The sequence below is a fragment of the Camellia sinensis genome, chromosome 2 (genome assembly GCF_055761805.1).
Source record: "Camellia sinensis isolate YWXY chromosome 2, ASM5576180v1, whole genome shotgun sequence".
NCBI lineage: Eukaryota > Viridiplantae > Streptophyta > Magnoliopsida > Ericales > Theaceae > Camellia > Camellia sinensis.
Window position 1 is genome coordinate 145482005 of NC_138962.1, and position 126749 is coordinate 145608753.

General features: G+C 32.8%; 2 protein-coding genes and 2 long non-coding RNA genes across 30 annotated transcripts; 2 read left to right on the forward strand and 2 right to left on the reverse strand.

Moving 5' to 3' along the window:
- Positions 1 to 6788: 6788 nt before the first annotated feature.
- LOC145789125 (uncharacterized) lies at positions 6789 to 15790 on the reverse strand. Its single transcript, XR_014361675.1, has 3 exons — positions 15663 to 15790; positions 10274 to 10376; positions 6789 to 6959 (listed from the first exon to the last, which is right to left on the reverse strand). It is a non-coding gene; the product is annotated as an uncharacterized LOC145789125 (long non-coding RNA).
- Positions 15791 to 31933: 16143 nt separating this feature from the next.
- Positions 31934 to 46746, forward strand: LOC114321008 (protein GLUTELIN PRECURSOR ACCUMULATION 3). Of its 20 annotated transcripts, none has more exons than XM_082915751.1 (9): positions 31934 to 32161; positions 32327 to 32361; positions 42796 to 42898; positions 42986 to 43344; positions 43767 to 43867; positions 44266 to 44445; positions 44517 to 44629; positions 45751 to 45793; positions 46513 to 46746. In XM_082915751.1, exons 5-9 carry the CDS (start codon positions 43835 to 43837, stop codon positions 46537 to 46539), a joined length of 396 nt encoding a protein of 131 aa, XP_082771877.1. In that variant the 5' UTR covers positions 31934 to 32161; positions 32327 to 32361; positions 42796 to 42898; positions 42986 to 43344; positions 43767 to 43834; the 3' UTR covers positions 46540 to 46746. The 20 variants fall into 20 exon arrangements, 19 of the variants coding, with proteins under 19 accessions (XP_082771877.1, XP_082771863.1, XP_082771868.1 ...); XM_082915744.1 differs by having other exon boundaries at positions 31958 to 32161; positions 32330 to 32361; positions 42986 to 43417; XM_082915752.1 differs by having other exon boundaries at positions 31958 to 32161; positions 32330 to 32361; positions 42986 to 43388.
- A 4138-nt stretch (positions 46747 to 50884) lies between these two features.
- On the reverse strand, positions 50885 to 71842 carry LOC114321007 (putative disease resistance RPP13-like protein 1). 8 transcript variants are annotated; one of them, XR_014361677.1, is made up of 6 exons: positions 71739 to 71840; positions 69673 to 69747; positions 68365 to 68450; positions 53107 to 57312; positions 52940 to 52995; positions 50885 to 51263 (listed from the first exon to the last, which is right to left on the reverse strand). XR_014361677.1 is itself a non-coding variant. In XM_082915754.1 (5 exons), the coding sequence occupies exon 4, from the start codon at positions 57294 to 57296 to the stop codon at positions 53124 to 53126; it is 4173 nt and encodes a 1390-aa protein (XP_082771880.1). In that variant the 5' UTR covers positions 57297 to 57303; positions 68365 to 68450; positions 69673 to 69747; positions 71739 to 71828; the 3' UTR covers positions 50885 to 51263; positions 53107 to 53123. The 8 variants fall into 8 exon arrangements, 2 of the variants coding, with proteins under 2 accessions (XP_082771880.1, XP_082771879.1); XR_014361680.1 differs by having other exon boundaries at positions 53107 to 57303; positions 71739 to 71828; XR_014361681.1 differs by lacking the exon at positions 69673 to 69747 and having other exon boundaries at positions 53107 to 57303; positions 71739 to 71842.
- Positions 62457 to 63230, forward strand: LOC145820357 (uncharacterized). The gene is made up of 2 exons (XR_014361682.1): positions 62457 to 62647; positions 63042 to 63230. It is a non-coding gene; the product is annotated as an uncharacterized LOC145820357 (long non-coding RNA).
- Positions 71843 to 126749: the final 54907 nt, after the last annotated feature.

Genomic DNA, 126749 nt, shown 5'->3' on the forward strand with positions numbered 1-126749 from the left:
TATGTGAGCAGCACAACAAACGGAATTTATTACCAAAAATACCAACAATTGGGTAAAAGTGAAACGGTTGGGTACTAGGTTGTGTAGATTACAAATGGTCATGTAAGAGGAGATTGGTGTTTGATTGTGTGAGGGCATTTTGGAGTATGAAAAAATAGAAAACATTTGTAAGTCTTATAAATTTTTTAATGTTCAATCAAAATAAATAAATTAAGATTAAAACACTAATCTTAATTTTAAGAGAAAACCAAAAAATGATAATGAATCACCCACCTCATTAATTTTAAGAGAAAATTTCTCTCTTACAGTTTGATTGGATTGAAATTTTTGCTAAAAAAAAAAAAAATAGAAAAAAAGAAAAAAAGAGTTCTCTCATTAGTTTGTTGGATGATTAAATCGATAAAAAATGTGAGGGAAAAAAAAAGGGGGGGCAATTACTTAATAGGAGTAGAGAAAAAAATTACAGCCAGTGATTTTGTGGTGAGGTGCAAGTGAAAAGTTGTAAGGTGCAAGTCTCACTTACATCCCTCCATGTTTGTGTGATTTATTTTTTTTCTATCAACAGATAAGTAATTCCTCTCCCAAAAAAATTAAAATAAAATAGAATAGTGACAAACAAAAAAATTTAAACCCATGTTTTGATTCTCTTTAAAAGTAGTGAGATTTGATAAGAAATAAAAATTACTTTTTATAAATTTTATAAATTAAATTGCTAATTTGAATTCAATAAAAAAAAAGAAAAAGAAAATAGAAAACATACATGTCCACTTTTATTTGTTGTTTGTCCAAATAAAATAGTATTTTCACCTAGAAAGAAACTATAATTTTATAAGAAAAAATATTCAGACTCACAATTTAAGTCGTATAATTTTACTTACAATGACATTAGAGGTTATATTAATTTTTGATTTGTCGGAAACTTAATTATGTAATGCTCAACATCCTTATCATATCATTATCGGTGAAAGATAAGTTGGCGTTTAGTAATATCTACGGTTTTGTTTATGTTTATAAAAAAATTATAAACTAGTTTTTGTTTATTTTTTTAAAAAATAAAAATTGCAAACATATTTGATTTAAACAAAATGTTTAAAAAAATTTAAAAACAAAAACTCAAAAACATATTTGTTATTTTAATGCATAAAATGTTTATTTTGTTTTTTAATTATTTATGATAATGAAAATCATACAAATCATAAAATTATAATAAATATCCAAAATATAAATATATTAATACAGTACCAATCATAGATGAATTTAAAAATTAGACATACATAATTAAGTTCTGTATTCCATGCATATGAAACTTAATTGATCATAATTTTAATTATAAAACAAAAAAAGTATAATAATGATAACAAAGTGAATATATGTTATACATAAATACAAACCACAATTATAATGCTAGTGTTCCTTTTATGTATTTTACCTTCTGGAGGGGCTACTTCCATGGATGAGGATGACGAGAAATACAAAGCACTGGAGCGATTACAAAGATGACTGGGACGGAGAACGAGAGATTGGGAAATTACAGACGGTCCGCTTTCTTTTTTGGATAAATTACACTTTGCCCCTTTATGTTTAGACAATTGCCCACTTTAGCCCTTAAAATTTATTTTTTCTCACTTTGGTCCTTCATGTTTCGAGTTATTCCCAATTTACTCCTTAAGTTAGTTTTTATTAAAAATTAGACAGAAATGGCACATTCACAATTACATGGCATACAAATATTTTTATTATATACTAGTGGTAAACTTGTGCTATGCGCATGACTAGCTTAATAATGTGCAAATTTTTTAATAATGCATTAAGTTCTAAGTTCGGTCATAAAATTATAGTCATAATGCATAGAGATCATCTTCTCAAATTTCATTAGTAAAGACAATAATTCAAAACAAATATTCACAATATGTTATTATCATTCAACAGATCTATTTTTCTTGAAATAATATATTTGATTTTTAACTAATGAAATAATACTAACAATAAATAAGATGTTTCTCAATGACCCTAATGTCTAAAACATATATATGCTAAAAAACATTAATAATAAATTGAATGTCATAAATCTATCTATCTATATTTGTTGTGGGTTTATATATTTTTTCAAGTTATGTATATGGTTATAAACATTTGTGGGTGTGTAATTTTTTTTATCACTTTATGCCAAATATATTTTTTATTTTGAAAATTTTAAAATTGAAAAATTTTGTTTAATGTTTTGAAGCTCTTGTAAAAAATAAAAAATCAAATTTCAAATTAGATTTGTTCAGATAGACTTTAAAAAAATTTTAAATTTACAATTAGATATTGAGAGGTAAAAAAAAGATTTTAACTAAAGAGATAGAGATCAATGTTAATTAAGAAAGATTTTAACTCAAGCTATATAGATCAAATTTATTAATTTAATCTGTTCAAATATCATTTTTTTTTTTTGGTTATGTTTATTTATTTTTTAATTAGAAATTAGGGAAATTAGTGAAGGAGACTTGAGAGAATACCAAGTAGGAAAGAAAATGATTTAGAGTTAAGTATTAAGGATTTGGAGGCATTTCATGTTCCACACTACATTTTTATAATACATAAGAAAATAAGAGGAAAGGGAGGGACTGAACATCTTGTAAATAATTTATTTTTATTTTTTCATATGTACCAAAATCACACATTAATATAAGTAATTTTTCCTTTCCCATTTGGTCTTTATTTTTTATTTTTTATTATTATCTAAGATTAATGTTCCAACCATGTCTCACACGACCTGAAACTAAAATTTTAGCAAGAAAGAAAAAATTGTGTGCTCATATGTATTGGACTAAGAAAAAATTGTGCCCAAAAAAATAATAAAAATTGAAGTACAATTAACAACAGCAAATACTAATCAAATGGAAAAGAGATGGGATAATAAAGAGAGAACACATTGCCAATACTCTCCATCTCATATACACCAAACCATTTGTATGATTCAAGATTCTATTTTATACACACCAAAAAAAAAAAAAGTGACCCCTCTTTACAAGGGAGTCGTCTTCGATAAGTTTCTTGTTGACATATGTGGAAGTACATGTACTTCCAAACTGAAACTTCCTCCTCATGGTTAAACTTTCTATAATTCCTCTATAAAATCCATTTATTTGATCATTTCAGTAATTCTCGATTATCTTCTCATTTATTGTTGTTTGTTTTCCATTGTGGCATAGAAGCAGGTTGGCCTTGGGTTAAGGTCACTAAGACTTGTGCTTTAAGCCTCAAAATTTGGTTCAAAATAGGACTCCTAAATTTGTTAGTAGTGAGACCAATTGGGAAAAACCAAAAACCAAAATTGTGAATGATATGTTTTTTAGTTATTCCTCAAGAGGATGACTACACAAATGCCTCAAACATAATTTGTTTTGAGCTTGCATATGACAATGATATCAATATAACTTAATGCTCTTCAACAGCACATTACAACCCAAAGATACAAAGGTTTTGAAGCTAGATTTTCAGATATCAATTTTAACTCAAAAGACGATTAGACCAAAAATATATATATTGCAAACTTTCAGTGCAACATCTAAAAATGCTTTATCTTGTTCTGTGTGGTGCACATGCACGTAAAAAAAATACAGTTTCAGTTCATGAGCCTCCTGTCACTATGAGGCCTGCCAGCACATTCGTAAACTATTTAAAAGGTTATTTTGCTTATAATACAGTCATAATTTGTAAACTTCTGGATGAATAAAGAAATTTTGTACATTCCAGGTTCAAGGATTTCAAAAGAAATTGGTACGTTCATGCATAGTGCATTAGGATCTTGGTATTGGTGGCGACTTGTATGCACCTATGAGAATAGAGAAAATATTTTTTGGGAAAACTTGTACAAATGTAGAGAGATCTAAATAGCTAATCTGAAGGATTTGCCAATCAAACTCATGGTTTCTACAATGTTGCATGTCGTGATGCTATAAAATGTGAAAGAAGGTCCACAAAGTCTATGCCAATTGAAATTGAAAGGAGACAAAACCCCGAGTTGGATAAACACCACATGTCACAACAGTATACAAACTAGAAATTTACTTTTACAATTTACATGGAAAAGAGAAAACCCAAGTCTCAATGGCATTATCTATCTAGCTCAGACTCTGAATGAACTGCTTGAAAAAGAAACTATAGGTGATATAATAGAGGGTAAAATTAGTACTGAAATAAAGGTGAAGCATTAGAATTTAAAAAAAAAAAAAAAAATTACACTACTTTGACGGCTCTCAATTAACCATGAAACCAAAAAAGCCTTTCCGAACAATGCAAAGCAGAACCATGAATGACATACACAGGCAATTGAGCCAAATGCCTCATAGTGGCTGCCAAGACAACAACTAGTTAAGTTTCTCGATGATGCTGAGCTCCAAAACTTTGAGAGCTATATGTAGACATTAGCTGAGTCCACATGAGATAGATAACTCATTTATTTGGATTTTTTAACCAATCAAGCGTAAGATTTTTAATCTTAACTATTCCAACCAACTCAATTTTTAGGTACTCCTTTTTCTGTAGAAGAAAGTTTGTCTAATAATTAAATGGTTCATTTCAGTTTACTGACGATGAAAAATTACCCTGTTTTCAAATCCTAAAAGTATACATCAGTTTTGGTTTAGAATTTTTTTCTTTGAACAATGTTTTGGTTTAGAATTTTCATTCCATTACAGTAGCTTAACAAGTGTAACCAAACATGGGAATAAGAATGGATGTTCCATTTCCACATCATTCAATGTTAGAAACCAACCAGCAGATTGAGGATGAGTATTTCATTCCACGCCATCTTGCATTCCATTCCCACTCTCATCCATCCTCCAATATTGAATCAGTCCTTTTCATCATCCAAAGCTGAATCGCCATTAACACCACTAAGAACAAAGAGAATTGAGCAGATCCTTGTCGAGGGAAAACTTGAAAATCACAAAAGTCCTTCACCTTTTAAAGGGAAGTGTAGGCCTTTGACTTCTTTCATCTTTAAAGATTAAATCAGCAACTGTATAGCAAGGGATATTTCAATATCCTTTTACCTGAATTGCAATTTTCTCTTTAATTTACTCCAAGACATTTTCCCGAGAAGCTAAATTATTATTGAAGATAAGGTTATTTCTGGTTTTCCAAATGGTCCAAAAAACTGTCATGGATGATTATAGCCTCCCATAAGAGCTTTTCGACATTCTTGAATTTCATTCCAAACCACCAATCAAGTAAGGCACTAACTGATGAAAAACAAACTCATTCCATTCCCCACCAAGACAAACAATCACCCCAAATTTTCCAAGATCTTCCACAGAGTAACTCATTTGCACAAATATTAACAGAGCCTAGAACAGGATTCATCCAGAGAATTCATTTTAATCAAAACATCACAAATGGTAATCCTTTTGTGCCGGACTAGCCAAGCAAAATCAACAACCTGATCAACCTAATGGATCCACTCTCAAAATTAATTGATCCATTGATTGGCATTAACCTGATCAACCTGTGGCAGCATTTGCAACAACCTATGATGGTCTTCCTCCTCCTCCCATACCAAGAAAATCTTTCTCTATGACATACTCATAATGAGGAAATCATTAATGAGACCATCTTTGTTACATCAGACACCCATTTATCAAACAAAAAGAGAAATCTCATTCCATTTCCCAATTTTAGAAGCACATTATTGGGGACATGTTCAGAAAAAAAAAAAAACAAACAAACAAACAAACAAACAAACAAAAACTGCACTATCGTTTAAGAAATAAAATATCCTTCAAGAAATGAAATATCCCATCTCTTGTTGTCCCAATTTATCTTTTCACAAATCACTCTTTTCCAAAGGGGATTTGGCTCAGATGCAAACCTGCACCACCACTTAATCAAGAAAGCTTCATTCTTAATTTTTAGATTAGAACTACCCAGAACCATAAATCTATGTAATGAATCTTTCATCATATGAGATTACGCTCATTGTAATTATAGTCACAGGGTTAGTGTTCAATGTTTATTGGCTCGATTTGTTTTAACAGAAAGACTCACGTTAAACTTATAGTAGGCAGGGCTGAGGAGGCTGTTGAAAGATTATGAAGTATTCTCTAGTTTCCTTTGCCATTTCAGGCACAAAATTACTAATTTATACAATAACTTCGTTCATATGATTTGAGTTTAGAAGGTGAAATCTTTTCACCCTTCTCTTTTAGAAAAAAAATTTCTCTAGGTGGATATCCCCTTGGCAGAACTTGTAAGTCTTAGATACTTCAATCTTTAGTTTGCCTCATCACTTACTCACTCTCTATTGCTGCAAAATGTGAAAATATGCTGACTGCAACTGAAGCCAAATAATACGAATCAAATTTCAACACTCAGATTCTTTGATGAACAAAACATCATTTTTTTGGGTAAGTCAATATATACCAAAGATCAAAAGTAAATACATAGTACAAGGAGCATACACGGACAACACAAACATGGGAATCATCTAAGCAATCAAAAGATGAGGACAATACCATTTAGTCAATGTAGGCCTCGTTTACATCTGACATGAACATATGTACAACAAATACAACATACAGACCAGAAGAAGATAGCAATAGCTGCACAGAAAGGGTAGAAAGCCAAAGCAGCAACAACAGTAGCATCAGCATAAAATCAGTCAATTTACGACTGAGCTTTTATATGTGACACATGCACAAAAGCAAATAGAGTTTGATAAAAGAAGCAGCACGACCAGAACCAGGGAAACAACAACAACAATACAGAATCATCAAGCCGCTTCATATCTAGATTCATCAAACCTTCTTTCGGTCTTCAACAAGGTGCAACATTTCTTTAAATCAGATGCAACATTTACTTCACTGGACGCAGCAGAAAATGATTGAAAGAGTTGATACCATCCTTCGGAAGCTCTTTTGGTTTCCCAAGGATAGCAGTAGTTGGGGCAAAGCAAATAAATGAATGTATCGAACCTATAAATGAAAACAATAACCACAATGACAAATAATTTTTATTTTTATTTTTATTTTTTTGTGATAAATACAATGACAAACAAATATTTGGCAAGCACCTACCGAAACTTAAACCACATGAAACCTAAATAACATTTAGTTGGCATAGATGACATTTACACCTTGAACAATTTTTACTAAAATTTGAAAACACCACAGGGGAAAAAATAATAATAAATAAATAAAATAAAAGAGTGGTTTAGCAACAAACTTATGGTGAATTATGACAGCACTAAAATAAATAGTCTATGACTCTTCGACGAAAAGGAAAAAGCATTTCATCATAAAACTACTATTTGCATAAGCTTCTAGTAATGCAGAAATGACAGCAAGACTAACCATATACCAAAAGAAGTTATTATATGTCACTAAAAGATATAGAGATACACAATGCCTAAACATGGTGATATCAAATATGAACAATGGAGTCGGTGTAAGCAACTAAGCATATAGCCATATCCGTAACCTATGGTAAAATTTGTAGTTTCTTCGATAGTCATGAGAAGACACGATCTCTAACCAAACCAAATCTCTATCAAATGAAATATAGGCAAAACATCAAGTAAAACCATGTTACATGCTTTGGTGTGATCAATTTTTCAAAAAAAGCTTGCAATTTTCATCATTTGTTTAGCCATAAAGATGAGTCTTCAATTACATAGTACATATATAGCGATCCCGGTTTCCCTTTTCTTTACTTGTTATTTACAGACTTAGGTTCCGTGGAGCTGGTTGTTGAGAGTATGTTGTTTGCACCCTTTAATCCTTAGTTTGAGTCTTGGGTTGTGTTAGGAAGATTTGGAGCAGGTTGGTTGAGCTTAGGAACCAAGTCTAGTTGCCCAGATTTTGGCTTGTCCGCTCGAGCGGGGAATACACCCATCCAGTATGTCCTGTGTAATGTTGGCCGCTCGAGCTGGGTATTGGACGCTCGAGCGGGAAGTCGTGAGTGACGCTCGAGCGGGGAGTTGGGAGCTCGAGCGGGGACCTGTCTGCAAAAACTTCTGGGAGTGTGCATTCGCCGCTCGAGCGGGAGTTTGGCAACTCGAGCGGGAGTCTGTGAGTGGCGCTCGAGCGGGGGTTTCCACGCTCGAGCGGGGCGACTGGTATAAAAATCCGAGATCCGACTTTCTGGATCATTTTTCATCTCCTTTTTGATTTTAAAACCCTAGAACCGTCTTCTCCCTCTCCCTACACACCTTCTCTCTTAGGTTTGATCTACTTAGAGTGTATTTCTACCCTAAGTCCTTTGTTAAAACGATAGAGTGGGTCGAGGGCTTCCATTTAATCTGAACAATCTTGGGTTTGGAGCACTTTGGTTTTCGTCATCTTCTCCATTCGAGTTCTTTTCTTCAAGGTAGGGATTTCCTACTCCATCTTATAAGTTTTGTTCTAAGTTTTGGTATTTTGATATGTTGGGAATGCTTTGGTAATTTTGGGAAAAACCCTAGTTGTAGTAATGAATTAATTTGTGTAATTAATTTTAGGAAATTGGGGAATTTGGTTAAATTCATGAAATTGAGGAATTCATTGATTAAATGGTGTAGTTGTATAATTTAAATCACTCACCTATTGAATTGTTGATGTATTTATTTCCAGTCTAGAAATAACTGTTTTGGGCTATCGGTGGAGGATAGTCGTGCTTGTTGTAGACACTACATGTGGATTAGGGATAACTGAAACTAATCATTGATTGAGTCATTAATTTTTGACTGCTGGATTAATACAGATATTATGTGTATTGATTGTGTGTTGTATATGTTATGTGTTTGCATACATTGTTTTGTGTGGGAGGAGATAGGGGATGTACTCCACGGTTTAGGGGAAGATAGGGGATGGACCTCTAAACCGGATTTTGTTTGGGAGGAGATAGGGGATGGACTCCATTAGCATCACTTTTATGTGTGCTTATTTATATTGAAGTGTTTTATTGATACAGCACTAAAATGTGTATCAAACTGGAAGTATGAAGTGTTTTGATTTGAGCCTGAGTCTCATCTGTTTGTTGACACTGGATGAATGTGAATATATTATGTATGGTTCACTATTGTAAGATTGGCCAGGTTCTGAGCCATATTGATAATGTTGGAAAGTAAAACATGTCTTAGGCAATAGTGTCATGAAACTGTATAATGATGTAATTGATTGTCTTGGTTAACCATCTATTGAATGCTATTGCTTTATTCAATGCTTATATTTGATTTAGTATATTTCTACTGGGTTGTGGGTCACCCTTTATGGGAACATCATTTTCAGGTTCAGGTGATAAGCTACCTCCCAGGACTTAGCTTGGAAGGATTTGGATTTTGAAGATTATCTTTAGTTGTTTGTTTTTATTTGATAAATAATCAAGCCTAGGGCTTTATTTGTATTTGAGTTAGAACTCATATTTTGTGTCCAAGTGTTGGCTTGGAAAGATGTAAGCCCATAGGGCATTTAATTTGATGTTACATGTAATGTTTTTATTTAATAATACTCTGAAGAATGAATTAATAAATTGTTTTCTTTAAGTAATGCGTGTTGATGATATACATATAATGGGTTTATTTTGAGGGCGTTACAACATATGTTAAGTTAAACAGAATTAATAACCAGCTTAAATTTATTGAAATTTTGATAAGTAAATGTCAACAATGGCCAAAATCATTGCATCACATTGATATATGCCTGCTATTTGAAAGGAAGGGTGTGTTCAATAGGTCAATTCTTGGTAGACTCTCAAGACTCATTTACTTCACGTGAAGAATTGCTATTAATGAAAACCATATAAAGGAGCTGTGAGGTAGGACTACAAAAAATAAACATTGGTACAAAAGAAAACAAACACTTTGTACAACCAACACGATGAAACAATATTTGTGCAATCCATACTTCGATTCTTTTTTTCATTTGAAAAAAATCGTTTTAGTTGTACATGCATAACCGCAAGTATGCCCAATATAGTGGCATGTGTGTGATGCAAGCAGAAGGTGTTGCACTTCACATATTCCAATGTTGATGTAAGAGTAGAGTTTGAAGCAGAATCCATTTCAAAAGCTACACATACAAAAGAGAACATGCTCATCTCCTTTTAGACTTCAATGAACAAAATGAAAATCATGTCACAAACCATTATTTGATGAGTCTACCAAATAAATGAGGTCAGGAATTTAAAAACTTGACAAACCTCACTCATATTCTACTTCATTAGTTCAAAATCATAGGTGGAGAAACAGTTTTACAAAAATAAAATAAAGAAAGAATATTTGAGATACAGAGTCAGATTTGATAATGCTTACATTGAGCTTTGGGAGAGCGGAAAGAAAGAAATAGAACTTCAAATTAAAGAACCCTTAAACCACACTGTCATCCATAGACATCACCACTTAAGCAGAAAAATTGCTGAAAATTGAAAAGTAATTGGGTTAGTGATTGCCACCAAACGGAGATCAAACAACATATGTAGACGAAGCAAAAAGACATCAATGATTCATGGTGAAAATACATAAATTCAAGGTAAGTAATCAATGCTCCGACCAAAAAATTAAAAAAGAAAAAGAAATTTACGGTTGATTATTGTGACTAGGCATGTGATCCTAATTATGTCTGGGTTGTTAAAGTCAGAAAACAAATTACCATTCTGCAATATGATTTTTTTTTTTTATATCAGAAAACAAAAAGAGTTCATGAATAATAATGTGAATCATTACAATCAATAAATAAACACTAGGAAGGGATAATAAAGAACAGGAAAAAAAAAAAAAAAAAAAGGCAGCATACAAAACCACCTTAAATTCCGAATAGAGACCCAAAATCCCTCTATGAAGAAGAATACAGTGGTTGGTTGGCAAGAGACCAACAGTGAGAACACTTGAAATGGAATTCTCTTGTTTTTCAATAGAAATTAATTTGGCCTCTTCATCTTCAACCTTCATCAAGTTAGAGCACCTCCAACCCTTCACCAATTTTTTCATCTACATTGACTCCAAATTTGAATAAAAAGTTTGATTTAATATGAAATACTTCAATCCTTACATCAAAATCTTTTAAAAAAATCCTCTCTTATCCCAATTTTTTCTTTTTACCAAATTTGACGAAAAATAAAAATAAAAATTCGTCTCAAATGCTTCATCTTTTTTTAATTTTTTTCAATTTCGACCCTTCAAATTCTTTTTTTTTTTTTTGTGATTTTTTACATTTAAAAGGGAAAACTGTTATGATAAAAAATAAAAATAAAATAAAAAAACATAGCCCAACCTCCCCATATATATATATATATATATATAAATTATATAAGTAATACACAGGCTCAGTTGTGATGAGATGAGGAGATTGTGACACTGTTAGCATTGATAAAAAATAATAAAATAATAATTTTGATATATTTAGTTTGGGTGATTTTTGAGGAGTGAGTACCGGTACTTTTGATTGCTCATATTGCAATTTATTCCTCTACCTCCTCTCTGCTTCAAAGATGTATATGTCGTATATGAAGACTGCAGGAATGGGAGTGATGAAGAGATTTCAAACATACCGCTCGAGTGAAACACTTCATTAGCGGTAAATACAATATTCCAAAAGTTTTGTAGGTCTACAATGAAAGTACTGGGAGCCTCACATCTACGCTCAAGTGAAGACTTGACTGCTCGAGTGGTCTCGCCTGTAAACAGGCAGGATACTGGGAGCCTTGAATCATCGCTTGAGCGACCACTTGATCACTCGAGTAGTCTCCCAAAACAGAATGTTACAACCTTTCCTCCTTAAGGAAATTTTGTCCCGAAATTTCGTGATTCCTATCAACAACAAAACCCAACAACTCAATGATGTTCAACACCCATAATCCTTTCAAGAGAATAACATTTCTCATACTGCAATAGATGAGCTCTATCCCTATCCAACATATCAATACTAATACTTTCAAGAGAATAACATTTCTCATACTGCGGGTAGCAGGTTGGGTTGGGTTGGGTTGGGTTGGGGGATTGGTGGGTAAATTGCACACCCATAATCCTAGGCTTCTTCTTCTATCCTTCTTCATTTTTCTTCTTCCTACATCATTACTCTCTTTGTATTGAGAATGAATTCAAGTATTACTAACTTATTAAGATTTAGCATGTCATCCTTTAAAGGATGAATGGATTGGGACTTAGGAAACTGAGGTTTTTGAACAAAGCATTTTAGAAAATGGCTAGGGAGATATGCTGAGGAAGATAAGGGTAGTGTAGAATAAGGAATACTGTGAGGACTAATAAAATTTGTACAAGTCTTTTGGGGTGAAATTATGGAAGAACTAAAGGAATGGCTGAGAAGAATTCTCCAAACATATTTACTTTTCGGTAGCAAATTTGCAAAGATGAGATTTCATGATGACTACTGTATGGTAGTAAGCTCCACAGACTAATAGTTCCAAATCTCTTCAAAATCACATCATATAAGGAAGCCATGGTACCAGGCAATGTTAGTGGAGTAGATGGTACAGTGGTTTGGCCCAATTGTATAGGGCCTTGCAAGAATGAGACGTTGACATGGTGAAAACATCCCCATGCTTTTTCCCACTCTAGTAGATACCAAAGGGGTAGAAGGCTTACTTTGTGGCAAGAAGTCACAAAGCGTAAAAATTTTAAGGTTCGATTCTATGCTAGTAATGTTCCTAGCCAACAATCGAGCAAGGCCTTCCTAAAGTGTCCCTTCTCTTTTTCCCTTGATAGATATCAACATTGGAAAGAATTATGATCTTGATAATTTGGTGAAATGGGAAAATGTTCAAAGGAAATCCAGAAAAAGTTAATAACCTATTGGCTAAAGCCTAAACGCTTCTTTTGTTTTCATTATTTAGGATATACCTTACTAGAGCTGACAACTCAGAGTGGTCGTCAAGTGAGGATAAGAGTTAAACATTGATGGATGGTGGGCTCCTATTAGTGGTATGCCCTAAAAGTCCCTTGTCATTTAATTAATAAAGGGAAAAGTTTTATTTTATCATACTATCTTTTTTGTGCTATTGTTTACATTGTAATACAATTAAAGTTCAGAATTTATGTCTTAAGAGTTAAAATTGAGAGACATGTACTTCTCAGTATTTTATTCTTAAAAGTTCCTAGTTATACGATTACTATTTGGATGTTAGTAATCCAAACCAAATGGACTAGCACGTGTTATGCTTGTTCAATTGGAAAAAGGAGTAGTCTCAAGTCACTTGTGTGGGACAATCAAACAACCATGTGTGTGTTTGTTAGAGAACAAGTGACCACCTAGGAACATATCTAGTTCGCTCATATGTTATAGTTGTGTGTGCAATCCTTAGACTGAGAACATCATGATTATCCTATATGTGCATTGCTAAGTTTTGACAATACAATATGTTTATATTCTAACAACAAAATATGAACCTGTATAGATAGGGCTTAGTGAGACACACATGGAGGCACGTGAATGTGTAAGAATTGATCCATTTCTCAAGTAAAGAAAGAATATATGTGATCTTTTAGGATATAAGTCGAGAAATACCTTGGTCAAGGCAAAGTAATAATTAGAAAGGAGTTTCTAATTTCACCAATACAAGTTGATATGCATTAGATTAGACATATGATTGAGTTAGGTGTTTGACAAACCTCAATGTCTTAATGACCTTTTGAGACATCATACGATGAAAGAATTGAATGTATGGTAACTGTTAGAAGGGCTCATTTTTTATGTTCATAATAATATGTTGCTTGGTGTCACTCAAGATTTTTGGAAGCCCAAGGAAATGTTCCATGGGACATTTAAAATTCATAATAAATATCAAGAATTTATATTATTTCTACTACACAGATAAGTGTGAACCAAAAATTTCATACACAGTAAGGACAACATGTAATATAATGGAATGAAAAGAGTTAATCCAAATTAAGTGTTAATCAGGGATTTAAATTAATAAAGAGTTTCGAAAAGCAATTGCGGTTGCCGTAACGATTGCAGTTGCAGAGTGTAAAGGCCGTAGAGTAACGATTGCGGTAGCCGGAACCGTGAATTTTTTAATTTTTCGTACAATTTGAAAAAACTTACCGATACACATAAATTTTTTTTTTTTCAAAATAGAATTTATTAGGATTTAAAATAGATTTTGATCAATTTTTGTTAGTTTTTAAGTATAATCCAATATATTTCATATTTTTAGATCACTATAAAAGGAGCTTTTTACATTTTATTTCAATAGTTAATGACTTTAAGAATAATTGATTTTAAATGTTTATAAAATTATTTTTGACCAATACCAGAACTAACTAAATAAAAAATATTTACAATTATTAAATGAAATGATTATAAAAAAAAATTGTGCCATAAACAAAAATTATTTTTGAGCAAATGATTTTTTTTAAAAGACATTTTTTTAGACAACACTTTACAGCTAATTAAATAAAATTATTTACAATTAAGTATTAAATGAAATGATTATAAAAATAAAAATTGTGCCATAAGTAAAAAAAAAAAAATTTGAGATTTTTTTTAAAGACATTTTTTAGACAACACATTATAGTAACAAAATAAAAAATATTTAGAATTAAATATTAAATGAAATGATTATAAAAATAAATACAACCAGTGTTTATAAATTTTTTATTTTAAATGCTAATGTAATGAAATAAAAATTAAAAAATAAATTAAAAAGAAAAAAAATTCATACAAGATTTTTTCTTTGGACTTGAATGACTTGAGTATTCGTTCTTTTTTTGTAAGATTTTTTTTTTTTTTTTTGGGAGGGGGGAAGCTATTCAGAATATTGTAACGGTGTGTAACAGACCATTACAGTACTGCAACAGCCGTTATGTAACACCAAAACAACAGTTATACATGTGAATTTCTGTCGCACCGCAAAAGCGGGTATAACAAGTAGCGCTTACCACCGCAACTCACAACACCATTTTTTGAAACCATGAGCTAATTACTGAGATTACTGCAATTAAGAGTTAATTGTGATATAACTTGTTCATTGTAACGTACTTATGAAAAAAAAAAAAAAAAACATCTTTGTTAAAAGATCAGGAAGATCATCAATCCTTGTGGGACAAGATAGACTTGGTCCTCAAATATGAGAGCTATTATAAGAGCTAGCACTTCAGAGATTGACATCTGCCTCTTATTGTCTCTCTAGAATACTTGTGAGCTTGACAATGCCCTTGTTATAAGACTCTTAGAGATCGGATGCTTGAACTACTTTTGAATTGGAGTGAACTCAAAAATCAAGCAAGGAATTGAATTTTGTGTTTGAGGTATTGTTCAAACTATTTCTATGGATGTTTGTATCTATTATATATCACAAATATATCATGGGGATTGAGAATCAAAATAAATTTTAAATTCCTTTATGCCTAGCCCAGGTACGCAATTTCCAACAGCTCCTCCATGCTTGTATTTGGATGGAGTAACATAGGCAATCTTTTGAAGGACTGGAATTGCCTGATCTGGCATTAAAACATGCTGATGTGAGATCCCCATATTTGGTTAGCAGGGATTAGGGAAAATCCTTCTTCCATATTGATTTTTCTGTTTAGAATTTGGGTGGAATGAGTCTACAGCCGATAGGCTTGTTTTGCTTGCTAATATACATCTACATCGTATCCTATGTACATGGTTGCACCCATTTGATGCATTTCCCTGACAGAACATTACTCATTAAAGAAGTCAAGAAAAAGAAAAAGTATCTACCTTGAGTGAGAACAGCCACTCTAACTGTCCGTCCAGTTCCCTTGGGTAAATTCACCTATCATGAAAGAATTAGAACAATAGCAGAAACTAATTGTAGTCCATGAGATTGCTACCATATTTCTCATTACAATTAATCAAATGCAAGGAAAACTCACTGTTGCCATTAGCTGTTGATCATTGTATTTTGGGTCAATGTTGAGATGGAAATGAGCTTCAGCTGTTTCGACAACTTTGTGCTCGCCATTTGCTTGAGCAATGATATTCTTGTTTTTAAGTCATTGTAACGCCCCGAAATTTTGACATGAACTACCCACAAATGATCAACATTCACTCAACATTAACAATAATCTGCCCATCTTTAAGTAATTAAATTAGAGCCCTTACAAAGGTTTTACATGCGGGTATATATTCATCGATACAAAACATATGAATCTATAGCATGTAAAGCATCCATTCTCAAAACAATACAATGCCCTTAAGGGCTTACATCTTCCAAAGCATAAGCCTGGTTACACAAAAATGGTTTCTACAACCCATACACATTAGCCCTTGGCTCAAAAGAATTACACAAAATAAAAGAGCTATGTACTCTTCTCAAAATATCCACTTCCTCAGTGTGGTGGGATCACCACATCTTTACCTATACCAAAATCCCATAGGGATGAGCACAAAGCCCAGTAGAGTATTCTCACAAAGTATATACAGTTATGCTTTATCCTCAACATAAAATAAACGTGAGTGCAATGCCATGCCAAAGTTCATAAATGAGGAAAATATTCATTTCAATGCACGTTCTCAAAATCACCATGTTCTCAATATTAGCTTGTAGTCTCATCAATTTCAAACTTCCAATATTAATTCAATGGGGGCGGTAAATACGACACCGGTAATCCCTAGGCTGGTGTTTGCAAGTAGGCTCAACACGCACTACCAAACTGTCATTTTTACCGGTGCTAACTGGAAGGTTCGACACCTATCTGCGCAGCTTGTGGGTCTTTCACCCTGGACACTCAAGCCAACTTAACAAATTCATCTACACCCCCTATCCGGACTTACCAGCGTATTTACCCCATACACATTTCTATTAGTTCTCATGGTAATGTAATCTTTCTCAAGTAAACATGATGAGAATGCAGCAATGGTAATAATCCACTTTATGCACATTGATGATATAGACTCAAATGGAAATGAGATGCAATAATTAATATCTCATAACATTTCTCTATTTCCAAAATGTCTTAACACCAATAATAAACAAATACCTTTCCACTTTTACAAATACGTTTCTCACCGCACAAAGAATCATGTGTCTTCAACACATCATCACAAGTTCTCAACACCAACCCATCATGACCAAACCTTTTAACATGGCCAACATATCATCTTTCATTTCATTTCCCCGTTACATTATAATTAAGCATTTCACATCATCCATGGCACCCAACAACTTACCATCTTACAACATCACAAGATTATATGAAATTTTCAAACATCATCCTTCAAGATTTCAATTTCACTACCATGGTGCTCCACAATTATCATCTTACCTCATTACAAGTTCAAGTGTTAGCAACAATGTTAAAATACCATCTCATATCCCATGTGTCAAGTATGTTGTTATTATGATAACATTTGGTGGAACTTACTCTCATACATCCTGTTAACACAAGAAAGTAAATAATTTCAAGGACATTTTCATTATTTTGTAAAATCTCCAATTTCTAGGGTTTTTGTCAAAAACTCAACACTTCTTCACTTCATGATGAAAGCATCATCAAAATCATCCCTTTTAAACAATAAATAAGAAGTCACAAGGATCAACTTAGAAACATTTCAACATTTAAACCCTTATTTGAGAAATCTCATCATCGTTGAACCAAAACCAAAACTCTCAAAACAAATTCAATAGAAACACAAAATCAACATTTAACTTGCAAAACATGTATATATAACTCAAGAATATCCCTACCTCAAAGTTTTGATGAAGAGTGCAAGAAGAAACCCTAGTCCCAAGATGGAAACTCTTCACTTTCTCCTACACCAAACAAGCAAGCCCTAGCTCTAAATCTTCAAGCTTGAGGAAGATGATGATGAAAATCAAACCCAAGGAAACAAGAATCAAAGGTTCTAGGTGCTTTGGTTAGGGTTTTTAGAGAGAAAGGGGAGAGAAAATGACTTTTAGAGTGAGAGAGAAGGGTTAGAAAGTGAGGGAACTTCGGCCCCAAAATGAATAAAAAATAGAGTTTTTGGATCTGCCTAGTCCCACACATGCGGCACTTGTCCCCGCACGTGCGACTGCCCTTTCCCGCACATGCGGCACTGATCCGTGCACGTGCGGCTGGTCCCACACCTGCCCTCCGCACCTACTTTTTAAGCAGAATGCAACACACTCCAGCTCCTCCCTCCTCACACGTGCGGCTTGGCCTCCCGCACGTGCGGCCCATTTCCGCACGTGCAGCCTTGGGCCCCCGCACATGCGGCCCCCTGCTTTCTAGCCCGAATTTTCACAACTCGGCTCCCGGACCTTCCGAACTTGCTCTAGCACGCTCCGGAACAAGTGAGATTCAACACTCACAAACAAAACCTGAATAAGGGCTTAAATTTGAAATAACTTTCGGATGTTTCAAACCTAACGGAAGTAAGAGAGGACGAAGCCAAAGAGAAAGAAAAGAAATGAAGGGAACCCGGCCATTACAGTCATACCCTTTCTTGTTTTCCCTCAATTTTTGAATTTCCAAGAATCTCTTAGACCTCCTCTAATAATCCTAACAAAAGGAGGATAAGGAGTAAGTTAAAAACGCAGCAAAAACATGAATGTGATAGTATGGGGGTAGACAACTTAAACAAACAAAAGAGGAGACAAGACCAGCAACCACAGTAACAAATATCACGTTCAGGATTCATGCAAAGCAAATTTCTGATTTAAAAAGGCAATATATGTCAAGAATTTTTAAACGTGAGGTCTCCTAGCTCTTGTTCTATAACAATTTACAATTTATAATAATTTAAAACACAAGGGCTTTTAATCATTTTGAATAATTTGAGAATTTAGATAAAATTGCAGAATTATTGTTAATATTCAAGACCCGATTATATAAAAGGCATTCTTCTCAAATGAGCATGAACTATGACATAAAAAGTGTTCTCAAAACTTGAGAATGAACTAATACTCTACTGCAACCATAACCTGTATAGCCAAACTTAAATAAATAAATAAAGGGCAAAACCACTAGGTATAGCCAAAGTTTGTAGATAATCAAAAGATGAAGAAATGAAAAAACAAAAATATGACATACAGTCTTTTTCAGACGCTACAACGGAGGATTCTAAGGGATTGAAGTGCTCATCATTAAGATAAAATTCAAGCAAAAACAAGTAAATAAATGACTATAATACACCCACAATACATGGTTTCAATCTCTCATATTGGTTTCCTATAACTAAAACTGAAAAATAAACCGAAATCAAACAAAATTCAGTATGTAATTCACTACACACATCCACAATCCAAGAAAAACAAAATAAATACCAATTAAAGTAGATCTTAATTAGCACAATCTATTCCCAACTCAAGTATAAGATTCTTGAAACAAAAAATTTTACAATCACAGTTAAAATAAATGTGAAAATCAAAGAAACCCAATAAATAAAATCATTAATGTGTCCACAATTTAAGAGAAAGGGAAACAAGGAATGAGATTACACATATTTTGTCACTCTTGAGAGGCAATGCAGCTTTGCCTTTTGTAATAACCCTCACCACTGTTTACTGATAATATCACTGATTACTGCTAAACTGAGACTGATCATGATAATTGACTGAATTGACTAAAATCTTGAACTAATTGATTGTCTGTATCTGTTTAAGTGCATTTCTATCTGTTCGACTGTCAAATTATCTGTTCAGGTTTTATGTTTTAAACTGCAAATTGAAGACCTTATCGGCGGCCGAACCAGAAATTGATTAGCGTTATGTGCTAATTAGAATTTATGGGATTTTATGGTATATTTACTTGAAATGTGATTCTGTATGATTAAATTAGATTAAATAGCATTGAAGCACAAAAGTCCAAGTATTTACCATAATGCCATGTTAGTGGACCACTTAGGCAACACATATTGAAGCCTTATTACATTCAAACAAAACATTTGTTCAGCCATTCTTGAGCCCTCAACCGACTAAGAGAGAGAGAGTGAGAGAATTGAGTTGTTCTTGAGAGTTTTAGCTTGGAATTTGAAGAATCATAGAAGAGATTGCATACTTGAGCTTCTAGTCTTATAATTGGAGACTTAAGGTAGAGTTTATACCTTCTTGTTCATGAATTCAAGTCATTTTGTTGCATGGCATGGAAGTCTAGAGATTAAAGACATGAATTAGCTTCATATGTTGAATTAAGAACTTAATCCATGCATGCATGTTGCCATTCTTGAGTTTTGAAGTTAATGTTCATGAAATTCCACATGCATGTTCATATTTTTGCAATGGACCATGAATTCATCTTGTTTTTGAGGAAATTGGCTCATTAGAGCATGTAATTGAAGCTTTTATCTTGGTTAAATACTTGCATGTCACATTAAAGCTATGTTCTTGAAATTTGGTTCAAATTTGTATTTAATTGAACTACCTTTGGGCTTTGATTTCTCAAATCGATCTTTGAAACATGTAATATTATGGGTTTTGAAGTGTTTTCCAAAAAATTAGCTCAAGAGGATCGAATTTGATGATTTAAAGTTGAGTTTTGAGCTTGAAGTTCAAATCTGGAAATTCTAGATTTTGGACTCACGCTCGAGCGGGGTGACTGGCGCTCGAGCTTGAAATTCGTGCTCCCAGCACTTTGGTCTTGTTTACAGTCTACTCGAGCGGGGTATTGGACGCTCGAGCGAGGACTTGTGTCACACGCTCGAGCGGGTATCGAGCGTGATTTTCACACATCCAGTACTTTTGGCATGTTTTACAGTCCGCTCGAGCGGGGTAACTCGCGCTCGAGCGGAGTATTTTGTTTGCCTGTCCACTCGAACGGGTAAACCCACGCTCGAGCGGGACCCCTGTTTTCTGAAAATTTGTTAAGTGTTTTAAAAGTGCATCTTTGTATCCTCATTTCATCCTAGGCATTCTTAGGCCTAGTTTAAGGCATCTTAATGAGGATATTGATGTAGAACCACACTGAGGCAAACTAGGGATTAAGTTATTATTTTTCCCAACTGTGTAGCTTAGTGTGTGTTCATTCTGCAACTGTGTAGGGTTGGCATCCGGAGACGCGTACTAGCTTATCTGTAGCCCAGAACTATGTGAGTAACAATGTTGTAAAGATATGTTCAATAATGATTATCTTCTGAACAATCGAACTATACCGTTTTCTGAAATGATACTGTTATTGAATGAATGATGTCTTATTTGTGAACTGTATTCGTGGCATCCATAGCAACCTACTGTTACTGTACTGTACTGCTACTGTCACAGAGATCTCTGTCGGTTCCCATGTTGGAACGACTACTATTTACTGTTATGATGGCCATCAACTGACTGTTCGGTCTATTAAGACCTACTGTACTGTTTTGCTATTAGATGTACCACATATGACTATTATAGTTTCTGAATGACTGTTATGGCATGATATGTGAGCCACAAACCGAATGACTGATATACTGTTTAAATAACTGTTTTCCATACTGAAAGGACATTCATTCTTAACCTCTTTACGCATATGTTATTGACTGGGCTTTAGCTCACTGCTCATATATAAATGTAGGTGTTCAGGCACCGGACCATTGCTAGGAGCGTCAAGCTAAGCTCTGTTTTGTCAAAGCCAACCTTTGTGCCTCACTTCGAGGTTCCTGATCTGTTCAAGCTGAGGCTGCTTGGGGAGTTTTAGATTTCCCCTTTTTTGTTTATAATCTGTATAGACTGAATGTTACTGTACTGTGCTGTTCTAATAGGGATTAGGTCCCTGTTCTGGATGATTGTAACTGTTGTGCATACTGTTTTGGTACTGAATGTAAATATGTATGAAAAGTCTCTTTGCATACAGACTGTCACAGCTCATTGGACACTGTTTATTTACTGTCTTGGCTTCCGCCATGCCCTTGTACTCTGTATTACTGTTATTACTGTTAAGCAGGCCTTCGGTAATCACGGATTACTGGCCGGTTACGGTGCTAAACCCATAGGGGCGTGTTTGGGTCGTGACACCTTTCTTGGGCTTAGTTAGGGTAACAACAACACCACTTTCCACAACACCCTCTTGGAGTTGTTCAGTTCCTTATGCTAGCTCTGCTTCAGCAGCCAAAGCGACCACAACAACTGGGGAATTGGGTGAAGAAACATCAATCCAATTGTTGGATTTTCTGTGTGTGAAATGTAAGGCAAGTGGGTAGAGAGAGAAAGTGTTGGAGAAGTTGAAGAAGCATGGTTTGGTTTGAAGGAGAGAGGGGCTGAGGTGTTGGGGAAGAAAAGAGGAAGAGCCGTGGGATAGCATGAGAGTGGAGGGAGTTGCAGAGAAAATTTACTAATAAGTTCTACTTTCATGACTCATCAATCATTTATTTAGTTCTTATAAGTCCTATTTTACATTAAAATTTCTTAAATAATGTCAACTCAGATTTGAAAACGTAATAGGATAATAGTGCACATATTAGAATGATATCTTATTATCACATTTTGAAAATGACATATTTGTCAAAAAGTTTAATAAGATAATAATACATAAATATCTCATTGTCACATTTTGAAAAAAATGACATGTGTGAAAAAAGTTTAATAAGATAATATAAGACACATTAGAATAATATTCTATTGTTATATTTTAAAAATAATATATGTGACAAAAGTTTAATAAGACAATAGTACACAAATATCCCATTGTTACATTTTAAGAAGAATGACATATTTAACAAAAGTTTAATAAGACAAATAATGTATACATTAGAATAATGTTGCATCGTCACATTTTAAAAAGGATACATTTGATAAGAATTTAATAAGACAATAGTACACAAATAAAGCCTATTCACATTTGGAATATTCAAAAAAATATAATTAAAGGATCTCACGGTGTACCTTTCCAAATTCAATGGATTTAATAGTTTACAAGAAAATTCATAGGACTTTTTGGTACATACTTTTTTGGGATGGGACTTCTGAATAAATTTCTCTTTTTTTTAAATAGAATTAATTGAAAAAATAAAATTTTTAAGTTTTTTTGTTTTTAGTAATTTTTTTTTTCATATTTTAGAAATTTTTAGATGCACCTAACAAGTAAATTTTTGTGAAGAAATTTTTAAAAAAACATTAAAGGTAAAATAACAAAAAAAAATGGTATATTTTTGCTTTTTTTTTCTTTAGGAATTATTTTATTTTATTTTTTTTATAAATATTTAATTTTTAGCTGCATTTAAATTAGATAAACTACAAAGTAAAAAAATTTAAAGAAGTTTATTAAATACAAAAAAGAAAAAAAAAACATAAATAGTTTTTAAAAACAAAACCAAACATACTGATAATGTCATTTGAGGCATTTAATTCGAGATGTTATGTGTAAGTCAAATGTTATTTTTTTTTTTAATCTATTTAAGCGACAGATTCTTAACAAAATACTTGCATTGATATAAATTTATAATTCAAAATGGCAATGTATCATTTTTGTAAAGTGAAGTTAGGTGCTACAAATTTTAGTTACATGGGTAGAATGATATGGAACAATAGTTGAGGGAGTGTAATTTATCCAAAAAATATGAATTGAAAATGACCCTTTTTGTGATAATTCAGGGTATTCGAACCATCTTGTGCACACCTTGATTAATTCCTAGGGGATCAATCCCACCGTCTACTAACGGGGGCTCAATTAAAGTCAAAACAGAACTCCATATGGATTGACCGAATATAGAAATTAAAAATGACCTTAATACATAGTTAATATATGAATGCAAAATGATGTTAATTGGAAATTTTTTGATTTGCAAATGGAAGCTTTCTCCAAATTCCAAGTAAAATGACTTTAATACCCTTTTGGCCCTTCGCTTTATTTTTTTTCTTTTTATTTATATATTATACACATAATTTCTAATTAAAACAACATTAATTTCCCCCGAGAAGAATAAATAAATTCAATTAAGTAACAAATTAACCATATATTATTTATTTGAATTCTAGGTTTAAGAAATTGGCTTGCCAACCCTCTCAACAGGCATAGTGAAGGATAAGTGCGACAAAGTCGGTTTGTACATTTAAGTTCTCACAACTCATTAGATGCTATTTTCTATTATTGAATTGGCTTCCGCCAGCCTCTTTTATTGTGTTATTGTCATTATTGTTAAGTAGGCCTTTGCTAATCACGGATTATTGGCCGGTTACAACGCTAAACCTATAGGGGTGGGTTTGGGTCGTGACAATAAGCTTATTTGACATTATACACCTAGGATGGTGTCTATACAGTAAAGTTCGGGTATGAGGTAGCATTAATATTGAAGCGTAATCGCATGTTGGGAAGTTAGGGGAAAGGTGAATGAGTGTTGCTATTAGCACTCCATTTATTATTTCTCTCATTTTTTTAGACCTCTACTTATAAATTTCAAAATCCTTAAAATTTCTCTTCCCCAATAATGCAAAAATTATCTTTTTAGAAATTTCACATTCATTAAAATGTGCACCCCTCAACGCACCCTTAAAAATCATTGATCTTCCAAAACCTAAAAAGTTCAAAATTGGACTTCACTATAGAGATCTCTTCTCCCTCTTACGATAGTATTTCTATCACTCCCTCTCTCACGACGAATCTCATAGAAAGAAAGATAAGTTTCGCAAGTGAAGAGAAGCTTCTGTATTGATCTGAAACCCATCTTCACAAGTTTCATGGTTGTAATGTCCCGATTTTCACAGATCAATTAGGCAGAAATTAAATAACACAAGAGTGAGGTTTTAGAAAAATACCTTCATTCTCACTCAATTAATTATAAAAAAAATCTTTTTCATTAACCATTTTCTTTTCTTTTCACAAGTCCAAAAAAAATACCATGAATGAAACCATAAACCCACCCTCCGTGTATTACATTGAATATAACATATTCTTTTACAAACAAAATTCTCCGAAGGCTTACAATAAATGAGAGGGCTTTGCCCCTTACAAAGCATAGAATTCAGCCAAAGAAACAATTAAAAAAGCACTATGCCTCATCACCACTTTATAACCATGTCAAGATAAAACCTGTTATTTGATCCTCAAGTCCTAAAACATTCCCTGTACACATGTACAGGTAGGGGGTAAGCAAACTACTAGCTCACCAAACAACTTCACAACTTTTCTAAAATTAACTAACCAACATAATGTTTACATCAAAAATCTTGAAAATATGCCCAAGAATACACTTTTAAGATTGGGAGTTCAAAAGTCCACATTTCATATTTTCACTTCCACAAAAATGAACAAAATTTAATCATCAATATGTCACCATTAATAAAATATCATGAATACAACACTTTTAGAGTTTTTAATCTCAAAACAACTTTATAATTTCATCTTAACAATTTACACAATATTCATCAACATCAATTTATTTTTCTCAAAAATAAATTCAAAAATCAAAGATGAAATAATATTTCAACATTATTTTTCTCAAGATAAATTATCTAATCATAATATGATGTAGATACAAACCATACAACTATTAAAATTTAATTTTGAATTTTTAACAAAAATTATCAACACAAGATGATTTTCCCAAATCAAGTTCAAAATACTAGTATTCTTAACATTTCAACATAATTTTCTTCCAAACATTATTCCAACAAAATTTGAGAATAATATATGTGTAATACCTCCTATAATGATATATTTTCTCAAAATATCCCTAACATGAATTTAAAGCAATAGAGCATCCACTCCAGTCGCTTCAAATTTTTAGTCAAATTATAGCTTAAAAACCTATTTTGCTATTTTAGCTAGTCAACCACTGCATCAAACTCTCTATTCTAACTCAATCCTATTAAAATATTATTTTGTTATTTTATTTTTTATTCTTTCTTTTTTTATTAAATTAATGAGCAGCAGCCAAAAAAAAAATTTGCCGTTGACCGACCGGACGTCTGGCCGGACTTCCCGGCGAATGTCCAGTAACACACAATCCCGCTTGTTGTAATGATGAATAGTTGTTCGCTTCATCAGAGGAGGTACTATAGCACTGGAAAAATGAATAGCAACACTAATGGATCACTTATTTACAGCATTGGCTCTCTACAATAGCGTCAAAGCCGTTGTAGAGAGGCTGATGTTGATGCTCTAATATGAAGAAAATCCCTACCTCAAATAATGAAGAGGAGCAAATCTGAAAGGCAAACTTCGTCTGATCATGAATCCGAGACTACCATTGCGATGAGTACGACGAGCTCTCCAACTTTCATTTACAACACTTTTGCAAACTCACTCTAAAAACTCTCACTCTAAACTCAATGCTTAAGCAACTATGGAGGACTAAAGAGAAAGAGATGGACTGAGAGGGTCTAACCCTCTGTCAAACCAAACAAAGAAAATGAAAGGAAAGGGAAAGAAAGATGGGATAAGGCAAAAAGGAGGAGGGGGTAGCGTCCCTCCCTCCCCCTCCCGGGTTGCCTTTCCAAGGCTTAATTTTCAAAATAATACAATATAATTTTTGTAATAATATCTTAAAATTTTGTAATATAAATTATAAAATGATATAATTTTTCTTATTAGAAAATATAACATTTTTGCACACTACAAAATATATACACGTTTTCAGTTATTACAAAAATATATAATTTTTCATCGTATGATACACACCATAAATTCAACTTTCAAATAAATATTATAATCATATATAATAAATAATAACAACTCCCAAAGTGGTCACTACCAATCACATATTTAAAAGGACCAAATAGTTAAACATGAATCATAAACAAACTCAAATCAAATTAAATGTAAGTCATGGGTCTTGAATTAAATTCTCACCTATAAGCCAAACATGGTCCAATTATATACCAAAATAGACCCAACAAATTTATCTCAAGTCATGGTCTAAACATTCAAAATTTAATAACAAAATTCTGCTATAAATTAAACAGAATAGCAATCAGTCCACGAATTTTCATAAAATAAATACTCATCATTAAATTCTGAAATTTTTATCTAACATGCTAGACTCATATGGGAACAACGTATAAAAATATCATAATTTTCTGAGATCGAGAACTATTTTAAAAAATACAAAATCGAACTATTTTCGTACAGAATTTACATAGTAGTCAAATCCGAAAATTTACTCAATTAAATTATGCACGGACTATTTAAAAAAAAAAGAAGGAAATTCTGGGTCATTAAAACCTACCCTCAAAGAAATTTCGTCCTCGAAATTAAACTCAAGTAAAGTAATGCATGTTACAGTCACCCTACAAGTTCACTTGGGTACTCACCAACACATCAACAAAATCTTGACCACTTCATGTGCCTTTGATAGGCCACATCGGTAACAAACCAAACCATTACATTTGCACAACAATTGGTTATAAAAACCCTTACTAATACAAACTACTGAGTGATTCTTCTATCCACATCGATAACCCAAAGCAACAAAAGAGGATCTAATCTCTTAAGTTCAACAAAATATTTTGGCAAAACGACCCCTTAGAACACAAAGACACCAAATCTTATTGGTGATAACCCCACCTTCAACCAACTATTTTCCATCACCTAATGTACAATGCATCCTAAGGCCAAAACAACTATTACTACTCCGAGACCTGATCGAAACGAAATAACACCTATTCAAATGCACTAACCACCAACTCAAACAAGACAAACAATACTTTACCAACGCTAAAGTGATGTCACACCCCATGACCCAAACGAAATAAAATCAACCTAGACAACGACCTATGTCACGACCCAAACCCGCCCCTGTAGGTTTAGCATCGTAACCGGCCAGTAATCCTTAGATTACCAAAGGCCTCTTGACAGATTAGCATATAATAAGGGGCTGCGGAAGCAAATATACAAAATATAAATGGTCTAGTGAGCTGTGACGACATACATGGGACAAAATAACTTAGGACTTGTATAAACATAAGAGTGACGACCAAAAGATGCAGTATTTACATATTCCTCCCATAAGGGTAATATAGGAAAACCAACCCAACTTACAAAACAAACAGAGTTTAATATGATTACAAAAACAGCCACAAAACAAGACTTCGTCCAGAACCTCCTCGGGAGGCACAAAGGTTGGCTGACAAAAACTGAACGAAGGCCGTCAACTCTGGCCCTGATCACGTGCCAGCTCACCTACATACATAATATAAACAGTGAGCGGAAGCCCAGTGAATAATAACGGAGTAAAGGGTTTTAATGAATGAGTCTGTACAGATTCAGAAATCATAATTCAATTTCGTATCAAATTCATAATCTTGTCCACATCACATACAGAAATCATAAGTCATGCTAAAGTATACGTGGTACATCCATTAGTGCTAACAGAACAAATACAGAGCAGATGCAAAACATGTGGGGGTTATAAATAACCAGTTCCATAAAGGAACCTCCGGATCTGGGTAACAGAAAATAAACATGCTGAGCCCCATGATGGAGCCTCCGGTGCGGGCAACAGAGTGCAGACATATTAAGTTCCATAATGGAACCTCCGATACCGGGTAACAGCTAACACATATCACGTGATGCTAAGGATGCCACGAATACATATCAGAAATTGGACAATCATTCATTGTACAGAACATAGCACTTCAGAAAACAGATCTTATTTTATCACACAGAAAATAAATACAGTTGAACATAACTTTACTAAGTTATTACTCACAGCTGGCTTCAAGGCAGATAGACGGAGCAGACTAGTCAAATGGTATACGGCACATGACCTACATGGCACATAACAGATACACACCTGAAACACACGTTCGAATTGTACATAACTTATTTCGTTTGTTCCTAGTGTGTTTCTAGCCTTTAATCCTCATTATGGAGTCTCAAACATGGCCTAGGAATGCCTAGGATGGAATGAGAATGCAAAAATGTGTTAGAAAACATTTTTCAAAACTTGCTGAAAATAAGGTCCACGCTCGAGCGTGGCTTTCTTCGCTCGAGCGGACATACAGACAAGGAAGCTCTGCTCGAGCGTGACTTTCCCCGCTCGAGCGGACTGCAAACTTTTGAAAAAGTGCTGGATGCATGATTTTCACGCTTGACGAACGCTCGACCTCCGCGCGAGCATAAGACTCAAAACCTTGCTCGAGCGTGAATTCCCTCGCTCGAGCGAACTACAAAACACACAAACTTCTGGGTATATGCATTTCACGCTCGAGCGTAACACTCAACGCTCGAGCGGCAGTGCATGTACTCAGAGTGAACGCTCGAGCGTGAAGTTCCTCGCTCGAGCGTGGATCAAATTTCTGGAATTTCCAGATGTGATCACCAAGCTCAAAATCAACCCAAATGCATCAAACTAAATTTTCTGGGCCCAAAACTTTGGAAAACACTTAGAAACTCATAAAACAACATATTTAAAGCATCATAACAAGAAATCATGGCCCAAAAGTATGCCAATGGTGCACAAACTCAACTTAAACTCTATGAATGTTCCAAAGCATAACATGCATGAACTCTCTTGCTCTCAACCATTTCATAACATGATCAAACTAGAAAATTTGTTAGAAAACATGATGAATTCTCAAAACATAGATAAAATGAGCACATGCATGAAAGAAGTCTTTGAAATTATGCTCAATTTGTGAAGAAATGCACATGCATACATGGATTGATCTACCTTTCTACTCCTTAAGCTTGATTCTTACATTTTATAGTTCACTTTACTTGAATCCATGTATGAATTAACTCAACTTCAAACTAAAGGCTTGGTTTCATACCTTAGGTGATCAATTGGGCTTTAGGTGCTAGAATCTTGAACTAGATGAACAAACCTTCAAGTTTTCTTCTTTTCTCCTAGCAATTCCCTCCTTGTGAATTAAATTCTTGAACCTAGGACCCAAATCCCTCAATTCTCTCTCATTCTCACGTTGAGCACCAAGTTGAGGAAGAAATGAAATGGAAAGGTAACTTAGTGGGGTCAAAATGGCCTTATAGGTAGTAATTAATCAAAACTAATCAAATGGCATTATTTTAATCTAATTTAATCGTTCCAAACTGAATTTTAATTAAACCTACCATAAAATCCTATAAATCCTAATTAGCATATAAATCAAGTCAATTTCTGAGTCGGATGCCGATAAGGCTTTCAATTCGCAAATCGAAACTAAAACATAAACATATCTTTCTATTTCAAACAGATATAGACACAAAATGATGCAATGCACATATAATTGACTCAGAATTCCTTCTTAATTTTAGTCAGCCATAATTAATTACGGATTAATGCTAATCATGGGTCGGGGTTGTTACAACTTAGGATTTCCATTAACAAGGACTACAAATCAACATTAACGGGTTCCACTCCGATGTGGAGTTTACAAAATGGTTTTAACAATAAACCTTAAGTCTAAGCAAGACTCAGCATTACTAGGTAAACACCAAAACTATATATGGCCTTCAAGCTAAAAGTTAATTCAACTCAACTTCTAAAACGTTTACTCTGAGTTGCAACACAAACTCTACACTAGTATTACAGTGACTCACAAGGTCCATCTTGCATGCAACCATGATTCGACTAACACAACTCACAGGATATTTAAAACAAATGTGCCATTCCCCTAGCCAACCAACAAGAGATCATTGTAATGACCCAGAATTTCCTTTCTTTTTTTTTTTAAATAGTCAGTGCATAATTTAATTGAGCAAATTTTCGGATTTGACTACTGTGTAAATTCTGTGAGAAAACAGTTCGGTTTTGTATTTTTTAAAAATAGTTCCCGATCTCATAAAATTATGATATTTTTATATGTTATTCCCATATGACCCTAGCATGTTGGATAAAAATTTCAAAATTTAATGATGAGTATTTATTTTATGAAAATTCGCAGACTGATTGGTGTTTAGTTTAATTTATAACAAAATTTTGTTATTAAATTTTGAATGTTTAGACCATGACTTAAGATAAATTTATTGGGTCTATTTTGGTATATTTTTTAAGCCTATATTGGTAGATTATCTATTGAAAAACTGAATTAATCCAATAATGATAACTATATGATTGGGAAAATTACATTAACCTCGTCTAAGGTTTTGAAAAAATATAGTAAGGCCTTTGGTTTAGCATAATTCACTACAACAAAACTAACTATTTATAGCATCATGTTTACGGCATGTATTAAATACATGTCGTAGTTAGTACATTCTACGACATTTTTTTTTTCAAGTCGTTCATATTTTGTCAATAACAGCATACATGCCATGAAAGTCGTTAATTTATATATTTATAATATACAAAGGTATGCCGTAAAAAAATGTATGTTTTTACGACTAACAAAAATATGTTATAAAATATTTGTATTTAAGACGACGTACATTTCATGTTGTAGAATATTATAACTTTACATAACATGCTAATGAATGTCGTGAAAACTTGTATTAAAAAAAATGCAATATGATTTTTTTTATGGCATGCAAAAGTATGCCGTAAAAAATGTATATTTTCACGGCAAATAAAAATATGTTATAAAATATTTGCATTTAAGACAACATATATTTCATGTCGTAAAATATTAAATTTCATATGTTTTTGAATTTAGTGATTTTTTTAGAAAATTAAAAAATATTTTTCCTTCTAAGTATATGTGAATTATTTGAATTTAAAAAGTAAAAAATATATATATTTAAAAACTTACCCCACACTCCCTTTCATTCTAGATCCATACTTGTTTTTTATCCCAAGCCGTCTCATTCTCTAGAGAAATTATATTTTAATTACAAATAATAATAAAAAATTCTCCACATTCTTAAATATTTATAAATTTCTAGTAGATATGACAAATTTTTTTTTCCCAATAAACTAGATATTCCATTCTAGTTATAATCTAGATTTTTTTTAATACAAAAATAATTTATAAACTTATACTTAAATCTTTTTTTCTAAAATTTTCTATTCCAAACTTATACTTAAATCTTTTTTTCTAAAATTTTCTATTCCAATTTTTTATTTATTTATTAATATTGTTAAAATTACACATTCTTTACATTCTAGATTGTTTTTATTAATTGTCATTTGTTTTCTAAAATTTTCTATTCCAATTTTTTATTTATTTATTAATATTGTTAAAATTACACATTCTTTACATTCTAGATTGTTTTTATTAATTGTCATTTGTTTTTTTAATAAAAAAGCTCACACTTTTTTGTATATACGTCTCTCTCTCTCTCTCTCTCTCTCTCTCTGTCTCCTTTCTCTCCATCGACATCTCACACAAACACACGAGCAACCACCAGCGACCACCACCAACCGCTGCCCCTCCGATGATGTTAGTCACGAGCACCAATCAATTGATTCCGAGCTTGGCATTTGATTCTAATTCCGAGCCTTGGATTAATTCGGTGAGAGCCTTGGATTGCATCCCTTATTCGAATAATTCAGTTTCTCCTCTCTCATCTCTCTTTGATTTTGATTTGATTTCTAGGGTTTTGATTTTGATTTGATTTCTATTCAATTAACCTAAAATTTTCTCCCTTGCAATTTCATTTCAACTTTATGATCTCAAGCAGCAAGGATTCATAGAGAGACAGGAGCTTATGAGGTATTTTGAATTGTGTTGTGTTTATAGCTCGTCAATGAAAATTTCTATTGATTTGGTTATGTAACATGTTATGGATTGCCAATCGTAGTTTTTTTTTTAATTGTTTGTTTACTGCTAAAATATTCTTTAGTGGTTCTAGGGCTTCTCCTGTGCATTTCTAGGTGTTTGGCTGATGACCAAGGGTTGCATGTATTTGAATTATAAATTTTATTCATGAAAGATGCAACAATATATAGTGAAGTTTTTAGGAAGCAATAAACTCCTACATGTTGGGGTTTATAGCGTTCTGCTTGTCCTAGTAATAGTATTGAGTAAAGATTCAGGGAATCTCTAAAACCAGTTTGACATTCTGTGTGATATGGGAGGGCCCAATGAACACGGGCAGCAGGTGGCCACACTATGACCTCCCGTAAGAGTTTGAGACTCAAATTTGCTTCTTAAGGAATTTTTGACTTTTTGGTTACCTAGTCTGTGGTTTTTAAATTTAACTATATTGGTTTTTTGTTTTTCTCAATATTCAATATGTATTTTATCTTCTATTTATTTTTCCACTTTTACATTCTGTTGGGTTGAAAATGAAGTGCTGCAATCAGTTTTATAAATGGGATGATAGAAATAAAGATTTAGCGTCTGTAGTGATCAGTTCTATTCTTCTTTTGTTTCCTCTTATTGTGGGGATATTTTATAGGCTTGGTGCCATTCATCATGTCAGGTTAGAAAAGGTGTCAAACAATGCATATCAAGCTCCTCAACACCCTCCTTCATGTACGATATTGTCTTGCATGTGGAGATGAAAACATTCAAACATGCACAGAAACATAATTGAAATGGGGAAACAAATGTAAACGGAGATATATACACCCAAGACATCTCCTACCCTGAGCTCATATACCATATTATAGCATCACTAATTCCAAAATATTAAGTTGGTAGGAAAGGAAACCAACAATGGCCCCGTTTGGTAGAGCTGTCGAAAAGTAATTATAGATTATAACTTAACAGATTATGACTTATAGCTGAGAACATAAGCTATTAACCTGTTTGGTGCAGCTGTGGAATTATGGATTTAAGCAGCAGAGTAATGTTTGGTTAATAAGCTGTAAAATAGTTTTTTACTGTATAATTGTTCTTTCTACCCTTATATGATATAAAAATGATTATTTTGTCATTTTTTTCATTTTTAATTTTTTTAAAAAAATATTTCATTAATAAAAGTTAATATAAGTAGTATTAATTAGTATCAATTAATATAAAAATTGATACATTTGCTAAAAATGTAATGGAAGTATTATTGTCACAATTATTTTCTATTATAAATTAATTAGTATCAATTAATTGCTTAATTAGTATCAATTAATACTAAAATTATTAATTAGTATCAATTAATGGCTTAATTAGTCTCAATTAATAGTAAATTATTAATTAGTATAAATTAATATTAATATTAGTATCAATTAATATTAATAATCAACAATTGTTATTTATTAGTATCAATTAATAATTAATTCATTACAAAAGTATACAATATTAATTTATTAATAATTAATACCAATTAATATTGATTTTTTTAATTAATATTGATTTTTTTCTTTTTCTTCAGAAATATAATTTTTTTTATTTTTTAATTAATATAAAATATATACAATATGAATTTATTAATAATTAATACCAATTAATATTTATTTTTCAATTAATATTGATTTTTTTCTTTTTCTTCAGAAATATACAATTTTTTATTTTTTAATTAATCTTAATATTAATTAATATTAATATTTGGGTATTGACGAGGGCATTTAAGTAATTTTAGCCCTCCCACACCAGCTGTGCGCTTAAGTAAAAAATTTAAGCACTCCCTGACCAGCTTTTGAGATAAGCTTAGAAATAGCTTGATTTAAGGTATATGTTGGTTAACTTAAGTTGCACCAAACACAATATTTTAGTTTAAATTAAGCTAAAAGCTGAAATAAGCAGCTTATAAGCTCTACCAAATAGGCCTAATAACAGGGCATATATTGACTGCTAGTGTCCTATGGATCTCTTGATGGTTGCAAAATAAATAGAGGTCATTTTTTTGTTGTTGTAGTTTTAGCACGTGGAATCTTCTTGTAGATAATTTTATTTTCTTCATGAGTAAAATGAACAATATTCAGACTGCTAGTTAATTTAATGTCTTTTGCTCTCTGTTTCAGTTAAGTTTATGAATAAAATTATCTGCAAATTATTGCCTCATTCACTGGCCCAGGTTATACTATAGGGAACTTTGAAAGTAGCTAGAGGCAGGTCTGTAATGATAACGTACGGGGAGAATCTAAGCTAGAATTGTTAAAGATCAAGAACATCATATGACATCAACATATAAACACATTTTGATAAATAAAAAAAATGACAAAATGATTTAATATAGCAATATATTAGTGATCAACAATCTAATAGAAAATGTTATTATCAATAACAAATGATGAAATTTTAATGTTAAGTGTCAGCAATAAATAGGAACAACGATCATTTAAACTATATTATTCTCGTGAAGGGAAGCTGAGATGAATGGCTTTGTAAATGCACTTGGGGTATTCCTGCAATCTGTATCATCAAAGAGAAAGAATGGAACAGCAAGAGTTGAGTATCCATGCTTCAGTTGTGCGTTCATGAAATGGAGAGAGATGGGATAGTTTTTACTAGAGCGTAGAGTACAAAATCAAACTCCTTGTTACTTGTATTGCTTGACCGAGTATTAATCATTCTTGATTGTGACCGATAGACTATTCATTTTATCACTAACAGGTTGGGATGATCAACAGTACTATAGGACAGTAATGTGCGTGAATTTCATGTTTGCAGGAAATAATAGATATGAAGGTGTGGTTTTGTGCTTTTTTATGAGAATCTTTACAGGAAACATTTTTAATGTATACTATTAGTATTAGGTAGCTTAATTAATTACAAAATTTATATTATTGTCTTCCCGTTTTTATTTTATATTATTTAACTAGCACAGAGTTGCTGGTCTACTTCTTGGACTGTTGAATAGCCTTAGGCCTGAGAAACTACCCATTTTACTGTCCTTTCATTGTTTTCATGTTTGCCTCGCTTGTATCTAGTTGTTGGTAATACTCTGTGAAAAACCCGGTTGAGGGAAAGGGCCAACTGAAAAAAATTCTCTCTAGAAATGTGCTCCGCAGTTATCGGAGGGAAATGTTTCCAGTAAGGAAAGAAGTTGGGCCACGTCGGCAGATTTTGTTTCTTGGTGGCCGGTCGTTCGAATTTGAGGAGTCCGATGGAGTGGATGGGCAGTGTGGGTTATCGATTGTTGAGAGGGGGGAGGGGTTACGACGGGCGGTGGTGCTGAATGCTTCGGAAGTTCGTTGGTTGGTGGTTAGGATTAGGGGTGCAACTCGGGCGGGCTCAACCCGAGCAACCCGAGCCCAGCCCGAGTTTTTTTAGGGCTTGGGCATCTATATCTTGTAATCTGGACGGGCTTGGGCAGATTTTTGATGCCCGAATTGCAATTTGGGCCGGGCTTGGGCAGAACCAATGGCCAACCCGAGCAACCCGAACCCGAATTGAATTTAATATAATATATAATATATAATTTAATAAATTATATAATATATATAAATTAAGTAAAAGAGTTAGTCTTAATTTTTATTTTTTATTTTTTTTTTTGTTAGTCTTCTATTAAGTAAAAGAGTTTGTCTTAATTTTTATTTTTTATTTTTTTTTGGTTAATCTTCTACCATTAGATTAGTATCTTTTATGTCTACCCTTAGATCTACCTACAGGTTTCTGGACTCGGGCAATTCGGGCAATCTGGGCAATTCGGGCAATTCGGGCAATCTGGGCAATTCGGGCAAAGCTTGGGCCGGGCTTGGGCAGCAATGCTCGGGTTCATGGTTGGGCTTGGGCGGGCTTGGGCATTGCCTCGGCAATTCGGGTCGGGCTTGGGCAGACCCCCAACCCGACCGAACCCGCCCGAGTTGCACCCCTAGTTAGGATGAGGTTGGCCTCTAAGGAATCCAGCAGCCTACAGTTTTGGGGCCGTCTCAGTGGGGGTAGTCGGACTACAGCAGTCTGGGTACGAGGGGAGGACGGTGGGGGGACTTTTCAAATTGTTGTCACCACAGGACAGAGACGTGATCAAGTTTACATACCTGTGTCTGCGTTCGGTGATGGCTGGGAAGGGGTGGCGTTGGTTCTCGATGGCTTTGGGTTGTGCGTTGTAAAGGCCTCCCGACCCATTGGCTTCAAGAAGGTTTCATCAACTTCTGCTGCCGAATGTGAGTCTGTAGGGGTTGTACGCTTTGAGGTGGAGGTGGATTGGTTTCACATCTTGGATAGATCGCTAGTGGGTAAACTGGGGGGTTTGGGGGGCAAAGGCTTGAGTTTCGCGACCATCTTTGATTGGGTTGCCCGATGGTGGAAGCATTCGGGGAAGGTGGACGTTAGACCTTTGGGGGATAAAGCTTTTTTGTTTGTTTTGTCAAGTAGAGGTGAGGCGGAGGCGCTATTGAGACGGCGGTGGATAGTGGAAGAATGTGATTTACTACTGGAGTGGTGGTCACCACTAGCTCTTTGTACTCCGGCAAAAACTACGCGGCTGGAGAAGAGTGTGTGGATTCGGTTGATGGGTCTGCCTCTTCACCTCCGAGGGAGGAGGTATTTCGTTTCATCAGTGATCGTTGTGGGGGCTTCATCGAGGCAGATGAGTCGTCGGTGGATCTCGGTTCCCTTCGGCTTCGTGTGCGATGTTCAGAGTCCACGCCTTCGCGAGTGTCCTTCTGCTGGGGGATGTGGTAGTTTTCATTGCTAGTTTGGGTAGGAGACGATCCAGTGGTGGAACGGTGGACGCCGGTGACCGTGAAAGATGGGGATTCTGCGCCGAATATGGTAACGACGGATTTTGGGCAACTAGGGCAGAATTTTCAGCCGAGAATGGGGGTGAATGAATATTTGCAAAGATTTAGGAGAAAGGAACGACCCATGGGTTATCAGGGTGTTTTTCCCCAGCGGGTGGGGGCAGCGATGGGTCATTATCGACAAGCCCAGGCCCAACGCAGGTGGGCTGGGGTTAAAACTAAGGGGACTCCCTTGGGGGCCCAGGTGGTTAAGGGGGTGAGGCCGGGGGCTTTTCTATCCAGCCCAAAGGGAGATGGCTCCTCAAGCCTCAAAAGGGTTGGGGATTTTGACCTTTATGAGCAGCCCAATAGTTTTGTTAATCCGGATGTGGGTCAGACTGAGGGTGGGTTGGGTTGTGAGGCCTTCTGCGATCCATATCTGAGTGAGTCGGGTCGGGTGGCTTCATTTGGGCTAGGGGATCCTCGGCGAGGATCTGTGTCGCCGTCCGGATTGCAGTTGGTGGTTCGCCGTGCCATATATGTTGAGGCACAAGGATCGCGACTGCTAGAGGCGTCGGAGAGTGGCACTTCACAGTCGACGGCTTCGACGTTGGATGCGCGACAGTCACAGTTGGAGCTAGCGATGCTTCGCGATGTGTCATCTGCGGAGGACCATGGGTCGCGTCTACTAGTGGCGTCGGAAAGAGATACTTCTCCATCGGCGGCTTTAGAGTCGGTGGAGCGACAGTCCCAGCTGGAGCTAGAGATACCTCGTGGTGTGCTATCGGTGGGGGAACAAGGGTCGTGATTGCTAGTGGCGTCGGACTCAGAGTTGGTTGAGTGACAATCCCAGTTGGTGTTGGCGACGTCTCGCGATGCATCTTCGGCTGACCGAGGAGGGAGGGGGCCTGAATGTGTGGGCCAGTCACAGGTCTTGGAATTGCAGCCCTTAGCAGTGCAAGACAGTGATTTGGTCACTTGTTTCAAACAAAAACAGAGGTTTGAGGATATTGGGGGTTTATCGGGGGAGGAAATTCCTTCGGCAGAAGCTGTGTCCCAGTGGGTGTTGGATCGGATTAGTGAAGTTAGTCATTGTTTGGGCTTGTCCTTCGAAGGTCATGAAGATGAGGCTATGAGACTTTTTGCGGCAGTGGAGGCTTCATGGAGGCAAGGGACTCCCAGTCCAAGGGTGTCTCGCTCATTGGTGACCCCTTCTAAAGGAAATCGGGAGCTCAGGAATTTGGAATGTTCTGTGAATTATGATCATGGTGTGAAGAATGTAGGACGGGGTGAAAGGAGAGATAGAAGGGGCCCATTATTGTTGAAATGAAGTTAAAAATTATATCATGGAATGTGCGGGGGTTGAATGATAGGGATAAACGGGTGGCGGTGAAGGCGATTTTGCGGAGCACCAACCCGGATATTGTATGCTTACAAGAGACGAAGATGGAAGAGGTGGGAGTGGAGCTGATTCGCGAGGTGTAGGGGGGAGGTTTGTGGAGTGAACTTTTTTGCCCTCGTTGGGCACGGCAGGTGGGGTTCTTCTCTGTTGGGATAAGAGGGTAGTGGTAAGGGAGGAGGAGAAGGAGGAGATAGGAGGTTTTTCTGTCTCTTGTTTGTTCCGTTGTGTGGACGATAATTTTCGATGGGGTTTTACTGGGGTATATGGGCCTGTGAGGATTCCGAGCGGGGTTTGTTTTTGGAGGAGATGGAGCATATAGCCTTTCGCTGGGATGTCTCCTGGTGTGTAGGGGGTGATTTTAATGTTGTCCGTTGGCCTTCGAAGAAGTCGGGGTTTGCCAGGAGTTCGGGGGCAATGCGGGCCTTTTGTTCTTTTATTGATGATTTACAGTTGGTTGATTTACCTATCCAGGGGGGCAGCTTCACATGGTCAAATGGTCGGAGTTTGTCTTGTATTGATCGGTTCTTGGTTACTGTGGGTTGGGAGGAGCACTTTTCTGAGGTGGTTCAACTTCGTTTACCTCGACCTGTGTCTGATCATTGGCCAATTTTATTGGATAGTGGGGGGATCCGGCGTGGTCCTATGCTAATATGTGGTTGCAACACGAGGGTTTTCTAGACCTGGTTCGTGGTTAGTGGAATAGCTTCGAGGTTCGTGGTTCTCCTAGTTGTGTGTTGGCTAAAAAATTGAAGATGTTGAAAGCGGCCTTAAAAAATTGGAATGAGGAGATGTTTGGTCGTCTAGAGGGCCAAAAAGCCGCCGTGGTGTCTTTACTTCAATCCTTCGATGAGCTGGAGGTGCAAGATGAGCCGTCTACTAAGGCTGGTATTCGTAAGGAGGCGGCTAGACAGGATTTTGTTCGTATATCCCGTATGGAGGTTTGTTTTCGTCAAAAGTCTAGATGTTTGTGGTTAAAGGATGGGGATCGTAATACGAAATTCTTTCACCGTATGGCTAATGCTCATCGAAGGGTTAATCAGATTAGTAGGTTATGGGTGGATGGTCGGGAGCTGCACATCGATAGAGAGATTAAGGACAGGGTAGTGGGTTTCTATCAGCATTTATTCCGGCCTCAAGAGGGGGTTTGGCAGCCGGGTCTGGAAGGTGTTCAATTTGCTACAATTCTAGGCGAGGATCGGGAGAGTTTGGAGTGAGCTTTTACAGAGGAGGAGGTGTTTGGAGCTTTGCGGGCTATGAGTGGGGATAAAGCCCCAGGTCCGGATGGTTTCACTGTGGCTTTCTTCCAGCATTGTTGGACCGTGGTTAAGGGTGATATCATGGCCACTTTGGCGGATTTCCTGGTGTCTGGGCATTTTGAGAAAAGTTTCAATGTAACCTTTTTGGCTTTGATTCCGAAGAAAGGCGTGGCTGATGATATTCGGGATTTTAGGCCTATCAGTTTGTTGGGGAGTGTGTATAAGTTATTGGCTAAAGTGTTGGCAAATCGTTTACGAGGCGTTTTATCGACTGTGGTGTCAGAGTCTCAGAATGCGTTTGTTGGAGGGAGGCAAATTTTAGATGCAGTTCTGGTTGCCAATGAGTGTGGATTCTCAGATTCGCCAGGGGCGCCCTAGTTTGATTTGCAAATTGGATATTGAGAAGGCGTATGATAATGTTAACTGGGAGTTCCTCTTGTATGTACTGGATTGTATGGGCTTCGGGGCGACTTGGTGTCAGTGGATCAAGTTCTGTATCTCGACTGTGCGGATGTCGGTGTTGATTAATGGGACTCCGGCGGGTTTCTTTCAGACTCATCGAGGCCTTCGGCAGGGGGATCCTTTGTCCCCCTTGTTATTTATTTTAGTGATGGAGGCGTTGAGTCGATTGTTGGATAAAGCTGTGCACGAAGGCTTCTTGGAAGGTTTTGTTGTGGGGTCACTGGCGGGGGCTCCTTTGGGGGTTTTGCATTTGTTATATGTGGATGACGCCTTGATCTTCTGTGGTGCGGAAGTTGCGCAGGTTGGTTATTTGCGATGTGTTTTGCTTTGTTTTGAGGTGGTTTCGGGCCTTCGTGTTAACTTGCTGAAGTCGGAGCTCATTCCAGTGGAGGCGGTTGCTAGGTTACCTATTATGGTTGCAGTTTTGGGGTGTATGGTCTCGGTTTTGCCAGTGTCCTATTTGGGTTTGCCTTTAGGGGCTTCGTTTAAGGCAAAGAGGGTGTGGGATGGAGTAGTGGAGCGGGTCCAGAGTCGTTTGGCAGGTTGGAAGTGCCAATATCTTTCGAAAGGCGGCCGTTTGACATTGCTTCAGAGTGTGTTGAGTAGTATTCCCACTTATTTCATGTCGGTCCATGTTATTCCAGTGTCAGTGGCGCATCGGTTAGAAAAGCTTCAGCGGGATTTCTTGTGGGGGACTGGTGGTGATGATTTTAAGTATCATTTGGTTGATTGGGGTCAGGTTTGTCAACCCAAGCGAGTTGGAGGGCTGGGGGTTCGACGGTTGGTGACTTTTAACCGAGCTTTGTTAGGGAAGTGGCTTTGGCGTTTTGCTTTGGAGCCTTGCAGATTGTGGCGGCAGGTGGTGGCGTCTAAATATGGGCTGGGCAGAGGGGGTTGGGTTTCTAGGTCTGTGACCTGTACTTATGGGTGTGGGTTATGGAAAGGAATTTGGTTGGGAAGGGTAGAGTTTTGGAAATGGATAAGGTTTAAGGTGGGGGTGGGGAGTAGGAAAGACTTGTGATGTGGGGAGTTGGTGTTGGAGACCTGTTTCCCGTTGATTTTTAATATTGCATTAGATCAAGATGCATTGGTGGCTTCTTATTTGGATGATGGGGGTGTGGTAGTTTGGGATATTCAGTTACGACGACAGGTTCATGATTGGGAAGTCGCTCAGTTGGTGGAGTTGTGGGGTTTTTTATATGGTCTGGGCCCAGTCGGGGTGGGCCCTGATGTGTTGGCCTGGACTAGGTTGGGGGCAAAGGGGCGGTTCACAGTAGCCTCATTCTATCAGGGGTTGATAGGAGATGGTGGTTGGGTTTTCCCTTGGAAAAGTGTCTGGGTTCCGGGGGTTCCGACTAAGGTTGCCTTTTTTTATGTGGACGGTAGCTTTAGGTCGGAATCTTACTTTGGATAATTTGATGCGGCGGGGGCACATCCTTGTGAATCGGTATTGTATGTGTTGTGCGGATGCGGAGTCAGTGAATCATTTGTTTCTTCATTGCTCGGTGGCTTCGCGTTTGTGGGGCTTCGTTTGTTCACTCTTTGGCCTTGCTTGGGTTCAGCCACAAGGGGTGTTTGCTCTTCTTTGGGCTTGGTGGGGCGTACGTCTTGGACGGCGGCGGCGCCGAGCTTGGTTATTGGCGCCGTTCTGCTTGATGTGGTTGCTTTGGTGGGAAAGGAATCGTCGTACCTTCTTAGCAGTTTCTCATAATGTTTCTTGGTTACAAAGTCGTCTTTTTATAGTTTTGTATATTTGGTTGGAAGGGAGGGTCGATCCGGATTTATTTGTGTTTTTAGATTTTATAGATGAGATGATTGGTTAGTTCTGGTTCTCTTGGTTCCCTTTCTGGGTGGTTTTTCATGTATCGCTTGCATCGTCTTGATGCTTTCTTAATAAAATTTGCTTATTTATCAAAAAAAAAAAAAAAAATTCTGTGAAAAACCCACTAGCCTTTTTGTACTTGGACAGTTCTTTCATAGTGTAGATCATGTGATTTAAAACATAATTCATTTCTGCTCTAAAAAAGTAAAACTAAATTTGCTGATCTCAGAATTTAATTCTTTTTCTTCATTTCATTTTATTTTATTTATTAATTATAAGAAACCTTGTATCTACTTTTTGAATTGGTACATTTTATTAATTGGTACATAATGGTGCTTATATTTCCTGCTTTCCTGTTACTGGCCGCATCTGCCAAAAATGGAATTGGTACTGTTTTGGCCCTGGGATCTCTTTAGGCATATGACCTTACTCACTAGATATATAATTCTGATTCATTACAAATTCAAGGATTTTTTTTAGTCATCTTGCTTGCATGTGGTGCAAATTATGCCATCAATCATACTTGAATAATCGTGGTTGCTACTTATATGATTTTTATACATGTGACAAGCTGGTCGAACTCCAAGAATGAAATTATGTTTTCTTTATTTGTGCACATAATTATGATTCAGCATAACACATTTATCTTTCATGTGACAGTTGCAACCATAGTTGGAATTGTAGTGGCTTTAAATATTACACTCAGGTTTAAATCATACTGGTTTAAATCTTGAAGTTGTCAACTGGCAAGATGAGTGGAGAGGTACTTTATTTCTCATTTAATATAAAATTGAATTTATAATCAATTGTTGTCCACATTATTTCTTATTTTTCCTTGTGTATTGCACAGAGTTCAAAAAAAGTTGAGAAAAGAATTAGGAAAGAGCGTGAAGCTATAATTGCTGCGACAATGGATGAAAGAAGAAATGCATCATTCAGAATTTTAGATGAGTGTTCTACTTCTCCACATGTTGAATCACATGATATGAAAGGAGTTGTAGACTGCACTCAAGTACCAAAGAAGAAAACTAGGGGGGGCATCAAAGTTAAAGGTGCATGAAAAAGGAAAACAGAAGTGATGAAATTGACTTCAATGAAAGGAATCAGCCTGTGGGACCTAAGTCAGTTAAACTATGGACTTTAGAAGGGATCTTGGCACGAGAGATGGTGCCAATAACCACAGAGAGATGGCCTGATATTCCAGAAGAGGTTAAAGACAAGCTAAAAACTGGCATATGTACCCAAGACATTATGTACTTATGCATATGTATTTATTTTATGGGTAAATTATATTGACACCCCCTGAGGTTTATGTTTATTACAGTTCTCCCCTCACCTTTTGAAAATTACATCCCCCCTCCCTGAGGTTTAAAGTTTCATTACAGATTGCCCCCTGAGCTTTAAAGTTTCATAACAGTTCTCCCCCCTTACCGTAATGATCATCATACATAAAATTAAATTAACAGGGGGGGTTAGTGTAATTTTTCAAATGTGAAGGGGTGAACTGTAATAAACATAAACCTCAAGGGGTGTTAGTGTAATTTACCCTTATTTTATTGCACTTTATTTTGAGGTTTCCTGTGGAGTTTACTTCAAATCTAAAAACTGGTTATTTTTTTCTTGATATGTAGAGGATCCTATTGCAAAACGGTCACCGGCATCACCACAAAGAAATGTTCTTGAAAATAAGGATGTTGCAATGGCAAATGATGCCCTCCAAACTGTAGTCAAGGTAATGTTGTAAAAATGTTTACGGGACCCTGCATTTGTTCTTGTTTTGTTCTTTTAGTACTGCACCAATGAGTTGGTCAAGTATTCGATTGGCTGGTGGAAATCCTATTTAAAGGCTCATTCCATAAGGGTAAGGGTATTCTTGTATCCATTTCGTACCTCTTGAAGAGGAATGACCATTCCAATATTTTGTGGGATCGGGTATGCGGTCGGTTTGGCCAACCAAATGAGGAAACTGGGATAGGAGTTCCATTACAGTGCATTCCCATGTATGAAATGTAGGAACTTAATTTGTGATGATTTTGCTTACATGATTTTGACACGACTTCATTATATCTTTCCAGACTACTTTATCATTTTATAAGAAAATATGTAAATTGTTCTCTGTATCTTCTACAGGAAAGCGGAATGAAAGAATCTGCAGTCTCAGAGTTACAGAAAAGGTTAGAAATTTCCGTCTCGCTTTCTAGCCCCGAGACTCAAATCATAGACGAATTGGAAGACACAGAATTTCTTGAACTAGCATCACGGTTGGTTGGAGAAAATGTTGCTGGCAATGAGCAGATTTCACATAGTCAGGTCAGTTTTGTATATTGTATAATGTACCTGCCTCTTCTACAACTAATTGCGCCCTATATGGTGATATAAAGGCAGCTGAGGCAGTTCGTGACCATTGGAGAAAATCCACTCCACAATCAATACAACTGAAGGAGCTCAGCCCCCTACTTCGTGACTACCAACGCTTGATTGCACGCCATCATATGTAAGGATGAACTTTTATGCATCATTACTTTTTTTTTTTTTTTGGATCGGCAAGAATGAATTCATGGAGGTTTGGTGATCAGTTCCATACCATACTAGTCAAATCAATTTACCTTCTGGGGATCAGCTCAGTCCCAAATAATGTGTTTTCGGACAAGTTCAAAGCCTGTAAAATTGTCCTTGAAGTGAGGCATAAATTAAATGGAGTTTGGTTTTGACTAGCTTGTGAACACAATTATAGGGAAAAGGAAAAAAATTCACAATAACAACTGCATACTACAGATAAATAAAAACCGTCAGAATGGTATATCTTTCCACCTCCAAAGGCAGAGGTGCAAAGCATACTGTACTTACCAGAAAGAAGTATGAAGCTCCCCACGAATGGGGTTATAGCAATCAATTGGGTTGATAATGTCAATCAGTTTCTTAATTAAAGCTTACTTGACCATTGTTTATGCTCTTCAAGCTATTGGTTGCTTGAAGAGTGAGTGTCTAAAAGTTTGCCTTGCTTTTATCGGAGTTTGTGTTTATTTTGTCAAATCTTTGCACTTTGCTTTCTCTCTCTCTCTCTCTCTCTATATATATATATATATATATACACACACACATGTATAAATCTGTCTGTATTATGGACCACCTCTGGGCAATTGCTTTTAATATGAAGTTTATCTGTTAATTAGTATTAGCCTATAAAGGTTGATTAAATGTAAATGCCTACTTGCAGCTTCTTGTACATGTATAGGCGTAAGTACAGTCCTCTGATACTATTTAGCATTGAATAAACATCAATTGCTGAGTAGAATCTGGTTCGTTAGTTATATCTGCTTCTGGAACAGTTTTGCTGCTTTGGAAGTCCCATTACCTTTGTCTGTGAGGGAAAAAAGATGAAATATGGTTTAAAGTTTCACCCGTTTTCTTTGTCATACTAATCATTTTAATTTTTGGAATTAACAGCCATGTTAACTTGTATGAACTTCCATAAAATCGACTACACCTTGAAAATTGAATCAATTTATGGAAGTTATTGAAAATCTGACCATTTTTGTTTCCTTAGTTGTTATTTTGGAAGGGCTTTTGCTGCACATTCTCATTTGCTTCTTATTTGGATGACACCTGCTGCAGGGAGCACTCGAACATTGTTCTTGTCCACTACTGCCAAGTAAAGGTTACAAATTTATTCTATTATTCTTTGTTTCTTCATTGAAGAAATTCACAATTGATAATTTGTATACCATATCAGATGATTCTTGAGCCAATATATATTATACATAATGCTGGCTATTTTAGAATAACATCGCTTTCTAGCTTTCCCACCTCTTTTGTTTTCTTGTATGTATATAACTTCCACGTATTGGAATCTTGCTACAAAATATAATCTAATGTGTTTTGTTGCCCAACTTTTCACATCCGTGCTAGTTTCTTTTTGGACTAATGGTTATTACAATGTTATGTTACTCGTAAGATTCCCGACTTAGTGGCACTTCTATGATTTGGAAAGCTCCTCCATGGGTTTTAGTACGTTACATTGTCATGTTTCTTGTTGGTGCTTAATTGATATTGTTTTGGCCATGGCTATTCCAGAGTACTTAACGTTACACTTCTATGTTTCTTGTTTTTAAAAGGTTGATTCTTGGGATGCAGTTTTGGTTGTAAAACAAAAGCCAAAATTCATTTTTTGTGTATTTAAGAATTTGATGCATGTATCTGCTTTTCTTTTCTTCTGTACTCTTTTTGTTTCCTATTCAAATTTTCTAGAACAATGCATGTTTTCTTTGAAGGATGCAACTTTTTATTTTACTTGGTCTTGTGATCTATAAGTTTTTGAACAATGTAAAATACCAATGATATATTCTTTGATTTGTTTCTATTCTTTTATTTATGCAGGTTGTATTTTTTTTCCCAAGAAATTAGTAGGTGGAGTTGTATATTTAAAGTCATATTTTGGAAATTAGTGAATCATATAATTTGAATACTTTTCTTGGTTTGTATGTTTGTGAGGTTGTTAGTAGCTTGATATGATAGAAGTTGAGGAAAGAAGCTAGTATGCAGGTTATTTGGTGTATGGATGTAAGTTTTTTTTTCTTAATTCATAGTTGTTGCTTCTGCTTGGTTTGTTCACAAGTGTCGTACTTTATAAGCGACTGTCTTTGTTTGGAGGTGCATACTGCTTTGTTTGGAGGTGCATACGGCTAGGCAAGGTTATGTTCTTGTCTCTGTGTGTATATATATATATTAAAAATAACTTTCTATGACATTCAAAATTATGCCGTGAAAAGTGTAATGATTTATGGCATGCAAGAAAATGTCCTAAAAGATTATATACGGCAAACAAAGTATGTCATAAATATATTAAAAATAATTTTTTACGGCATGTAAAATTATGTCGTGAAAAGTGTAATGATTTATGGCATGCAAAAAAATGTCATAAAATATTATATACGGCATGCAAAGTGTCATAAATATATTAAAAATAACCTTTTACGGCATGCAAAATTATGCTATAGAAAGTATGATGATTTATGGCATAACAAAAATGTCGTAAAAAATTATATACGACATACAAAGTATGTCACTAATGTTTAATTTATTACTTTTTACAACTTTGCTTGCATGCCGTAAATGATGTTCAACTTTCCACGGCTTGTCATATAACGGCATTTGTGTTCATGCCATGAAAGAATTTTTATGGCATGTATCGAAAGTTATAAAAATTCAATTTTGTTGTAGTGATTACATCAACGTTTATTTTAGCAAAGCTAAAGCGATCGCGATTAGTGTAAATAGTGTAAAGACACAAAGATATAATGTCATCCATACATTTTAGTATAGAAGTGATGAAAAAGTATGACAATATCATTTTTTTATTATATGATTAACAATTTTTGATAAAAATGCAATTATGTTATGTGAATTTGAACCTTAAGAGAGTCTAATGTATGAAATGTTCATTCCTCATTTCGTTTACAATATATTTTTTAACATCTTTTTAAGTAAACTAAATATGATAATGAACATTTTGATAGAATAACTATTCTGGTCCACTTTAATTCTAATGAACTAAAACTACCTCATGTTACTAGACCTTTTAGATCATGAACACAAATTAGTCCTCAAATCTTCTTGTTTAAATCTTGCTTCCGTGCTTATGTTTGTGCAGGCTGTTGTGTGGTATAGTTTGGGGGTGAAAAATGCTTCAAAAGTTAGTAGACTCCACCTGTCTATCAATCTGTCTTTTCTACATATTGACAGAAAAGGAATGCAACCTAGAATGGCAGGAAAATATGCAAAAAGGTATTAAAGTAAAAGTTTTTAGAGTGGTTTTAAACCAACTTGCTGAGTGTTTGAAGGTATAGAAATGGATGATAGCAGGAGAGGTGACCCCTTGGATTTCTCAACACAAAGAATCTCATTAAAAGATATAGAAATTAACAAATTCCTTTCCATTAATTGAAGAATAGAAGTTTACCAATTTATGGATGATTTGTGATAATTTGCCAATTTATGGGTGAAAACTGCTTAAAGGTGAAAGTTTTTCTATCACTGCTCATTAGTTGAAATGTTCAAAACATCAATGTATCCATCATTTGACAAATTTAAGTCCAATTAAATAACCATTTTACAAAACTGAAACATGATGAAATTTATTGAAACTCAAATTTCAAAATTCTGGCTGTCTAATGACACTAGGGTAATGTCCTTTTTTTTTTAATCTTTTTTTTAAGAGAGCATCATTACAAAAACAAAAACAAAAAAAAAATCCCAACTAGGTGACTCATCCTACTAAGCCAATCATATGCTTAAGCCAAAGGCCAACAACCCCTAAAACACCTACTAAGACGGATGCAGAACAATGACCAAGATTGTAGCATAGCAGCAACTAGACAACTTTTCATAATGTTAGGATCCACTCCAAAAAAAAAAATAAAAAAAAGACAGCAAGACACCAACTAGGAGAACAAAGCTGAAAAACAAAATCAACAATGACTTAACTGCCTACACCAGCCAAACTGAGGCGGAACAATGACCAAGAATGTAGTCCTGCCATATGAACTCATCCATCTTCCAAGTTGAATCAGTCCCTTTCATCATCCAAAGCTGAATCACCATTTACACCACTAAGAACAAAGAGGAAGAGAGCAGAGCCATGTTAGAAGAAAACTTGAAAATCCACAGTTGCCTAACCTGGCAAAGCACAAAAGTCCCTCACCTTTTAAAGGGAAGTGTAGGTCTTTGACTTCTTTCATTTTAAAGATTAAATCAGCAACTGTATAGCAAGGGATAGTTCAATGTGCTTTTAACAGAGTTGCAACTTTCTCTTTGATTAACTCTATGACATTTTCCCAAGAAGCTTCACCATTATTAAAGACAAGGTTATTTCTGGTTTTCCAAATGGTCCAAAAAATTGTCATGGATGGGTTTAGCCTCCCATTAAGAGCTTTTTGACGTTCTTGAATTTGAATCCAAACCACAAATCAAGGCATTAACTGATGAGAAACAAACCCATTTCATTCCCCACCAAGACAAACAATCACCCCAAATTTCCAAGATCTCCTCAACAGTAACAAGAGATGATCAAATTGACTCTAACTCATTCAAACAAATATAAGAGAGCCCAGAACAGGATTCATCTAGAGCAATGTTTTTCCACATAAGCTCTATTGTAGGAATAATACAACCTCCAAATGAGGCAAATTGGTTATGTAAAGATTTTACTGAGAAGTTACTTCCAAATTAATTGATCCATTGATTGGCATTAAGCTGATAATTCTGTGGCAGAATTTGCAATAACCTATGATGGCCTTCCTCCTCCTCCTCCTCCCCCCATACAAACAAAGTCTTCCTATGTGGGATACACATAATGATGAAATAATTAATGAGACCATCTTTGTTACATCATACACCCATTTATCAAACAAAAAGAGAAATCTCATTCCATTTCCCCAATTTTAGTAGCACATTAATGGGGGAAAAAAAAAATTGCATTATTCTTTAAGCAATGAAATATCCCATCTCTTGTAAAAATCACTCTTTTCCGAAGGGGATTTGGCTCAAATGCAAACCTCCACCACCGCTTAATCAAGAGAGCTTCATTCTTAATTTTTAGATTAGAACTACCCAGAACCATAAACCTATGTAATCACTACAAAAAAATTATAGTTTTGGAGGCCAAAATTTAGGGACAAAATATTTTTTAGAGACCAAATACTTTTGTTACAAAAAGTGTCGTTATAATATTTTTAGTAACGAAAATTAGATATTAGTGATGAATTATTATCCTTTTGGAACCAAATTTTTTTGTCTCAAAAACAAAATCATTTTGAGACTAAATTACTGTCCATAAAATTCTATTTATTAGTGACATTTTTAAAATTTTGTCACTAAAAGCGTTGTTTTTGACTTTTTAGGACAATTTTTTAGCAACTATCCTTTAGACGATAGAACTTGGTCCCTAAATGTCTTTTGCAACAGAATTTTCACTTTTAGAGACCAAAACATTTAGTCTCTAAAACTCTTATATGTTGTAGTGAATGAATCTTTCATCATATGAGATTATGCTCACTGTAATTATAGTCACAGGGTTAATATTCAATGTTTATTGGCTTGATTTGTTTTGGCAGAAAGACTCACATTAAACTTATAGTAGGAAGGGCAAAGGAGGTTTTTGCAAGATTGTAAAGTATTCTCTAGTTTCCTTTTCCATTTCAGGCACAAAAGTAATAATTTATGCAATAACTTTGTTCATATGATTGAGTTTAGAAAGTGAAATCTTTTCACCCATCTCTTTTTGAAAAAAAAATTCTTCAGGTGGACATCACCTCAGTAGAACTTGTAAGTCTTAGATACTTCAATCTTTAGTTTGCTTCTTCACTCTCTCTCTCTCTCTCTCTCTCTCTCTCTGAAAAACTCAATTGAATAACCTAAAAAGGACATCTAGCAAGCATTGCTGCAAAATGTAAAAGATGCTGAGTGTAACTGAAGCCAAACAATACGAATCAACTTTCAACACTCAGATTATTTGATGAACAAAACTTCATTTTTTTGGGAAGTCAATATAAACCAAAGATCAAAAGTAAATACATAGTACAAGGAGCATACATGGGCAATACAAACGAGGATGGGAATTGTCTAAAGCAAGCAAAAGATGAGAACAATACCATTTAGCCAATCTAGGCCTTGTTTACATCTGACATGAACATATGTACAACAGATACAACATACAAACCATGAGAAGAAAGCAATAACTGCACAAAAAGTCTAGAAAGCCAAAGAAGCAACGACAGTAGCATCAGCATAAACCAGTCAATTTACCACTGAGTTTTTATATATGACACGTACAAAAGCAACAGCAGAAAATACAGTATGATAAAAGAAGCAACCCAATTTACCAAAAAAAAAAAAAAAAAAAGCAACATGACCAAAAGCAAGGAAACAACAACAACAACACAGAATCATCAAGCCACTGCATTTTTTAGGTCTTCAACAAGATGCAACATTTCTTTAAATTAGATGCAACATTTACTTCACCGGATGCAGCAGAAAATGATTGAAAGAGTTGATACCATCCTTTGGTAGCTCTTTTGGTTTCCCAAGAATAGCGGTAGCTAGGGCAAAGCAGATAAATGAATATATTGAACCTGGAAATGAAAACAATAACAACAATGACAAATAAACATTTGACAAGCATCTACTGAAACTTACACCTTGAACAACTTTTACTAAAACCTGAAAACACCACAGGGAAAATAATAATAATAATAATAATAATTGCTGAAAATTGAAAAGTAATTGGGTTAGTGACTGCCACAAAACGGAGATCAAACAACATATGTAGACAAACCAAAAAGACACCAATTATTCACGGTGAAAATATATAAATTCTAGGTAAGTAATCGTGTTCCGACCCAAAAATTAAAAAAGAAAAAGAAAGATATGGTTGATTATTGTGATTGGGCATGTGATCCTGATTGTGTCTGGGGTGTTAAAGTGAGAAAACAAATTACCATTATGCAATATGATTTTTATTTTTTATCAAAAAATAAAAAGATATTATGAATAATAATGTGAATCATTACAATCAATAAATAAACAAGGGGAAAGGATAATAAAGAACAAAAAGAAAAAATAGGCAGCATGCAAAACCACCTTAAATTCCGAACTAAAAATAATAGACCAAAAACCCCTTTATGAAGAAGAATGCAATGGTTGGTAGGCAAGAGACCAACACTGAGAACACTTGAAATGGAATTTCCTTGTTTTTCAATAATATATATATATATATATATTTAAGAAATTAATTTGGCCTCTTCATCTTCAACCTTCATCAAGTTAGAGCATTTCCAATCCTTCACGAATTTTTTCATCTACTTTGATTCCAAATTTGAATAAAACTGGCTCTTTTGACTTGATATGAAATACTCCAATCCTTACATCAAAATCTTTTAAAAAATTCCTCTCTTATCCCAATTTTTTCTTTTTTATCAAGTTTGATGGGGAAAAAAACAAAAAAATCATCTTAAATACTTTTTCTTTTTTTAATTTTTTCCAATTTCAACCCTTCCAATTCAATGTTTTCTTTGTGATTTTTTACATTTAGAAGGGAAAACTCTAATGATAAAAAAATAAAAATAAAAAAAATATATGAAAAATATTTTTCAGTTAATCATTTTGTTAATAAATAAATCATTAAGGCAATTAATAATTTTTAATGATATGAGAAATATTTTTTAATAAACAATTTTGATAATTCATTATTGCATTGGAAAATAAATTTTTTTCCCTAAGGTCTCGTTTGGGAACAGACTAATTTAGTAACTTTTTAGCTATTTGGCTAAAAAGGTAGGTAAAAAAAACTTGTATGTTTGGGATGACTTTTTGGCTAATTATGAAAAGATGTGCAAAAAGTAGAGACAAAAGAGAATTTTTGACTTTTTGATATGAGTTGTTGGCTTTTTGGCTAATTTAGTAACTTTTTGGCTAATTGGCTAAAAAAGTAAGTCCCCAAACGGGGCCTAAGTATTGTATTAAATTAAAATTTATAATAAATGATAATTATAATTTTTAGTATTATAGGATTGATTCATATATTAAACAAACTTTCTGGGTGTATTTATATTTGTTAAAAAATAAAAGATTTATGTTGTATAATTGACCAATAATATTTGTATAATTACACTCAAATTGTTTTACCAACCAAATTAAAGGGTAAAATAATAATTTAAAAATAAACTAAGGACAAAATAGGGAAAAAAAATGGCAAGCCAGCGTTGATAAAAATAATAAAATAATAATAGTTTGGGTGATTTTTGAGTACCTGATAGTTTTGATGGCTCATATCGCACAGTTTATTCCTCTACTTCAAAGATGTATCTGGTAGCATTCATAAAAATAACAATAGACGAGGAGATGCGAGACTGTTAGCATTGATAAAAATAATAAAATAATAATTTTGATATATTTAGTTGGGTGATTTTTGAGTACCTGCTAGTTTTGATTGCTCATGTTGGCCTTTTCCCTTCCCCTTCAAAGATGTATCTGCCTTCCATGAAGACTGCAGGAATGGGAGCTATGAGGGGCCAATATTGGCCTTTCCCCTTTTCACACCGCCGTTTCATTATTGGACATCCGGAGAAACCAAGTTGCAAAAGCGAGGGAGGCAGCCCTCCTTGCTCGGGAAAAGATGCGAGCCTAGGGCAATTACTGAAATAAAGATGGGTGAGGTTTTGAATGGTCTCCATGGAAGAAGATATCTTCTCCAGATTTGGGAAATTCCAAATGACGAGAGACATCAGACAGGTGGGCAGCAACATCCCATCTACTGGAAAGCTGGACACCGAATAATATTCTTCTTCTTCTTCTTCTTCTGATACGTTACTTGGGCCTCCAAGCCAGAGAGTTTTAAGAGAGGAGAATCTGTGCAAACCCCACTCTGATAGGGGCTTACCAATCTTCATATTCCCGATTCGAAGATAAGTGAGGTTGGTGAGGAAATTCCCTTTCTCTAGAATGTAGGAGGAGACGATTCCTCCTCCTGCAGGCCAATTATCTATCCACAGAAGATTAAGGGAAGCGAGGAGGCTGTTGTTGCATAAACTGACCGATTCTAGTTTTTTGCAATTGCTGATAAACAAATATGACAGTTTTGTTGGGGGGTGGTGGACCCATTCTTCCCGAAAGGACTCCAGATTATCACACCCGTTTATCCACAACCACTCCAGATTAGAGTCGTGTGCTGTCCACCCAGGTAAGGACCGCAGAGCCTTACATCCATGCCAAATATGAAGTTTCTTTAGGCTAGGCGGAAAGCCTGTCTCTGAAAAAGATACCAGACTTGGACACCCCCTGATATGCATCTCTCGAAGAGAAGTGAGGGTACGTAGCCCCCGCGACGATTTCTCCAGCTTTCCACAATCATATATCTCTAGATACTCAAGTTGATGTTGCCCTTCGTTTTCTACATCCACGTCTTCTTCAAACAATGAAACAAGTTGCGGACAATAATTAATGCCCAAATGTTGCAAGGCAAGGAGACTGCGTTGTAGTCCCGCCTCATTCTGCCACAGTGTTGTGAGTTCTTCACAACAAAAAATATTCAATTCTTTGAGTCCTTTAAGCCCCTGGGTAAGCCATTTTGGCAATAATGCAAGTTTCTGAATCTGCTCAATGCTCAAGGAAGTTACTGAACTCAGATGCTTAGACATTGCATTTGCCAACATCACTTCATCATCTATGCTTGGATTGCACAGGGACTCAGGGATTGAAACATTTCTAATATCTAAGCAAGTAAGGGAACTGGGTTCAAGCACATTACATGTCTCAAGGAGCACTGGAAGGCTTGGAAGCTGAACATCACTCATGGACAGGGAGGTGAGTGACGGGAGAACAAGGCTAGAAGCTTCAACCAGCAGCCGCGGGCAATTTATAATCTCGAGAGTTTTCAGGCAAGGAAGATTACTCGGCAACATTTCCGCAAGTTTGGGACATTCTTTGATGGAGAGCTTACTAACACGAGTGAAGGTTTGAACTTCCTTGTCAATTCCAAAAACGTACCAATCCTCCCATTCTGACATATTCTCAAAACATAGTGTCTCGAGTAATGGAAAAGGTTTGGCGCAATGCTGCCCATAGAACTCACAACCCACACGCTTTACGGCACTCATTCCTTCAATGTGAAGGTCTTTCAAAGAGGGTAGTTGTCCAAGTGGCGGTAAGGAAGTGCAATTTTTACAATTTTGTAACTTCATGCACACCATATTGGAGAACAAAGGATCCCCTATCCAAGTTGGAAAACTCATACCATGGTAGCCTCTAATGTGTAGCTCTTTAAGCTTCTTGTGAGGTTTTAATATGTCAAGGACTTCTATAACCATTTCATTTCGTAAACCATCCAAACTCTCACTACTCCACACTATTGTTAGCACATCTATACCTTGCTTGTCATTTAAACACACCCCTCTTGCATACGAAGAATCAACCACATTTTCTATACCTGATATGCAAAGTGTCCCTCCAAGATGAATCAAGTTCCCCAACTCTCTTATCCGAGACCCATTGTTGTCGTTCATAACAATAAAATTGGATAGTGTTTGGAGACTTGTCAACTTACCAATTCCTCGTGGCATTTCTTCTAAGGAATTTGAATCAATCATATCGAGATGACGTAGGTTGATAAGGTTTCCCATGTCTGCTGGCAATTTCCTCAGTTCTGGACAACCTCTTAGCATCAAAGTTTGTAGATTGTATAGGGTACCCAATGATTCAGGTACTGTTCTGATTCTCGTGTAGGAAAAGTTAAGATATCGCAAATGTTTCAAATCCCCAATTGATTTTGGAATAAGTTCGCCAATGTGATATCTATTCAAACTCAACACCCTTAAGCGTTTCATCTTTGGCAACAAATAAAGGGGAACATTGCTCGTCAAATAATAAGATTCATCTTTATCTAAAGAGAAGGGTAAGAAGGTCCTTAGACTCCTTACATTCTCGGCTTTATAAAAAGTTTCAAACTTTTTGATTGCATCAAATTCACTTTGCATGTAAGATGAATGTCGAGCACTCTTCAATTTTGTACATTGCTCCTGATCCTTCAATTTCTCCTCCAATCTAAAACAAGTATATCCTGCAACTGACCGAGCCAAATCATTGATGAGGTCATGCATCACAAATTTCGAGCTTTCACCACCACTTGATGGTTGGAAAAAAGACCTCGACTGCAGTTCACGAAAGTATTCAACTCCTAAATCTTCCATTCGCTTCTGTCCATTTTGTTGCTGAAGAAGGCCTTCTGCCATCCACAAGAAGACTAACTCATCCTCCTCAAATTCATAGTCCTTTGGTAGTATAGAGCAATATGCAAAGCACCGCTTCAAATGTGAAGGGAGATGATGGTAGCTTAATCTCAAAGCTGGGAGGATTTCACTGCCTTGTTCATTTAAATCCCATATTTTACTATTCAATACATTTTCCCACTCATCGTCTCTATTTTTGCATCGTAAAAGGCCACCGAGTGTCCTAGCAGCCAAAGGCAAACCTTTACATTTTCCTACAATTTTCCTACCAATACACACCAAATTTGGATTTGCATCCATGCTTTTATTCCCAAAGGCATGTTGTGCAAACACTGACCAACAATCATCATCTGATAGATGCTGTAGCAAATGGAAATGGTTTTGAACAGTTTCCATAATCAATGCAACATCTCTGTCACGAGTTGTTACAATTATCTTACTTCCTGAGACTCCATCGTTAAAGGGGGCCTTCAAAATGTTCCAATCATTGTATTTCTTGTCCCATACATCATCTAAAACGATTAAAATCTTCTTTCCAATCAAATTCTGCTTTAACTGAACTTGAACTTGATTCAATTCTTTAAATTCACAAGCCTTGGAAGTAATAGATTCAAGAATTACTTTTGATATTCTCATAGTATCAAACTCATCAGAAACACAGACCCATGCTTTCAAATCAAAATGCTTGTTCACTACTTCATCGTTGTATACCATCTGTGCAAGGGTGGTCTTGCCAAGCCCACCCATACCTACTATGGGAAGTACGCCGACTTTACTATCATTTGACTCGTCCCTTAGGAGAAAATCAATTATGTCCTTTTTCTCCTTATCCCTGCCATATATGCAACGTTCATGTATCAATGATGATGTGGCGGGTGGTCTGTGCCAAGCTTTAGCAAATTCTCCTACAATATTCTTTTGTAAACCAAGTCGACTTCCTCTTTCAAAAATACTTTGCAATTGGGTAGTGATTTCATCTATCTTTGAATTAGAACTCATAAAATCAGAAAGAAGAGTCGTTGGATTGAATCTTGTACAACATGTAGGTATTATGGCCAGTAGCTTGCTCTTGCTGGTGCTAGCTGCTTGAGACTCTACTATTAACTTATGCCGCAAAGCGTCAGTGGCAAATTCATCCAGTATGTCATCCAGATCATAAGCCAGGTCTGTGAGATCCTCAAGCCACATTTTCACACCGCTATTTTTTATTTGTTTCTCCTCTGCATCATCTAAGAATGCCTGAATTTCTTTTAGCTCTCCACTCCATTTCTTGAAGAGAGTATGAACTTGCTCCCGATGAGCAAACTTCAGTAGGACCGTAGAGGCCAACTTCTCAAACAACACCTGAATGAAAGCAGCGAGAAAGATTTCGCCTATAGGCATTGTTTCCCTGGTGAAACTAAGGAAGCAAGAAACAATATTATATCAGATTTAGAGAAAAACACAAACAAACCAAGAAAAACATGAGAGTGAAAGTTTGATTGGTTTTAGAATGAATTCACAGTTGAGGGTAACAAAATGGGGAGTCAGCAAGAAACAATATTATATCAGATTTAGAGAAAAACACAAACAAACCAAGAAAAGCACGAGAGTGAAAGTTTGATTGGTTTTAGAACGAATTCACAATTGAGGGTAACAAAATGGAGAGTCAGTATTGCAGCTACTATTATGTGTTTACATACATGCATATATTCTATCTTATCAAAACCAATGGCTCAAGTTTTTTCACCAACTATTCCTCATGCCCAAAAGAAAAATTATTGGCAAAAAAATGTCTTGTATGATGCACAAACAAAAGTATTATATAAAATACCATATAAGAAACCATTATGGGTGAGACCATACTAAGGCACTTTTATTAAGTACTTGATAAATAAATAAAAACCCATGAAGCGTATTTTGTGGTTTCACATTTGTCAAGAGGAGCACATAAGTAATATCACATTGCACTCCGAGACTACCTAATATCTATACATATATATTAATAAAGATGATGTGATAATGATATTCTTAAAAATACAAATCATTTTAATAAAATTTTATTTTTTAAAATGATAGGAAACAATGTCTCTTTGAAAAATACATAATGAAGTCAAAATTACTCTTTATTTTTCACTAGTTAAAGTATAATAAAGGAATGCTCTTTATTTTGCCTAAATACTTTTTTATCTATATGCTCTAACACTACTATTTATTTTACTTATTTATTCAAACTGTTTAAAGAGTCTCTCAAGACTCTCTAAATGTAGCCAGCTAGTAAACAATTTGTTAAAATGACTAGTATAGTAACTAACCCATCGCAGGAAGTAAAGTAAGATAAGACTAAATAATAGCAAATTTTAAAGAATCCATTGAAGATACTCGAACACAATGCAAAAGTGTAAATACAATGTTCCTTCCCAAACAAAAGTAATGTGCAGTTAATGAGGTCACTATATTGTAGTCCAACAAAAATAATTATTGCGTAATGTTAGAGACTCTAAAAGTTCTATCAAAATTTCTATCAAATGTCATGAGTGTGGAACCCACGTTACGTGGGTCCCATGTGGGTCCCACACTCATGTGAGACACATGATAGAAATTTTGGTAAAACTTTTGGGATCTCTAACATTTTTTATAATTATTAGAAGATAATGCATGGCCAATTAATTACAAGATATTCACTAGCTATAAGCAATTAAGTCTGTATTTGATAGATTAATAGTTCAACAAAATAGATAAATTGTCTTTTAAAATATCATTGAGTTCAAGTTACCCGAAAGGATCACTGGAGGTTCATCCGGTCGTTAATTTCAAGACTGCGAGATTTGTCGAGATACGCACAAGTTTGACTCAAACACGAGTTATTAAAAATAAAAAAAAAAAACCAATGGAGAAACTAAAATGACAATACTCCACCTGCTATCTAACATTACTTTATTCTTATTTATTTAGTTTAATGTCATTGGGTGAAAATTTGAAATAACAATTTGTAATTATCAAAAAATAAAGGCAGTGTCGAGGCTTGCTAATCATCCTAATTTTATCAAGAGGTGATAAATGAATTTTTAGGTGATGTGCCATGTATAATAAGTTAAGAATGTTGCTTATAAAAGCAGAAAGTCCAATAAGACCGCTATGCCAGACAAATTTCAAAAATAATGAAACTCTTTCTTTATCAAAAACTTGTTTGGTAAAATTCCGGAGATTATTATATGATTTCTTGAAGGGTAAATTACACTTCTAATTTTTATTTATTTATATTACTATTTGCACTCCTCAAAAATTTATGTTGCCACTCAAGAAATCTTGCGGGTGTGAACACAAAAGTTTGTTGAGTAAATGCGGGTGTGCCAAAACTTGTAAACTTAATTCAACGTGTAGGAATTGTTGAACATTTCTGACTTCTAACATAGAAAAATGACTCTGTGTGGCTAAGAGGAACCCCTATTGGTTCGGATCTTGCTCCAATGAAGAGGACTTTTAACAATTTTATAGGTGCCAAAGATAATTAGAGCAAGATTGTGACTTGCATTGATTAGAAATCAAGTACAATTGGTAATCTAAGATAACTAAGCTGAAAAGCTAAAGGAACTAAGCTACGAAGTTATGAAGCTAAGCTAAGGTAATGAAGCTATGAAACTAAGATAAATGACCTATCAAGCTAGGATAAATGTTTTGAAAAGCATGTGTGGAAAGACTCTTGATCGACTGTTTGGTTGGGGACCCTTTGAATGTTACACTTATAGCCCTTTATATAGTATTGGGAAAGCCTCTATTTCTGCTAAACTACCAGAAACGTAGCATATATCTCCTTAACCTCTGCCCTAAAATGCAGAGCCACACCTCTCTCTTCAGATTTATTTTTCACTATAATAGGGAATGAACGAATTTATACATGATATGTTTGAATACATATGTTTGTGTGCAATGTACATATTGATTTAGGTCCTATACATTACATGTTTGGAATTGAGATCTCTTCATTTTAATGCATTAACTTGTAACATATTGTTAAAATTCAACATCATCCAACTATAACTGTTACTTAATTTGAATTTAACTATTCTTAAATTTAAGGGGAAAAAAAATATGTTGACATTACTCTTTCACAATCATTAATAATGAATAGACATCTCCATTTTGTTGATGTAAGAGAGAGAATTTGAATTTTATTATACTATTTGTACGTTGAGGTGAATATATCTTCTTGTGAATATTGTGTTTATATGTAATATAATGGTTTTTGATAGTGATACATTTAAATGAGATCTAGTTTGAGAGTTTGGAAGTGGTGGATTTGTTTCATGATGAAGATATTGAATCAAGTTAAGTCCAATCAAGGATAGACCTAGGATAATATTCTAATACAAGAGAGGTAAATATATATATATATATATATATTAACAAAAAATTTAAAAAGAAGTATGAATTATAATATTAATTTCTATCGACATGAAAGGTGGAAAATAATATGAAAAACATATATAAATAAAAATATTTTCTTATATTCATGTTGAGTTACAAAACATATAGCAATTGAGAGACAATCTATTGACACTAGTTGTGTGAAACAATTTTTTTTTGTTATATTTTGTCTGAATTGTTAAATTTTATATTTTGAACCCCATGGATATAGATGTGGGGTCGTGCAATCACTTAATTATTTTGGAGATTAGGATAATTAATTGCACATTTGGACTCCTAAAACTATAGAAATTTACACAAAAATGAAGATATTTTTTGGAGAATTCAAATTTGTGACTTGGGAGACACTTTTAAGAATATTAAAATCATGTGTTGGCATTACATGTTTTGGCCATGCAAATCACGTCAGTCACTCTGAACATTGTGCTAATCATTTGTACAATTATATAATTTGATATTAAATGATCTGAATTTTTGTGGATGGTTGAGATTGTTCTGTCTTATTTAAAGTTGAATGCGGATCATTGATTGAAGGTTCAACTTAAGGATTAAACTAGGATGACTGAGGGACCTATTTATAAATGGTGTGGGATTGTTTTGAAGTGCAAAACACATTTTTGCAGTTGCTGCCATGGGTATTCCCTATCCTTTCCCTTCGATTTTTGCTTACAAAAGTCCATCCTTGTGAGCTTTAAATCCTTGTCTTGACTTTACAACATAAATTCTAAGACTTTGAGTGTATTCTAGTCTGTTTATTAAGCTTAATAGTGAGTTTTAAAGGGAGAAATTTTACGGACGCTCTCTTTTAAGGGTGTTTATCATAAGCACTTTATTATAAATTAATGTAGTTTTACTTTAAAATATTGTAATGTCAACTATAAAATACGTAATCTCACCACAAATTAACGCAACAAAATGTATAAAATTTTATACTTTATGTAACAAAAGTTTGTGACTTAATTACGATATTTTTTTATTACGCCAGCCTTTTATACTTTCACTCAATTTCCAATGTGGTACTTCTGTTTGGCATTAAATTCATTAACATAAATTTGGCTAAATTACCCGTTGCATCCTTGCAATTTACATGAATTCTCACTTTGATCCCTTATTTTTTTTAATTGTAACAATCAACCTTTTACATTTTTGGTCATGTTATAAAAATTTAATTTTCCCCCCTTTTTAAAAATCATCACCACCAACCACCCCTTCCTTGCTACTCTCCATCCTTTGTTCTATCTCTTCAAATAAGACCACATTGAAACTTGACCGAAAGTATAAAAAAGGTACTTGTTACAATTCAAAAAACAATGGTATTAAGTAGTGTACCAATATATACTATGATATTACCACTTCAAAACTATAGATCACACTTATTATACAAATTATAAAGATCCAAAGCCTCTAAAATTATACTACATCATCCGTTAGTTCGCTAATTGGTATATCAATTGATGCGCATAGCTTTATTCTTTAAAAAAATAAGGAACCAAAGTGAGATTCAATGTAATTTTTAATTTGGTTAAATTACGAAAAAAAAAACCCTCAGATTTTGGATTTTGTGACACAATAAATCTGAATTTTCAATTTTTTCAATTTAAACACTAATTTTTTTTTATTATTATTTTTTTTTCAATCTAAACCATACATATTTTCATTAAGTAAAACAAATGGAAAAAAATGATATTTTTTGTTGGAAAATAATAGTTTTTTGGTAACTTTAATTCGAGATTAAAGTAGGACCTAACCTGTGACACCCGTGACTTCATGCATACGCATATCATGACATTCATGTCTGTTAGCTTCATGTTTAGCACTTATTTGCTTGAACTAGGACTTGGTTAGGAGAAGGAGAAGTTAGTTTAGAAATCTAAACTTAGAAGTACTGCTTGTTCCATGCTTGAAGTTAGGGAATGGTCCAGATTGGAATTTAAGAACCATAGGATATCCATATGCTTTAATTGAGGAGCTTAAAAACTATAGTCTAACGAACTTGTTCATTTCACGTTATTTGATGTTTTGCTAATTAGGATTAATTAGGATAAGTATGATTTGGATAAGATTAGATTATTAAGTTTTAACCTTGGTCAACTAGGCTAAAATAAGAAAGTTAGCCAATCAAGGAAATCTATCACTTTTGCCCTATTTACACCATATAAAGCCCTTTGTTATCAGCCCAATAAATGAGAAGATTGCTGGAGAATTTAGGAATAATCAAGAGAAAAAGAAGGAAAGGAGAAGAAAAGAGGAAGAAAAGAGAGAAAAGGAACGAAAATTCAAAGAGCTAGGAATTCAAGCTTAAAAATTTCCAAGAAAATCACTACAAGGTGAGAAACTTAACCCTCTTCCATATCCTCCTATCAAAACATAGCCAAAAATTGATTAGGAATAAGTTTTGGAAGATTTAAATAAAAAGAAAGTAGGAAAGTTTGAAAACTAGGAAAGAGTTCGAGGAAATCAAAGAAAAACTATGTTTTGAACTAATTTTATGTAAGATTTGAATAAGACAATCATTATGCTATGAACTTACATCTTTTATTTGTGATTCAGTAGCTTTAGAACTTAGTTTTGAAGGATTGAAGTTGTTGAATAAAAGAGAGAATTGAAAAGATTAAAATACTTGAATTAAATTATCTATTGCTTGTTGAATCCTTAAATTCATGTATAATACCAAGTTTTTATTACTTTTCCATTACATATATGATTATTGGGATGTTATAGATCAAGATTTGAGATTTGAAAGCTTGAAAATTGGATTTGGAAGTCCTAGAATAGCCTGGAGCAGAATAGGTTGTGAACTGCAGAAGTCTACTCTACAACTCACCACTCGAACGGACCACCCCAAAACCTGGCCGAGTTAGTTAACCGCTCAAGCTGTTGAAGGGTGGCTCGAGCGCATTTTTGCAAACCTGAACTTCTGGGGAGGTTCATTCACCGTTGGAGCGGTGAAGAGACTGCTTGAGCGGATTGGTCTCTCTTCGCACAATTTTTGCATTTTGTTCCATTTGATTTCCTTCTTTTCTTTGGTCATTTTCAGGTATGTTTTGACATCTAGAACCAAGATAACATAATTAGAAACCCACTTGAGACATGTTTGCATAGAAAAGAGGATTAAAGACTTATGGTATGATATGTTAATATAGGAAGTTAAGGATTGTTCAGATGTTTCAATGTTTTGTTCTTGTTCTGTATAGGTCAAGCGTGAGGAGGTTAAACCCTTATTCACGAAGCTCACTGTGAGTAGTAATTTAGTAACGCTATGTTTGACAAATTATGTTTTCAATGCCAACTTGATTATGTTTACAAGTTATTATGTTATACTATGAATGAACATTTTATACTTTTGTATCGTCTACCTAGATGGAATTCTTGGACCCGGACCCACAATTGGGAGTATATCCAATCATGTATTATGGCCGAGCACCCTTGTTTTCCTTGAATGTTCATCAATATGTATTTTGTCTACAAGTCAAGCTGTGCTCTGTCTTGTACAAGTATATATATAGATTGTTTCGAAAGAATGTTTGAAAAGCTCACAATGTTCATTCATTTACTGCCTTATTTTATTACTATTCATTGGGCAATAGCTCTTCCCTCTCCCTTATATGTATGAAGGCGAAGACGTAGACCAAGGACACAAAGGGGAGTCGCACTAGCACCTTTTTCTTTATTTTGTCTTTTGGAGAAGTTGTAGTTTTAGAACTAGAGTTTTACCTTTGTGGTTTGGTCTTTGTAAGAGTGACTTTTGTAGTTGTAACTTTTCCTGTGTGGACATGTAAATATCAAGTTAACTAAATAAAATGTATGCTACTTATGCACTTGTTTTGAATGGATATCAATTAATATAATGAACAGGTTCTTCTGTTTAAACCCCAAGATTATAGTCCAGTTTTGTCTTGTCTTGTCAGGCCTTTGGTCATCAAATCGGTTACTACCACTATCCTGGTTGGGGTGGGATGGGATTGTGACATAACCGCCGGTTGAGATGGGTCCGAGTGAGTTTGTATTCTCTTAAGTGAGAAGATTACAATACAGAAATAATGAGCCGAAACCATTAACCGTAAATGAGAATTGTCTCATAAAGTGGGCATCAATAAAAGTTGGACTTAAATTTGGACTTAGTCTTGGTTTGGACTGGGCCTAGGCTTGGGCATGTGTTGGGTTTGGTCTTGGACTTGAACTTAGTTTTGAGTTTGGGTTGAGTTGTGCTGTATTGGACTTAGCTTGTACATGTGTTTGAGATTGGACTTGGATCTGATTGTGACCCATCATCTGTATTCGTTTTGCGACCCATCTGGTTGAATTATTCAAATATCATTATATACAAATTTATTTGTATATATTAAGCGCATGGAAGGTTTAGACTATTGTAACTCTCATATTTTGATGATAGAGTTAATGACCATATTAGTGGCCGTAAGTTTTTAACCTTTGTAACTCTAACTCTAAAGTTGACGGCTTTAGTTAAAGGCATTTTGATGGCCCTCGTGATGATAGCCTTCGTGGCTAAGGACTCTCTTAGCTGTATAAATAGAAGTCTTTCCCCTCCAACTTAATAAGATGTTTTTAGAGAAGTTTTCTTTTTCTTTTTTCTTTTTTTTTTATTATGGAGAATGGTGATTTTTTAGATGAAGTCAGAGATGTTTCTTACATCAAAGAAAAACTCAAAGAAATTTTCCTATCTCTTTTTTGTTAGTCCATTCTTTGGTTCTTGTTAATGAGAGAGTGTTGTCATTGTCAAATTCGCTAAAGCTATTTAGAAGATGTTTCTGCATTAACTAATTTCGACCATCGTATCCTAAGAAACAAATGCCGGTATTCCTCTACCACCCATTGGCTAAGTAGTGAATCTGTTTTAAGAAAAATGTATATACCACAGGTTTCGATGTACATCCCTTATCTTTTGTTATTTAAACTTTTATTTAATATATTTCTTGTATATTATTTTTGTATGTCCATGTGAATCCATCTTGTAATATGTTCTAATGTAGTAATCTATTTTTCCAGTCTTGTGTTTTCTTTAAGAATTAAAAATAAGATCAGTTTATCTTTACTATTTGATTTTATAAAATTTAGTTTTCTCACGGTTCTGAAAAGCAGTTGCGGTCGCTATAATGGTAGCGGTAGCGCGGTTGCGGTTGTGGGGTGTATAGGCAGTAGTGTAACGGTTGCTGTAACCGGAACTGTAAATTTTTTTATTTTTCGCACAATTTGGAAAAAAACTTATCGATATGCATATTTTTTTTCCATGATCATATTTATTGGGTTTAAAATAAATATTGATCAATTTTTGTAAATTTTTAAGTATTATCCAATATATTTCATATTTTTAAATTACTATAAACTGAGTTTTTTACATTTTATTTTAATAATTAATGACTTTATATTATACAAAAAATCAATCACTAACCATTATATATAAGATAAACAATGACAAAAGTAAGAAAATAAATAAGAGCCTAAATATATATATATATATATGTTAACCAAGCCAAATAGATAATGACCACACTTACTAGTACTATTATTATTATTATTATTATTATTATTATTCTTTTCAAACAATATATAGATAGGCACACAAACAAAATGGTTGAGTGATAGCAGCTGAATAGAATAGCATAGGTCTTACAACTTCAACGAATCAATAACATGTTTTTCATCTTTCCTCTTCTCTCTCTCTCTCTATCTCTTGCTCCGCCATTTTCTCTCTTTATCTTCCCTCTTCTCTCTATCCCTCTTCGCCTATTTTCAGCTCTTTTTTTTTTGTGTGTTTTTTTCAAAAGAAACAGTTTGGAACCGTTACGTAACGGTGCGCAATAGGCCGTTACGACTGTTATGGCACTGTTACGACCGCTACGGCTGACACACCTATAAATCTCAATCACACTGCAAAAGCGGCCGTAACGAGTGGCGGTAACCCCCAAAACCGTTACGTAATGGCGTTACGTAATGGTTGCGGCCGCTTTTTAAAACCTTGAGTTTTTAATTATCAGGAAAAGTATCAATATTTTAATCATTAATCTCAATGTATATACATAAAATGAGGGAAAAATAACATTTTAGTCATTAACCACAGTGTTGGTATATATGAAGTCTAAAATAATATTTTCCATTATGACTACAATACTATTTTTTTTTATCAATTTTAATTAATAAAAATAGGCGAATAATTTAGATTGACAACAAATCAAAAGTTTAAGGTCAAAATTGAGAAAATTAAAAATTTATTATTTATTTTATTCCAAGACCTAAATTCTAATTTTTTTTTATTTATTTATAAATAATTGTACCTTTTAATTTTGTCCGTGTAGATTGGTTTCCTATTAATTAAGAACGCATAGAAACGTGCAACAAATTTTTGCCATTTTTCTATTTCTTTGTTGCTTAGGAGAAAACACAACCAAAGCAAAAGGTATACAAAAATAGTGTAAAGCAGTAGGGAGAACAGAAATTTTTATAGATAGCGTCACTCCATAAGCTTAATTTTTATAAATTTTATAAGAAAATATCACTCTTTTTGATTTTGAGTTCTTAAAAACTGCTTAAGTTTTTTTTGTTTTTTATTTTTAGTTGTCCTTAATTTTTTTATATTTTAGTTAATTTTTTTTAGATGCACTTAAAAAATAAAGTAAAATATTTGTGAATTTATTTAAAAAATTTCAATAAGTACCAAAAAAATTGAAAAGGTATTGAATTTTTATAATTTTTTGTATTTAGTGAATTTTTACAAATATTTTACATTTAAATGTATTTAGATTAAGTGAATTTAAAAAAAATTTGCTTTAGAATTTTAAAAAGTTTAATAAAAATAAAAAATATGAAAAATTAAAATTATTAACCAAACAGAGTGAATTTACAGTGGATCTTTAATAAGCGAGAATTGCTATTTAATGGGATCCCTTAGTTTTTTAATGACATTAAACTATACTAACTAAAATATTGATAATATAAATACATCGTTTATGAAGAATTTTGATAGCTTGATGGGCCATGGAACCTATCATCTCCCATGTGGAGTCGCCCGGTATAAGGTTTTATTTGTTGAATGACACAGGTGCAAATTTTTACACTTCTTTTATTTTCAAACACTGTGTTTGGAATATAATCAAGTGAAAAACATTTGTTTGGTTTAAAATTTTTAAAAATAGTTTTCGAAAATTTTAATTCGTATTTTTTTTTAGTATTTTTTTTAACATTTAAATTTTTTTTTATAAATTTTGTAGATATATATTTAAAAAGTATAAAAATTTATTGAATATAAAAAAAAATACGAAAATATATTGAATTTTTATATTTTTTTGTATTCAATGAATTTAAAAAAATTATATAATTTTTATACTTTTTAAGTGTATTTTAAATGGATCTAAAAATTAAAAAATGATTAAAATATTTAAAAAGAAATTAAAAAATATATTTTATTCATATTTTTATTTTGTCTTTTTAAATTCTTATTCAAATGGTCAGTACCAACTTACCGTTTTCTATCTCCAACACAAAAATATATGATTGTTTTGAGGAAAATTGCTTTCTCACATCTGTGCTACTACAAACTGGTGTCGACAGAGTGGACACACATATCTAACCAACCAAAAATCATAAACACAACATTCAACAACAACAATAAATTATGAAGTACGGAAAATTGAGCACCCATAAAAAATGCAACGACACTGTATAAAATTATACACCAAGTGTATAATATATACACCTCACTATATATTGAGATATATTATGATAATAATAAATAAAATAAAATAGGAGAGAGAAGCTAATCCGAGCATTTATATGTATGCATGTTAATTTTCTAAAATGAATCAAACATTATACAAGCATATATTTAAGTTGTGTTTGGATTATAAATTTAAGTAGGAGTTTTAAGAAAAAAAATTAAAAAATGAGATAAATGTGAATGAAATATAAGTTAAAATTTTTCTTTATTTCTCTTTTTATTTTCAAATCTCTATCTAAATTCATAATTTAAATACATAATTCAAATATAGAGTTTGAGAAAATTACAAGAGATAAAGGAAATGAGAAGTACCTGGAAGCAAATTAACTTGAAACAGAGAGAGAGAGAGAGAGAGAGAGAGAGAGAGAGGTACTTGCAAGGAAGGGAAGGGAGGAAGCCTGCTTGACAAATAGTAGAAGAGAATAACCAAGTGAGCTTCCAACCAAAGAGAAAAGAATGAAAATAAGGTGAGACTCAAATTAAGGGACTGTTTGGCAATTAAGGATTTTAGTTCAAAGATCAAAAAAAATATTTAAAAAATTAAAAATATGAATTCATATAAAAAAACGTTAAATAATCTTTTTTATTTACTTTACATTTTATATATTCTTATTAATTTTAATTTTTTTTATTTATAAATAATTAAATCTTACAATGTAAATAATTTAAATCCACACAATATCAACAGGCACAACAACTTTAAAGTTTAAAGCACAATTGTATTCTTTTGTCCTTAGGTGGGTGGGTGGGTGAGTGGGTCCTTTTTTCAGTATTTTTCTCAACCCCACATGGCAGGCACAACAACTTTAAAGCACAGCTGTGTTGTGGGCGGGACTTTTTTTTAGCATTTTTCTCACCACTATCTTTCTCCTTTCCCTGTTCTCGTTGAACCACTGACCATTACATCTATACTAAGGGCAAGTTTGGGAAGATCCAAAAAAGTCAAAAAATTACTCAAAAAGTTAAAAAGTTAATACTATTCACCAAAAGTCAACAATTACGGCTGCACAACTCTCAATTCAAATTTTTCCCTACAAATCAATTTTTACAATTTTTATTACACATTTTTCAATAAAAAGTCAAAAAGTTAACCCAAACATCCATATTTTCAACCTCAATTTTTTAGTCCAAAAAGACAAAAAGTGCACTTTTTTAGTCTTCCCAAACTTGGCCTAATTATATATATTAAGAAAAAAAAAAGATTTTTCATGAGAATGAATATGAGAATTAAGTTTTCAAACTAATTTTTTTTTAATAATTTAAAATGTAAACAGAAAATTTATTGATAAGTTAATTAAACTAAAAAAATAAAAATAAAAAGTTCTAATTATTTATGATTTCAAATTTTAAAATTCAAACCAACATGGGAAATCATTCTTATCCTTACATATTAATTTCCTAAAATGAATCAAACATTATACAAACATATATTTAAGTTATGTTTGGATTATAAATTTAAGTAAAAATTTTAAAAAAAATTAAAAATGAGATAAATGTGAATAAAATATAAATTAATTTTTTCTTTATTTCTCTTTTTATTTTTAAATCTTTATCTAAATTCATAATTCAAATAGAGTTTGAGAAAATTAAAAGAGATAAATTATGGAAAACGAGAAGTACCTGGAAGCAAATTAACTCTAAACAGAGAGAGAGAGAGAGAGAGAGAGAGAGAGAGAGAGAGAGAAGGGAGGAAGCCTGCAGAAGAGATAACCAAGTGAGCTTCCAACCACAGAGAAAAGAGTGAAAATAAGGTGAGACTCAAATTAAGGGGTTTTTCTGGCAATTGAGGATTTTAGTTAAAGATTAAAAAATTATTTAAAAAATTAAAAAAATAAATTCATATAAAAAATTAAAAATTATTTTTTATTCACTTTACATTTTATATATTCTTATTAATTTTAGTTTTTTTTATTATTTATTTATTTTTTTGTAAATAATCAAATCTGACGATATAAATATTTAAATCGATGCAACATCAACACAGGCCCAATAACTTTGGCCCCGTTTGGTAAAGTTGTCGGAAAATGATTATAACTTATAATTTAATAGTTTATACCTTATAACTGTGAACATAAGTTGAATTTTAACTTACAAATTAAGCTTCTTCTTCCTCACTCAAAGAATAAGTTGATTTTTGATTTATAAAAAATTATAAACTATATTATTAAACTGAACCAAACACATTAAAATAATTTTAATTAAATTAAAAATTAAAATAAACTCTATTAAATAGGGCCTTTAAAGCACAATTGTATTCTCTTGTCCGTATATGAATAACTTAAAGCACAGCTGTATTCTCTTGTCCATGAGTGGGTGGGCCCTTTTTTAGCATTGTTCTCAACCCCGAGTCCACATATGACAGGCACATCAACTTTAAACAGTTTTTTTTTTTTATTTTGAGAATTGACCAATTTTTAAAATTATTTAAGAAACATTACAAGAAAATATATCTTTAATTATTAAAAAATTAATTGCCATAGCCTCATTTTCAGTCGTCGAAAACCAATGACAACTAAAAATTTTAGTCGCCTAGTTAGTCAGGATTACCTTGTCGGCGATAATATTAGCAACTAAAATTTTTTTAATCGCTAATTTACAACTTTAGCTACTAAAAATTTATTTATCGCCAAAGATAACCTTTTGGCAACCAAAATTTTCAAACAGTGTTTGGAATATAATCAACCTTTCAATGTGAAAAACATCTGTTTGGTTTAAAATTTTTAAAAATAGTTTTTGAAAAATTTAATTCGTATTTTTTATTGTTTTTAGTAATTTTTTAATATTTAAATTTTTTTATAAATTTTTTAGATCCACTTAATCTAAATAAATTTAAAAAGTACAAAGATTTGTAAAAAATTTATTGAATATAAAAAAAATACGAAAATATATTGAATTTTTATATTTTTTTGTATTAAATGAATTTTTTAAAAAATTATATAACTTTTATACTTTATAAGTGTATTTTAAATGGATCTAAAAATTAAAAAAAATGATTAAAATAGTTAAAAATAAATATAAAATAATAAAATAATTTATATTTTATTCATATTTTTTTAACATTTTTATTTTGCCTCTCTAAATTCTTATTCAAATTATCAGTACCAACTTGCCGTTTTCTATCTCTAAAACAAAAATATATGATTGTTTTCAAGAAAATTACTTTTTCGTATCTGTGCTATTACAAATTGGTGTCTACAGAGTAGACACACATATCTAACCAACTAAAAATTAAAAACACAACATTCAACAACAACAAAGACAAATTATGAAGTACGCAAAAATTGAGCATCCATAAAAAATGCAGCGACACTCTATAAAACTATAAACCTGCATGTATAATATATACACCTCACTATATAGTACGATATATTATGTCAATAATAAATAAAATAAAATAGAAGAGATAAGCTAATTCAAAGCAGGAAAACTTATGCATTTATATGCATGTATATTAATTTCCTAAAATGAATCAAACATTATACAAATATATATTTAAATTGTGTTTGGATAATAAATTTAGGTAAGGATTTAGAAGAAAAAAAAATTAAAATGAGACAAATGTGAATAAAATATAAGTTAAATTTTCTTTATTTCTCTTTTTATTTTCAAATCTCTCTTTAAATTCATAATTCTAATACAGAGGTTGAGGAATTTACAAGAGATAAATTAAGGAAAACGAGAATAACCTGGAAGCAAATTAACTTGAAACACACAAAGAGAGAGAGAGAGAGAGAGAGGGCGAGGACTTGAAAGGAAGGGAAGGGAGGAAGCCTGCTTGACAGTAGAAGAGAATAATGAAGTGAGCTTCCAACCACAGAGAAAATAGTGAAGACTTGTAACGAAGGAAGGGAGGAAGTTTACTTGACAAATAAGAGAATAATTCATATAAAAAAGTGTAAAATTCTTTTTTATTCACTTTACATTTTGTATATTTTTTTTTTGTAAAAATTAAAAAAATTCTTTTCAAATATATTAATTTTTTTCACTTTATATTTTAATAAAAAGTAATTTTTCAAATGGCTTCAAAAATTGAAGAATTTGTTTGATTTAATTTTAAAATTATAATTTAAATGTGAAATTATAATTTAAATATAAAGTTATGAGTTGAGTTTTGAAAGAGTTTCACTTTTGCATTTTCTTTTCATTTGGTCTTCTAGAGATAATGAGCCCGTTTGGTAACAAAATAAGAAAATTGTGACTTCTTAAAGGTTGAAATATTGCCTTTTTTTAATTTTTTTATTTATTGAGAAAATAATATTAAAAAAATAAAGAAGTAATGTTATATGTTTTAGAGGTAGCTTATTGTTTTTGTCTTTTTTTTTAATTTATTTTGTACGGATTACAAAAGACATGTGAAAAAATAGATAAGTGACCTAACTTAAATAAGGCCTAATTTGGAAAGATCAAATAAGTATATTTTTTGATTTTTTTTGTATTATGTGTAGAAAAAGTAGAGAGTAGATGTTGATTGATGTGACCCAAAAAAGATAAAAAGATGAAATAAGTGCACTTTTTTCTTTGTAGCCAAACTTGGCCTTCAATAAACTAAAAATAGATAAGTGATCAAGTTTGGCATGATTGAAAAAAAGATAAAAAGTCAAAAAGTCACTATTCTATTTAAGTCACATCATCTTATTTAAGTCACATCACCTCTCTAACACATCACTTCAAACCCAACCCAAACTCAACCAATATTTCATAAAAAGTCAAAAAGTACACTTATTTAGTCTTCCCAACTAGGCCTTAAATAAGTCAATAAACTATTTTAAGGCTTGGTTTGGGAAGTGGGTTGGCTTTTTAGCTTTTTGGCTTTTTTGACTATTTTAGCCTAGGCTTAAAAGCTTGGTTTGGGAAGAGTTTTTTGGCTTTTTTACTTTTTTGAGTTTTTTTGTGAGAGAAGAATGTAATGATTATGGGTTCGATATGATATTTTGTTTGTTATGGTTAAAATAGCCTATTTTGTTTTTTGTGGCTAAAATAGCCAAAAAAGCCTGCAAACCCACTTGCCAAACACAGGCTAAGTCATGTTGCCCAAAAGGGAGCTAATAAGCTGCTTATTCAGGCGTGGTTTGGGAAATGAGTTTTTTTTTTTTTTTTTTTTGACATTTTTGATTTTTTTATGAGAGAAAGAACGTAATGATTATAAGTTGAATGTGATATTTTGTCTTATTGGGCTAAAATGCTTTTTTTTTTTTTTTTTTTTTGGTGTGTGGCTATTTTAGCCAAAAAAAGCCCCCAAACCCTCTTCCCAAATAATTAAAGATTTTTTCGATAATAATTAAAATAATACTAATTGCAATAAATCATAACCAATATCTCAATAAATTATAATTAAAATCTAAAAAAAAATATAAAAAAAAATAGTGAAACATCCCTCTCTAACTTTGTGTATTATGAGAGGTTCAAGATTTTTTTTTTACTACCTAAGGTCCTTTAACATTTTCACAGAAAAAATTCGACTCAGAGAAATTTTATTCGATTTAGAGAAATTTCACTTGACTTAGAGAAATTTTGGTCCCAACTCAAATTTTTTTTGAAATTTCTCTATGATCAGAAAAATTTCTCGGAGCCGAAGCGAAATTTCTCTAAGTCGAGCAAAATTTCTTTATAGAAATATTAAGAAATCTTAACTACTATGAAAATATTATATATTATTTATTTTATAAAATCTTAATATCAAGGATCATTAAAAAAATTGTCCAAAAAAAAAAAAAACATAATTAGATATATGATACACACTTTTCATGAGGGGTTTATTATAGAATTTACCATGATAAATAACGAGAAACTTTCTTTATATTTTTCTTGAATAATATTATATATATCAATTATTATATTAATTGATGTATTAATAAATAATGTGATATTTTAGATATTTTAAATTTTTATAATTTATATAATAAATGAAATTATAATTTTAAAATAATAATATAATAATTACATTAATATATTAATTAATATACCAATTATTATGGGTAACAATACCGATATTTTTTACCAAACCCTCTCCAATTTAGAATAATGTCACGGTCAGGGGTCCAACGAGAACAGGGAAAGGAGAAAGAAAGTAACGAGAGTAAATGCTTAAAAAAAAGTCTCACCCACCCACCCAGCTACTAAGGACAAGGAAATACAGCTGTGTTTTAAAGTTGTTGCGCCTGTCATGGGGTTGATATAAAATTACACTGAAATCTTTTAAGATTTGGTTAGATTACATCTTAATTTTTTAATATTTTAAAAATTATATTTTATCTCTGTGATTTATAATTTCATTTATAAACTTTTTATTTATATAAAAATCAATAACTCCTAATAAAAAATATAAGAAATTATATTTTTTAAAAAAAGGTAAAGCAAAGAAAAAATAAATAAAGAAAATAAAGCAAAGTAAGAAAAAATATATATATATGAATTTAATATTTTCATTCCGTTTAAATAATTATAATGATAGAGAATTAGTGAAATTTTTCCAAACGTCAAGCATAATATGTATTAAATTCAAACCTCAAAGGTATACCTGTAATTTATCCTAAATTATTTATATGATACGATTTATCTTTTTTTTTTTGCCCAATAAGATTCAAATCATTTATGAAACGAAACAAAATTAATTGAATATTTGTAATTATATAATAATATCATATTAATTTTAAAAAATAACAAGTATAAATTTAATAATAATTTTTTTAATTTAAATTATATAATTATTAATATTTATTTAATTTAATTTTTATTATGAATACTCTATTTATTTGACAATGAGGGCACATCAAAATGAATTTGATCTCGACCCGATGATGGGTGTACAGTATATAGCAGCCTGAGGCATGAGCAATTATTTATTGTTCCAAAGACATTGACCCCGTAACGTCATAAACTAATTCAAGACATTTATTTATTTGAAACCTATATAAATTAATGATTTAAATTGATTTATGATAATATCACATGAGAAGTGAAATAATTTTAGATAAATAACTACTCAGTGTGTGGTTGAAAAAAAAAATCAAATTCATTGTAAAATTTACAAATTTTAATTATTAAAATTATAAATTTTTCCATAATTATGTAATTATTTTTTAAAACTAAATTTGAATTATAATTTTTTCAATAATTTTTCTAAGGCATAGGATCATTCCCATTTGGAGAAACTGCAAATTAGTTGAAAGATAAAAATACAATTGCAAAATCATAAAAAAAAAAGTTATCATTTTAATTATTAAAATTGATAATCTTTACTGTTAATTTGCAATTATTTTTTAGACCCTCGACTGAATTGCAATTTCCCCTCCCCGTTTCGTGGAAATCAAGAGGCAGATAGTCAATAATGGCGTGCTGTGATGAGACAGATGAGTCAAGAATGGCATGTTCTTGGAAGGCATATGATATGATCTTATCAGTATTTCATTAGCATTTCTCACTTTTAAGGCTTTATTTGGAATGTAAGTTCATTTTTTGGTTTTTAATTTTTTTGATTATTTTAATTTGAAATTAAAAAATTTTGTTTGGGATAAGTGTTTTTAGTTTTTTTAACTTTTATGAGAAAAAAAATAAAATTCATACTATATATATATATATATATCAATCTATCTATCTATCTGTATAATCAAATGTAGTTGTTAAGTAAAAGACTCCAAAACTTAAATACTAAATTCTTATAATTTTGAAAAAAAATAAATATTACGTGGCACTTCCCTTTATATCCCTTTCCACTCTTCAAGCCTTCTCACTCTCTCTTCCTATATAAAATATAAAATAATAAAATATTGATCCATGTCCATCACCCACAATATGTTTATCTCAAAATAATAAAATATTCATCCATATCTATCAGCCACAATAATATTTATCCCACTCTCAGTCTCAATTTAAAAATGAAAAAAAATAAAAAATAAAAAGAAACCAAATGCAGTTGTTAAGTCAACAGGTTCCAAAACTTGAATCTTAAATTCTCATAATTTTGAAGAAAAACAAATATTACGTGGCACTTCCCTTCATAACCATTCTCACTCTTCAAGCCTTCTCATTCTCTTTTCCTATATAAAATATAAAATAATAAAATATTGATCCATATCCATCACCTATCTCAAAATAATAGAATATTCATCCAAATCTATCAGCTACAATAATATCCATCCCGCTCTCAATCTCAATTTAAAAATGGAAAAAAAAAAAAAAAAAAAAAAAAATCCATGACTCCTACAACTTCAACATACACATTCTCTATTTAGGGGTTGTTTGGGGTGTCCCAAATAAGTGCACTTTTTGTCTTTTTGGACTAAAAAATTGAGGAAAAAAATATGGATGTTTGAGTTAACTTTTTGACTTTTTATGAAAAAATGTGTATTAAAAAATTGTATAAATTAGTGTGTAGGAAAAAATTTGAATTGGGAGTTGTGCAGCCGTAATTTTTTTATTTTTGATGAATAGTGATAACTTTTTGACTTTTTAACTTTTTTTCAACTTGCCAAACTTGGCCTTAGTTTATTCTAGTCAAATTCAATTATTCCCTCATCTACCCATCTTTTATTTTCTCAGAATAACTCATCTTCTCCATTGTTACATTTTGTAAGTTTGATGATCTGGAAAAATCATTACAAGATCGGTGTAATATTATTTTTTATTTTATATGTATTTTTTTAGTGTTTGTTACTTTGTGAGTATATATTTCTTTTCTCAATATTTTTCAATTCATCTACACATCTTTTCATCTTTTTTATTTTTATGCTCCTAATATTATTTATTACTTTATATCATTTTTTCAGTGTTTATTACTTTTGTGTGTATATATTTCTTTTTGCTAATATTTTTCAGTTTATCTACATATCTTTTCATCTTCTCCATTATTACGTTCAATCATTCTCTCATCTACCTATCTTTCCTCAAAGTAACCCATCCTCTCCATTGTTATATTTTGCAAGTTTGATGATCTGTGAAAATCATTACAAGGTCAGTGTAATATTATTTCTTACTTTATATGCATTTTTTCAGTATTTGTTACTTTGTGTACATATATTTTTTTTCTAATATTTTTTAGTTCATCTATAAATCTTTTCATTTTCTCCATTTTTATACTCTTAATATTATTTCTTACTTTATATGTATTTTTTCAGTATCTATTACTTTTGTGTGTATATATATTTTTTTCTAATATTTTTTAATTCATACACATCTTTTCTTTTTCTTCATCATTACACTTTGCATGATTTTGGCTTGCGTACTTTTTAATTTATAATTTGCGTTTATTCTTCAATTTAGTCAGATTCAAAACTCATCAAATCTTCAATTTAATATAATTTATTTTATTTTATCTCATGTCTATCACACCATCACACCCATTAATGGCTTCGCATAAACTCTCGAAATCAAGAAAATCAGCTCCACATAAAATTAATCTCCCCTTTGCTCCTTCAAACTCTCTCAAATGAGAGTTCTTCTGATCATCTGCAACCAATATACACCCAACTAAGCGCACACACACTCAACAACTTCAAAACCTTAAACACAATTTCTCAAATTTAAAATTTTGGCAAAAATAAAAAAATATATTTGGCTTAAAGTGATTGGTATACCTAACAATATTTAATTTTAAAATTTTAAAATCTTTAAATTCTATCTAAACATATCTAATTAAAATTTTGAATTTTTTTTTACAATATTAAAAAAAAAAAAAGTGGCTCAAATCTATTAGTGTAGTATCTAAATTTTGAATTAACACACATGGCATAATCTTACTAGATTTAATATTTAAATTTTAAAATTAACTAAAATATCTAACTATATGATTTGAGGAATTCCAATACTTTATTCTGAATCTTCTATTTTTTTAATTTTTACAAAATTTAAGTTGCTAAGTGTTGATTTTCTATTGGCTATCCATGATTTTATCCAAAATTCTTTTTGTAGGCTATTATGATAACAATTGACTACCATCAATTTTAAAATTTTCTATCAATGTATTTTTTATTTTGAAAAAATCATCATCAAGCATGCAATTTAAAAATTAAATATCTTTTATTCTATTAAAAATTTATTAAAAAAGTAAATTTATTTGCCACTATTCAATAAAATATATATGCCTTTATTTTGATAAAACAAACAATATTAAATTATCTTCTACTCATATATAATCACTCATAAATATCTTATCTTTTTAAAATTTTGATTATCAGCAACCGAATTCTCACATTTCTCTCTTCTTTTTTTGTAGGATGTTTATTTTACTTTTATCTTTACTTAGATTTGATATCTATCTTTTTACCTATGTATATATCTATACTATTTGTATAAACAAATATAGTATGTTCTCTAAAACTTTCAAATTCTCAATTCTTATCAGAGTTAAGATTCTATTTCTTACATGTCGCTCTCTCAAAATTATGTTTTTAATTTTTTGTCATCCTTATTTTTCGCCAATAAAAAACATTTCTTTCTCTTAATATTGTTTTTATTTTAAATTTTTACTTTTAATTTTTTTTATTATCTAAGACTCCTTATCTCTTTTTATTAATTTTTTATTCTCCAGTATCTTCATTTATCTTTCTTTCTTATTTCTTCTTTTTAAAATTTTTTTTATCCCCAATCCTATCATTATCTCCAACTTTATTTTTATTTTATTTTTCATATGATTCCTTTTTTAATTTATTTTAATCTTTAATCTAATAATTATCTTCAAATTTATTTCTATCTGATAATGATTTCCAATTTCATTTCTATCTTATTTTTCAAATGCTTCACACTTCAGCTAGATATTCTAACATACCATCAAGTTTTTTTAGTGTTTGTATATTGGGTATATAGTTTTGTTCAAACTCTACGTTTAAGATTCGAGTTGCATTCAACCGTTAACAATGTCACAATTGGTTAGGCTGTATTCATTTTTATATTTTTACATTATTTGTAATAGTACCCACTTTTACATTCTTTGTTTTTAAAGCTATAATAATATCCAATAGAAATATAGTTCATGCTGCTAAATAACCTACTTGGACTAAGATAATTTTATAATCAATGTTTCAAATGACAAATTTATGGAAACAATGAATGTATGAACTTAGGTATTAGATAGTTATCATATTCAAAATTTTTGTTAGTTATAACTCCTTATTTTATGTTAAATTTATAAGAATTTTTTATTTTATAATAAAAAATAAGTATAATAAATTATACATTCTCGTGTATATAGCACGGGTTGTCACTAGTAACCAAATAACCAAATGTAGTATCGTCTCAAAAGCTTTCAAAATTCAATATTCTCAAATCCTAATAATTTTAAAAACAGACGGCAATTCTCTTTTTAGTGTATAGCTCTTTTTCTATCTTCTCACGGGCTATCAACAAAATAAAAGGTTATTAAAAAAAAACTCTCACTTCTCTTCCATACATTTATCCTCTCACATGTTCAAACTCTCATGTTTATCCCAACTCCCACCGGATTTGGGGTCACTGCTGTGGTAATGGCACAACAGTGACTGTTGTGCTACATTTTGGGATGTATTATGGGCTTATTTTTATGATCTGAACCGTTCATTTTGTAGGGTTTGTTGAGTACTTTAAACCTACCAAAAATCATATTAATCGGATACTAATAACTATATGATTGATAACCAAAAAAACAAACAAGAAGTTTTTCTTTTGAAAAATAGTATAAAAATATGCAATTCGATCATATAGTTGTTGATATCCGATTAATATGATTTTTGGTAGGCTTGAAGTACTCAATAAATTCTACAAAATGAACGGTTCAGATCATAAAAATAAACCCATAATACATCACAAAATATAACACAACAATCACCGTTGTGCCATTACCACAGCAGTGACCCCAAATCCACTCCGACCAGCTAGACTTATTTTCCACACGTCTATCCTCTGGCATGTTCAAACTCCCACGTTCATCCTATCACATGTTTAAAGCTTATTTGTACAAAAAAAAAAATATATATAAAATAATAATAAAACAATTCATCCATATCCGTCACTCATAACTCCGATAACTTTTCCACACATGTTTCTGTATTCAATTTATTCCATCGGAAAATAAGTGAGAGTACTAATTAGTGCTATCACTAATGATGTGGCAGTGGGCCCCACCAGGAATGATTTGATGTTTTGGCCTTGATGTTGTATTTTTTTTTTTTTATTGAGTGCCATGTCATTAGTGATCTTTTTAGAGCTCCAAAATTAGTGGTCTCTATCATTGTTGTTATTCCATCTCAAATTTAATCATTCCCTCTCATTTTATCTACCCATATTTTCTCAGAAAAATTTATCTTCTTCATTGTTACATTTGTTTATCCTATCACATGTTTAAAGCTTATTTGCACAAATAAAATATAAAATAATAATAAAATAATTCATTCATATCTGTCACTCATAACTCCTACAACTTTCCTACACAAAATTTAATGATTCTCTCTCATCTTATCTACCCATATTTTCAACTTTTCCACACAAAATTTAATGATTCTCTCTCATCTTATCTACCCATATTTTCTCAGAAAAAATTATCTTCTTCATTGTTACATTTGTTTATCCTATCACATGTTTAAAGCTTATTTGCACAAATAAAATATAAAATAATAATAAAATAATTCATCCATACTCATAACTCCTACAACTTTCCCACACATGTTTCTATATTCAGTTTATTCCATATTATACTCAAATTCAATCATTCTCTCTCATTTCATCTACCCATATTTTCTCAAAAAAATTTATCTTCTTCATTATTACATTTGCAAGTTTCATGATCTGCGAAAATCATTACAAGGTTAGTGTAATATTATTAATATTATTCTCTTTCATCTCATTTACCCATCTTTTCTTAGAAAAACTTTATATTCTCCATTGTTACATTTTGCAAATTTGATGATATGTGAAAATCATTATATTCTCCATTGTTTGTATGTAAAAAATGATAACAAAAAAATATTAAAACTTTTTCCCCCTTTTTTTAAATTTTATTTTAGAGGTACATTTTGAGATATTTGGACATAGTGAGCGACATCTACTGAGTTTTAATTTATCGAATATAAATAGATTTGATTTATGACATTTTTATTATTAGTTTTTTTAAGCACATATATGTTTTAGACATTAGGTTCATTGAGAAACATTTTATTTATTGTTGTTATAGATATTTTCATTAGGTATCAAATTGATTATTCCAAGAAAAATTTATCAGTTGGATGATTATAATATTTTAGAAATATTTGCTTTGAAATATTATTTTTACTTATGAAATTTGGAAAGATGATCTCTATACATTATGATTATAATTTTATGAGTTAACTTAGAAATTAATGCATTAATAAAATTTATGAATTATTAAATCAATCTTGTGCATAGCACGGATTTATTACTAGTAATTATGATTTGAATGTGATATTTTATCTTATTAATTTTTTAGCTTATTTTGTCTTTTTTTACTATTTTAGCTAAAAACCTCAAACTTTTTCATGCCTATTTTTACCAAACATTCCCTGACCCTAATGGCTCCAGATGCCAAAACGATGTCGTTTTGGTACCCATTTTTTCCCCTCTGTTCTTCATTTCCCTATTTTTTCCTTTATCTTCTCTCTCTCTCTCTCTTCTCTATTCAAACCCAAAACTAAAGCAGCTCCTCTTATCTCTCTCGAAGCAGCTCAGGCTCGTAAAATCGCTCATCCCTCTCATCCTATTAACAATTGCAAAGATAGAGACAGAGACCTTAGATCCACTGGAAAGAAAGAAAAAAAAAAAAAAAAAAAAGAATAGCAAAATAGCAAAACTATTTTGTGGAACAAATAAACAGTTGGGCTGGTTTGATTTGTTTGTTTAATGATAAAATGGTGTGATTGAAGAAGAAAGGTGGAATCGCAATTGTGCAGTTGTGATGGTTTGATTCTCTCTCTGTCCTTTTTCTTCTTCTTTTCTCTCTCTCTCTTCTATCAAAACTCATTAACAATTTTTTTTTTTTTATCAGCAAAGAAAAATTTCATTAATAATTATAAAGATAGTTAAAAACAACGCTTGAATAATAATAACATAGCCAGCTAGCCAAAAATCCATTTGGCCAGACAAAGAAACTGCTAACTGGCTAAAGAAACTGCTAGCCAACCAAGTTTTTTTAATATTTATTTGATTAGAGGGTTGGCAATTCATAGTTGTGGACACCAAGCACTTGAGCTTTTTGAGAAAATAATATTTGAGGGTTGGTTCCAAATGTTGTCACACTGATATATATATATATATATATATATACACGCAGTTCAGAGGCATGGTTATGGACACCAATACCAATAGTGACCCACAGCCACAAATCAAAATCAAAACTCAAATCAAACAAAATCAAATCCAAATATGTTGAATGAGAGTGTTTGGATGCTTTTTTGTTTCGAAGAATAGAGATAAAGAGGAGACGAGATGAAACAAACAGAGAGGCGAGAGAAAAAATTTCACTTTTCAGGCCACTTGAGCCTTAAGAACTCGAGCTACAGCGCATTTTTTTTTTCCTAAATTAAAATTTAACAAAATTAATTGAGAAGATTATTAATATAATAATATTAAATTATAGATACAAGATAAAGATGAATACTAGTAAGTGTCCCGTATCCATTATTTAATGTTGGAAAGTATATATAAAGTGTCTTTAAAATATATAAAATTATTAAAAAGTGTATTGATTTGAGTAAAAGTATAATAAATTTAGTAAAAAATGTTGTGTATATTTCAATTTTTTTTTGTTTTTTTTGTTGTCTTTTACTAATACCTTAAGAGTACTTATTAGCCAGATCCTAAATGTGTGTTTGGTAACGTTTACGTTTTCAGTTTATATTTACAAAAATTTTATAAATTGATTTTTGCTTATTTTTTGTTTATTTTTAAAAAAACATAAACTACAAATGCGTTTGGTAATTGACAAAATGTTTAAAAAAAATTTAAAATATGAAAAAGAGTGAGAAATAACGAGTGGTGGCAAGTGGCGGTGGAAGACGGTGGTGAAAAGTGGTGACGGCGGGTGGTGGGTAGCCGATGGTGGTGGGTGGTGGTTGGTGGGTGGGTGATGGTGGCGGGTGGTAGCGAGTGGGTGGTGGTGGTGGTGGTGGCGAGTGGTGGGTGGTGGTGGCGGGTCGGTGGCTGGTGGTGGTGGTGGTGGTGAGTGGATGGGTGACGGTGGCGGTTGGTGAGTGGTAGCGAGTGGGTGGTGGTGGCGGGTGGTGATGGTTGGTGGGTGGGTGATGGTGGCGAGTGGTAACGAGTGGGTGGTGGTGGTGATGGTGGCGGGTGGTGGCAGGTGGGTGGCGGATGGCGGGTGGTGGCTGGTGGTAAGGGTGGATGGGTGGGTGACGGTGGCGGGTGGCAGGTGGGTGGTGGATGGTGGTGGTGGTGGTGGTGGGTGGGTGGGTGGGTGGGTGAAGGTGGCGGGTGATAGGTGGTAACGAATGGGTGGTGGTGGTGGCGGCGGCAGGTGGGTGGTGGTGGTGGTGGTGGTGGGTAGTGGGTGGTGGTGGCGGGTGAGTGACAGGTGGCTGGTGGGGGTGGGTGGCTGGTGGTGGCAGGTGGTGGATGATGGTGGTGGCAGGTGGGTGGTGAATGGTGATGGCAAGTAAGTGGTAGTGGCGGGCGGTGGATGGTAGTGGCGAGTGGTGGGTGGTAGTAGGTGGATGGCAGGTGGGTGGTGGGTGGTGGTGGTGGGGGGTTGGGTGGTGGGTGGTGGTGGCGGAAGACGGTGGTGGAAAATAGTGGCGGGTGGTGGCTAGTGTTGAGTGGTAAAAAAAAAAAAGAAACTGAAAACTCAAAATGAAAACACATTTTTTGTATTTTCATTTTTTAGCTAAATTTATAAACTGAGACCACTGATTTATAAATCAAAAATTTTACCAAACAAGTTTTTATTTGAGTTTTTAAAATTTTTGTAAATATAAACAGAAAACTAAAAACGTAAGTGTTACCAAACGGCACCTAAGTACCTTAAAAAAAGCAAGACCTAAGATAAATTATATTTATTTAATTTTTATTCTAGTAATATTAATTGGTTGAAATTAAATTTATAAAATAACAAAAAAAGAAATTAGAAAAATTGCATATCAATATAAATTTTCAAAATTAATTTTAAATCAATGATAAATTTTATCAACTTTAATAATTAAAATTATAATTTTTTTTTATGAATTTGTAAATATTTTGTGGACTCACCACTTATTTGTAATTTTCCCAAAACAATTCTTGGAGCATCTTTCCTGTTCTTCCTGGATTCACAAAAAGAGGAGAGAGTGTCAAGTTACAACTTGCAAATCATAACCTCAGTTTAACAACGTAATATGAAATTGGGTTTGGTTTCTTTTAAGTTGTTATCTTAATTTGAGAGAACGTTTGAGTTTGATAGACTCATTTTGAGATCAATTTTGATTATTAGAACCGTTCATTTTTTAGGACTCGTTTAGTAAAATATTCATGCAAAAATTTAAAATGATTAGATATTAATAATTGTATGTTTGAATCATATATTTATTTTAAAAAAATGAACGACAAATATAATTTTAAGAATAACTATCTATTTTTTATAATACAAATTTGATTTAAACATATATCCAATTATCTTTATTTTTCACATAAATATTTTATCCAACAAATTCTAAAAAGTAAACGATTTGAATTATCGAAATTGATCAAAAAATAGGTCTATCGAGTTCAAACGATCTCACAAATTAAAATAACCAACTTGAGAGAAATGGAACCCTATTAAATCAACTATGTGCATGGACATAATCATTGTAGAGTCAGGTAATATTAACCTGTGTTTATAAATGAAAAAGTTGCATAACTAAGCCATGGGAGTAAACTTGTATTATAAAGGTCAAAAGTATTATGAACCTAAAAGAGTAAATATTATATGCAACGATAGTGTCACGTTGTGATATTACTATTTAATAAATATTTTGATTCATAATATGGACAATAACATTGGATTAATAGAAAATAAAATTTTCTTTTCTTTTATAATTTTTTATTAACCGAAACAGTACTGTGACATTGCATATTTTTCCAAAGAAGGTAAGGATTCAATTGTAAATCCTGCTCTTAACGGAATTCTAAAACAAGAGGAGCGTTAGAATTTCATGGTGAAGATTCCTCGTTAGGTTGTCACAATTTTTTCAAGATTGTGAAGATCGTCAACATTGTTGCCCCCCTCAGAAAAGTGATAGAAGTGACCATTTGAGAGCGGCAAATGCATTTTAAAGGTATTTTATAAAGTGGAATAAATGACACGGTGTCATTAATAAAAGGAGAAATTATCCAAAAAATTATTACTTATTAATAAGAAAATTTATAATTTTAATTATTAATATTTATAAATTTTACCACTTATTTGTAATTATTTTTTTAGTTTTACCCTGGCAAGAAATTTTCCCTTAATAAAAAGGGCAAGTTACAATCCCATCGGGTAAACATTGTAGTTAATTTTATATTTTGGATATAATTACACTAGTCTTTGTTAAAATTTTAATTCATATAATACTTAGATTATTTTTTTGTCAAAAATTCATATGTTATATAAATAAAAAAAATTAATATTACTATCTCTTTTCTCTAAAATTTATATCAATTTTTTATTTTTTTCATTTTTTATATTTCAACATCTATCCACCATTTGTATTAGTTTCAGTCGCTTTAGGTTTACTAAAATTAGAGTTAGCCTAATTAGGTCAAAGTGTGGAGTTGATTGTATTTTTTCAAACATCGGAGAAGGTAAATGTAATTTACTCTAATAAAAAAAGTTTAGAGACGAATTCTTTCTTGTTAGGCATTTAAATTAGAGAGGTCTTATTGAATTTTAGTGGGTTCAATAGTTTGATAATTTTTTTAGATAATTGGATTTTTTTAAAAAAATTTACAAATATTTTACTTTTTTACACGTGGATTAGGTGCATCTAAATATTTTTAAAATAAAAATTGACTAAAATATAAAAGAAGTTAATAAAACACAAAAATACAAAATAAAAAATAAAAAATACAAAAAATTATTCTTCAAAACCAAATAGATACAATATGATTAGACAACACTAGTCACATAATCGATTACATTGGTCTTAATAAATTAAGTTTTTGTATAAATAATCCGTTTAATAAACTTTAAAAGGTAAATAATTTGAATAATTGAGGTAGGTAGGCAAGCAAGCTCACGAAGTTAAACAGAAGCACAGAACCTCTACTCCAACCGGAGATGATCCATTCAAAAAGTTGATGAAATTAATACAACATAAATTGTGGTCCCTGAAAGCACGAAATAATCGAAAAGTAAAGTGATCTTTTTCTTTTTTTTGGCCCCCTTTTCCCTTTTTGACAATATACCAAACAGTCGTGTTACATCTTTAAAAAAATTTCTTATAAAATTATTTTTTGTAGACTCTAATTAGTAAAAACTTATTTTTTTATTTTGTAGCGCTAAACTCTTACCGGTCAGAGTGTATGAAAATGTACTTTTATAAAAGATTTTTGTGGGAATAGATCATTTTCCCATACCCAAGAAAAACGCCTCTCTGTTAACCTTCTAATTAGTGCCATTGGAAAAATTATCACAAATAACTTTTTTAACTATCTATAACCAAGCACCCCCATCAATCCTCTCACTTACAATCTCTCACCGTATCAATTATTGATTAGTTTTAAAATCAATCATGTGAAACTCAATCCTTGTTATGAATTTCTAGATCATGTTATAAGAGTCTCTAACAAGAAATATACCCTTACTTGTAATTTTTATATATTTATTTATTTATTTATTTATTATTATCATTTTGATGACGGTAGTAGCATAAACTAATAGATGTACTCCATTGAACTTGTCTACCTGTTGGCAATTTTAGTTCGAAAAATGCTAGAGATCCTAAATATTTTATCAAATATTCTACCAAATGTTTTACATATGTGTGAGATCCATACTATGTGGATCCCATGTGGATCTCACACGAATGTAAGACATTTGATAGAATATTTAGAGTTTATAATATTATTCTTTTAGTTCTACTCCAAGCAATCGCTACAACTAGCTAGTGATGAAAAGATCTCCAAATAATTTTAATTAATAAAATATTTAATAATAATATAATTATTATATTTTATTTATCATTTACGCTTCGTTTATTTGGGTGAAAAATATATTTTGCTAATGTTGTGTACAATGAAAAACAAAATTCCATGACAAACTTTTTCAATAGTTATTATATATGAAAATTATGCATAAAATAATTCGTGAAAAATCTCTTCTAACAATTGTCTAAGGCATTAAGTCCAGTAAATATGTTTTGTTAATGAGACGTCCACCCTTTGTAAAATAGTTTGATGAGAAGTCTTGGAGAATATTTTGTTTTCAATTTAATTCATTGACTTTTTGTTGACTATCTGTTCAAATTTATATCTATCTGTTGAAATTTCTCCCTATCTATTCAAAAAAATTTCTATCTATCTAAATTTTTTCTCTGAATGTTTAAATTTCTTGTCTAACTGTTCAAAATTTTTCTGCGTAAAGTTCAAATTATTTTTATTTGTTGAATCTATCTTTTGAAATTCTTATTTGTCAATTTTTTTATCTGTTTAATTTTTGTCCAAATAAAAGCTATATGTAGAAATTTATCTCTTCAATCAAACCCTATTTATTTAAAAGTCTTATCTACTAAAGTCATTTTTCTAATTTGTTGCATTTTCTAGACCAATCTATTTTGAACAGATCTCAAATTTTATCTATATAATTTTTAGCTGCAACAACAAATTACAAAAAAAAATTATATGTTCAACACAAAAGCAAAATCAAAAAAATAAAAAATAAAAAATCTCCTAATCAAACAAAGAGAATCCCATATCTCCTAATTTTTTTTCAAATAGATCTACCTTTTATCTTTTCATTTTCATCATCTCTTTAGATCTTTCATAGTTACAGATCTAGTTTCACAAATTCAAATACCATTGAAGCACCAATTTTTAACTGAGAAAACTCATTTTCATGCTGAACCTCATCGCTAACCCTAACTTTTTCTTCAAAAACATCTGATAAACCATCCTAAGGGGTATCAACTGGTAAACACTCACATAATTCTTAATTATCTAGAGGAATACCAAAACGCACACTGAATGTAGCTCCTAATCAAATAAAGAAAATCTGGTATCATCATCACTCTCTTCCTTTGGTTCTTTCTGCAAAAACAGAGTAAAATCAACCATTAAATCACTCACCATTCACAATTTATCTGTTATAATCATCATCATCAACAATAACAACAACAACAACTCAGAGCCATTTTGAACAAATTGGAGCAACAACAATAAATTTTAAAAAAAAAAAATTTACATTTCAAACCCTAAAAAATCCATTTAAAAATTTATTACATTTTTTTTGGGGGGGGGGGGGGAATACAAAGCTATGTGTTAAAATCCAACAATAGATCAGAGATAGATACATGAACCAATAATTATTAATAAATAAATCTATGATCACTTGGATGGTTGATCTTCATCTTGATACTCTTAATAGAAGTTTCGAATGAGTTCCTCAACACCAAATCAAGATGTCGTAAATCTCAAATCTATGATCACTAATGCAAATAACTCTAAAAAACTCATAGATTTATACATATATATATATATATATATATATACATAAATACTATTTGTGATTACTAATATATTTATATATATGAATAGAACCTCGGTAGGAGTCCATTGTAATACCTCCAAAATTATTTAAAACAAAACAATGTCTAGCATGACATATATATATATATATATATATATATGTATATAATAGCAAACCACAATAACATGATTAGTTCCAAAGGTTCTCTTTCTCATTGAACTATAAATTGGGAGTTACAAAATACAAATTGAACTTTCACAGTTCAAGAAGCTAGAGAAAATCTTAACAAATGCCCTACGGGCTTACAATCTTTGAGACAAAGCCTTTATTGAACAAAAAAGATTATTAGTCCCAAAACAAAACAAAACAAAACAAAACTCCGACTATCCTATCACATATTCAAGTATTCTTGGTTCTAACAAAAGTTGATCCACTTCTACTTCATTGGGGTGGTTGCTGCTCACTAAGTCTTGAAAATTTGTTAGACCGGAATGAACAATTGCCTAGCAGAGAATATATTTAACCTAGCATATATACATTTGATTTAAATTATGCATAACCCATGTTCCTTATTCGTGAACACTATTTCCACAATCTCATATTTCATTTCATATCATTTCAATTACTTTCCACATTTTTCCGTCCTTATACTAATGGCTTGTGGGTACCTCAAACCTTCTACATTTATCGTCCTCATACGATCGGGCACGTGGACACCTTAAACATTCTCACATTTATTGTCCTCGCACGATTAGGCAAGTGGGCACCTCAATATCCCCACACGGTAATACCATAACACACATCAAACAATTACTCAAAAACTCAAATTTTAACTCAACACAAGATGTCTTAACACATCCCCAATTCCTCCTAGGTTCTCATCTATTTACCAACTAAAACCCATTAACAATAATTAGCATTTCACAAGCGATTGAGGCTTTTCTTTCTATTTTTTTGTTTTCCAAAATTCATGGTGTATACATTGTTTTTCATCAAGAAATAACCAATCATTCCAGAGTTTTTGAGGCAAGAACCCTCTATCACCATTAATGTCCATATACTAATCACCTATCCCAAATCACACACATATTATGAAATTAACACATAATCAAACCAAAACATAGATATACAAGGTTAAAGATATTCATACCTCAAGTTCGTGTGTGGACAAATGAAAACCCAATGAAGGAACTTCTAAGACAACACCATCCAATCGGTTTAAAGTGTAGTTTTCAACAAGATTAACACTTTTAATGAAGGAACAATGATGAATTCTTGTTATAAATAGAAAAAATCTAGTGTTTTGATACTAGGGTTTTTGAAATAGAGGAGTGAGAAGAAGAAAAGATGGAAAAAGTGAGAGAAATTACTCAAAAAGTGGGTTATAAAATATCTGATCACGAACAGACCGCTTGAACGACCATTCCATTACTCAAGCGATGAAAAGATTTCAAGCATACCGCTCGAACGAAACACTTCACTGCTCTAGCGATAAATACAATGTCCCATAAGTTTTGTAAGTCTATAGTGAAAGTACTAGGAGTCTCATATTTACGCTCGAGCAGTTTCACCTGTAAACATGCAAGATATTGGGAGCCTCGAATCACCACTCGAGCAACCACTTGAGCGGCCTCCTAGAACAGAATGTTACAATTTTCCCCCCTTAAGGAAATTTCGTCCAGAAATTTCATGATTTCTATTAATAACAAAACCCAACAACCCAATGATGTTCGACACCATACTAAAAATAACCATAACCATCACGACTTCATCAACTAGGAACAAAATCAAACCACAATTCGAATGAGGACCTATAAACCTAAAAGATGAAGAATATATATTACTATCTCATTACATTTTTCCATATGCCAAGATACATAGTCTTAAAGAAAACAACAAAATAATATATTACACATCAATAAACAAATTTGGGTATTTCTCATGGACCTCAGCTTCTCGTTCCTAAGTAACCTTTTCTACCCCATGATAATGCTACAACACTTTAACTAAGAGGATGGTTTTGCCCCTCAAGACTTGCTCTCGGGAGTATAAGATTTTCACAGGTCTTTCCTTATATGAGGCGTTCTTGTCTACCTCTAAACTTGTCCAATCTAAGACATGAAAAGGATTGGGTTCATACTTATGAAACACAAAAACATGAAATGCATCGTATACTCGAAAAAGTTGTTGTGGTAGTGCAAGCGATAGGCTATTTCTCCCACCCATTCTAAAATATCAAAAGGACCAATGAATCTAGGTGACAATCTCCCGCTTTGTCCAAATCTCATCAAACTCTTCATCAGTGATATTTTCAGAAAGACAGAGGTCTTCTCCTTCGGTCGGTATAACTCTTCTATCGGCTTTGAGCCATGATCAATATTTTCCGTATGAGAGCCACTTTCTCGGTGGTCTCACAAACTAACTTAGGTCCAAGCATAGGTGAGTCCCCCACCTCAATCCGACACACTAATGATCTACACAAATACCCATATAGAGCTTCGAAAGGCACCATCACGACACTAGCTTAATAACTATTATTGTATGTGTGGCATGTCTTTGGGGTTACCAAGCGTGTCCAACAATTCAGACTTCCAATCTCTGATCTGACATCACTAATGCAATGTGAAATAGAAAATAAGAGTCCAGATCTAGAAACTTTTGTAGAAAATCCATTTTATTACAAAATATTTGCTAAAAATAAACTACATCAATGGATTTCAAAGTCGCCACCTAATCTTTTGGAGAAATTAGGAAACCCATGACTCGTGCTACAGGCCACTGTTCATCATAACCAAATTGTCTAGGCTCAGAAACTTAGGTATAATGGAGGAAGGTCATTAATTGAGCACCCCTGCTCACCCGATCAAAAGATTGGCCTCTACTAAGTCATAATGTGGTTTTTATAATCAACATATATGCATGTGTCCGGTTATTATTTGTACTAACATTACTATCTGAAGCAATCAAATATTGACTGTTTCACTGATTTTGGTTATGTTTTGATTTTATGCATTTTTTGAAAAGCCTTTTTGTACAAACTCAAAAGCATAAGAATCAATTACATTCCAATACAAGTAACACAACCTCCATACACTGGCATTCATGCAGATATTTTAATTAAACATTTAGCCTCAAGGTATATCAATGAATATGATAGAGGACATATACACACAATATGCTAAAGCAATTAAATGCTCACCTACTACTCTGGGATGAGCCGAAAAAATAGTTTAGTATATGTGCATGATCCTATGTACAAGTAACTAATGCAACAAATACATGACATGCATCTATAGGTCTAGATACTAAGATAAGGCATGTGATGGCGCACATAACACATATTCAATTTAGAAATGATAAATTCCACAAGTGCAAATGAGCCAGACCCAAATGCATAAAAAATAGATGCAATACATGGGCGTGTAAATAAGACGGGATGTTATATAGAAAGCTTGTAAATAAAAGGGTTAGAAAGACGTGGGATTGGAAGATTATTACAACAATTTGAATAAGAAATTAGGGGAGAGAAAGAGAGAGAGAGATTATTACAACATTCTAAATAATAATAATAATAATAAATAAGGGAAATTAGAGAAATTATTACAACATTGAATCAATCTAGCCAAACTACTATTGAACCTAACAAATCATACTAAATAAAGTTAATAAACCATCTATAAGCTCCAGAACCACTCAGGAAAGCACTTCCCAGAAACTATTTGCTCTGTTCTTGGGAGAATTATATGGCTAGACACAAAATAGGTCGGTCGAATTCTTCTTTTGGTCAAGACTTAGGTCAGTGTAGAAATTCCAAAACAAGAGGCCAAAAGACATCTTCTTAGGGGTGCCCATCCCTTCTATCTCCTCTACTCACAGAAATCACTTAGGGAAGAGGTAGATGGGCCCCAACCATTAACAATAGCATAACAAAAATATACAACATATATTTTGTAATAAATTAAATAGATCAAGACAAGAACAAGTTCAAGCCTAAGAAATGGATGGGAACCTGCGTAATCTCTTTGTGAATAATGACAAATCAATACCCAAATCCATGTTGATAATTGGAGAGAATAGATTAATGCAAATCATTTCTTAATGGAAGCTTTGCTTTTAAAATAAAGGATTCATCAAAGTCATTGAAAACTCATCTTTTGTCCATGGAACAAGGATGCTTCCATCTATTTCTATATTCACAAATGATTGAGAATGGAGGTTTCAATACCCTTTGATCCAAAATCTCTTGTTTTAGTTCCAAAATATTCAAAGAAAGGGGGATAACACAACCTTTTCAACATCAAATCCTAAGAATCATCCAAGAAATCCTATGAAACAACCCCTAGTACTCATTGACTTTGAGTTAAAAGTTGAGACACATGGATCAAGATACCTAGAGGAAAGGATATGTGAAGAGAAAGTGTATAACAACAAGAAAAACTATTCTACATATTAAACTTGTGAATGCATAGCTAATTCCTACTCCCAAACACATCCACAAAGATCCAAGATAAGCAATAAGAAGAGATTATAACTAAGGAAAGCAAGAAAAGAAGGAAAAGACTATCAACTCAATGGATGGATGGCTAAATTCTACTTCCTCCACATCTACAACAATTACATAATGAAACTAAGACCAGAAATGAAGAGAGATAGGGAGAAAGGTGATGAAAAGTATGAAAATATCACCTCTTAAAGAGGGTGAATCCCTTTTGTTCTACAAACTCTTTTTTGGTTCCCTCAAGTTCTTTTAGATGTGTTCTAAGATGTCCAAGTACCTCAGCTAAGAGCCTAAGATCAAGCTTCAATGGAGTTTGGTTGTTATAAGTTGAGGGTGGTATGTAGCAAAGAGAGAGAGAGAGAGAGAGAGAGAGAAGGGTCAATATGTTTGTATATCCCATAGAAAAAATTTTCCTACTCTTAGACAGAGGCTGCCAAGCTATATTTATAGAGCCCAAGGCATAAATATCTAAGATATTTATGTAAAGTGTATTGAACAAGTTGAAATCCTCGAAAATGCTCTATACCGGACAATTCAATCTGCTATTCCCTTTGGTGTCCGGCTAAATGCATTCCTGTCCGGCCACCACATGTTGTCCGGCCAGCTTGAAAGTACATCATTGAATCAACAAGGTAAGGTAGCCTTGAATTGAGAGGAGAAATATGTATTTTAAAGAATTTCACCATTTCTATTCACTTGCACTGCATCCGTTGCTTTGTTTGTTTTGAAAGAATATAATATCTTGATTTTGAAAAGATGAGCCTCAGGACATATTGGTAATGTTTAGAACTACATAACTAAATTTGTTTTGAAATAGAGTCTCATTTGGTTGAAAGGCATTTTGGCCAAAACAAGTGTTGGGATGGTTTAAGGCTTGCATCTTAGACTTCTTTCCGAGGGACTCATAGGACTAACACATCTCGTTTTCATAATTGAGTATCCAAGAAAGAGCGCCCAAGTCTTATGACTCGTCAAAAATGGGGTATCTAAAGTAGGCAAATTCCGCTAAAGGCAGATGTCTCTCCTAAGAACCCTTGAAGTCTAATACACAAGCTCTCAATATGTCTTCTAGGATTTGGATAATGTGCTTTAACTGCTCGTCACTGAGCAGTAAAACGAGGGTCTCTATTTGAGAGGATGCTCACTGGAACCCTGTGAAGTCGGACGATCTCTCTAATATAAAGCTCAACTAAATACCCATAGCAAGAAGATGGGCAGACTTAGTTAGTCGGTCCACAATGACCCAAACTGCATCATTACCCCTCTGTGTTCTAATAAGACCTGAAACAAAATCCATAGTGATGTGTTCTCACTTCTACTCAGCTATAGGTAAGGGTTACAACAACTCGGCTAGCTTTTGGTGTTTTGCTTTGACGTGTTGGCAAGTTAAACACTTGGACACAAACAAGGCTACATCTCGCTTTATACACTTCCACCAAAATTGATGACTAAGATCACGATACATTTTTGTGCCTCCTGGATACACCGCAAGGCGTGAATGATGGAATTCTTGAAGAACTTCATCCCTATAGGATTCTGGTATAAAAAGATGATCTAAATACCAAACACTCGAATTAGAATGCACTCTTAAACCTTTCTTCTCCTTCCCTAGAGAGATTTTCCCTCGGATTACCTTTACTTCCAGATTACCCCGTTGAGCTTCTATAACCTGTGTGACAAGTGTTGGTTATGCTAAGATTGTAAACTAGGTGGGATGCTCAGGAGACTCACCAAGGTCCAAGTCAAATTCACCCAGGTCATCCAACATTTCCTACTCTCCAATGGCACGACTAGTAATGGTATTCATGGATTTCCTACTTAAGGCATCAGTCACTACATTAGCCTTTCTCGGATGGTAGTGCAATTTAAAATCATAATCTTCTAAAAATTCCATCCATTTACTCGGTGTAGGTTCAAATCTTTTTGAGAGAATAGGTACTTAAGGCTTTTATGACCCGAGAACACACCAAACTTCTTCCCGTACAGGTAGTGCCTCCAAAGTTTTAGTGCAAAGATGACTGTTGCTAACTCTAAGTCGTGAGTTGGGTAATTTTTCTCATAAGTCTTCAACTGACACGAACCGTATGCCATAACTTTACCCTCTTGCATTAAGACACACCTTGAACCTTCTCTAGAAGTATCACAATAGATGGTGTAACCCGACTCTCTCTCCGAAATAATCAAAAATTGGAGCAATAATCAACCTAGACTTCAACTCCAGGAAAGATTTCTCACATGACTCACTCCAAACGAACTTCACCACTTTTCTAGTTAACCTAGTCAGTGGAGATGCTATGGTAGAAAAGTCCTTTACAAACTGCCTATAATAGCCGGCAAGACCCAAAAAACTACGAATCTCAAAGGCGTTCTTAGGTTGCTCCCAATTTTGCACAGCCTCTATTTTTTAAGAATCCACAGTGACCTTATCTCTGGAAACAACATGACCTAATAATTTCACCTCGAAAAGTCAAAATTCACACTTTTCAAACTTAGTATACAATTGATGTTCCCTAAGCAACTAAGGTTAAAATAATGGTGATTTTTTTTTTTTTTTGACTTTTTTGCTTATTGAAAAAAGACATATAGAAAAGTAGAGAAGCGATTTGATAGAAAGAAGCCAATAAGTCAATAAATAACTAAACAACTTATTTAAGGTGTCTCCAAAAGAGGCCCTAGGATTTTGATTTTTTATAATTTTATTTGGATAAATAACAATTAAAATAGAACGTCTCTTTTTATTTTCTACATTTTGTATTTTGATAGATAATTTTAAATATTATAAAAAATTATATTTAACTATTTTTATTTTATTTTTTTGAATTTCAAAAGAGTGGCTAAGTTATAAATTTGTAGTATTGATACCACAAATGTCATTATTAAATCATTTAAAATCATAACTAAAAATAATATAGCAAGTTATAACCAAACACTATTTTAACACATAACTAAAGATATTTTCAATTATAATCAAAATAATAATTACAATAAATCATAACTAACATCTCAATAAATTAGAACTAAAATCTACAAATATATATATATATATATATAATTAGATATATGATACACACTTTTTATGATGGGTCTATTATAGAATGTGTTTGGCTTCTCTTAAATTGACATCTCAACTTAAGATAGCGTTTGGGTTTAGTAAGCCTATTCTGAAATCGATTTCGATGATTCGAATTGTTCACTTTGTAGGATTCATTGAGTAAAATATTCAAGCAAAAATCAAGATGATCGGATATCGGTAATTATATTTATATTACCAAAAATAGATGGCTATTCTTAAAATTATATTTATCGTCTATGTTTTTAAAATAAATATGATTCAAACATATGATTACTGATGTCCAATAATCTTAATTTTTTATATGAATATTCTACTAAAAAATTACTAAAAAGTGAACGATTCAAATTATCAAAATTGATTCTAAAATGAGTTTGCCAAGTCCAAACGCTCTATCAAATTGAACTAAAAATTTGAGAGAAGTCATACCCTTATAGAATTTACCTTGGTAAATAACGAGAAGCTTTCTCTATATTTTTTTACCAAATCTTTCAATTTAGATTAGAATTTAGCATAATACCTGTACCATGCACAGACAAATTTATATATATTTGTAGATTTATGTCATTGTGTTCAAACTCTAATGAAAGAAACCCCTTGCAATGAGATGCTCTTTTCTTTTCCTTTTTCTTTTTCTTTTTTTCCTAAATCAATATCATATAAAAAAAATTATAAGTTATTATTATTTAGATTGTGTTTGATTCTAAGATTTAAGTAAGAATTTGTCGAGAGAAACAAAACCGTGAGGAAAATGTAAAGAAAGGGAAATGGAGCTTCATTCATATTTTCTCACGATTTCCTTTTTCTCCATAAATTTCTTCACAAATCTTATATTCAAACACAATTTTAAATATAAACAATCTTAATGAACATCAAACAGTAGTAAATGAATTATATTTACATATTGAGAATTTTAAGTCTCATAATTTTTTTACAATGACATGGTAAGAAAATTTGGTCATACAAAATTTAATACATAATTTACTATGTCATTGTAGGTATTATTATAAAACTTATTTTGTGTGTCTCAATCTTTTCCCTTGTGTATTATATCAATAATTAACAAATATATTTGAAACTTAAACCAATAAATGTTCAACACTAACATCACTTATATTAATAATTTTTGTTACATTTCAAAGTTATAAGTTTTTTTTAGACTAATTAATGTTCAATGCAAACATTAACATGGAAGAACAATCTAGCTATTGTGAATTTATTTGTATGGGTAAATTGGGTAAACAATATTGAAAAGAAATACATGTTTTCATATGAGAAAGTTTGTATTTAAAAATAAGGATAAATTACATTAATGGTCCCTTCAATTTGCCTCTTGTATCAAATTGGTCCCCATAGTTTTATTTGTATCGATTTTGACTTGGAATTTTTCATGTTATGTCAATTTAGTCTAATTGGTAACGCTCCTTTTAGAAATAGGACTGAAATCAAAGACCAAAATAGTTTGTTCACTATTCCTAAAGTGATTGAGAGATTAGTTTTCGATTTAAAATGGTTTATTTCCTTTTGAATTGATCATTTTACCCTTGATTTTCGTCAAAACAAATGTTATTAATTGGATTGAATTGAGGCACTATGAAAAATTGGAGGGAAAATTGATATTATTAGAACTACATAGACCAAATTGACACAAGAAGTAAATTACAAGAACTACAAATATAATTTGCTCTAAAAATAATAAATAAAAAATAGAAAAACAAACTCAAAAACAAAGTAACAAGACAACTAAACTAATGGGAGATTGGTACATCGACCTTGAGAATAATCCAAGGCGCTCTTAACTTATGAGATATTAGCTCAGTTGATTATTTTTGTATACTCATATTCAAAAGTGTAGGTGTGATTATTTCCTGTCAAAGTGCCTGTTTAGTAGAGCTTATTTTCAGCTTAAATCCACTTATAACTTAAAATAAGTGATTTTGGATTGTTTGATATAGCTTTTCAGATATGGATTATAGCTTATTTTAAGTGATTTTCAGCTTAAATCTCTAAGGGGTTGTTTGGAATGATTTAAATAAGTGCACTTTTTGACTTTTTATGAAATATGGGTTGGGTTTGATGTGATGCGGTAGAGAGGTGATGCGACTTAAATAAAATGATATGACTTAAATAGGATAGTGACTGTTTGACTTTTTAACTTTTTTGAGTTATGCCAAACTTAGCCTAAGTTGGCTGAGAGGTGCTTTTTGAAATAGCTTAAGCGAACAGCTGAGTTTTGAGGGATGTAATGACTTAAATGCCTACCATATACTTGAAATATTACCAAAAAAAACCAGTATATAAATCCACAACAAACACTGTTCACTTCCTCAGAGAGAGAGAGAGAGAGAGTGAAATGCGATTTTTGATGCATGAGAGGCGATTTCCGATGACGTGAACCAGAGCTCTCTCTCTCTCTCTCTCTATTTGAAACCACATCACAATCTGAAAATGGTGACGATGATGATAACGATCGACGGCGTGATGATTTGATGAGCTTTCTCTCTCTCTCTCTCTCTCTCTCTCTCTCTCTCTCACGATCTGAAATGGTGACGATGATGATGATGATCGACGGCATCACGATCTGAAGAGCTCTCTCTCTCTATCTCTCTCTCTCTCTTCACGATTGCGACAGAGAACGAGCTTGAGCTATCTCTCTCTTTGTCTCTTTCTTCGCGATTGCGGCTAGGGTTTTGCAGGGGGCTTCTGACAGTGAGATGAGAAGGAGGAGAAGAAGAAGGGAGCTGCTGGCTAGGGTTTCTTGCGGACGGTGGCTAGGGTTTTGCATAATTATAATAAAAAAAGAAATGAAAAAAACACAATTTATTTCAATTAACTTCCATTTAATTTTTTTAAAAAAATATTTCAATTAATATTGATATAAATCGCACAATTGCACAATTTAAATAAAGAAATAAATTGCTCAATTTATTTCAAATAATATTGATATAAATTTATTTCAAGTAAATAACTTTTATTAAAAGAATTTTATATTGATATAAAATTCTTTGGTATTGTAATAAATAATAAATAAATAAAAAACAATTGTTGCTAATTGATATTAATGAAAAAAATGAAATAAAAAAAAATGAAATAACTTTTATTAAATGAAATATAAAAAAAATGAAATAGCAATTGTTGTAATGAAATGTATCAATTTTTATATTAATAGATACTAATTATACTAATTGATACTATTAATGAAAAAATGAAATATATTTATACTAATTGATACTATTAATGAAAATAATAATTTTTGTAATACTAATTATATTAAGTTTTATTAATGAAATAATTTTTTAAAATTAAAACGGAAAAAAATGACAAAATAATCATTTTTATATCATATAAGGACAAAAAGAATAATTATACAGCAAAAAGTTATTTTACAACTTATCAACCAAACATTACTCTGTTACTTAAATCTATAATCTCACAGCTACACCAAACAAGTTAACAGCTTATGTTCATAGCTATAAATTATAATCTATAATTACTTTTCCACAGCTTTACCAACCGGGGCCAAAGAGGAAAATTAATTGTTTCTTCTCCACTATGAAAATTGTATGTAATTGTTTATTTCTTTTCATTTTGGACTATTTCTTGTATCGGTTGTTAGGATTTGTGTGCTTGGTAGTTCTTAACTTTTCAAATATGTATTATTAGATTATAATTGTCTAATTTAATATATTTATTTCATATTTATAATTAATGTCCTATGTAATGGCCAAATCGCAATGAACAATGTAAGATGTCCCCTCCTGTCAAAGACTTGTAATTGTATTATCAATTTACATAGTATATCAAAAAAATAATAACAACAATATGAATAATAATAAGGAAAATGCGTGGTAACTCGAAAGTACAGTGGCTCGAACGGCTCAACAGCCCAAAACGACGTCGTTTTGGGCTCTTTTTTTTTTTTTTTTTTTTTTTCTTCTTCTTCTTCTTCGTCGTGCTGGTCTGAAACGAGAGGGAGAGGAGAGGGAGAGAGAGAGAGAGAGAAAGAGAGAGAGAGAGAGGAGGCAGGTCGTCCGTCGCAGCCCTCCGCCGTCGCCTCTGCCCGATCGTCGCAGCCCCGCATCGGCCGATCGTCGTCGCAGCCTCCGCGCCTCCGCCCCTTCTCCGCCTTCGCCCCCCGCCTTCGCCTCCACCCCGATATGTTGGCCCCCTCCAGTCCCTCCTCCTCCTCCTCCGCCCTCCTCCAGCCTCTCCCTCTCCCTCCTCCTCCTTCTCTCTCACTTTTTCGAGCCAATTTCGAGCCGAAACTCTCGAGCTACCAATCACTACCATAATAATAAAAAGTTCTGCATATATAGAAAAATACAAAACATCTAAAAGAAGAAGAAGAAGAAGAAAATTTGCAATCAACTTCCAAAACAAAGATAGCTAAACACTTATATCTTTATTATCAATTTAGTAAAAAAATAAAATACACAATTAAAAAAAGCCATACAAAAACAAAATTCGAAAAATAAAAAAGAAATAAGCTTGGATTATTGGGTAAGAGAATCACACTAACATTTGTACCATTACATTTAGAGAGAGTTGGCCTCAAAAAAATCAAACAGAGAAAAAATTAATCACACGAAAACAAATATTTATTGGGAAAAAAAACACAAAATAGAAAAATTTGAACTATTAGTAAAGAGAGGAGACAGAGACTAACCTTTACACTATTACATAGAAAAAATATTGAATATCGAGTACATCTTAGGATTTTTAAAGTTTTAAATTTTTATTGTTTTGATCCGTATTATTTTTGAAAAGGGTGAGAGAGAGTTACTATATTGTTCTGAATTTTAAAATTTAACATTATTAGTTATATTGATTTGATCAATATTATTTTTGAAAAAGATTAGAGTAATTTACTGGAGTTTGAATTTTGAATTTTAAAATTATAAATAATTTAAAAAATTATTTTTAATTTTTTTAATTTAATTAACTAAAATTTTTAATTATTTATAGTTTAATTGCCTAACCAATAGATTTTCTTTTTACATTTTAAATTATAAAAATCAAAAAGTTTAGTTTAAAAACTTTATTCTCACATCCATTATAATTTTCTTTTTCTTAATATAGTATAGATGTCATGGTCAGTGGTCCAACGAGAACAGAGAAAGGAGAAAGAAAGTGGTAAGAAAAATGCTTAAGAAAGTCCCACCCACTTAAGGACAAGAGAATACAGCTGTGCCTTGAAGTTGCCGTGTTTTAAAACAATAGCCTCACAATTTTTGATCCCACAACTCCCAATTAATTTCTAGCCACACATTATTTTTTTTCCCCCACCCAAAAATGTGTTGGGGTTGCTGGGGTCTGGAGCATGACCGGTTTTAAACAATAATGTTAGGTAGTTTAAAATTTTGTGATTCAAATGATTCAAATCACTTAAAATGACGTCGTTTTAACAGATTTAACTCATTTAAACTACAAAATTTTAAACTACCAAACATTTTCCAGTTTTAAAATTGTTGTGCCAGTCATGTGGTTCAAAAACGAAAAATAAAGGTAAAGACCCTTTTTTTTTCTTGATCCCATCACTTTTAATATATTAGAATTATTAACTTTTTACTTTTTATTTTTTATTTTTTTCTTCTATCACTCTGACACGTGCATGTAGGGGGGGTTTTTGGAATCAGAATCTCCTGCTTGAGTTTTTTACTTGATTTCTTACTTGTTAAGTTATTAGGTCTACTTTTAAGTCTAATTTTGATAATTCGAATCATTCATATTTTAAAATTTGTTGATTATATTGTACTTGTAAAAAATCGAGTTGATCGAATATCAGAAAGTATGTGTTCGGATCATCGAACTAAAAACTATTTTTTAAAAAAATTAATAAAAATTTTCCGAACACATGTTTTCTTATATCCAATCAACTTGATTTTTTACCAATATGATATACTAAACAAATCTTAAAATGTGAATGGTTTGGATCACCGAAATTGAGCCTAAAAATGGGCCCAATAACCTAGCAAGTAGAAAGTCAAGTAGGAAACTCAAGGAGAAGATCCTGATTCGTAGGGTTGTGGGGGTCAAAGAAAAAAGAAGTTTCTATCATTTCTCGTTGAGAAATATGCTAAAAAAAAGTCCCACTCAACCACCTACCTTTATTTTTTTATTTTTAAACGAAAAAAATATATCTTGAGATGCCTTTACAGTATTCGTGAACTCAGGCCCCGTGATACATGATTTAATTCAATCTATAAGAAAAAATCTATCACTGAAGTACTAGTGAAGATCATCGATCATACTTAACAAGACCAAATTTCGAATGAAATACAACATGAGATTCCTATAAATAACCATTGAAAATTACTTAACATTTCACTCTCGAAAATCGAACTTAACTTCTTTAGGGCATCCATAATGGGATTGCTAAAAAAGTATATTAAGGTGTGTGTTATATGACAAAAAGTAATAGAAGTGGGGCCCAAAAATATTTGTTAAGATGTGTTAAGAGTTTGTTAATTTTAGAGAGTTAGTTGTGGTGCAATGGATGTGCTAAGGAGTGTGTTAAATATATATATATATATATATATGTGTGTGTACATAATAAATAAAATAAATAAAAAATTTAGTTTAATAAAAAATTTCAAGTCCAAAAAAAAATCCCAACAAGTAAAAAAAAAAAATTGTCGTTGACGGGTCAACCGGCCTGACATCAGGCCGGTCAACCCGTAAGAATACAAATACACTCCCCTCCTCTAGCTAAAACCATTGCTGCAAATAACAAACAAGTTAACACACATCACTAACACACACGTTAACCCATTTCTTGCAACACCAAATAACTAGCGGTAACCCGTGCGATGCACGGAAAAAATAAACTATATATATTTTAGGTGATAAATAAATTATTTTAATCTTAAATTGCGTCTATGCATAAAAAATTATTAATTATAAAAATTGTTGAGAATAATAGTATCACAATTACTTAATAACATAAATAACTTGTATCAAACTAAACAAAACATTAAAAGAGAGAAATTCTATAAACTCAGAAAAGTTATCATAAATTTACTTGGACTTTTAAATCAGTGGTGTATATTATTATTGTGGGATCAAATTATGAATAAATAGCAACTTTTAATTATACTTTATAAGTAGTTTTTAAAATTTTTTAATATAAGTTTGTTGCCTTACTCATAAAAAGAACTTCTCAAACAAATCATTAATTGATTATGTTAGCAACTCTCTATCTTTGATTTCCTCTATCAATGACACACGCATATTATATCAAAATATAAATCATTCTGTATAGTTTAAATAATACTTGCAAACTTCCTACATCATTTTAAAAAAATTAATCAAGATAAGAATTTCGTAAGATTAAAAAAATTATAGAAAAAAATAATTTTAATCCATTTTATTTATAAAAAAATGATGAAAAATTATTTGAATTGTACTTGAAGAAATATAACAAATAATAACTTTAATCATTATATATCAAAAAAAATTATATAGGTTACTCAACGAAAAAATGATCAAATACAAATAAAATAATGGACATTGAATTAAATCATATGGGCTCTAAATTGATGGCATATCCAGCAAATCAACTAATAATAACATAGATATATTGACAAATATGTAGTCTTTCCCTATCATCTTTGTATTATATTCATTAATTTCATATATCATATAAAAGTTTTACTCGTTTCGATCCTTCAATAAAATAAGGACCAAGAAAACAAATTTGATAAAAAAATTGATTCTAAACTTTATTATTGCAAAAAACAAAAATTTCAAAGAGAGAATTTAGAGATGGAATTGAAGCAATACTATAACGAATGACAATCTTATAAAAAATAAAATAAAATAACACAACTATGATTTAATGTAAACTATTTTTAATAACTGATAGAAAGAATATCAAATTATTACCTTGTATAAATATAGTGACGAAAATCAGTTTTGTGAGATTTTTGTGCTGCTTTATCCCATGCAGCCTTCATTATTTCATTAGTAATACTCTTCTTATTCAGAGTCAACCTATTTCATTATTAATACTTTTATCATTCAGAGCCAATAAATATTTTTGAAGATTTATCACTTGGTAGATAATAACAAATAATAAAAATTATCAAGGGAATGTTAAGAATTTAATATGAGATAAGAAGTTATAGATAAGGGCATTTCATAAGATAAAAAATTTAAAATAAAAAAAATAATATGTGATAGAAGGAAAAAAATATATGGATAAATCAAAATAAAGATTTAGATATATATATATATATATATATATATATATTTGATAGATATATAGATTAACAAATAATATTTTTATTTAAATTTTATTATTTTAATTTTTTATAAATCAATTATTTAATCTTTGTCTCTATTTATAGGCCACGAAATTAATCTTTATAAATTTTTTATCAATTTTTATATGTTTATTTATCTATAAGTCATGAAATTAATTTTTTTAACTAATTTTTAAATTTTTTATCTTTATCTATAGGTCATGAAATAAATTTTCATAAATTATTTATGAATTTTTATATGTTTATCTAAAATGAAATTAATTAAAGTACAAAACAAAATGAAAAAAAAAGGAGTAATTTTGTTTTTTTTAAATCAATTATTTAATCTTTATTTTTATTTGTAGGCCATGAAATTAATTTTTATAAGTTATTTATCAACTTTTATATTTTTATTTATGGGAAAAAAATTAAATTATCTATAAGTTATGAAATTAATTTTTTTAAATTAATTGTTTAATTTTTATCTTTATCTGTAGACTATAAAATTAATTTTTAGTTTTTATATGTTTATCTATATGAAAGATTATCATTCAAAGTCAACCAATTTCATTATTAATAATCTTCTCATTCAGAGCCAATATTTTTTTTTTTAATCTTTATCACTTGGTAGATAATAACGAATAATAAAAATTATCAAGAAATGGTTAAGAATTTAATAGGAGATAAGAAGTTATAGATAAGGGTATTTCATAAGATAAAAAATTTAAAATAAAAAAAATATGAGTAAATCAAAATAAAGATTTTGATATATATATTTTTGATAGATATATAGATTAACAAATCATATCTTTATCTAAATTTTATTATTTTAATTTTTTGTAAATCAATTATTTAATCTATATGGAGGATTCTCATTCAAAGTCAACCATTTTCATTATTAATAATCTTCTCATTCAAAGCTAATAATTTTTTTTTTTAATCTTTATCCCTTGGTAAATAATAACAAATAATAAAAATTATCAAGAAATGGTTAAGAATTTAATAGGAGACAAGAAGTTATAGATAAGGGCATTTCATAAGATAAAAAATTTTAAATAAAAAAAGATAATATGTGATAGAAGGAGAAAAAAATATGAGTAAATCAAAATAAAAATTTAGATATATATGTTTTTGATAGATATATAGATTAACAAATCATATCTTTATCTAAATTTTATTATTTTAATTTTTTGTAAATCAATTATTTAATCTCTATCTTTATTTGTAGGCCACGAAATTAATCTTTATAATTTATTTATCAATTTTTATATGTTTATTTATCTATAAGTCATGAAATTAATTTTTTTAAATATTTTTTTTTAATTTTTATCTTTATCTATAGATCATGAAATAAATTTTCATAAATTATTTATGAATTTCTATATGTTTATCTAAAATGAAATTAATTAAAGTACAAAATGAAAGGGGAAAAAAAGGAATAATTTCATTTTTTTAAAATCAATTATTTAATCTTTATCTTTATTTATAGGCCATGAAATTAATTTTTATAAGTTATTTATCAACTTTTATATGTTTGTTTATGGGAATAAATTTTAAATTATTTATAAGTTATGAAATTAATTGCTTAATATTTAATCTTTATCTTTATTTGTAGGCCATAAAATTAATTTTATAAGTTATTTATCAACTTTTATGTGTTTATTTATAGAAAGAATTTTTAAATTATCTATAAGTTATGAAATCAATTGTTTAATTTTTATATTTATTTGTAGACTGTAAAATTAATTTTCAGTTTTTATATGTTTATCTATGTGGAGGAAATTTGAAATTCAAAATTTTATCCATAAGTAATTAAATTAATTTTAATTTTAATTAATCAAACAAATAGAAAATGAAAAAAAATAGAAACTATGAAAGGCAATTAAAAAAGATTGTCACGTAGAAAAGAAAAAATTTTAAAATTATGAAAATTTAAAAATAAATATTTAAAGACTTTTAATAAAATAATTACATTTAATTATATACATAATATAGATACCCTCAACTAGTTAAAAGTTGACACCCCATACTAACACAGAAACTTGTGTGTCCATTGTGGATGCCCTTGTTAAGAAAGGGCAATACATCGATCACTACGCCGCCACCACCGGTGGTCACCCACTCACCTACCTAGGGATGAGAGTTGTGCTTTAAAGTTGTTGTGCCTGTCATAAGGGGTTGATATTAGATAGATTTAAATTAGGGAGTTTATTTTTTTTTTTTTTATGTTGATAAATTTTCTTTTTAAAAATTTTATTTCATTCAAATTATATTAGTTTTGACTATTTTATTAAGTTCTATTTGAAATAAGAAAATCAAAACATCTTCAATCTCTATAATCCCTTATTAATATTGATATTTAATGTTAATTGTCATTATATTTTAGTAGTTCTCATGCATCAAAATATTAACTATCATTATATTCATATTAATTTCAAATAAATTTTTGTCATTGTGTTGTTAATTACATGATATGAATATTCACATCATGTAATTGAAATGAATATTCATATCATTATATTCACATTAATTTGAAAATGAATTATTGTCATTGTGTTGTTAATTATATGATATGAATATTTATACTAAAACATACGAATGTAAACGTTCACATCACTATGTTAGATGAGAGAGAATGCTCACATGTTATGAATGTTCACATTACTATATGCTGTGAATAAGAATATGTTATCAATTAAAAATATAATGAACGTTATTTTAATGTATTGTCAATTAAAAATAAGAAGGTTCATATGTTGTGAACATTCACATTACTACATTAGATGAGATAAATTTTTTTGAAAAAGTGTTGTGAACGTTCACATTAGATGAGAGAGAATGTTCACATTATTTTTAATGTGTTGTCAATTAAAAATATATTCACATTATATAATAATATAAAATAATAACATCAATATTATTTAACTTGTGTATGAAATTTCCTATGTCTTGGTTCTTCCGCTTCTCTCTCATTTCTCAACATTAAATATCAATATTAAATATAAGGGCATAAGAATCTAAGAAAATAATGTAAATAAAAAAAAGACTTTATTAAATAAAAATATAAATACATGAGACTAAGTGGGTTAAAAAATTATTTCATGAATTTCTTGAATTAGAACACTTCTAAATGTAATTTATCAATAAAAAAAATCCTTTAAAGTTTTTAGGTTTGTTTTAACAATTAAGTTGAAAGTAAATTTTTATTTTTATTTTTTAAGTCATGTTATCTTTTTATTTTTTTTATATATTTTTTTAAAAATTTAAAAAAAATAAAAAGTTAACTTTTAACATACTCCTCAAAACAAGTCATATATTATAATATATATATATATATATATATAAATTCAATTCAACATTTATAACTATATATTAATATTATATTTATTTAAAAATAAATAAATTGTAAGGCTTTGTTTGGTATCATTTAAAATAAATTAAAAATTAAAAAATTACAATTTAAAAAGTTTTCAAGAGGAACCTGAGAAGCCTTGCTTGCGAAATGACGAAATTGCCCCTAATTTGGGCCATTGCTACTAATTTCTACCTACATATAAGAACAGAAATGATACATCCCTCTAATTTAAAAACTTTAAAAGAGCACTAATGATAAGTGGCAGAGGGAGTGACGGGTCAGGGGGTCATGTGCCCCTCCTGAATTTTGGGATTTTTTTTTACAAACATAAAGAAAATATTTTAAATAAAAAATTACAAAAATATTATTACAGTGAAATGTCAACGACATTTTAAAAATTACGAGAACAATAATAATTGCTTTAATTGAAAATGAAGAGACTACTATAAACCATATTATCTACAAATTTTTTGAATGTAACGATGATATCATTATTATTGACATGCAAGTATAAGTAATCTTATTATAATGATATGAAATTTATTGGATTGTTAGTTACATTTGACATGTGAGGTTCACTCTTTATGTGTTTATGTACTATTAGTTGGTGATATCACATATCAATGATAGTGTGGTATTACCATTATATTGAATTTTTAATCAAATTTTATATAAATTTTTTTTATCATTATTGTGTGTGTCAATTTTTGATCACAATGCCAACTCAGTATTCAGCTGGAGAGCACTGGCAGAATAGATGACACCTGTCTGACCTGCAACAGAAAGAGAAGATTCCGGCGGTGGTTCGTCCACCCGGGGGCACTCCGACGATCAAGTCAGTATATCTCACAAAGATAATCAATAGTGCTAAATTCACTGTTCTGAGTATAAATTGCGTAACTTAGATCCGTTGGGGTACCTTTCTTTTATAGTTAACTCCATCCTAGTCCCTATAGAAGCCTGCCTAACTTCAATGGACTTTAGCTCAGTACTTATCCAAGACTCTTCTATAGATAAAGATAAACTCCTTAAGAATGTTATCCTTATCCATACTAAAATCCTTCATCATTTTAGGACTCTTGTGTCTTATCTGCTTATCTTGAATTCTAATATCTTCGGAGATAACCTCGGCCTTGCCGAGATAACTTCGGCGTCACGACTAGGACACATGGCATCTTGGCCACGTGTTGGTACTCAGAAAATATACCTCCACAATTATATAATTTATTTTAAGATTTATATTTATATTTTTTTGTATTGTCTATAATACACTAATTACAAATAACATTATTTTTTTTGATATTTCTCGAAATCAGTTGTAAAAACTTACGTGAATTATTTTTATAAAAATTTTGAATATTGTAATTAATAAATGCCCTTTTTAATTTAATTTTTTGGTTCGACCACTGCTAATAATGTGAAAAATTAAAAAAAAAAAAAACCAACACCAAAATCTCACGTCACACCAATTAAAATTAGGACTTTTCTTAAGTGTGCAACTTACACCTTACACTTACGTCTTTCTGTTTGCTGTCCTGTTTTATGTTTACACCTTCCACTTACACCTTTTATGTTGATTGCATATGATATGTAACCTTAAGAGATTGCACAACATACCAACACCCTTAAAACTATTTAACTCCTACTTTAGAGCTCACAATATTTTCTCATATAATAATATGTCCATTTACATTATCACTCTCTTCACAAGTAAGACACAAGTAAGACAGAGAGAGAAAAGCAAGAGAGAAAGAATATAGTGGGCAAAAATGTCGGGCAACATGTGAAGCTCTGTCAAGTGTGGTGACTTAACGATAGGGGCAAAAATATCATTTAAAATACCTACATTATTTAATATCACGTTTTCTATAAAAAAAAAATATATATATATTAAATTAATTTATTCCTAAACAACCTCTTAATAATAGATTATTTATTTTTAAAATTCAATTTATAAAAAATTTTATGAATACACTATTTTTTTTTTGAACAATAAGCCTTCCTTTGCGATGTAGGTTGATTTTTTAATTTTTTAATTTTTTTTGATTATTTTAACTTAGGACTAAAAAATAATTTTTTTAACTTTTGTAAAAGAAAAAATAAAATAATTATGAATTAAATAAAAAATTTTATTCTATTTAAATAAAATAACTTATTTTATCTTATATGATTATTTTAGTCCAAATCATCATGCCAAACGACCCCGATTACACTCTATTTGACAACGACAGAACATCAAAACAAATTTGATACCCCATGAAGGGTATAGTATTGCAGCCAGAGGCATGAGCAATTATTCATTGCTGCAAAGAACAATGTCACTGTAAATCAAAGTATTTTATTACAGCGGGAAAAATTATCAGAATCATACTTTGTAGTGAAGAATTTCATGAGTAAATCACGTGCTTTCAAAATTTAAACAACGAACCCAACAATGGAGTGATACTACAAAATGAGTATCACCTACACAAGTCACAGTGTAAAATGGCTTGATCATTGTTTTATGGGAGAGAGTTAGAGAGTGTATGAGAAAAATGGTTATGGGTAAAAACCACATAACGTATATCTGATATACGTATCTCATAGATTAACCATATAATCTGATATATAACCACATATATATCAATCTATCCATATCTATTGATATGATAGATATAGATATCCTGAATGGTTATCCAAATAAGTTTTGAATTCAAATTCAAACTTATATGGATAAGGTTCAAAAGGTTCAGGTTCAAAGGGTCATGCCACATGGGCGTCCAATTTCTAACATCTCCCACTCGCACATGAGTTGGCATGACACTGCCACATCTCTTATCTCAATCTCCCAAAAAAAAGAACAATCTCATACTAACCAATGCACCGTGCGACTGCTGAGAACACCTGCATGTGGGAGCTCTATACTAGAAACTCAAAATGAGTCAGCATAAAGACATCAACCCAAAAAGAACAGAAATAGTGTCTCATATACCCCAGACTCATCTAATTACACCAGTCCAAAAAACATCTATAATCCCTCAAAAAGAGCATGTTTGGCCCTCTCAATTCTTACAGTATATTCACACTCAATTCGTCTCTCATACAGAGTGATGTGAGTTGCCGGCAGTGAATATACAACAGTGGTGTAATACTAAATGATCTTCCCTTTGCCCTCATGCCATTTAGTTTAGGATTGACCGCTTTTCCAGTGATGTCCCTTAAGGCTGAATCATGCATGGCCGCAGGCAACATACCAAAGTAGCAGAACATCAACCCCTTACCTTATGACATAGTCAAAAGTCACAAAAGGGTACATATATGAAAGTCATATCAATAATGACACGTAAGACTCACACGGTGAGGAAACAGGGATTCATTCTCTCACCTTATTACTCGGTTGCCAAGCACATATAGTATGAATACATGCTACGATGGAGTAACTCTTCCATAAAGAGTGACATCATACTCGATATACCGTACAGATATTAGTCTAGTCGCTTTCTAGCGCCTAACCCGAATTCTCTATTTGCTCGCCTTCCAGGCGCCAAATGAGATCTCACATCTAGCTAATCATAACAGGCACAACATGAAAAGTGGGTACTAGCATCCATGTTTGGTCCTTAAAACGACCTCATCTTGGTTGTAACCAAGGCGACATACATAGTAGATTATTTAAGCCTCTCTTGGCTCCAAATAAAAATAAACCACTAGTCTCATCCTTGCTCGCTCCCAAGCGCCAAGGGCGATTGCTCGTATGAATGAGCCAATCTTGCCTGCTGACATTATCATCTGCTAATCATTATGACACAAACCATAATAGTGTCAACATCCCATCATCTCAAAATAAGTGATCGATTTAAAAAAAAATTGACCACAGCTTATGCAATTATAGATTCCAAACATAAGCTTTATCAGCACCTCTTACGATAAGTATATACAACGGAATCCGCCATGTGCGCCTCACATGAAGTGATTTAAGATCACTACCTCTTGCGCAATAGCCTCTCTAAAGATATTTTGGTGACCAATTTTGCGTTCATTCTTAATGCGCCTAACTAGCGCAGATGTGCCCAATTAGCGCATTGAATCTTATAAGGAGCAAATTAATATGCTACTAGTAAAGCATTTTATCCACAGTCTAATGAGCAAGGTCAATGTCTAAACAACTCAGTTGACCATTTACCAAAGACAACACTTATCATGCCGAATACGCCCACATAGCGTACTTTAGGCTCTCACAACAAGGAAAAAATCAAGGAATATAGGTCATCTGTTTCTCCCAAAGACAATCTGAGGATTCACTCAATAGCTAAGGCTCTGGCTTTTACCAATAGGTAAGTCAATGGGTTTGCAATTTTGCATCTAGAATCGTTCTAGGATATTCCTTATGTAAGTCATCGAAGACAAAACATGAATTCTCCCAAAGCAATCCCTAAGGATCGTACATCCGAGCATATAAATTACATCACCCGTGTCCATCATATCTAAAAATAGAGGACTGCCCACCCTAGGTGGCGACAACCTTATAAATTCCTGGCTCATAATGACTAAGTAAGGAAAAACTTTTTTTGGACCATTGATCATGCCTTAGTGGTCTTCATCGATCATCGTTGGCCTATCATGGCTTGACGAAATCTAAGAACCACTATTTAGATAATTGTTTTAGGCTGTAAAAGATTTATTGGAACTAGCAACCTTTTTGCGCTCCTAACTTTTCACCATAAAAGCAGAAGGTAAAATCCCTATGGATCTACTTATCCAATTCTCCAACGAGAAGTTGGGTCACAATGTCCACAAATCAATGTTCCGAACTTATGTCAATCATAGCCTAAGTCGAAATAACCTCACTCCCCAGGAGGAAGTCTTCTCATGGTCTACACTTTCCTCAATGGTGCGACTTTTCGGTATCTAGCGAGCCTTATGCCTCAACAATGACTATCTAAATTACGCATAACTTTATAACAGTTTTGCGTCATAATGGAAAGTCAACCAAATTATAAAAATGATTAATTCTCAAAGACTTTGTCTTAAACTGCGCAACATTGATCTACTTTCTAAACATAGGGGACTAGAGCCTTAGGCATTATCCTAGGCTCTTTATCATCTTGCGGAGCAATCATGAATGTTTCCCTCTCAATCACCCAGTGATGACGTGGAAAATTTCACATTCGCTACCACGCAACTAAGAATGTAGAGTATTCTTCTCTAATGGAGTAATTCATTAGTAGGCACATCGCTCCCATTGTCCCTAGGATATTGGAAATTTATTTCCATTCTCAACTAGGCTACATAGAGCGCTATGCTTAGAATTCTCTATCTTATAGAGTTCCAAAAACTCTATTCACGTCACCTTTACTAAAAAAACTTTATGTGACTTAGTTACACTACCACAAAGCTGCTTACCTATATGCACATGACCCGGATGGTTTACATGACTGCATACAATAATGCGCTATAGAACCCTAGGTCTTAAGTTCGCAATCTTATGAGAAGTAAAATAAAGATAAGCTGCTTAACGGTTACAAATCGCCCATAGATGGCGCTCCGCTAACCCATTACTCAAATGGAGTGTAAAATTTGATATGGAGGGCACTTAGTTAGGGATATAGGCAACAAACTAGTGCAATTCCCAATTGAGAAACATTTTGCGCCATTATCCACCTAACATTAACAATATATAATTCCTTATCTCTACTATACCATTGTGTTGTTGAGTACTAGGAATAATCAATTTTCTAAGCATCTATCTCTCTTCACAAAGTTTTCTAAAATAACTCAAATAGATACTCGCCACCTTGGTCAAAACTAAAGGCACGAAAGCTATTATCTCATTGATCTCAACCTCATATGTGCTATGTCAAAAATCATCTCAAAACTTTTGACTTATGGGAGATCAAATAGTCTTGACTCAGATGCGTATCGTAATCTATAAATGTGTCGAGATTGAGGCTTAGCTATCATACCCTTACACATATCTAGTCACAAATATCATAGTGGACTAAATGAGCCAATACAAATGACCTTCTATGGCTTTCCTACTTACTTGTGCGCAACCATTGCGAACAAAGTTACACATTCACATAAGAGCAGGATGTCATAAGCGAGTGGGCCAGAGAAGGCCTACTCAAATCATCATGTCATCATCTCATTTAATGTGATTAAGTATAATTAAGCCACTGGTTTATGTCTAATGTCATAAACTAATTCCAATCATCTTAATGTGTGAGTTCTCGAAGACAAGTTTAAAAGGTTTAGGCCCAAGTAGGTAATGACTCACGACTAATTCATATTCACTAGATCATAAAAGGATGTCATGGAGATATCAAGTGCGCCGAAGTCGCAAATTTAACTAGTAAGTGCTAATCCCCTGCACCTTCAAGTCAATTTTATTCTCCATACACTTTACTGCATCTAGTTGAAAGATGACGATACTCTTCTTGCCATCTCTATTTCTCGCTTCATAGTTACTTGCAATTAATTCTACTATCCACTAGAATGAGAGAATAAGCTATCAATCTATGACAGCTCCTGAAGTAACTTAAGCGCGAATTAGGCTGAAGAGTCTAATTCAACACAATGCTCTCACAAGCGATGCGTCAAATTCTTAGAGTCATAACAACCTTGTCGGCCTTGACCTTTTCATTATTATGCTACAACGTTTGCGCTTAGTGGTAAACGTTATTCAAAAACATTAGCCTAGCTAAGGAATCATACAAAGAAGCCCCTCCTCATGTCTCACACTCAAGTGTGGAAACAGTAAGTGTCCAGACTTAGACAAGTTGGCAATGCTAATAGATTTTGCAGCCACTAAGCACTAATCTTTTCACTTCACGTGATATTTTAACGCACACTATTATAGTGCATAAAATTTTGCTACATCCACTCCCAATAATTGGGTAGAGAGCAAAACACTGCTCATACTGGCTACTCGTCTTATACTTAATGACTAATTTATTTAAGCTCGCATTTCTTGGATGACGTGACTCTTGAATGTTACTTCATCCAATGATGTAACATTATTTACAAGTCAAATTACAAAGTCAATCTGCGCAGCTCAATAGTCAAGATCATATACAGATCTATTGAGGGCTTACTAATTTCATAACTCTAAAACTCGCCAACCAAAGCTACGTAGCGTGCCACTAACCATAGTGCACACATTAGTTTTTATTATGCCAAATAAGGCAACAAAACCACGGCGACTTTGAGTCGTGTTTCCTTACTTTGGCTCAATTAAGACTTGACCTAAAGTCTCCAAGACTTTTGCTCATCTAAAAAATGAGATTACATTGTTCACATTTGAACATCTTTACTAAGTCTAAGTCAACCAATTAACTTCCATAAGCTAAGTCAATTTAGAGAGAAATTCGCATTGAGATTAATTTGATTAGCATAATATAATTTTGCCACAAAAATCTAATTAAATAGTGACAATATTACACAAGTCGCAAGATCGAAAATGCGCTATGCTCGTAATCATCTCTTGCGCCACAGGTGACAATTATCCAAAATTTAATTTAATTTAATTTATGCGTAAAATATTATTTTTCGGGAGTTAATCTACAAAGATTTCTCTCAACCGAATAACCTCCCACTAACTATGGCATGTTTAAAAGCATGATAAAATATTCTAATTCCATACAATAGCATCATAATGTAGATTCACAATCAACTCATGCTATGTTACATTTAATAACGGAATTAAAATAAAAAATAATTAATCATGCTATTGTAATTACAACATATTAGAAACTCTAAAAAAAATAAATATGCTGTATTAAATATTCAAATTATGCCATAACAGAATGTACATCATCCTGAATTTTTCTGAAATTTTTCTGGAATTTTAAATAACTAATAAACACACATAAAATTAGAAATAAATATTCCAGAATCTGGTAAAATGCTACAATTATACCAGTAAACCATAACAGTAGTCTACAATAAAAAAATTCAACCCCAGAAACTTAATCATGCAATACCAGATGCATTTTAAACCAGAAAAAATGAATTATAATTTCAGGAAAATATTTTTTATTTTCATAAAATTTTCAAAATTTTACAGAAGATAAAAAATTTAATTCTGAGTCTAATGGTATCAACCACGCTTAAAACAAAGTTATAACGAATTAATTATGACCATTTAACGTAATTCTGAATTTAAAAACAAAACAAACAGACCCTTACATCAGCAGCCAAGCCGGCGGAGGAAAAACGGCACGGCTTAACGCGCGCGGCTCGGCGCGCGGCTTGGAACGCGGCTCGGCTCGTGGCTCAGCGTGCGGCTCGGCAAGTGGCTCGGCTCGTGGCTTAGCATGCGGCGCGCGTGTGTGGCGCAAAGGGCGCGCGCGTGGAAAGCGCGGAAGAGCGTGCGCGTGGAGGCACGTGAGAGCGCGTGATAACGCGCGGAGGCGCGTGGAGGCGCGTGGAAGCCTCCCACGGCGTTAGGTGGAGCGTGAGGCCCACGCTCCGCCTTCTAGGGTGTTTTCTAGTTCGATTTTTGTACTGCCGGACTCCATTTTTCACAATAAAAACATTTATGGCATTAAAAATAACATTTAATGAACATAAAAATGAAGTGTATCTCATTCTCAATCAATGAGTGTTGAAATGCAAAAAATCGTGCACTTCATCTTCCTCCTCCATTAATTTTCATGCATATAATGTGTATATATTTATATAAAAAAATACACATATTTTAATGCATAAAAAATAAGCACGAAAAAACCCATATAGGCTCTGATACCAATGTAAATCAAAGTATTATATTACAGCGGGAAAAAATATCAGAATCATACCTTGTAGCGCAGAACCTCGTGAGTAAATCACGTGCTTCCAAAATTTAAACAACGAACCCAGCAATGGAGTGATACTACAAAATGAGTATCACCCACACAAGTCACAGTGCAAAATGGCTTGATCGTTGTTTATGGGAGAGAGTCAGAGAAAGAGTATGGGAAAAATGGTTATGGGTAAAAACCACATAACGTATATCTGATATACGTATCTCATAGATTAACCATATAATTTGATATATAACCACATATATATCAATCTATCCATCTATCCATATCTATTGATATGATAGATATAAATATCCTAAATGGTTATCCAAATAAGTTTTGAATTCAAATTTAAACTTATATAGATAAGGTTCAAAAGGTTCAAATTCAAAGGGTCATGTCACATGGACGCCCAATTTCTAACCGTCACAAATTAAAAGTTATTCATTTGTGGAACTTATGTGAGATTTTCGTAAATGAATAATTTAGGTTGATTTATTACAATGTCATATGGGTATAAAATAATTTTAAAAAGATAATCACTCAATGGGTGGTTGAAAATAAAATTCAAATTCATTATAAAATTTACAAACTTTGATTACTCCCTCCGTTTTAAAATATTAATTTTTTATTTTATTTTTTATTATCTCAAAATATTTGTCTATTTTTAAAAATCAATAACTAAACTAATATGAATTTTTTATTGTCATTTTTTTAAATTAATTTATATAAAGAATAATTATGACAATTGATGTTGTCAAAAAAGTTACATTTTAATTTTAAATCAAATGGTAATTTTGAAAAGTTAATTATGTTTGGTTTGAGTTTGGGAGATAAGTTTTAGAGATAAAAAGTACAAAAAGTTATTTGGTTTGGTTTTTTTAAAAGATGTTTTGGAAAATTATTTTGAGAGAGAGTTTTAAAAAAAGTGATTGATTTGATGTGTATGAGAGAGAGATTTGTTTGGAAAACTTGTAAACCAAACAAGTTTTGAGAAATTTTTTTGAAAAAATTTGTTTGGTTTGATTACTTTTAAAAACTTATTTGTAGAGAATTTTTTCCAAAAATTTTTGGGAAACATAAACCAAATAAGGCCAATTACATAAAGTGTGAATTTTCTCATAATGTTGAAATTACTAAATATAATATTTCAAAAAAATTTAGTAATTTGCCATAGTTTGAATTTTGAAATTTGAAATCATAAATAATTAGAACTTTTAAATTTTTTTTTAGTTTAATTAACTAACCAATAATTTTTTTTACATTTTAAATTATAAAAATAAAAATATATAATAAAAGTGTAGTAAAAAAATAAATATAAAGAGATAAAGGCCTTGTTTGATTTGTTTTTAAGAAACAAATTTTAGAGAAAATCTTTTAAAATTTTGTTTAGTTTAGTGATTTTGAAAAAAAAATTTCCCAAAATAACTCTCTCTTATATATCAATCAATCACTTTTTCTTTCTCATCTCTTATTCTCAATTATTTTTTCTCTCACACATATCTACTCAACTATAACAAAATATCAAATCATTTCAAACTCTCATATTTCAAAACTACTTCCAAAATATACAACCAAACAAACTAAAAAAATTTCTAAACTTTTTTTCCAAATTTTTTTTTGAAAATTTTATCTCCCAAAACTAAACTAATACATCCAAAATTGTGGTATAAATAAAATTTCCTTATTAATAATCATTTCAATTAATATCATCAAACTATAATTGAAAAAAAAAAAAACCTAAAGCGAAACTGCTAATGAAATACAGAGAAATTACTGATAAGTTTAGGCCATCACAGAGGAGAGGACATGGGTTATTGACTCCAGTCTCGTCATAGGATGTCATTATTGACTCATCTGCGACAGGTTATTAGGTGTTCCAAACTATCGGTAGGCTGGAAAGAGGGAGAGAGAAAGGGGAGAGAGTGAAAATACCCAGAATTTGTCATATATCACACACATAAAAAATACAGTGACAGAGAGAGATCTGCCAAACACACATTTCACCATGTTTTCAAATGAGCGCTGGAATTAACTTTTGAAAACTCAAACAAAACATGACATTGGAACGTAGGGATGGAATTATAGTTTGAAAGTATAACTAAATACAGCCTTAATTTTTTTAAAGTTAAAACGGAAAGGTAAAATAAATTAAAATAGTTAATAAAATAAAATATCATATTAAATTCATAATTATTTTTTTTTTCTTATAAATATCACATTAAACTATAAAAAAATCATCTTTCTAAACACAAATTTTAACCTATTAAAATAGTTAAAAAATAATCTACTAAGGTCTTGTTTGTTATAATCTAAAAAAGAAAAAGTTAAAAAATCACTATTTAAGTCACATTACCTCTCTACAACATCACTTTAAACCTAACTCATATTTCATAAAAAATAAAAAAATATATTTATTTATATCACCTCAAACCACCCCTAAAATTAACTTTCCAAACACCCACTATCTGATATTATGATGAGTTAAGAATGTAAGATCTACAAAATTGTGTCAACTGATTAAACAACCTGAAAAAATATGATATATGATAAATTGTGTCAACTGATTAAACAACCTGAAAAAATATGATATATGATAACAATAATGATTCATCTCTCCTTTTTCCCCCGCGAGCGGATCCTCTAGAGTTAATTCTCTAGAGTGATCTCCTAAAGTGGTTGATCGAACGGCGTAGAATCAAACTCACCAAAACGACGTCGTTTTGGTGAGTATTTTGAAAAAAAAAAAAAAAAAAAAATTCAGATTTTTTGAAGCTTTTTTTTGCAGATCAACAATGGAATGCGGAAGTTTCGAGCTCCACCAATCTCTCACCGGGAACGGCCACACTCTCACGGATAACCCCCACAACTTCTCCCTCTCAAAACCATAGCCAATCCTTCCGTCGTACCTCCCATGGTCTCTCAACTCCAACGTCCCCTTCAGATCCTGTGAATCCTACTTCGGCAACGGCTTCACTCGCCGGATCGATCTCCTCAAATCCTCGCTCTCCCATCACCAGACTGGAGGCTGGTTTCGGTGCTTCTACAGTGAGACGTTGCGGAGCTCGATTTGTGAAGGCGGGAGGGTTCGGATGCATCCGGACAAGATTAGGATGTCGATTGGGGGAGAGAGGTTGGAGGCGGTGATGGGGAGGGGAGAGGATGAGGAGTTGCCGGTGTTCGAATCGGGAGCTTTTGATGTTGAGGTTGTGGATCGATCGAGTCATGGAAGGAAGCTTGTGGATGATGAGTTTCTTAATCAGTATGTGCAGTTTGGTGCGGATTCGCAGCACACGATGCGTGGTTTGGTCGATTCGGTCAAGTTAGTTGGTGCTAGTGACTTCCAATGCTCTGAGGTTAGTAATTTATCAACAAGTTTTAGATGTGTTGTCATAAATTCCACTACTCTGAATTGCTAACTACTTCTTTTACATGTTGATGATGATTTATTTAGCTTTGATTTAATTTTGTCTTGCGATTTGGGACTTGAGTTAATCTGATTTGGGTTGTTGGGTTGTGATGATGATGATAAATGGAAGCCATTGTTGATCTGCAGAAAAAACTTCAAAAAATCTGAATTTTATTTATTTATTTTTTTTTTCAAAATACTCACCAAAACGACGTCGTTTTGGTGAGTTTGATTCTGAGCCTTTCGATCAACCACTTTAGGAGATCACTCTAGAGAATTAACTCTAGAGGATCCGCTCGCTTTTCCCCCACTCCCTTTGACCCCCTCTCTCTCTCATTGGTTACATTTTCATTTTCTTTTTCTTTTTCTTTTTTTTCCTGCTCCTCCAATCACCACCCGCCACATGGCAAAGGGGTGAGGGGGTGACCCCCAAAAGGGGGTCCCAAGCATTATTCATATGATAATTATTGCTAGAGCATAAACACGTAGCGCACAAGAAATATTGCATGGTTTTTCCTCATCTGCCTATTGATCTCTACGAAATGGGAATGCTCCGATGCAGGGAAAAATTATTAGGAAAATTACCATTCTAGTTTTAAAAAATAATTAAATAATTAAGGGAAAACTTATAATTTTAAGAAAAATTTATCTATAAATTTCATATGAGAGAATATCGATCCATTTAGCCTTAATTTGGATAAAATAGCTTGACTTTTTGGTTTTTTAACTATTTGAGCCTGACTTTTTTAGTCTCGTTTGGTTTTTGGTTTTGATTTTTTTAATTTTTGTAAGAGAAAAAATATAATGATTATAATTTAGATGTGATATTTTACCTTATTGACTTATGTAGTCAATTTTGTCTTTTATGCTTTTTAGCAAAAAAACCAAAACCAAACATAGCTAGGCCTCGTTTGGAAACATGCTAATTTAGTAACTTTTTTATTATTTGACTAAAATATGAGCTAAAAAAAACTAGTATGTTTGGGATGACTTTTTAACTTTTTACGAAAAGATGTGCAAAAAGTAGAGAGAAAAGAGAATTTTTGACTTTTTGGTATGAATTGTTGGTTTTTTGATTTTTTTAGTGACTTTTTGGCCTTTTGGCTAAAAAAGTCACTTGCCAAACGAGGCCTAGCCTTTGTTTGGGAAGTGGATTGACTTTTTGATTTTTTGACTTTTTTGGCTATTTTAGTCTAGACTAAAAAACTTGGTTTGGGAAGGATTTTTTAGTTTTTTTGACTTTTTTTTGTGAGAGAAGAGTGTAATAATTATGGATTGGATATGATGTTTTGTTTGTTGTGACTAAAATAGCTTATTTTATCTTTTGTGGCTATTTTAGCCACAAATCAACTTGCCAAACAACACCTTCTTAAAAATTTTCTTATAAATTAATTAGTCATTTTTATTTTAAAAAGTTATATTTATTTGATTTGATATCTTTGGACTTTAATTATTTTTATGATTCATTTTTCTAATTTATTTTTGGGATGAGAATGAAAAGGTAAGGTGTGGAAGATTCTTTTTGGAAGAATTGTTGGCTGAAGTGTTGGTTGTTGAGCGTAGAAATCTATATTTCTATAGTATAGTTTTTTGATGTTATATTGGAGTATTACATTAGAGTGCTACATTTAGAAAAAGTACATTAGGGAGTTTTTGTGTGTTACATTTATTAGAGTATTACGTTTGAAAAAAATACATTAATGAGTTTTTTTAAAAATGTTACGTTGTTATATTTGAGAAAAATATATTAACGAATTTTTTAGTGTGTTATATTAAATTGTTACGTTTGGAAAAAAAGTATATTAATGGGTTTTTGTGTGTTACATTGATTAAAATGTTGCATTTGAAAAAAATATACTAAAAATTTTTTTTAGAATGTTACGTTATTACATTTGAAAAAAATATATTAATGAGTTTTTTTAATGCTACATTGTTTGGAATGATATATTTAGAAAAAGTGCACTAATGAGTTTTTTAGTATGTTACATTAGAGTATTACATTTGGGTAAGAAGTTTTTGTATGTTACATTGATCAAAGTGTTACTTTTGAAAAAAGTATGTTAAAGAATTTTTTGAAGTGTTACATTGTTACATTTGGAAAAAGTACACTAAAATGTTTTTTTTGAAATGTTATGTTTAATAATTTCAATATTATGAAAAAAACCCCACAATTTATGTCATTCATACTAAAATAGGACTTTTGGATCCATAAGAAATCATAAAATCACTATTTGAGATTTATTAGTGATTCATCCTAATTTTATTATTCAATCTGTACCAAAATGTTGATCCTTTTTGGAGAATCTAATTATTAACTTTCCAAAAATATTAACTTTTCAAAACAACTATTTGATTTAAAATTAAGAAGTATAATTTTTTTTTAACAACATCAATTGTCACAATTATTCTTTATATATATATATATATATATATGAATGTTAATGGATCTAAAAGGACAAAATAGCAAATTCATATTATTTTAGTCATTAATTTTTAAAAATGAATTAGTATTTTAAGATAATTAAAAATAAAATAAAAAAACTAATATGCTAAAATGGATGGAGTAATCAAAGTATATAAATTTTATAATGAATTTGAATTTTATTTTCAACCATCCATTGAGTGATAATTTTTCCAAAATTATTTCATACTCCACGTGGCATTGTAATAAATCAATCTAAATTATTCATTTACGTGGGTCTCACATGGGTTTCATACCGATGAATAATTTAGGAGTGTTTTAGAAAGATGATAAAATGTTAATTTTTGACTTTTAATTAATTTTTTTGGCTTTTTCATAAAGTTCTTTGGCAAGTTGGTAAAAGTTACTTTTTGGTTTTTTTTGTTTAATATTTGTTTATGTTGTCATGTTATAGTTTGAGATGTTTTAAATAAGTATATGAGAGGGTGATTTATGATCTGGAGTTGGGCCGAGGTATCGACCGAGCGGGTTGAGAGCCCAGCAGTGCATTGGGCCGAGATGATCGACCGTTCGCCCAGAGAAGGGCTGCCAGAACTTGGGCCGGTCAGAACTTGGGCCGAGTGCGTCCCGCCCCAGACCGTAAAGAAGCAGCTCGGTAAGGCAGAGCTCGGTCGGACCAGGATGCTCGGTCCGAGGTTAGCCGAAGCCAGACAAGCCGAGTGACCGGCGCCCGGAATGGCACGGTCGGCCGAGGTTACCGTTTGACCGACGTGAAAGCTGACCACGGGGTGCTTCGGGCTAGGCTTTGCCGAGATGCCGCCTAGCCCGGTCCCCCATTGGAGTTTGCCAGGGAAGTGCTTGGGTATGAAGCACGGCACGGCGCAGCAACGCATAGGGCAGCTCGGCTGCCGAGCTCCAGCTGTGATGACAGGCAGTTGAGATTAGGTGATGTTCAGCAAGATCTATGCTGACAGATGGGATAGCAGAGCCACGTGTCAGGAGATGACTGGGAGTGGATATGGGGCTCAGAAGGTATATAAGCATGTCTGCGCCCCCCATACGGGACACACGAACACCTCTGTAAGGAATTCTTACACTCAAACACTCTCTCCCTTCTCTCTATCCATCCTAAGGTGTGTGCTAACTTGACCGTCGGAGGGTTTTTCCGGCCACACACCGCCGGGAAGCTCACCGTTGCTTGCTCGCAGGTGATCGGACATCGACGGAGCTCGGAAGAAAGGAGTACAGGCTCGCCGGAATATTTGCTCCCCGTACAATTGGCGCCGTCTGTGGGAAACTTGACAGACAAAACCTTGTCTTCCAGGTTCATCTGATCGCCGTCCATGGCGAACAACGACGAGTTTCCGTTGTCCGCCATCGACGGAGCCACCCCGGAGTATACCTGAAGGAGAGAGGGACCTCCTGCTGTCCACCCAATGGCTGACTTGGGAACGCCCACTGGCGGACAGTCAGGAGACGCGCGGGACAAGCGCGGACGAAGTCATGGACATTCACGGAGTCCAGACGGTCACCGGCGGAGGAGAGACTCGCATGCCAGGCGACTGGAAAGCAAGTTGAGGGATCAAGATGCTGTCATCCGGCGAATGGCGGCGGAGATGGAAGATCTCAAGCGGCATGTCAAAGGGAAGGGTGTAGTTGGAGTGGGAGACCACAGTGAGCGCACCCCATCCCGCCGTTCAGGCGGTCAGAGTCAGCGGCGTACTCAGTCAATATCCATTACCAGAAGTTACCAGGTTGGTGATTCCGACGTGGGTGCAGGGAAGTCTAGCGCGCAAGACAGCACCTACAAACCCTCACGTCCGGAGACGACGTCGAGGTACTCTTACTCCGCTCAGTCAGAGGATTTACGGGCGGTCTTAAAGGAGCGGGCCCGCCGGCGTGAAGCCCAGAGAATACCAGCTTTCCAGCGGCTATCCTACGGGGTTCACGCCAGCGAGGAGGTCGGAATGCCTCCACCCCGCCAATCAGTGCCACTCCTTGAAGATATGGACTTGGCCAGGCTGAGTGCCACTCCTTTTTCCCTGGAAATTGAAACAACACCACTTCCGGCAGGCTTCCACCAGCCTAAGTTCACACTTTACGACGGAAAGACCGATCCTTACATGCATGTGAGTCACTTCCGACAGGTTATGGCCGGACATAGGCGGAATGACGGACTTATTTGCCTAATCTTCCCGTCAAGTTTGGGCGAGCTGGGCTTAAAGTGGTTCGAGCGGTTGCCGGAAGGGAGCATACAAAGGTGGCATCAGTTGGCTGAGGCGTTTGTTACACGCTTCAAAACCAACACAAAAACACCAAAGGAAGTTGATCATCTGCTAAGTGTCAAGATGGAACCGAGCGACACACTGAAGGTATACAACTCAAGGTACTGGGAAACCTTCAACGAGATCTTGGACTGCCCGGTCAACCTTGCAATCACGCAATACAAGCGTGGTCTCCCGGTTGGACATAGACTGCGGGACTCGCTTACCATGCACCAGCCGACCTCCATGGGCCAGCTCATGCAGCGCATCAACGAGCACATCCGAGTAGAGGACGACGCATCAGCTTCTACCATGAAGGCCACCCCGGCAGCAACAGACAAGAAGCCAGCAGGCAAAGTGCACGCAGTTGGGCAAGAGTCCAGCCGCTCAAGTGACCGAGCAGAGGAATCGGACCGTGGTTCAAATCGAAAAAACCGGGGCAGAGGACGTCGGAATGACCGGGATGACTACCCCCGAGATGACGTAGCAGACGCAAACAGAAGGATGAAGGCAAGGACCGGCATCACCACAGTCTTCAAGATTCCAATTTATCGCATACTTAGTGAAATCCGAGACGAGGAGTATGTCCGGTTTCCTGCTAAGTTGGGCGATGGACAGAAGGGATATAATCCGCGGTATCGCTGCACATTCCACCAGGAGAGAGGCCACCAGACAGAGGATTGTTATCCATTGCGCCAGCACTTGGAAGAGCTGGTTGCAGCCGGGCATCTAGACCTTTACATTGATGGCGGCGTGAAGCCGAATAAGGCTCCGGTCGATCCCAGGGGACAGGATGACCGAGATGCTCCACCACAGGGAGTTATTAATGTCATCCACGGCATTGTCAAACCGGAGCGTGTTTGAGAACTCCGGGGCATGATCAAGAAGACAGAACACATGAGGGAAGTTTTGTCGGTACAGCCTGCCATAAAAAGGGGGAAGACTGAGGAAAAGGATGTGATCAGTTTCACCTCAAGGGATTTAGAGCGTATCCAGACGCCGCACAACGATGCTCTTGTAGTAACACTACGCGTCAAAGAATTTGATGTTAGACGGATCTTGATCGATCAGGGAAGCTCGGTCGAGATCATGTATTATGATGCGTTCAAGCAGCTCAAACTCCGTGAGACAGACTTGGCTCCGGCTACTTCGCCACTGGTTGGATTCAACTCGCAACCGGAGTGGCCTTTGGGAAAGATAATCCTGCCGGTCAAAGCGGGATCCGTGGTCAAGCAAGTTGAGTTTTGGGTGCTGCAAGTGCCTTCGACGTACAACCTTATCCTTGGAAGGGGATGGCTACACGCCATGCAAGCCGTGGCATCGACTTTTCACCAAGTAATGAGATTCCCCTCGGCTATGGGGGCAATCGAGGAGATTTGGGGCGATCAGGTCATGTCCAAACAGTGCTTCATGGCGGTCAACGGAAGCCGGGCTGCCAAAGGATTCGTTCAAGTGATCGGGGGACCGGAGGACCAGGGTGTCTTGGATGATGTGGGCACCAAGGCCGAAGATAAGGCTGTTGAGGAATTGGTTGAAGTACGGATTGATACCGAGCAGCCGGACAAGTTCTTCTTGCTCGGTTCAAGTCTCACGGCCATAGAGAGGACCGAGATGATTGAGTTTTTGATGGCGAATATCGAAGTCTTTGCATGGTCGCCTTACGACATGCCAGGCCTCGACCCAAGTTTTATCTGCCATCACCTCAATGTCTTCCCTGGAGCAAAGCCAGTCATCCAGCGAACAAGGAGATCGGCGTTGCATCACGCCGAGGTAGTTGCTGAGGAGGTAAAGAACCTGCTTGAGGCACGAGCAATTCAGGAAGTGCACTATCCTCGGTGGATTTCCAACACTGTAGTGGTGCCTAAGAAGAATGGGAAGTGGCGAGTTTGTGTCGACTACAAGACAGTCAACCGAGCTTGTCCCAAAGACAGCTTCCCTTTGCCGCGCATTGACCAGCTAGTGGACTTGACGGCTGGACACAATAGACTCAGTTTCTTGGATGCGTGCCGCGGCTATCACCAGATCGCCATGCATGGGCCTGACCGAGAAATCACCTCTTT

Excerpts from the sequence above, each read along its gene's own strand:
- LOC114321008 (XM_082915737.1), top strand. The coding sequence starts at position 43,192 with ATGAAAAAGGAAAACAGAAGTGATGAAATTGACTTCAATGAAAGGAAT. Across the intron at positions 44,446-44,516 it reads AGCAGATTTCACATAGTCAG|GCAGCTGAGGCAGTTCGTGA; the intron begins GTCAGTTTTGTA and ends GGTGATATAAAG. Across the intron at positions 44,630-45,682 it reads TTGATTGCACGCCATCATAT|TTGTTATTTTGGAAGGGCTT; the intron begins GTAAGGATGAAC and ends TTGTTTCCTTAG.
- LOC114321007 (XM_082915754.1), bottom strand. The coding sequence starts at position 57,296 with ATGCCTATAGGCGAAATCTTTCTCGCTGCTTTCATTCAGGTGTTGTTT.